This window comes from Orbicella faveolata, unplaced genomic scaffold (genome assembly GCF_042242905.1).
Source record: "Orbicella faveolata isolate gen_17 unplaced genomic scaffold, um_ofav_v1 contig_12, whole genome shotgun sequence".
In the NCBI taxonomy this organism is placed as follows: domain Eukaryota; kingdom Metazoa; phylum Cnidaria; class Anthozoa; order Scleractinia; family Merulinidae; genus Orbicella; species Orbicella faveolata.
Window position 1 is genome coordinate 18,386,388 of NW_028301539.1, and position 119,290 is coordinate 18,505,677.

Genomic DNA, 119,290 nt, shown 5'->3' on the forward strand with positions numbered 1-119,290 from the left:
CCACTACAAGATTGGCATTTAAAACTTGTGCCATTTTCTCATCCAATCGGAAGTAAAACCAAAACCAATCATGACTCACTTGCAAACATTTTCCTGTGCTTCACATCAGCTACTTGTAACTACTTTCAGTTTTGATTGATTCACAGTATTGTGTATGTCCTTTGTGATTGGGTAGAGTGGTTACATGTACTTTGGTTTTGATTTTACAACACTCCATTAAAAGCTGCTCTATTTCAAACACAAAGCTGTGATATCATTGATAATGAACCTGTGTGAGTCCTTTAGGAGTACTTGTTCTTGAGTTTTCATGTACAGCAATGTATTCAGGATCCTTAACAAGAGAAATAATATCAAATGAATATCAAATGATTGTAAAGTTTCACTAATATACAGACATTCAACAGCAGGTATAAACTAATTGAGCAGATGTACAATATTCCTTTTGAAGATCTCTCAAAAAATATTAATTAATAATTAGATGTGACACTAACACATTACATGTACATGCTAAATTTACAATATTGAAACATCATGATCAGAAAGTAATGCCACCAGACAATTTTCTTGAGCTGGAAACTAATGGTTTTCTAATGGTGCATTCCTTTGGGGTGTTCTGGATCAGGATCAGTGATCCAAGATCACTCATGAACAGGTCATGGGGCATGAAAGGAACTGACAAAACTACTCTGGTCACAGATTAATAAGTTCCTTTGATGCACCATGAATGATAATCCGAGTGATCTTAGATCACTCATCCTGATCCTGATCACCCCAAAGGAACACATGCTAAATTCTCAAGATGGGATTACAACCAAAACGTTTAGTGCTTAACTGGCTGCAACAGCTGGTTAAAACCATGTAATGTCACTTGTTTATGGACAAAATTCTTAAAACTGATTCATTAGAAACTTATCATTTTACTAGCTTCTTTACCTAAAGACAACAAAGATTGTACCTGCAGGCTCAACCTTGCTAGATCTTGTACTGATCTGTCAAAAGAATATGACTGAATTTCATCTCAGATCATAATTATTATATTACTTAGCCTCCCACATAAATGTTCTTATGGTTCATCACACAATCTTTCCATAACAAGCCAAAAGGATATCTGCATAGGAGGGTAAATATTACTAAGTCACTAAATCAGTTAGACTAACAATAATTAAATTTTATGAGACAAAATATTGTTGGCATTGACAAAGTTTAAAATCTGATTCTGAATACTCTTCCTTGATTTTGAATCTGTTCTTAAGCAAAGTAGTAAGCAAATTATATGAAAACATCTTGTACCTTGTTTGAGTCGCTGAATAAAGCATGGTCTGTCTTTCTTCGGGAAGATTTTCTAAAATGGCATTCAGTGTAGCAGCAAAACCGAGATCTAGAATTCTGTCTGCTTCATCCAAAACTAAAAGCAAAAAATGGAGATGGTCCAGTTGTGCACAACAATCTTGTAAGCCTGAACAATGGTATGATGTGTCTACAAAATCCCCCCCACTTATCTTGGCCTCTTAGGAGTTATTAAACAGACACTGTCACATATCCACACACAGAGAGATTTTTGAATGGGGACATTTGAAAAGTGGGTTGGGACAGACCCTACTTATGCAGTAATATTTAATAGTACGGTATCAGAAAATTTCCTTATTATCATATCATATTTCATCCAATCACAGGTACTACTTACTAGATCCTCTCTTGTGATTTTATCCATTAATAGGGGAATCTTTGTTAACAATATTTTCCTCATTAACATAAGCAATTCAGTTTCTGATTGAGCTACAGAAAAATAAGCTCTGACTATTGAAAGGCTAGGGCACAGCAAAATTAACTGTCCCCAGGAATCTGGAGGGTTCAAACTGAAAAACCTTCCATGGGGGTTTGGATACTTTCTGAAACAACTCAATCTAGCTAACTAACTCTGGAAAACTTCAATTCAGCTCAGAAAAGTAGAAGATGGTTACTTACCAAGAACCTGTAAAGAGTTGCAGTTGAAGTCTGGCGTCTCATCCATGTGCTGAAGCAGCCGTCCAGGGGTACAGACAACAATATTTGTTTTTCTAATTCTTTCTTGCTCATGTTTCAGGTCCTATTAAAAATAACAATGGTTGAGTCAGCAGGTAAGTGATAAGCACCTTTACAGAATGAAGGCTTATTGAAGATTGGGGGACTGAAATGAAGTAACTGTCAAGTCTGAAGCAGAGGACCTACCTTTCCACCGATTATAAGACCTGCTGAAAGGTCATGTTTGCTGCCAATTTTGCATAATACTTCAAATGTTTGATATGCCTACAAATGAAAAGAAAATACACAATCAATCAGCATGAGACACCAATGGAAATCACAGATGAGGATGCACAAAACGTTCAGGTCATTTTATAGCAAAAGGATGTGTGCCCCATAAACTCAGACATACTCTTTTTTAGTTGAAGGTCAAATAGATTTTTCTGATGTTTTAATTTCTCTCAATTTTTTTGGGTGAGGAGCAAGGAGGAATTTAATTACCTTTACTATATGACTTGCATTTTTAGCCAATATAACGCACGCTCTGATTGGCTAATACTAGGGCATTATTCTCCCGTAATGCCGGCACAGGCCGATTACGGGCCTGCAAAAGCCAAGCAAAAGGCCATATAATAAACAACTTATTAACCTTGAAAGTTCAGTCTTTACTGGAACATCTCAAACCTCGGCATTGTTGTATTGACCTCACTATCGCTCGGTCAATACGGCAAGCTCTGAGTCTGAGATTTTCCCGTAAAGACCTCACTCTCGGTTAATAAGTAATTAGTAATGCATGGCAAACCAGTGGTGGATATTATTCTATTCTTATTTACATAAGACCTGAAGGGCTGAAAAATTTTCACACCCCCACCCCTTTACCGGGAGAAGACATGGCCAACCTTTGCTTCATCTACATGCTTTTTCCAAGCAATATAGGCCATTTTCACTTGAATCTTCTTTTAAAGCAAAAATTAGATTTTAAATCCATCGATTTTGACTACATTGATGTAATAATTTACCTATACCTACTTACAAGTTCACGGGTAGGAGAGATTATCAGAGCACCTAAACCATCTACAGAAGTCCACCTCTGACTCCATAGTACTTCAATTACCTGTCAACACATTTCACATAACTGTTTTAATATTTTGTTCAGTCAAAGTGTTGGATGGGTTACACTCTTTATTACAAGTCTCATACATTCCAATGCATTTCTGCAGGAATTCATCAATGACATTTGAACCACATCGCTTAAACAAAAGATAAAACTTAGATAACATACAGGAATAAGAAATGCCAAAGTTTTTCCTGAGCCAGTCTTAGCAGCTCCTAAGACATCACAGCCTTTTAAAGATATTGGTATTCCAGCCTTCTGAATTTCAGTTGGAATTTGATACCCTGCACCATGCAAGCCTGATGAATGAAAACATTACAGCCTGTTAGAAAAAATAAAACTGTTCTAACCTAGAAATTCTGGAGGGATTTGAATGTAGGTGGAGGGGTGAGATTTGAGCCTAAAACCTTCCATGGAAGTATGGATATTTTAAGGAACATCAAATTCCCGTGAGAGATATATATGAGATTTGACCAACATATTTCTGTTCCAATCACATAGTACTACAGAGATCTCAGTTTTTACTGCAGCCCCTGACTGGTTGTCACTGGCAAACCAAAATTTTTAATCCTCTAATAACGTGACATGGATTCTTTTGTGTTCGATAATCAGTGTAAAATTAATTTGCAACAATACAAGACAATTCTCTCATAGATACGAGCTGTTTACCAGATAAACAAAGAGCAAAGAGACATGTCTGTATAACTGTAGTCTCATTAATAAAATTATACTTCGAGTAGACTGAGGTGCCAAGCACCTCCTGGAGAGGTTGACAGGATTGGCAAATGAAACAATGAGTAAATGAAATTACCCGTTCTAAAGAGGTGCGTGGCTTCTGAGTAGACTCAAGTGATGAGAAATTATAAAGAATTTAATCATCAATTAGGGATATTATTGCTTTGAAGTACACCATCAAATAAACAAGACTAAAACTAACAAAAATTCTATACAACACAGTTTATATGTAGTTTCAGCCTCTGTACCTTGAAGTGTTCTTTGTGAAAGAGGTAAATCAGAGAACTTTGATAAAGCAGCAGCACAATCAAGCTAAAAAACAACACAAATAAGGGATAAATTGCAGCTAAATCACTGGGATAAAGTCTCACAAAATAACCTAGTATGCTCTCTGTAATGGTAATTAAAAGTACAAATTTTACAATAAATATGAACAGTTACAGAGCAACTGTTATACCACATGCACATTCATTTATTGCATAAAGACAAAAATGACATTTTACTTTGAATCTACACCATCCTAAGGGGAAGGTTCCAATAATTATATGCAGTATTTTGTGAAACTTCTTTGATTTGCCATCAAGTTCACTGACTCAGGTAAAAAAAAATGTAAATCTTATTTATAGTGGTCATGCACTGTACAAGAACTAAGCTTAGCTACCTTACAGGCATGCCACTGAAACAAAGGAAACAGATATTTCAAATAACGTAACATAGTTAAAAATCCCAACCGGCAGGAGGCAGACCAGTTGGCTATTTACAAAGTGTGACCAAGGATTTGAACTTGGGAAGACCGAGAAACACATCCTGTTAGTGGCAGTGTGGAGGCCTTGAACCCAGGACCTCCGGATTACAACACCAGCGCCCTAAACCACTTGGCCATGCTGCCTCCTTGATTAGAGTATGTCCTTTATTAAAGAACATATCTCTTTGACTCTCTACCTACATGTACAAATTACCCAATAAACCAAACTCTAAAATTGTTATATTATAAATGGGGGCATGTACTAAAACCCAAAGCAACAAAACAAAACCACTGAAACAAGCGAAACTACCAAAAGGAACAGAACAACAACAACAAAAAATTAAACCACTGAAACAAGAGAAAATAAAATTACCAAAATGAGCAAAACAACCAAAACAAAACCACCCAATAATACACAGAACAAAATGACCAACATGACACCGCAGAAATGACCAAAAGTAAAATTACCGACATGAGCAAAACAACCAAAATGAAAACCACCTAACACACAACCGTAAATAAAATAAAAAAAACTAGTGAGACAATCTCAGAAAGTGCAAAGTGTATAATTTATAGCTCTGACACAGTACTCATAACATAATTCCTATATAACCACTGCCATTCACTCCTGGTTTGCAGTGACCTTGCGAGTTAGTTAGGTATTTTGATGAGACATAATCTTAGCAGCGTGTACTATGTTTCATGTGTGTATTTTCAGTCACAGTCCAAGAATAACTTACAATAACCACAAGGTTTATTTTGACTCTCTGTCCTTTTCGCTTGGGGATCTTTTTTCAAAGAAAGCCCCTGACAGATCTCTTCATGCCATTAAACAGATGACTATACCCAGGCCCAAGTCTGAAGTTGGCAGAAACACCTTATGGTATAGAGGACCTGTCATTTGGAACTTTGTCAACAAAATTGCTAAAGGTCTGGAGCTCCTTACCAGTTTTAAAACCACTATTAGAAAATTACAGGCTGATTTGGAGGCATTTTCTTTTAACAAAGAGGCTGTCGTTATTACAAAGAAACCAAAAGATTTTAGTTACTTTTTGACTGATGTACATAGCATAATATTATGACTTTAACTTAAAAAATAATACCTTAATTTAATATAATATTTGTAAATTTTTGTTATCAGTGTTTGTATTTTGTAGTTATTTGTATATAGTAGATCCACATCAGCCTATGGCTGCCTTAATTTTAACCTACTTTTCAAATAAAGTGTGTATGTACCCTTTGTTAAGACCGCTCTTGAATGTTACTATGGCATTTTATGTTAATTTTTGCTCATTTTAAGTAGTGAACAAGACAATTTTAATTTTCACTCCCACATTTTTAATTTGATACTTTTGTCTTGCTCACAAAGGTTAATGTACCATGAAGCTCGTTTTCTTGAAAACGCACATTTTTTTTTCCAGCTGAAAATAAATGGAAGAAAGTTGAATATCAGATGAAGAAATGGAGGAGGAATGATTTGTTTTATTTCACAAGCACATTTTCTTAGAATTGACAAACAAGAACTTATCTAACAATTATCAAATTGTCAGATCACGGAATAGCACATTCTGTTACCACCTTTGGCCATTACAATAAAACCACTGCAGTCTACATTTTACCCTCAGTCTGCATTTTACCCCCGTTCTGCAGTCTGCCGTCTGCATTTTACACTGACCGTTTACAAAGTCTCCACGCTTGCCCGGTGATGGCCAAATTGATAGGTGCATAAAACCTTGAATGCGAGAGAATATCTGCATTAAAATCGAGATTTTTTTCGACATTCCATCTTCCGCTTGCTTGTGGTTTTGTTTTTTGGTTGTTTCGCTCGTTTGCATGATTTCGTTTTGGTGGTTTCGCTTGTTTCGGGTTTCATTTTCGTTGTTTTGGTGTTTTCGTTCGTTTCGTTGGCTTTATTTTGGTCGTTTCGTTTTCGTTAGTTCGGTGGTACCGCACGTTTTGGTAGTTTCGTGTTGTTGTTTCGAATTTTAGCAAGCTTACAGTACATGTCATTAAAAATCTCCACTAGCACGTGGTAATGTTTTGAATCGTGCCAAAAAATTAGCTCATTTCCACACGTCGCGAAACCTATGCATAAAGAAGAATACAGACAACAACTTACATCTCTGCAACGATCCTCTAATTCTTTAATCTCTTTTTCTTCCTTTGCCCATGATTCTCGACGTCGTATTCGACGATGTTTTTCAGATTTTGTCCATCTTACTTTTGCCTCCTTACCGTCGGCCATATTTCTTAGTAACCTCCCTTCCTTGCCAACCCCAGACTCTGCCTGCGATAAGGGAGGAAAAGAAGGGAGAGCCTGGAATCGAGGCTGTAAAAGAATAAAGAGGATGGGGACGTCAGGTGGGTGTCATTCGAAGAGTCACTCATAACTGGGGATCTGGTCTCAATTTCAGCCTGTAGCTTCTAGACATTCTTCTGGATAGATCTGTTTCAAAAATGGCTTGTGGTCAACTAAGTGAAGAGAAAAAGGCTACCAAAGAAGTGCAAGATATTTGTGATGAGGTTTGTTCGCATTGCGTGACCAAAAGACAAAGATTGCAAAGTTCAGGGCGGGCAGTTTTGGAATAATTTTTTTGTTGACAAAACGTTGAACTGTTTTATTGTCTGATCTGATAACGTTAAGCTATTGATTTCAAAGTATTAGTTCGTTCGAACATCAGATGATCTGTAGAGCTCGCTCGGCATAAGCTCACATGTCAGACTTGTAGGACTGACAATTTCCAAAATTCCAGCGTAGATTTACCATATTCACTCTGCTCTTTGTACTATTTTTTCGTCATGGAGTGCATCCCTTTCAGTTTCCTTTCCTTGCTAAAAAGATTTCCCTTACAGTACGGCTGTCATGATATCATATTCGTGTACATCAACTTTGGCATTATTCACAGCAAACAAATGCACTCAATAGTTAGTTGATGATGTTTATTACTCTCATTACTTTACCGATAGAAAAATGTACTGATTTTGTAAGGAGAAATTAGATGTCGTGGGTTTCATTAAGATTCTGAGCAGAATGCAGGGCAGGACATACATAAGCAAACCACGGCAGGATAGCAACTCATAGTACAATGGTTAATTTGCTTGTCTAGGCAATGATAAACAAATCGTTCGTGTCCTCCATATTGTTTGGGAATGAACGTTTGGCGTGTGCACGGTCAATGTCACGTGATAGTGCAATTCAACCTCAAACGCGAAACAAAAGGCCGGCCCTTTGAAGTTTGCCGGGCTTCACAACCAGTCCCCTCCACTAACTATGGTCGAGGTAACTGGCCCTTACAGAAATCTGTTAACGAGCATCTTGGAAACTTTTCTTTTTCAGGTGAAGAATCGGGCAGAATATAAAGGCAAAGCCTCGTACGATCAATTTGACGCCGTTTCTTTCAAAACTCAGCTGGTTTCTGGAACCCATTATTTCATCAAGGTTAGTTTAGAGTCATGTGAAGTTATGAAATGCCCAGGCAGTGTCCTCCCCAAAAAAGAATCTCCCACTGGGTTTAGGGGAGGGGGTGTCACGTGTTACTATGGCAGAATTTTAAAATGCCCTAGTCACTAGTTAACAAAATTTTACACTTTACCCCCAGTGTCGGAAAGTGAAAGAAAATCATCAAAAGAGCGTTTGTTGCAATTTCCTTTTAATGTGCTGGAGCGCTAATTTTCTTTCCATTTGGGACACTGACTGATGTAAAACACAGGATTCTGGAGAGCTTTGATTCTTAGACTTTGACAAATAAAGTTTCAGTTATCAAGGGTAATTTATTTATAGAAAAACTTCCAATAAAAGAACCACTGCTAGTTTACAAGACATTCCAGTTAAGGTTACTGTAGACCTTCAAGGGCCTATTTTGTCCAAAATATTTTTTTCACGCCAAATTCAAGACTGCTGCTTAATTCTAAATTTTCTAAAAAAAAAATATTTTAAAAACTCAAAACTCGAACGAGTTATCCACAAAAACGCGAGTTTAAAAAACAAGTTGACGACTGCAAACTGTGATAAGCCAATCAGAATGTGTCAACCACTGAGTTGAACAGTAACAATTTTCGCGGTAATCTCATAACGGACTCGTATTTCACTTATACTGTTTATTCCTCACATCTTGCAATTTCTCGCACAGAAATCTCCGCTTTCGTTGATTGTATTCGTCTTAATTAAGCGATATACTGGGCAATTTTGTACGGTCTTCGCGTTTCCAAATTTGAAAGCAAGTGCAAGTGAAGATGGGTTTTGTTGCAGCACTATATGCTGCCCCGCTTCTGGCACACAAAGTGATTGCGGCGGGATTAGCGGCGAATTTAATCGCTGATATCCTCTGCTTCGAAGAATGTTTTTCCATATTCTTGTATCACAAACAGATTGATGAATTACTCGTTTAGTTTAATCTATTGATATCCACCGACTCGGTTCGGCTCGCTGAGAAGGCCTGATCAAAGGCTATTTCGCTATCGTTTCTCTTTTTTCTTGTTTTGCTTCTTTTCATGATGTATTTGCTGATTCGGTTTATAAGCCGATGAATTTTTCACGGCAGACTTCACTTTTCCCGTTTGTAATATTTCCTGTAAATACAAACAATGAACCTTTTCCTGGAAGACAGGGAAGCTTTCTTGTAGCGTTCTTCTGGGGAGTTCTAAGTCTCGTTTCATTGGTTCGCGGCATGGCCCCCGTTGACAACCTCTTCAGTGAGGTGCGAAAACTGAGAAATTTCTTTCGAGGTCGAAAACTGGAGGGTTTTTTTTTGCGTGAATCACCCCTATTCATATGAAGTAATAGGGTATGTAGATTTATCGAATTTTTACGAAACTTGCCCAAAATGTTCGTCGGATATAAGCGCACCAAAGTGTGTGAGCCTTTTACGAAAATCCAAATGTTTTTCTTGTGACGTCCCATCGAGTACCGGCAGTCAGAAAATTTGCTATTGTCCAACTGTTAAAGGGATTTTCTACGTAACCAACAGAAATATCGAAAAAGCCTCACACACTTTGTTGGCCTATCAACTCCTGAGTGATATAGTCCAGTCAGTTTGGATGTCCGCGTTAACACAATGGCTGGTAATTCAGTTTTATAACAAGAAAGGTCAGTTTTGCGTTTAAACGCTTGCGCGTGCCTACCAAAGCAAAAATGGCAAAACATATTGATATTTTCGGATTCAACAGTTTATAAGCTTTACAATGATATATAGTTTACCAAGGTTTTCTTTAAAGCAGCGCGCGAAGAAAGTATTTTCCGGAAGGCACCCCTGAAGGTTTACAGTAACCTTAACGAGGGTCTGGGTTTCTGTGTAAAATAACCGATAAGAAATATCCCATGTTACTTTTTACCAAATTTTATACTTTCTGCCCAAGGTCAGAAAGTGATAGAACATCATCAAAACAATGTTTGTTGCAATTTCTTTTGATGTTCTGGAGCACTAATTTTCTTTCCATTTTTGACCCTGATGTAATGTTCCATCTTTAGTGGTGCAGATCAAACAGTGGTAGAACACAGCTGCTCAAAGACTTCCTCGTTTGTTTTTGGTATATCATGACTAAGTATAGGTAATCATACGGTTTCGAGTTCAATTTGGAATTAATTTGCACGAGTGAGTTTTCCAAAAAGCTGACATTACAAGAGCCGCTTTACTTATTAATAATATAAACATGAAAAAATTCGCGTGGAGGAAGTGCTGGAAGATCTTTCTTGAAACCATTTTTTCTCATTCGAGAAAACTTTTTTAAAAGTTTCCGCACAAAATTCTCGCTATCATTTTACGTGATATCATTGGCTTAGAAATTTTCTTGTTATCTTTCAGCCAATCAAAATCCAGAATTGCGATGTGTAATTTGCACTGGTGTTACACTTGAACTGCACTGCTCCTAGCCAATCAGAATCGAGTGATTTTTTCATGTATATTATTATGAATGTATTATTATGAATGTATCTCATTTCAGGTTCATGTTGGCAATAATTCTTATGTCCACTTGCGTGTTTTTAAGTGTTTGCCACATATTGGATCACACCTTGAGCTACATGCTATGAAAACGGGATTAACAAAAGAGGACAGTTTGGAAATCTTTGGAAAGTGAAACCTCTACGCCGAACAAAGTTTAAGGCTTTTTAAATGTAACCAGAGAGGAATATTTTTTGAATAAAAGCAATGTAAACTTAAACAGGTCACAGATCACAGTAAATTAACTCTATACATCTAGGAAAAAATCTGTAATTAATAAAAGTTTGGAAATATTCATTTGCTTGGTGAGAATTCATAATATGGTTAATAAACCATGTAGCTAGTTTTCAATCCATCTTTGTGTCAACACTTCATATTACTTGGGTGGAATGCTTTACATGGCAACACACCCTTTCAGAGGGTCGTACAGGGGGGGGGGGGGGGGGCTCTCTGGCACGGTTCAAGAACGGAAAAGTAGAGGATCACAGATCACAGATATAAAAATTTCGTTTTCCCGAATCATGGAAATAAGCAAGTAAGATGCTCTTTTTAACAACCCCTTCTTACACTAGAACGAGTGTTTGAAGAAAGCAAAGTCATGATAGGCTAAGTCAAGGCTCGATATTGCTGAATCGCAAGTCACTCTCGATAGACGACTCTAACCATTCGGAGGACTCGCGTCTCAAAATCACGTAGAACAGAGTGGTGAAATCACGAATATCGGTCAATAATTCAAGTTCTTCACGGGTCATGCCAAACCTCCAGGTCACGGATCACGAAGCATGATTTCCTAAATCCACGTTTCACGGAAAATAAAATCAGCTAATCACGCATCACGAGAATACCCCTGTACGACCCTCCTTTCAGAATGTAGAGTCTCTCTTTTTGCCTTTTGAGTTGGGTTAGCCTGCATAGCTAGCGGGATTTTGTTTGGAGTGTTTTGTTTAGGCAGTGAGGTTGTGAACACAAGTGTTGCAGGCCCAAAGGAATTTTCAAAAGCCACAAAACTATTCCGAAATTTTCTCACGGCTTTGCCACATCTGTCTGAGGTCCTGCTGTTAAAACAGAGCACTAGGGTACAACATCCTGCCACCAACAAATGCCAAGAATTGGTCGCAACATTAAAGTTAAATCATCACTGATTTATCTCTTCAAATATTTTGGGTCTCTAGGCGAACTTGAAAAGGCATTTTGTAACCATATTGAATAAATTGATGTTTATAATTATTAAGAAAAGCCACAAGTGTAACTTACAGCATTCTTGCTGTACAAAATATTTATTTCCAAATTGAGTTGGTCAATTCATTCAATGTGTTACTTAACACTAGAGAGTATCAACGACACAAAAAAACACCACAATATTTAATTCTTACCAGAACACAAGCTGGCTTAATAGTGATTTTTCTTTTGGTTTCTTTACTGTCCCAGATCTTCCTGACTTATGCAAAAATAATGGTCTCAGTTTCCCTGATCATTTGGGATGGATGGTAAGGGAAAAACAAAAACAGATGGGAAATAACTTGAATGTTAAGAAAGGGTTATATGAAGTTCATTATGGTCTTGAGGGGGCTAAAATGATGTTGTTTGAGCGTGTTGCTTTCTGTGGAAAGAGCTTTTCTTTTCCTAGAATCCACAGAAAGTCCCATGAGCTGGCAACGTTCAAGAACAGCTGACGCAAGATGTTCCATTACTTTAGTTTCGAATAAACATTCAAACGTCGCATACAGGAGGCAATTAAGATCTGATTACAACATGCCTCTTTGAACAGATACAATGGCTTTAAAGTGCCTATGAAGTAAAAAAAATCCCTGTTTATTTGAAAGGGTTTTCAAAGTAAAGAAGAATGGCGTTTTCCTTTTTGGAATATCTTTTTTCGTTTTAGAGATATTCATGTTTTTGTATTATGCAAATAAGAAAAGTGATGGCGTCATAGGTGGTTCCTCTAAAACAGCACAACACTCAATCAAGAATAACTCTAGAAATATTAAGGCAGTGTTCTTCAAACTTTTCACCAGCAATGTACATCACAAAGGAAACAGAATGACACCTACTATGCTGTTGCCATGGCAACACTCTTGGGTCCAGTCTCTTTCTGTGAAAAACCAAATATCTCCATTTGCAAAGTGGGACAGAGGGTCTTGCTCGGAACACAGATAGTTCCCATATTGTCTTCACTCTCCCCATTAGATTATTGGGAGTGGATGATCCTTGTTTAAGATAAAATCTGGGAATTTTAGTCTTAATTAAAACAGAACCAGCGGCATAACTGCTGTCACGGCAATGGCACAACAGGTGCCATTATGTTCTTTTGTGATGTACATTTCTGGTTCCAAGTTTAAAGAACACTGCTTTACTATTTCTAGAGTTATTCTCAATTGAGTGTTGTGCTGTTTTAGTGGAACCACCTATGACGTCATCACTTTCCTTACAAAAACGTAAATATCTCTCAAACAAAAAAAGATATTCCAAAACCGAAAATGCCATTCTTCTTTACTTTGAAAAGCCTTTCAAATAAGCCGCAATTGTTTTTTACTTCATAGGCACTTTAAATTAGCCAACATGTATGAAACCATTTTAGCCTCCTCCAGACCATAATGAACATCACATCAAATTTTTATTGTGGCTGACGAAGTTGGGTGGAACTGAACGAAATATAACACTTTAAATAAGATTTTTAATTGTGCTCTGAGTACAGAAATTATTTTTTATATTTTAATCATGATTACAGAGCAGGAAAACAATATTTCCTATTCTAAAAAAGAAACAGGTAGTAAAGTCAACCTTTGCTAACAGGCTTCTCCTGTTGGCAGAAACCTATCATGCAAAGACACTTACCCTAGTCATAATTATTCATGGACACTTTTTCTTGTCTCAAGGCTGTCTGGTTATGACTGTGACATTTTACAACATTTTGACACAAATATCACAATGGTTTGGGATTTCTGCAACAAGTCGAGCTTGGTTCCGAATCACTGTGTTTGGTTAACGTCTTTGAACAAATTCACAAAATGGCATCTTTTCTTACTGCCATGGAGCCGCCGGTATAAAGAATTATGTGGCCCAGTTAGGAAACAATGAAACACCCTGTTCAACATCACTGACAATAACTTTGTGAGATGTGTTTGCACCAAGAACTTGCAAAATGATTACACATAATACCAAAAAGTCCCTCAAAATCCCTACGCAGCCTAACCACACGGCAAAATTTGTCACAAAGTAAGGTTAGCAAGTCACTTTTCAAATATTATTGTGAAAGATCTTAATAGTAAGTAATTTTATTGTAAACTACTTGAAGGTAAAAAGTAATGCCACCTAAATGGAGTAAGCTGGTGTTATTGTGGTGGTTTAAAGAACTTCCAGCATCGCTCATTGAAAGCCTACAAATTAAGCAAAAATATTAGGTAGTATTATAGAGATAAACATGTAAAATGTCTTAATGTTTTGAAGTAGTAATAATTATATCAGTACAGTTGACTCTCGATAACTCGAACCTTCAGAAAATCAATAAAGTTTGAATTAATTATTGGGAGCCAAGTTGTCTAGAGATGGGAACACACAATCAGAAATTAAGGAATGAATCAGTGTGCATTTCAGGTTTATTACAGGGAAAGAGTAAAAGTCCAAACAACCTTCTGTGGGAAGGGTATGGATATTTTCTGGTACAACACATTGGCTTATCTACATGCAGATGAGACAAGGAAAAGAATTTTACCTTGACAGTTCGTCGTTGTATAACCTCTTCTACACTAAGTTCTGATTGCATTAACCTAAGCTGCAATAAAATCAGAATAAGGAATTATTGATGGGAAAAAGGATAACGTGGAAGACAATACAAACACACACCACTTACAATCTCTGCCTGTTAATTCTAAATGTGCAAGGTACAATTACCCTAACTTGGATGAGGTAATATCAATCATTAATGTTTAGATTTACATGTTTTTTCTTCCGAGTAAACCTGATGGCAAAATTTCAAGCATTGACCAACATGGACATCACTTCCTATGGTTGCAAACAATTTTTCACTTGAGAAAAATTGAATAAAAAAACAACACTACTAACAGTACTCCTTGATATGCTTTCACTTGAATAGTCATATGAAAAGTTTTCACCCACAGACTTAATACCAAGTTACAATAAATATTGACACAAGGAAAAAGGTTACACATTTTTTTATAAGCAATATATTCTCAACTCAAATTCATCAAGTGAAATTAAAGAAAAGAAATATTACAACAGGTAGAAGTAAAGTGACTGTTTTTAATTACTTATTTTCTTGGAGGGATGGCAGTCTAGGGATCCAGCCTACCAATTTTCTGAGCATGCGCAGAGTATTCATTTCATATTTTCAGCCAATGAGATTTTTCAGGATTGACGGGAAGTCTAAGAATTGCAGACTTCCGGCATTGGACCTGCCCAGAAATCATGATTCTTGGTGCTGACCAAAAGGATTGCGGCCTCTGGAGAAGACAATGGTGAGAGAGGCATAGTAAGAGTGCTATGTCCTGCTCAAGAATGAAAAACAACCATCCTGGCACTTGAGCCAGAATAGTTTGGTCCAGAGTCCAACAGAAGAAGGCATTTCACTTGCAGGGTAAATAAATGTCCAATGACTGATTTTCTTGATCTGATCTAGTACACAATATACTTACCTTGGTTTGTTCTTTTCTAAGATCTTTCATAATTTGAAAATCATCTGGGTTCTTTTCATTTTTTTCACGAAGTTGTTTGGCATTTTCAGAAACTAATGTTATACACTTCTTGATTGCTTGATCTCTTGTTTTATAGCCACCCAACAACTGTTGAAACAAATAAATCAATTGACTGACAGAATTTGCTATTCATATACCACCATTTACATTCTTAGCTGTAGCAACCAAAACATTCAAACAATAAATTAAAAAAACTCTTTTTGAGCACCAAGTAGTTCACCTAATGAACTATTAAACTTAAAATGTCCAATGGAGAAGAGTTCAGTGTTTGATACCCAAAATTAGAACATATTTTTCAGCACATGTTTGTGCTTAGATGATAAATGGCAAACCCACCAGCGAGTTTGCTTTGGTCAATTTTACCATCTGATTGGTTACAGTATGCTGAACATGTCAAAAGCAAATAACACCATTCAAACATTTTTCAAACTCAGTGTGCCAATCACCCCAATGCATTCAATTGACCCACTTATTTATAGTAAAATTATCAAACAAATAGATAAATAATTCAAAAAAAATAAAAATACCAAATAAGAAACAGAGCATTTGTACCTCATTATAAAGTTCCTGACATTTTTGTTCTGCATTAATTTGTCCAACAAAGGAATCCGTTGGAATACTTTTATTTAGCTTGTAGATGATTTTGTCATCAATAAGTCTAAGCACCTTCAATGCTTCCTGCAAGACAAATTTTATTAAAGTTGCAAACATTTGAAAAAAAGATATAACTGGAGGATGATTCATTTCCCTGCACCCAGGAGTCCTTGTCATAACTTTTGAAAAGAATCCCTAAGAGGTACCTAGATCCTGTTTTGTGGGCGTGGCTTGAAATTTTTGTCACTCCTTAGAGGACCAATTCTAAAACAACACATAATCTCCTGTCATATTTTTCAGCTCAATACCCGACAAGGTACTGCTAAAGCTCCCGTGGTGGACCTTTTGAGGCAGAACATCCTAAGAGTACCAAAACCATGTTTTTAACCCCTAAAAGGTACGACAAGCACCCCCATCCTTTTAATATTTAGGAGTTCCACCCGCCCCCAACCCCTCCCCCCAGCCTGCACATGATACAAAAATTATAACTTTATACAAGTTGCAAAGCAAACCAAGTTGAAGGAAAAATCAAAAACAAAACAAATTTTCCTGAACTGAAATTGTAATGATTCAAAATTCATGGTCTGTTCAAGTGTACAAGTAAGAACCTTCGAGAAGCATCTTAAGTTAGGCTCTCATTTCAGTATAAGGTCAAACTCATTACACTGCCTGGTACACTGGTTGATAACAACGATTGACCACTTATTTGTCCCTACTCCAGGGAATTTCCAATTTTTCTAGAAAGAAATTCTTACGCCTGGAGGTTGGCCCGGGGGAGCTGAACTACTGGAACATTTAAACTTGATAGAGGTAGTAAATCAATACTAATCTATGAAAATCTATAACATTTCTCAAAACTCTAAGAAACTTCCAACGATGTCTGTTCTCAATAGAGTGACAACTGTTGATCAGTATTGATTTATATCGAGTTTTTAGACTGTAATTGAAATAAATAGTGATGGAAATTTGTTATGTTGGTCAACTGCGCGCAAGCTTATTAAATTTGGTGGCTGCACGTCCAGTGATATTTTCTACTCTACAAGTAAATTAATTAAAAAATAATTTAATTTCTGCTGCATTCTACCATAATATCACAACATTTACCTTAAATTCCCCAAAATCTTCACAAGACATTTGAGTCAGTTCATTTTCACCGGCCGTAGCCATTTTGATCTCACGTGCAAAATGGAATCTTCATTGGTCGTTAAATGATCGCTATACTGCTCTGCTGCTAGTCTGCTGACCAGAAGTGTTACGTCACAGACTCTTGATTATCAAATCACCTGTGACACCGGTGTTCTGTTCACATTCAACTTGACTTGTTGAAGTTTATAAATTATCCTTTTCAAAATTATGTCCTCGTGGATTAATAGGCAGTCAACCTGTCCTTTAGATTCGTTTTTTGACGTCAAACGGATTAAGAATGAACCTGAAACTGGCTTTTCGTGCGAGGAAGCCAATACTAATTTTTAATGGCATCTGATGGAATCCGTTGTGTTCCGGCTTTGTGAAAAATCGCCGGATATTCTGAGAGAGGTGTGTTTAGAACGCGGCTGGGAAGAGTACAACGAAGATGGGGGTGAGGCGGATGGCAACTGGAATCTATGGTGGAAAACTCAAGGTTTTACTTCAGGCGAATTCGAACATTGTCGTCCGTGGCAACGCCTGAATCACTTTCCGAAATCGACACATATCACAAAGAAAGACGGCCTAGCAAGAAATCTCAGGCGAATGAGAACATCCTATGGAGGTTCCATGTTTGAATTTTTTCCACTAACGTTCATCCTTCCTAATGAATATAAAAAGTTTGTGGCAGAGTTCTCAAAGCAAGATGGCGCCCAGCAATCAAATTACTGGATTTGCAAGCCAACTGAACAGTCCTGTGGCAGGGGGATTTTTATTTTTCAAGATCTTCACGACTTGACTTATGACTGTGCTGTCGTCGTGCAAAAGTACATCATCAAACCTTTTCTAATTTCGGGTTATAAGTTTGATTTACGCTTATATGCAATAGTCACTTCTTTCCACCCTTTCCGGCTGTATATTTACCATGAAGGTCTTGTACGGTTTAGCACTGAAAGGTTTGATTTGTCCTCACTTGACAATCGTTTTTCACATCTCACAAACACCAGCATTAACAAAACTGGACCGCAGTATTCGGCAGAAAAGGAAAGCATTGGAACTGGTTGTAAATGGACCCTAGGTAAACTGCGACATTACCTGCACAAACACGATATTGATGATCGCTTATTGTGGCACCGCATAACATCAATCATTATTATCACACTTCTTTCACAGGTCCAAGAGATACCAAGTAATAGTTCTAACTGTTTTGAACTGTTTGGGTTTGACATACTCATTGATGAAAAATTGAAGCCATGGCTGTTGGAGGTCAATTTCTCCCCAGCTCTAGGAAATGATTGCAATCAGGATGAATTGGTGAAGAAACCACTGCTGAATGACATACTCGAAGCTCTGAACTTTACCGAGGTAGACGTCAAAAGGGGAAAAAAGGAAAAGGAGAACAATGATGTTAGGAAAAAAGGTTTAAAAGGGAGAGATGAAGGGAATGGCATGGTTAAGGCTGGAAAAAGTATCTATTCCAGACCTGGTGGTAAAAAGAAATGCAAGAGCAATTTTAATATTTTTCCACCACAATCTGAATCGGAGTGTATGCAAGTTGCTGAATGTGTAAAAAATCCTGGTTTAGGTGAAAGAAAACTGGAAGATAAAAATATGTGCAAACACTGGAGAGAGAATGGTAATGCAATTGGCAGCAAGGGAAAGAAATGCATTCCAAGATGCAAAACACCAAGCTCAAAGTTCAATCTGTTGGATCAAAAGAGACTAAGTACTTCAGAAGAGTTTCTTAGAGCTACTAAGATTGACTGTGATGGCCAAGGAGAACTGAATGATAGCAAAGTACCTCTGAATTGCACCAAAGAGGATAATTTGGCTGTTAAAAACAGTCCTGATATCATCCTAGGGGCTAAGGAAAGCCAGTCATTTTTGTCGGACCAAACACAAGATGATAAAGGTGGTCAGGAGACAAATGATGAAGGAGAGGGAAAGATGTCAAGCCCCCAGAAGATATCTAGAAGTGAGTCTCAAAGTGGGTCATCAATGCATTTATTGCAACCTGAAAATGGCAACAATCATGGTAAACTACCATCTCACCTACGTTTACGCCGTTATAAATCAGAAGCATCATCTCTGAACTCACTTCAGTCAGTTCATAAATATGGCTTGCCAAATGCAAGTACAGAAACCTTGCATCACTTTCCTTCTAGGTACTCCACAAGGATCTCCACAGCAAGTACCTATAGGCAAGGTACCAAGAAGACTAAAGATACACTGAAACTTCGACCTCAAATTGGCAATTGCATTCTGGCATTTCCTTTCAATGAAGTAACACTCAAGGCCAGCCTCGGAAAGCTTGACCAGAAGGTGGCTGTTGAAGAAATAAGAAAAATTCTGAAGGCAACCAGTAGTCACATTAGGTCATCTAAATCAGATGCCAGTGATGATGGAACCAATTTACTTGATCTTTCAAAACCATTTTGGGGCTATAGGTCAAAATTAAACACATTTTACAGTTCTTTATGACTGAAATGGCAAACAACCAATGATATTTATTTAGCTATGAAATTTTAAAACATTACTTTGTTGTTCCATATTCCTAGACATATGGAGTAAAAGTTGCCAAGTCTCAGATTTTTGAATGTGTTAACTGTAACTGTTGGTTTACAAAGACATAGATTTTCATGCATGGAATAACTTTTGAATGGTTCAATTGAATTTTGCTGTTCTGTGTTGTTTTCTTTCTTTTTTTTTAAAGTACACTGTGAGTAAAGTCCCTCGCCCCACAAAATTTTTGTTGGAGAGGCAAGATGGTGGTTTTTTTCTCTACCAATGACATAATCCTTACAAATTGTTGAAAATAATTTGGAAATATCTCACTTTCCTTAGATTATTGTATATAGTAATAAAATGAGATTTGCATGACCTGAGAGAAAGTCATTTTACACAAAAATGGAAAAATAGCTGGAATGATTATAGTTAAATAGATTACTCTGGCTCCTGGGAAATATATGTAACCTAGCATGCACCATGAATGCTGCAAGGTTGGCACATTTAGTACTGACAGTGAGTGATGTTATTTGTAAAGGAAATCAGACGAACATGTGTGTATCTTGATTTATGACCACAAAAAAAAATGAATTTCCAAAAACTGCATTGTCATTTTGGCCAGTGCAATTAGGGGATTTTCAAAAGATCACAAGAGACCACAAATCATGAAATGCACAGGCAGTTCATTTGATTTTTGCTTATAATATTCACAACAAAAGTTTTGTTTGGTCTTCATGCAACTCATCACAAGAAATGCTTCTCACTGGTATCTAAAGTTAACTTTTCTCTTATTTGCCCAGTTTCCAGCTTTTTTTCCAGCACTTCTACTTCGATGGATCAATACTAGCATTTTTTTTTTATTTAATGCTACAATAGTGGCATTACATAAATGCCCAATTACCGGTATTAATGAACATGTTATGATCATTTTCTTGACATTGCAGGTTGCCATAGCAAAGATAGGACCCGTTAAAAACACCCTTAATTAGTCCAGTGACCCCATTTTTTATTAAGATTCAACTTTTCACAAACTTTAAAAAATTTTCATTAAAGATGTGTACATTATTCATTGTGGTGTAAGATAAAATAGATGAATTTTTCACTCATAGCAGCAAACCAAGGTGCTACAAACAGTGACATGCAACAATAATTGACCTCATCGCCTGATGAAGACTAGCGGTATAGCAGTCGAAACGTTGCAATCTACATCTGAAAGTTACTCCATTGTGAGAAAAAACGAGTGAAAAATTCATCTATCCTTTAAAAAATTGTACCAGGTTCAGAGCCACCTGAAATACATAGTGGCTCTAATCCCCCTGCCACATTTTTTAGAACTTGGCAAAAGGTTGTATAGTTATCATGATAATTGTAATGCGATAGCAAAAACAAACGGTCACTGAACTCGATTTTGAGTTAAACGCTTGATGCTAAAATAAGGGGTGCTTTAACTGGTAAAGCTGTTGTTATGGTAACCCTTTATTGTTGCTAAACGACCCATAATGTGTTCAACAATAATTGACCATTTGCTTGATACCAGTATTATGGCACCAACTAGAAAAGAGTGGTGGTATTGATTCGTCGCGGAAGAAATGCTGAAAAAATGTATAAACCGTGGCGAGCCACCCTGAAATATTCAATTTATTTATCACCTTGGCCCCAGGGTCTTCTCTACTATTTACTTATTTCATGACTTCCGGTAATGCGGTCAGCGGTGATCAATTTAGCACATGGGATATTTCTCATCCGGCGTTTTCCGTGTTTTCTCGAAGCGCACAACGAAAGAAGTTTCCGTCATCTTTTTGTCTTGAAATTTGAGGTATTTTTAGTTGAAATGTCTACGAATGAGTTACTCCAGTGCTATAACAAGGGCTGTGGTAAAGAATACAAGGAAGACGAAAATGGAGAAGGTAACGTTTACTGGTAGTCGTTGATAGTTACGTGAATGATTTCTCGTAGTCAGAATTTCATGCTGTCTGTCACATACAAATTTCGCTGGATGAATTCCCTAAATTTGCCACGAATCATTAACGATCACGACATTTCAATATATATACGCTTCTGTGATGTTTGTATCTTAACAAGTTTCTGTTCTCGTAGGTAAAATATGATAAGCTTATACCTTAGAAATTACAGCTGTTAGTTCAAGGTAATAAGCTTATGTTTGCATGCAGGCAGACTGCAGGGTTGTTTGTATAAAAAAAAACTCTATTTAAGCTCAAGTAAGCTTATCTTTAGTGTAACAAACGTTTTCGTGCTACCTAGAATAGAATAAGAAATTTTATATCCTTCCTTGAAAATGTGATCGAAGATTTTTTTGTAATTTTCCCGAAGGCTAATTATTTACCAGTCAACCCGAAACTTCAACATCTCTCCGGCAATCTCAGTACATTTGACAGTGGACTGAAATTTTTTTCTTATTTGGGTAGTGTGGACTGCCTCAGTTGTCTTTTGTGGATTTATTACAACTCCTTTTGTAAGAATTATTAGTTTTTGATTGAAATGTTTTTCCTAATATGATTACATGATTAGAACACAGCATGCTTGATACTTGAAGGTCTCAAGGCAAAGAAAATTTAATTGCGTATTACAAGACCATCATCTAGCCTAGTCGATCTTGTCTTATACTGAGATAATACCTTGATCTACCGGGAGATTCTCATAACCAACTTTACAAGATACCGTAAATCCTTGATATTAGCGCCCCCCCTTGAATAAGTGCCCCCTTCAAATAAGCGCCCCTCCTATCGACTAAAATTTAAAATAAATACCGGTCTTCGAATAAGCGCTCCCTCCCCTCCCCCATTTTGTGGATGAGTACTGAGACGACAAAGGATGCATAGTTCTTGTCATGTTGTGTTAGATTTGTACACTGTTTCAGTTTGTGCACACGTTAAGTACTAAAGGTGCCGCGATTTAAACTTTAGGATCAGCTTTTTATGTCGATAAACAGCTTATGTAGTTGGTTACGTGCAGATGATGTATTGAAAAAAATGATCATGTCAGGCCACCATTTGGGAAAAAATAAATAAGCGCCCTCACTCGATTAAGCGCCCCCCTTGAATAAATGTCTCCCCCCCCCTTTTCTCCTAAATTTAAAATAAGCGCCCCAGGTGCTAATTCGAGGATTTACGGTATTTATGGCAATCAGCTAGAAGAGCTTGTGTCTCCAAAATGGGTCTCATTACTTTAATTTGAAACAGCAGATTGCCTAGTCTGTAGAGGAAAAAGAAAGTATTCAATTAAAAACTATATTTACCTCATTGGTTTGCAGACAAGTGTACACATCATCCAGGTGTTCCAGTTTTTCATGATGCTTTAAAGGTGAGCTGTGAATTCATTCACTTGAGGGTACCCAAGGCTCAATAAGCTGTCTGCCTTAGCTAATTGGAGAAAGGTGAAGTCAGTGTTCTAATAGCCAAGTGGCTACTCATAGCTTGAAGGGATTGAAAGTCTTTCAGTCTACTCCCTCCTGGATGGGATGGTAGTTCATCACAGGTTTACACTAAACGTAAAATTCACCAGTAGCCATTTATACACCTGGGTGGAGAGAGGCACTGTGAGAGTAAAGTGTCTTGCCCAAGAACACAATCCAATGTCCATAGCTGGTGCTTGAATCTAGACTGCTCAGTCAGGTGTCCAGTACAACAGCCATCAGGCTTCCATGCCTTCTAATTCACTTGTAATGAATTTAATGCCCTGGGTTTGTTGATGTAATGATATTAGTGTTGAAATAAATTTCTTCTTTTGACTTTAGGGATGGTCTTGTTGCAAGAAAAGGGTCTCAGATTTTACAGAATTCCTCAACATTCGGGTAAGATGTTTCATCTGTAGCAAACAGAGGTAGCTTCAGTCTGTGTTTTAAGCCAATTTTCTGTCTAAACTTTGACTGTATTTTAAACAAAACATGTATCCATGATTGCATTCACATAAGCAGAGGTTTCATTAAGGACTGGGTACCAGGCAAATTGACCAGTTGTGAGGATGATTTTGCCCACCTGGTTTGACTGTCTGATGAAAGTTTTTCCTATAAGGAAGTTCAGTTCAAAATGTTTTGTCTCAGGTGAATCACAGTTACCCTCCTACTGAAAGCATTGATGAAACCCTTGAGAAGTTGAAGTCACCCTTGAGAGAAATATATATATTTTTTATTTTGCTAGGGGTGCACTAAATCAAGGCACAATAATGTCAAACCACCTGAACCTAAAAAACCAAGTGCAGATGAAAAACCCCTTGGTCTTGATGAAGTAAGTTTTGACAACTTTTCGATGAACTGTTTATTTAAGGAGCTACATGTATGCCACAATATTTTGATGAACAATTGAAAGTAACTTTCAATAAATATTTAATATTTTTTGCTATTTTCTTTTTAATTTAATGAGTACTCCGGCGCTTTTTCAGGTAAGAATTAATATCAAAATGGTAACTATTTTTTGCATTGATTCTAGGTTATAAAAGTTGAACAACCTGCAAGAAAACCAATTCCAACAGAACCTGTTGAAAGACCAAGGTATATTATTTGAGTTTGTACATATCTTTGTCAACATAAAGTTTGTGTGCTCTTGGATTAAAATTTGCATGCCTTGTGCTGTCTGCATGGCCTTGTGATCTATATTGAAAAGACGAGTGAATTGGTGACCTTGAATATTTCAGTCAAAACATGGTGTAATGAAAAACGCTGCTCTCAGAAGGGAGATGGTCCTAGCTTTTGTTCTAACAGGCCAGGAACAGCAAGGGTCTAATAACATGCTTTTTATATGCTGAAGAAACTGAACAAATTTGTTTTTTTTTTTACTCCATGAGGGGTTGTTTACAGGAGAATAGTATACTAAGCAATATTTACTACATGATTCACATTTTTTTTTTTTTTGCATTGTATATTCATGGATAAGTGTTTCACACTAACCCATGCAACAATATCCACTGGCACTCATGACAGGCTAATGTTAACAGGAAATAGATGCCACTGTCACTTGGATTTCATAAAAAAAAAAACAGTTATCCCCACACATTAAGAGATAGAATTCTGCTTGTAATTCTGTCTTGTCTTGTATTCTGCTCGCATATATCAGTGTTGGAAACTAAATTTTGACGGCACTTGCCATTTCTTGCAAGTGACTCTCAAAACGCACTCGCTCGGTGTAATTTTCACTCACCTGACAGAAAGATTACCGGTACTCCCTCTTCCCTCCTCCCTCTCCTTCTCTCCCTCCCAAAATCTCTGCATTGATTTACAAACCACACGTTTTCTCATAATCACAGAGGCCCAGCTTGCCATTTCGTGTTGAGCCTTCTTTTTCTGGTCTATTTAGGAGACACCTCCTAATAGGATCACGGACAGATTTTAGTGCTTTATCCTTGCTTTTATCATCAACTTTTGGCATCAACTTTTAACAGCTAAACGAACAGCTGGCACTGCCGAATTCGCGTATTTCCCTTGAATCGAGACATTGAAGTGAACGACTTGTCGGTACATGGATTTCCTTCAATGAAAAATTTTCTTAAAAGACCTTAAACCCAAAGATACAATCATGTAACTACAGCGGAGGTACTTCAATTTTCAAAACAGTTTCTATTGATGCCTGATCTTCATGAAATTCATTTCTTAGCAAGCAAATCTTCAATTCTAATTCTTATGCACTAATAATACTGCTGGCTCACCTAGAGACCAAGAACTTCACTTCATACACGTACGCATGAGTGTTATGTGAATTGTCACTGACAGTGAGGAAGCCTTACTTCATTTTGTCTATTTATGAAACACTAAGTTGTGTTTTCTTGACAACATAGTTGTTATCTCGAAAGATAAAAAAGTTAAAAAGAAGTATATGTAAGTTTTCTTTGGAGATATTCTTGCCAAAATAGGAAATAAAAAGGAGTGCTAGCAATATTCCGTACTAGCCAAACTGTCGAGTGATCAATGATTTGTACTCATCTGACACTTTTCACACTCCCATTGGTGAGTGGGCAGGTGTTCATTTCCAAAACTGGTGTATTTTACTTCATCAAGAGCAAGGGGTTTCTCACATTTTTAATTGATCAATGTTGTGTGCTTATTTTAGTGATGACCTTCCAAAGACAAAGCTTAAGATGTCAGTGGCAGATTCTTTGAAAAAGGCTCTGGTGAAACTTAAAGAACAAGGAAAAGACAAACCTGTTAAAAGTGATGGCAAGTGATCCGTTTTATTACTTAATTAAGTTGGCGAGGTGACCAATACTTCTTGCACAATGAATAATGCTCTGCACCAGCTAAAGCACCATCCAGTTGATATATGTAGGTACTTACATAGCTTATTTTGTCAGCTGTTATCCACTCGACAGGGCTTTCATTAAGAGTCAGGCACAGGCTTTCAGCCAGGATTTAAAAGGGCCTGCTCAAATGAACGATTTATAATTAAGGCAACATATGAAAATTTAAATGATTTTCTTTATAAAGTGGCCATCCACAGGAAGCCTGGATGCCCATCTGGTCAAGAGCCTGGTCAGGCATCAGGCAAATTGAGTGGCTGTTAGGATGATTTTGCCTGCTTGGTTTGACAATCTAGATGGAGGAAAATTTTTCTTATATAATCGAAGTTCAGTTTAAAATGGTTTTGCCTGCCTATGAAAACCAGTTGTCCTCCTGCTGAAAGTGTTAATAAAACCCCTGCCACTGGATAGTGTTTTACTTCAGAGTTGGTAGATAGTTATAGTGCTTTTCACAGTTGAACACATGTCCATGGGCCCTGAATGGAGGAAGGCTCTTTCAGGGAAAAGTGTCTTGCTCTGTAAGAACACAATGCAATGACACTTAACTCCAGCCCAGATCTGAGAATGTAAAATACAGTTATATAATTGTACTGGTAAACCTTTCACAATAATGTTATCCAAACACAGTAATAATAAGGCTAGAGTACAAAAAGCAAGAAGCTTCATTAGCAGTCGCCCTTTTCCAATGTTATGGTGGATCTCAAAGTAACATAGTGCAATGTTTATCTTTTATTTTGGCCATAAATTTTTTGTCTGGGAATTGTTTCTAATCAGGAAGTGAGCATGGTGGTGGAGTTAAACCTGGAACAATGTGCAAAAATAGTGGATGTAACACTGTGAGTCTAATCTTATTGTATATGTTATCAAGATTTAAGTTGTAATTATAGCAAAACCATTTAGAGTAAATACAAACCTGGGACTTTTTTTTTTCACCAGCAAACTATTTCAATCTCTTTTTTTATTTTATTTAGTCATATGTAAATGAAAGTACCAACGATGACAAGTGCTGGAATCATTATGGCGTACCAATATTTCATGAAGGGTGAGGCAATATGCTTTGGCATCTGAGAACTGTTATAGAGTTTTGCATGCTAATGTCAAGCTCTGGTTATTTAAAGGCTGGGTCAGGAGATAAGCTTGCCTTCCTTATTGAAACTAATTAATATCTCAAAATGAACTTGAAAGTTCTTTCTTCTATAAGGAGGGGTTTATGGTGATAGAGCTCAATGGTGGATAATAAAATAAAAATTATTGAGCATGAAGAAGTAAACTTGAGCTAAGGATTAATTCTAAAGGACAGAGGATTGAGAGATCCAAATAATTACTATATTTATAAATATGTATTATTGAAAACTTACAATTTAATATAAGGATTCAGAACTGAGAATTTGTTTCTTATATTGAGCACAATAATAATAATTGTAGTTTCTGATAGCTTCAGTTGAGACTAGTTTTTGTAGGATAGTAGATAAGAACCCTCAACTCAACATAACGTTGTTTGATCCTGAAAATGACATGTCGATGTGGTGTTTCAGGTATAAATTTTGGTCTTGTTGTCGGAAAAGGACAACAGACTTTGATGAATTCTTAAAACAAGACGGATGCACTTCGGGGTCTCACAGATGGGAACTAACAGAAGAGGTAAGGTAGCAATTTGTACCCCAACCTGTCATAGGGTTAGAGAGTTATATGTGACAATATTCAGGATGCATAGTACGGCCAGTGTAATTATAATATCTTGTGTGTATGCCAAATGGTGCATGCTGCCACAGCTTATCACGGTTTCTGTAGCTTGAAGCAGCTAAGAGTTTTGCTGATGTAAGTCCATTGTAGGCTAAATCGAAACATTTTCCAAGGCTTCTCCTTCAATTCATTAGTATAAATGTAAAATGTTTGATACTACGCATTTTTATCTCACATGTATATATCAGGCACAGAGAGAAATACCCAGGATTTGCACTTTCCCACTGCTACTGTCAGACATTACAAATTGTATTCAGCTGTGCAACGGGGAGAAGTTATTAGTAACGTTTGGGCTTTAAAACATGTAAAAGGAATTTGGTACTTTTTAAGTGTTTTACGTGGATTAATCCCCATATGCTTGGTTTCTTCTTATTTGCAGGAAAAAGCGAAGAAAGTCCTGTGCCGGTGAGTTTTTTTGCGAGCAGTATTTAATGTACATTCTCTTTTAACTCTGTAAGTAGCCCCCTTCCCCCTTTTCCAAGCTAAGAATTACCACCACTCTCTTGGACTACGATATTACAGTGGTCCATTTACCTTGTGTCATATTGCCAGGTTGTCATAACACCATGATGGAGAACAAAACACTGGAACCTAGTCCACCTGATTCAAAGTTCAGCATACTCTTTAATATGCCACCTGAGCGCAGCTCTCAGGGCCAAGACCTAGACCTAAACGTCATATTTTGAATACAAAATCCCTCATGGTAAGTTGTTTCTGGTTTTTCAGATACGACTGGTACAAAATGGGAAACTTTATTGTCATTTCAATATTTGCGAAGATGAGTGATCCTGAACAAACCTTTGTAGAGGCAAATAAAACAGTTGTAAGTAGACATTTTTGTACCAGATGTCCAAATAGCATCTTCTTTCTACTCAATTAAACACTTGTTATTGAATGCATGGTGTGTAGGTGGATAAAACATTGTGCTCATATGTCATAGAACACTGCCTCAGAAGCAGTATTTATGTCAAATTATGGTAGTAAAGACTTGTTCTTTGTATTTCAGTTAAGTGCTCATGTGGTGTTTGGTGGCTCAAACGTGTTTGAGCTTCAGCTCAATCTACACGGGGTGAGTGTTCCGAAATGACTACAATAAATGCTTTCCCAGACGATCGCGAGGATGATTCGTGTTTGATTTCACGCGAGTAATATTTCCACTTAACGAATAGAACTTGAGAATTCTTAGTGGTATCCTGTCCATTAGCCCGGAAGTCGATTAACCCTTGTCGGTTAGCCCACAAATAAAACTTTTCTTCTTTACCGTACGTCATCGAGGGAACGGATTGTGGAGGTTTCGCACCAACTGCGTTCTCCCCCACAACTCTCTCTCGTTTTCACGCTTAAAGGAGCCGAGTCACGGTTTGCGCATATTGAAAAGTTTAGCCTCAATTTTTGAAATTCGTCGTTTTGTAATCCGTGTTAATCTTCTCCATCCGTAGCCATCTTTGTTCCTTTATGGTTTATCATTATCTCTGGTGTTTCTCTATCTTATTAAACTGTTATTTTCAGGTTTCTTACCATTTAAAGGTAATTTTGTATGTGGCCAAAATAACTCAAAATACCGTGACTGAGCCCTTTTAAAGAATGAGAAAGAGTCATTGATCTCGACTTCTGGGTGGGGGCTAACCGGCTAGAGGCTAATCGACTTGAGGGCTAAACGACCGAATACCATGAAAATAAATATGTCATTTAACACTAGCTGTTTTCACTGTCGGAAAGGTTAAGACAGAAAATTGGTAGCAAAAAAAGATTTATATCTGGGCCTAGTTAATAGAGGGGGATGGTTATGAAACCCGACAAATTTCTTTGTTGTAGGATTTTGTTCGCTTTTTTGGCCTTGACCGTGCATAAAACACTATACTTGTTTACTCCGTACAGAGGAACTAACCGATAGAAACGTGTTGGATTCTGCACGGTCGTGGACCTTCCAACATAAATCTTGGGTTCTCTGTTTGCTCCTTTGATGTTTGCCGGACTTCATAAGCATTTCCCTCTAAAAAACTATGCTCTAGGACGTTACTAGAAGAGTCAGAAGATGAGCACTAATTGGGTGGGGGCTCTGATAGGAAGAGTACGCTTGTTAAAACGGGGGCTCTGACCAAGATATTTCTTCTTCAGACAATCCTACCAGAGAAAAGCTCCGTGTTGCTATCCCAGACCAAGGTGGAGATCAAATTGCGAAAAGAAGACATTGGAAGCTGGCCTTCCTTGGAGCTGAAAAAGCCAAAGGACTGAAGAATACCCCTCGAGAAACAAAAGACAATTTTACAGCACAAGAAGGACCAACAGAATCCGCTGACACAAGAACGCAGTAGTTGATTTTTCGACTGAGGCCTTTGACACTGCACCGCATGGTGGTAATATTTCGCAATTTTCTGCTTTTCGCGTCCAGCAAGCCACGAACTAAACTATGTGTAAAGCTATGGAACGATGAATAAAGTTTGAATGAGGCTTGTGTTACGACGCGAAATTAGTTATTTTGGTGTTTCATAATTCCAGTCAGAGTTGAACTATTGATTTGCTAAATTGTACGTTTAATTACTTCACGTTGCGCATTTAGGACAGATTTGACCATGCCGGCAGCCGCCTAGATTTTGAGACATCCTCAATTTGTCTTTACTTTGTCTTTATCAGTATTAGATTCAGCTGCGAATCACTTCTCTTTATCTGGGACTCAGTTTCGAATCACGAGTGACGCACTTGAGGAACAGGCGCGCCTCTGTCAACCACAGTTAAGGAACGTTCTCCACTCCAACGTTGCTGTAACCTTTGGGAGAACTGGCACAAAAATAATTAAACGAGTGGTAACCAAGAGCTTTTTAATTATGAATTAACACTTGCATTTCTATTGAAATTTCCCCCGCAAAGCAATCGCATCTTGGTTTCTTTATCAACTTAACCCTTTGAATACCAAACTTTAGCCAAAAAAATACCGTTTTTAACCGTTTAGTCAGGTTTTTTAGCTGCCATGACGCTAAATCAGCCTAAGTTTTGCTAAGAAAGCTTTTTTTTTACTAAAAGGAGAGATTTTTCGAGGATTAGGCACAAAATTGAGCAAAATTCCAATTCCAGGCATGCGTATAAGCCAAAATTTGGACTAAATGCTTTTCATCGTTGCGGCAAATGTTTACCTTCAATCAGTCGCAGCTCACTTTTAGTGGGTTCGCTTGTAAGACGAACGGACTCAAATTACATGTCTGCGCAAATCAGACGATTGAAAAGAAACTACGGTAACACTTTAGAGACAAAATTAAGCCTTTTGAACACATGGCGACTCGCGATATGACACTAAGAAACTCGCATATAAATTATTTACAAAGCTAGTTTTAATATACTCCTTATATGACAATAAACAATGCCTGTAGCCTTTAAAGGATGTGGCGTCAGATGAATTTCTGGCAAGGAAAAATATCATTTTGTCACAAATTTTTAGTCGCAAGAATAATCCATAAAAGTTTTACCGTTTCGAACAATGGATAAACTTGAACAAACGCCAGGACATACGACACACACAAAATTCCAACTATGTAGATTGTCACGATTCTCAGTATTTTGTTACATTTTTCTTGGCATGGGACAGCGCACTTCTCGGAATTTTGGATTCGGGTATACCGCGGGACCTTTTTTTTTGCCATTAACCGCTCTCAATTTTGTTTGTTGCCCCTTTCCTTTCTGTTTTTCTCGGGGGGATTGGGTCGAGCATGGGTAGAGTATAGACGTGTTTTTGCTAGCTCCGCTCAAAATTCGTATATGGAGGCCTCTACATGGCAGAAAAAGGAGAAAAGTTCAGACGAAAAACTCATGTAGAGAGAACTGGGCCAACTTGGAGAAGTGTATCCAACTCGTCGGAAGAAGAATCCCTTTCACCGTTGGAGAAGAAAGCCAAAGTCAAGTTGCACATGTCTGACACGGTGCAATCGAGCGAAGAAGACGAAACCGCCGCTGCCGTGGAGTTGGCTAATTCTGTAATGCCGAAGCTAGACCTTGTTCTGCAGAAGTTAGACAACATGGAAAAGAAATTGGACATCCTTGAGGGTTTTGTGAAAGTGGTCGATGGAAAGGTTAACAAGTTACAGGATAAAGCTGAGCAGTTTGAAAGCTTCAGCAGGGACGCCACAACAAAACTGAAGGTGTTAGATGAAGGAATGTCGTTCGCAAATACAGAGATAGAAAATTTAAAGAAGAAAGTAAAGCTTCTGGAACAAACTATCCAAGAAAATACAGTAAACACCGAAAACAAATTCAAGGGAAAGATCGAGGCCTTAAGAAACGAGAAGTTGTATATGGAGGTGTATCAAAGACGGGAAAACCTTCGCTTCTACGGCATTGCTGAATCTTTCCACCTCTCAGAAGAAAATGTCAAAGAGGTGTTAATTGGCTTTATACAGAAGGAACTTAACATCAGCGAGGCGGATTCTTTTGAGTATCAACGAGTGCACCGCATTGGCAAGCGCGACCCATCGCAAGAAAAACCAAGACCAATAATTGCACGTTTTTTGCGATACTCCGACAGAGAGCGAGTCATGTCAAGTGCAAGAAAGCTGAAAGGAACTGGTTTCGGAATATCGCCAGACCTTCCGAAAGAAATTGTGGACCGCAGAAAGGAATTAATGCCTAAGTTCAAAAAAGCAAAAGAAGACGGAAAATCGGCGTTCTTCAAAAGATCAGAGCCGGACAAACTTTTTATTGAGGGTATACGAATCTTCTAATTTCTTTGGAACATAAACTCTCTATCTAGGTATTCATAACATGTAAGCCTCATTCACACTTGTTCTTAAAAATGGAGCTGCATGCGTGTCATCTAGTTAGCGCAATGCGTGCAAGACCTATTCCATTAGTAGCGCAATTAACAGCTTTTATCGCTGGCTACTGTTTTACATACATGTTCAATTGTAGTTGTAGGTGTTATAAATGTTTTTCTTTTGTTTCTTTTTCCTTTTCAATATTAATTAGTTTTACCTTTTTCTTGTTCAAGAGACATGCAAATTTTTTCATTAGCTCATCTACTAAAGATTACTATCTCATTCTCTGCAACTGCTCGCCTTTTCACTTAAATATGTCCTTAAAAAGTTACAAAACTTAATTTAAATTTTGGTATCCTATCCTTAAATGTTCGGGGGATAAGATCTTTTGATAAACGAAAAGCACTTTTTCATTGGTGTATGAAGGATAAAGCTGATATAATTTTTCTACAAGAGACCTACAGCACATCCGAGGTGGAAAACACCTGGAAATCCCAGTGGAGAGGAGACTTGTTTTTTTGTCATGGTTCTGAACACAGCAGAGGTGTCTTAACACTAGTCAAAGAAGGGCTTGACTGTAAATTTGAGGTATGTAAACAAGATAATCTAGGTCGGTATATCATTCTAAAAGGTCTTGTTCAAGGTCAATCTTTTTTATTTTTGAATATCTATGCGCCAAATAAGACCAACGAACAATGCATCTTTTACGACGAAATACAGAACGAATTCGACAAATTGGAAATTGACACTGATTGCAAAATAATAATAGGTGGTGACTTTAATGTTATCCGCGACCCAGATTTGGATGGATCGGGAGGATCTCCAAAATTGAAAGAATCGTCCAAAAAGATAGAAAATCTATGTTTTTCTCTTGACCTAATAGACATCTGGAGAATCAGAAACCCAAAATTAAAACGTTTCTCCTGGAGACAGAAAACTCCAATGATTCAACGGCGGTTAGATTATTGGTTGATATCAAATAATATACAGGAAGAGGTGGAAAACTCATCCTGTTCTGTGACTTTGAAACTAGTAAACTACCGGTTCATCTTCCAATATTCTACAAAGAGTGTCTAGAGGCATTTCGTAATTTAAAGAAATCCAAGGTAGCCACCTATGAGGATGTTGTAGACCAAATTATTTGGAATAATAGGAATATTGTGATACACGGAAAATCTCTTTTTGAAAAACATTTGTTTACTAAAGGAATTGTTAAAATTGGTGACTTGTTATCCGATACGGGTAAATTTCTTGAAAGCCCTAAAGTGTTGGAAGCGAATCTATCTCCAATCCAGTACTTCAAATTAATAGGAATTGTAGATGCCATACCAAAAGAATGGAGATTAATTATCAAAGAATCACATATTCAACATCAGCAACTATATCCTCAACAGCATTTGGATACAGTGTATATTTATATCGACGAAACCAAATCGGATCTGTTAAAAGCCTCTTCAAAACTTTTGTATAAAGGATTTAAAACAAAGAAACAAACTCCTCCAACCGCCAAAAGGAAGTTGAAGGACAAATATCCAGAGGTTACAGAAGACTGGAAAAAAATTTATTCTTTACCATTCACTGTCACACTTGAAACAAAAATTAGAGAGTTCCAATATAAATTATTAAACGATATAATTTTCACAAATGAGAGGTTATTCCGTTTTAAAATGATTGAATCACCAATGTGCACCTTTTGTTTGAAAGAGGTCGAGTCCCTTGAACATTTGCTCTTTTATTGTGATACAACAAAAGACTTCTGGCGGGCTTTTTCTTCTTGGCTTTCAAACCAGAATGTATCTTTGGACACTTTGACATTTGAAAATATATTGTTTGGAGTGTTCAACAACAACGAAGACTTTATTATCCTGAATCACTTGATACTGCTAGGAAAGTTTTTTATTTATAAATGTAAATTAAATAAAATTAAACCAACATTAACAATATTTTTAGCAAAGACAAAAACCGTTTATTACATTGAAAAAAAAATAGCTACCAAAAATAACCAACTTTATAAACATTACAAAAAGTGGGAAAAACTAATGCCATCTCTTAATAATAGTTGAGCTTAATTTGTAATTTCTCCTTCTCAGCATGTCACTAACTTACTTTCTTTTTTTTTTTGTTTTTTGTTTTTTTTTGTTTCTGTATTTGGGTAGCTGCACTATTGTAAACAACGCATTGTATATTCTTTAGGTATAATTAGGCTACGATTAGTAATTATAATTTGTTGTATGTAATCTATTGTAGTTATGACGTATTGTAAGTATTGTAACTAGTGTTATGTCTTGTATTGTATTGTATGTATTATAACCCAAAATGTTGAAAAAAAATAAAAATTACAAAAAAAAAAAAAAAAAAAAAAAACCTTTTTTTTTGCCATTAACCGCTCTCAATTTTGTTTGTTGCCCCTTTCCTTTCTGTTTTTCTCGGCCCTTTTACACTGGCTACCTTTTGCGTTGTACGTTCTTTCAGTCTGGCTGCCGTGAAAAGTAGGATGTTAATTACGGGCGAAGCCTGGAAATGGACCTTGATCAATCATAGGCGTAGTGGACCATTTTACCACCGTTTTTGCACCAAAACTGATAACGTTGTTTTTCGATTTGCGACGTCGGAATGTCGTCGATATCTAAACCTGACCATTGTGCGGAAAGGCCTAGCCTAGTACTACTATCTGCTCATCAAGAATACCTGATGACATTTAAATTGATGACGTCACAAGTGGTACAAAGAGCACGACCATTAAGTGGCCGTATATAGCCACTTGGGCGTCAAAGGGTTAAAATAGAACAATCAAAGTGAATCGTTCTAAATTGCGATCATACGTTTTTTTTTTTCTTTGGCGGCCACCGAAGATAAGGAAAAGAACTCCTGATCGCAAGTTAGAACCACCCTTGTTAGTTGTTTCAACCGAGCTGACGATGCTTCTAGTGTCGGCTTTCACGATACTGAGACCTATAACGGCGTTACTGCGTTAGTCTGACAACTGTTTCCGCAACGTCTTCGATTTGTTGCGGTCGACGCTACACAGGAATGTCGTCTTCTCTTGCACTGGCTGAAAGTTCCTACATCGCGTAGCTATCACGATCATTGAGAAAGGCCTGAAGAACACTTCGGTCAGCCTGTCAATGGTAAATGGCAACACCTCAGGCTGACACCCCTAAACCCCGAGAGGCCTTTTTTGAGCTGACGGTGGTATGCGACGCAAAAAAAAGTTTCGCGTTTCGCGCCGAACTAGCCTCTAACAATGCAACAAAATAAAGGATGGACTTACAGGAGGTGGGGGGGGGGGGGGGGGGGGGCAATATTTCTGAGCAAGAATTTTTTTTCCAGGGCCTCCTCTAGTCGCTTCTTTCGCTTTGCTTTGTGCTGGAATTTTTGTTTGGTATACAATGGTCCACCGCTTAGCTTACATACCACACGATCAAGTGAAACGCAGCTTTGTATACTAAATTGCAAGTTATTTCGATCGGGACAATTACGACAATGTTATGAAACAATCGACATTTATCGTACCATGGCATTTATCCGAGTCTTGAAAAATCAATTTGGGGCAACCAATCAAATACACTATCAACCACAGTGTTTACTTCCCAGCGACACGAAGCGAAAGACAACTCGTATACGGGAAAAACACCACTGCAATTACTTTAAGTTTATTCCTCGTTTATTAACTTTGGTATAACAACCAACCAATACCTACCAATTCCTAAACAACATTTTCAAATTTAACACCAAGAAGCTACATTAACGTTAATCTATATACATCACTCCGGAAAACGGTCAATAACATATTGCTAAAAAAAGGTCTATAGTTCTTCTATAATAAATATGAATCGCGAACCATAACCACAGTACGCGAAGACTCTTCGTTTCTACTTCCTGATTTGGCTTCCGCCGGAAGACAGCTCAGAAAGCTCAACAGGGTCATACTGGGCTAGAAACTAATCTTCGCTGAATGGTCAAATGAACTTCTTGCTCGCTCAATATATTGGTCGTATATCTTCACTGAATTAACTTAAGGAATCACACCTTAGATATTAAGTTAAAGGATAAAACCCTATATCACCTGTAATTTCAGTAATTAAATATCCAATTCAAACTACTTATTAGACTCGTTTTTCAAAATAAGAGTATTCTAGTAAACACAAAAAACAAGTCCAGATTTTTTTCCTGTTTGTAACGATGGAGATATGTTCTATGTTACGACTATACTTAATAACTTTTGTACTCACGAAAATAAAAAATCACAACCTCTTTTACGAAATATAAATTACTTGGACAATAAAACTATTTTAACATCAAACATGTTGTTTAATTTAATAAATTTGGGTTGATGAATTCTTCAGTAGCAAGTTTTTAATAGTTTCCTTCTTACGTTAAATATGTCGGGAAAGCTTGCCATTTAAAAACAGAGCAAATAAATTATCAACAAAGGGTTTTATAAAATCAAATAAATACCCTTGTACCTAAGACATAATATTCTAAATTTCCTCTAAGTTAACCCGGCATAAACGTTAGTTTTTTGTACTCTGTAACCATGTTTTCGTATTTTTTTTTTTCTTTCCAATAAGATGACATAAAAATAAACACCTCTTGCGCGAAATCTACACACAGATAAATTATTAACGCCCTAAATGTCGGAATCAAATCCATGTTTTAATTTAAGGTGTCAACTAAGTATATATAACTGCAATCTATAACCGGTTCGCGGGCGCCTTTTCATGTGAGGCGCGGATTTTCAATCAAGCGGTCAACTCGATTTCTTTAGGGATAGGTTTAATGCTGTGTACTTGCCCTCCCGGCCCCGCCAGTGAGGTTTCACCCATGAGGTCGAGGTCGATTTGACGGGCCGCTTGTCTTCCTTCAGAAATAGCTGTCACTATCAGTGACTGACCGCGGTGACAATCTGCAAAAAAGACAAGTTTAGTTAGTGTATTTTGGTTTCCCACAAACCGAAAGCTGTGGTGGAAAACTAACAAGAGTGTTTCCTTTACAACTGACAATAGCGGACACAAGAAAACCAGTTTTCGTTAGTAGGTACTTTAACAGAATGTAGTAGAATGAAATGCCTGCTTGGTGCCCCAATCACCTGGCAAGCGAGTTCCTGAAGTCATAAAAGCGTGAGTCGAAAAGACAGAAGAAAAATCCCAAGACATTCTTTCTGGATTGCACGGAAAAGTTGAGAAAAAGACTGATGTAAAATCTCACCTCCTGCGGCATACACTTTAGGAACACTGGTCAGAAACTTGTTCTTTTCAGTGGAAAAATTACTTCTGGGGTCCTGCGAGAAATAATACAGAAATAACTTAAGAAAACTAAGAGAGAGCACAGCTTAAGGTAAAAACATAACGGTCTGACCTTTTTAATTCCAAACTGTTCCGCCAATGTTTTCTCAGGCCCTAAGAATCCTGCGGCTATGATCACTAGATCGGCTTTGAACACTTTTTCTGAGTTTGGGATCTCTTCCATAGTCCACCTCCCAGTGGCATCCTGCAGATTAAAATTTGTCCTGTATTAGAAATTTCAATCGCTCCTCTCGACTGTGGTATATAATGACTCAGGTAATGGTAGTAGTGCTCGCACAATTCCCTAAAATTTGTTATGAAAATACGAACGTACTGTACTTAGGGAGGAACAGACGCGTGGGAGAGGTACATGATTGACCATGATTCATTTCAGCCTTTAGAAAATGGAATAAGCACGTTGATTGGTTAAAACTCGTGTTCCTATTTAAATAGAAAACATTTTCCGTGTTTCTATCGAGTTTTAGTATAAATCTACTAGCGTTCTATCACGAATGGCGTTCTCTGATTGGCTACGTTACTCACTATCTATTCTGTGATAGATAGTGAGTAGCGTAGCAGTGTGTGCCATTGGTAACAAAATGACGGCCACTTCTTGGCGTTTTCGAAGTGTCCGTGAAGAGTATTTAGATAACGTTTTGAACGACTAATAGATTTATACTAAAACAATTAGATTATTCGCTATCGATTTCCAGGCGTAATAGTTGACTCCGGCTACGCCCTCGTCAACTATCACGCGATAGAAATCTCGAGCGAATAATCTAGTTGTTTATAGAAACACTAGTGGAAGTTTGGGAGAACAAAAAATGCTGTGGGAACACGAGCCGACAGGCGAGTGTTTCCACAGCTCTTTCGAGCTTTTCTAGTTTATTTATGATAAAATGCTAGTAGATTTATACTAAAACTCGTTAGAAACACGGAACATGTTTTCTATTTCTTAAATACCAACCGAATTGTGCCAAGGAAACAAACTTCTTACCTGAACCCATTTGATTTCTACTGTTCTTATGCCTTTAACATGACCTTTTTCGTCTCCAATGAATTCCTAAACAGAGATAAAAAATGTACATTTTTGTAAAAAGAAAGCACGACCTAAACGTGGTGTAATAAAGGTAAGGGAAACAACGAGATCTAAGCTGATAATAACCACTGGAACACATACCTTACTCATGATGCTGAAAACACGAGGGTCTGCTCCATATTTTACAGCAGCCTGTGATCACGAAAGGGAAAACAGTCAACGTAACAGAAAAGGAAAACGAAAATTTCGAGAGATGTGCACAAGTGCTCCAGCCCTTCTAGTCAATTTCTTGCTGTAAACGAAACAACAAGCAATACCATATCAAAACACGTTTGCTAACAAACGTGGTTTTTACCCCAACAAGAGTAACCCCTTTGGGCTCGTCACGCAATCTTCCTTCCCACCGAACGTCTGCTGAAACCAAGGCAGGGTTGCCACCCGTCGGAACAAAAAGAAAAAAATTACTTTTCCCTGACTTTTCACCGACTGTAAGGTAATTTTCGCTGACCGTGAAGGATGACTATTCTGGCCATGAATCAACAAAAATAAGAATGGCTCAGATAATATCTAAACCAAAATTGTCTTGTGTATACGAAAACATAAAATAAAATGATTTGCGGCAACCTCCCTGACTTTTCACTGACTTTGAACAGGTATTTAGAAATTCCCTGACCTGATACATAACTCCCTGACTTTTCCCTGACCTTGAATAAAATCTAATTTTCCCTGACTTTTCCCTGACCGTGGCAACCCTGCAAGGGCACATCCCTTTCTCTTGGGGGAGGATTGCGTGACTTGCCCAAAGAGCGTCTACGTAGGAGGGCGACTACAACAAGAGAGGATGAAGGGAAAGAGAGTTAATCCCCCATAAAGGATTTCTTCCCAATGTACTCTATCTCAAGCTATTTTGAGACATGAGTACGCAGTTCTTCCGTGGATAACGGTACTACGGGCATTGCGTTGATGTCTTCGAGGGGGGGGGGGGGGGGGGGGGGCAAAAACTGAAGATATTCGTGCCTGTACCATATCACCGAAAACCCTGGAGTAAAAAGTCAAATGGTCCACCCCTCAACAAGTCCAGCCTGACTACAGTCAATGTTCCTAGACAAAGTATGGGTAAATTGAGACCTTCGTGTGTAGTCGTATCGTTTTCTTCAGGATTAAAACAATTGTTTTCAATAAACAATCGCATACCTCTTCATGACCATATTCAACTCTGAAGACTCTTGGCCACAGAGGCCATGGGTTGGTAGAACTTCTACTCTTGGGAGGTGTTCCCAACACTTCGAAATTAGTGATGCTCTTGGCATTCTGAAGGAATAAAAAAATAGATTTATACTTGCAATTTATATCCACGGCATTGACTTTATTCCTACTAGGCTAAGTACAATGATAAAGATGTCTTCCGACGAAAAAAACTGATTGTGTGATCGTTAGTTTCCCGGGCTTGCCACTTATCCTGTATCGCACAGTCGATTTAAAACACCGAAATCTTCTGTACGTGTTTGAATCCAAGTTAATTTTGATGGTCTAGCGAACTTATCTGGGTGCCACTTTGAGTTTGGCATTAGATATTACGCTTTCAAAGGCTCAGTATCAGAGCCAACATGAGCAAACATATTAGTTTTTCAACAACTCAAAGCCCGCCCTCAGCCTGGCTACTCAAAGCCGTACGTAACTGAACTTATTGAAGGCACACTTTCCTTGTTTTCCGCGTTCAGCACTGAGCCTACTCTTTCCCGCGCTTCAGTGGCGGCGGTTATAAGTTTTCCCGCGCTTTTATAGCACCGGTTACCGGCACATTTCTACTCTGAGTTCTGATGGTATACGACTCTTGTGTGTCAGCCAAGATAGTCTATCAACTTCATGTAATAACTGTGAAATGTACCTGTCTGAGTGAAGTTCCAATACAATCCACTCCAGTGTCTCCTCCGCCAATGATGATGACATCCAGTCCAGTGGCATCAAGGGAAGGCAAGTTGTAGTTACCTAAAACAACAGAAAACAACAAGATTGAAGCCACTCTGAAGTGCTGTCACAAGATCTAGTTTCTGGTTGATTCCTCAAATCTTATTAAATGCAAGCTACGCGGGCTTAACGTACTCTCAAAAATATCCACGTTCAGTCATTATTCATATCAAAAAGCAGGGCGATTGTTTTGAGAACTAGCTTGGTTGTCAAGGATCGTTTGTGTTCTTTAGCTCGTCTCGGGTTCGTTACATTTTACACTTTTAAAGACTAGTTGCTCAATCTACCTACCCATGAGCCTTTTCTGACAGGTTTCCAAGAATTGCATGGCGAAGTATATTCCGTCCAAATCACGGCCTACAATAAAACGGAAATTCTACCACATAAGAAAACAATAACACTCATTACCAAATCAGTTATGAAACAGTGCGTCATGTTCCTTTGAGGAAGGGCTAACGCTCGGAACTTAAGCCTTAAAGGAACTCAGCCACGGTATTTCGAGTTATTTTAGGCGCGTACACAATTACCTTTCAATGAAGGAAACCTGAAAATAAAGCTTTACTAAGATACAAAAACGCCAAAGAGATAATAATAAACCATAACGGAACAAGGATGGTTAAGGATGGGGAAGATTAACACGGATTACCAGCGAAGAACTCTAAAATTTTAAGCTAAACTTTTCAAGATGCGCAAAAGCGTGACGTAGCTGCTTTAAACTGAGCATGAACGTACCTGGCAAAGGAATGTTACGCGGGCATGTTGAGCCCACGGCCAACAGGACAGCGTCGTTGTCTTGTAGTAGTTGTTGTGCTTCCACATTCTTTCCCACCTCAGCATTATTAACAAAGCTGATTCCTTCAGCCGCTAACAGGTCCACGCGACGTTGAACAATCTAAGGCAACCAAAGCGTACGAATTCCAGTGAGAGGTACACAAATAACTACCTTTCCTTACATACTTCGCCCGGCAAGCAGCATTGGCACGCTATTCATGGCGTTAAGAGCGGTTGTCACTTCAGTATCATTCGCTATGGTTTTGCATCACCGCGCTTACTGATTGGTTTAAAAAATCGCTCGCCACTTTTTCAACCAATTAGAAGCAAAACTCAAACCAATCGTGACTCACAAGCACACGTTTTCCCGCGCATCGCATCGGCTACATGGATTCTCTTCAGGTTGTGACTGGTTCAGAGGATTGTCTGTTTCTATTGTGATTGGCCAAGTGATCACTTCGGTTAAAGTGAAAACCGCTCTTCCCGTCCAGCAGGATTAGAGATACTGCTAGTCACTTTGGCTCCGGAAACTGGAATTTAGCTCCAGTAAAGACGAGCAATCTGACTACTACTCTATTAGGATTAAAATAGACTTTTGAACTACAAAACATCTTACTGACCTTCTTGCTTAGTTTCATCGGTGGCACGCCATACATCAACAGACCTCCACACCTGTCGTTTCTCTCATAAACTGTAACCCAATGACCAGCCTACAGTACAAAACGAAAACATAAAATAACCCCTTTTTCTGCCTACAAACAGCCTGCAGCCAATCATTCATCAATGATTTAGACTGGAATCAGATTAGCACTAGAAAGACGAATTATCAAACCGGAGGATAGTGTTGTCGGCTGAGGATAACACAGAGGCCTTGAGTGCGCAGTACCTTTCTTGGTATTGTTTTGTCACCCGTTCGATTCAATCTATGAGCCTGTGTGGACCATTACAAATATACCTCGTACCTTGTTGAGCTGTGCAGCAGCTGCTAATCCTGAAGGCCCACTTCCTATAATGGCGATCTTTTTTCCTGTTCGATGAGCGGGAATCTGAAAGCGGAAAAGTGCGAAATGTTCAAAAAATCTGAAACTTTTAAAATATTACAGGGAACTGCGTTTAATGCTCAGTCCACAGTGGAATTAGGGCCATCGAAAGTTTTTTATCATCTTAAGCTTGGTGAAACAAATTTGAAAAAATTCCATCCATATTGTTATGTTACAATTAAACATAACGTCACCCAACATGAAGAAAACAGACCCTGAAAGCTGGTGTACCTGTGGTGTAATCCATCCTTGTTCAAAGCCATGATCGATGATGGCACACTCAATTTTCTTGATAGTCACTGGTTCAGCATTGATTCCAAGAACACAAGCACCCTAGAAAGACGATCCAGAGGATGAATTTAAAGAAGTCAAACATCAATCATTGTAAAAGGAATGTTAGTTACCACACCATATAGTTAACTTGAAGTAATTTTCACACATTGTATTGGTCTAACAAACTGCTCAATCGGTCAATCACGGAACAAGGAAACACTCGTTTTGTAAGCTCGTGACTTCATTTCCTAGCCGAACCTAAGAGGACTTTGATTGGCCAAGAAAATGTAAGCAATACAACGTCAAGCAGAAGGCCAACCATGCGCCCTGCTTTTCATCAACAAGACAGCCCTTCAACATAGTTATTAACATTTTTATTTACAGCTCCAGATGTTTGTTTTTCACACTAACCTCACACGGGGCAGGGCAAACTCGACCAGTGAACTCTGGAAAGTTGTTGGTAAGCAAAAGTCGGTCCAGAGCCTCTTTCCATTTATCCTAAAAAAGTGGTACGGAGTTCATTAGTTATGAATTAAACTTTTCTCGCAAATTATTTCCAACTAGTTAAAGACTCCAGTAAACTTCGGACGATACAAAACTGTACTGTTAGGCCCCGTCCACACTACACCGGAGAACTTTGAAAAGGCAGCTTCATTTAACCGTCACGAAAACGGAGATTTGAAACCGGAGGAAATTTAAAAACGCCGGCTTTGCGTTTTAGTGCGGACGGAAAACATTTTGAAAACGAAGCTTTTCGAAAACGATGACGGAAGGATAATCACGTGATTTCCCTCTCCGAATGTTCCTCAAACACAAATCCAAAATGACCGGTGATTGTTCGGTTTTCAAATTAAACCGCCAAACGAATTACCTGGAACACCAAGTCATTCCACCTGGGGATGATGTTTCCTAAAGGACATCCAGTGTGTGACTGACAAAACGGCACTCCACACTCCATGCACCTGACAATACCAAAGAAAGTTAGTCTTCAAAGTAACTTAATAGAGCGTTGGAGGACCAAGTAAAGACGCGTTGCTCTGAAAACGGAAAAATCTTGATTTTTGGCTTTCAAAAAATACATACAATTGTAGGTTTGGTCTACAATTCTTTAGAGTGTCTACTAAAACTATTAGACTACTCGTCCGCGTTGCTATGAGCGACAGTCGTCCGTTCATTGAAGACGCGGGCTTGTGGTCTAATGGCAACAACGAGAGAACCTAGCAGATTCGCACAATTTCAAACTAAAGATTTCAAGTGTCTACATATTGTTTTTTGAAGGACGGCCCAGTGTATTACTAAATCACTGAGTGATACTAATATTTTGCCTAGTTATTTGGCTGGCTCGTGAAACAGTGATTGAAACTGATATAATTTCTGGGTCTATACTCACCTGGCGGCTTGAACTTTCAATTCTGTTTTTCCTTTGTTGTAATAAATCTCGTTCCAATCCTTCATTCGTTGCTTTGGGGGACGGTACTTCACCTTGCTTCTGGGGTACTTCACAAACCCTCTGTCATGAAAACAATAGAAAGATAAAGTTAAACTTTGCAACAAATATGTTTTCATCAAAAGTATTTTCTCATCTCATTTGACAGTGAAACCAAACGAAGAGTGCGCTTAAAACAAAGCGCGACTAAGAAATAGCCGCGTAAACCCTGGGGGCGAGAAGCGCCTTTCGCTCCTTTCGGGCGCTCCTCGCCCCCAGAGTTCGCACGGCCATTGTCAACTCGCACTTATTTTTTCGCGTCAAGCTCGAAGGACTGAGCGAAAGAAGAACTTGTCCCACATCAAGTCTTTCTAATAAAATCCCTGGACATGCTTACACACTAACGCACCTGGTTTTATCTAGCACTCTGTCCATAACCTTTTGATCATTTGTTGTGTCGGGGATGGCTTCCTCAATATCAGCTAAACTGGAATCTGTTCCTTTCTTGACTGGAGGTGGTGAGTCGTCCTGTTTTAACCCATTCGTCTTTTCTCCGTTTGTTTTTTCGCCATTGGTCTTCTCTCCGTTTGTTTTCTCTCCATTTATTTTTTCACCATTGGTCTCGTGGTGAGTTTCGTTCTTGAGTTTCTAAGGACGGAGAACAACCCTTCAATATATTGCATCACCAAAACGCCACCACAAAAATGACGAAATGAATACCCATGTCAAAGCAGTTGATCTTCCTGTGTTGACCTACTGCTATCTGGAGTTCAACTCCTCGACCTTGTTGTGTAAATACTTAACTGGTCAGCCTCCCACCAGTTGGGATTCTTTATAGTTTATGTTCTATTTGAAATATTTGTTTAGTTTTTTCACAGAGTCTCCAAATAGCACAACAGTGTTAAATACATCTGACACTTTAATAAAGTTATTTATCTATTTACTTATTTAACAAAAGAACAATTCTTTTGATAACCTTCAACAGTGTCATCACCTCCCACTATAACTGGACTATGAAACAAACAGACACCAAAAGGAACAATCACAAATGGGCCGCATTGTAGACTTCTAGGTCAACCAAAGAACCAACAAACCACGAGAGCAATTTGAAGACACGTGCCTCCTTTAACTTCTCCTTTCACTTGGATAACCTCTTTTTTATTGGCCAGACGATAGAAAACTGACAAAAATAGTTTACAAATTAAAAAAAAGGGTTAAAAAGGTGAGAGTCACATGTATGTGTGAAATACTGAACTTACCTCAGCTTCCTCCTCTTCTTTCAGTTGCTGCAACGCTCTTTTGTAGTCACGAGGAATCACCTATCGCCAACAAAATAAACATAACACGATCAGTGAAAAACAGCAACAGCTAAGGGCCACGCGTTTACTTTTCACACATCAAAAGTAAAGCTGGCTATCATTCCTCCAGTTCGAGTGTTGTCATATACCGGTCCAAAGGAACAAAGGTTTTATGTAAATGTAATAGTGTACAAATTTCCTCGAGTGTAAAGTGAAGGAATGATCATCAAAGAAAAAATTAATGGCATAAATTGCCACAAACTCTCCCTTGTCTAACTGTACCTTAACAAACATATTCACAGAGCTGTCCCAGTCCTCTAGAAGACGCTCGGCCACAGTCGAACCAGTCAGCTGTTGATGTTCTCGTACCAGTCCCTTAACCAGTTCCACATCTGCGCCAGTAACAGGCTCCAGGTCTACAATCTCTTGATTACACAGCGAATAGAAGCTCTTCTTCCTAAACATCAAGTAACAGTAGTGATTACTCAACAATTGGTAGATTCTGAATGATCCAATGACTACAGGTTACGTGACCAAAAACTGTGTATTGGAACTATCACCATAAACAATCTTTTTTTCGTTGACGAAAACGGAATTAGACTTGGAATTAACCGCTACAAAAGTTTGCTATTTTGACTGTTGTCATTCAGTCATCCCCAACTTACAGTGCGGCGACTTCAGCTGGGGTATCCGAGAGTTTTTAACCAATCACATCAACGAGTTTCAACAAGTTTGTTGTGATCGGACCAATCAGTTGGTAGAACGGGAATATCAGCTGTTGGAACACATTTTAATAGGCCATATCCGTCTTCTCGGTATTGGACTGGAACTAGCTTGCAACCGAGGCTAATCTGGGGAGTCTTTTCTGACGCAAATGACTTAAAATCTCTTTTTAATGATATTCCCCGGCATGAGCCTCCATTACAAGCTAGTTCCAGTCCAATACCGAGAATACGAATATGACTTATTGGCTGCAAATTAAGTTCAAATTTCGCTGACTTGAACAGCGCCCTGGTCCTATTTGATTTGTGCAATAGGTTCTCTATAGCAAATACAAGGGACAGTATTAATCACATTTCTTCACCCAGACGTTAAGAAAATGTTCTTGTATGTAAAGGATATTTAGTCACTACACCTACTGGACTAATAGAAACGACAGAAATGCTTGTGAGTCCATTACCTGTCAAGCACAAAAGCTATTCCTCCTGACATCCCAGCAGCGAAGTTTCTGCCAGTAGGACCAAGGACAACGGCCACACCTCCTGTCATGTACTCACAGCCGTGATCACCAACACCCTAACAATAAGACCAACAGATTAATCACAGAAGTAGAAGTGAGCTTCGGTTAGACAGAACTAAATGCCATTGCCACTGAGGTTGGTAAACAACAAAGCTTACTGTCATAGCAACGTGACGGACTAAACAAGGAGTCTTTTGAAAATCCTCGCTGAAATACCAAATGAGTTTTCTCACCCTACGATCAGAAAGAACACTGTCGCGTCTATTTGTTGTAGCCGAGATATAAACCCGTGTTTTCTTGTATCTTTTGCTTTTGAGGAACAAAAAGTTTAATTCAAAATTAAGTTTCTTGACAACTGCCTTGGTTTGGTTTAAGGTCCTACAACAGTCAATCGGGCGTAATAATTTCTTCAGCCTCGTTCCCAGGGTCCTCTCCTTTCCTTCCTCGAGAGAGGACCCTGGAAACTAGATTGTAGTTTCTTAGGACAACGAAAAGACAAGCTAACTTGCAGACTACAAACAAAAAAACAAAACTTGGGAAGAAAAGGAAAATTGACAGGATATACTGAGCAAAGTAACCTTATCGCAAAAAAGTGAAAACCGAACTAACCTCGACAACTGCTGTGACTCCGGAATTCCTCACACAAAACCGTTCAGCAGCAATGCCTCTCACAAAGGCCTAAAAATATTTAAACAGAGAGAGCTAATTTTTCTTCCAGACTCAGATCCTTCAATAGCCAAAACAAAAATATTCGCTCCCTGGAAATGCAGCCATTTTGACTAAATGCAACCTTTACCTTGCCTGCAGTTGAGCCGTAGAAACAAACATTTCCCACAATTATGTTTTCTTCCGCTTTGTAGTTTTCGGGATGCTTGCTGCTTGGATAAACGATAATTTTGCCTCCAGCTAAACCCTGAAGATTAAATAATTGGGGTCGTGTTTCATGAAATGCGTATGCAACAACTCGACATACCTCGTACCCTTTCAAAAGCAATAACGAATTTATCCAAAAGCGAATTCAGCTTGGTTTAAACTATGGTTACCTTGCCAACGTAATCATTTGAGTCACCCTCCAGCTCCAAAGTTATACCAGGAGAAAGGAAAGCGCCGAAACTCTGACCTAACGAGAATCAAAAAGACGCAACTGAGTACATGGCAACTTGTGAACCGCACGCACATGCACCTTACAAAAGAAAAGAGATAATGATCGACAGAAATTCATCGCGGTTTTTTTTTCCACAATTTAACGATTTTATGTTTCAAAGGTACTGTACTGACCTGCAGACCCTGTTGCTTTGATGTGAATGGTGCCATCTGGAAGACCTTTCTCGCCAAATTTCCTGACAAAAACACATTCACTTCAATATCTGGTGTGACGGTGAGGTATAAAGGTATAGATTAACAGGTCAGGCTTCAAGCTTGATCAACCTCCAAATTTTAAGCTCTTTGGGGTCAAACTTTCTTCTTATTGCCTCTCACTACTCGAAAGTCCCACAACCTATAAAAAACTTATAAGGATACACCAATTCGGCAGCATGGTATACATTTTTGTGCTGGGATCTTTAAAAGTCTCCATTTTTGCTCTTCCCCACCAAAAACGATATAGTTGCGTTTTCCGTATTTTCACCGCGTTTTCTTCGGCGAACACAATAAATGCTTTCCATTGTGTTAGCATGAATGATAATGAAAACGCATCACCGAAGAAGCATAACAGTAATCCTTGATTGATGCCGTGGATCATCGAAAGCTTGAAACGTCCACTTTATTATATACAGTAGATTAAAAGCCTCATGCCTCATGACAGTGCTTTCAAATAAAAACCCACAGCAGCATTAGCATTATATTCATTCACCTTGCAATGTGATAGCTGAGAGTGGTGCCAAATGCTCGGTCCACGTTCACCACTGGTATCTCCAGATACAGGTGCTTTGAAGCTCCGTTCAGAATGTCTTTAGCAGCTTCAATGAGCTGGTTGTCCTGCAAACATTTAAAAAACAACTCTCGATTTTGCTCTGTTAATAAAAACTTAAAAACGCCAAGTGTCCGTACTCACATGGGACATAATTCATGCTAAAAGATAGAAGCTTCACGGGATGATAAATTTTATAATATAACCAACAATGAAAAAAATATCGGCCATTTCTCGAAGATTTCCAAAACTTTTATTCTAACAGTCATTTGAAAAGTCCCGCAAACGATGTTAATCATTTTCCCAAAATTCCCAACTGAAGATTACCAAAGACTTCCGAGAGAGATCTGAAGATGTGATCGTTGCAGCAGCGGCAGTTTGTCATGACCCACCTTTCGTAGCTCCAGTTTGTGATTTTGCGGCTCACTTCCTCCCAAGTGATCACCAGGGTTCAATTCATTACCAGTCATTAGCAGAGGACTGAAGTCCAACAGCTGTAAACACCAAACAACAAGGTTAGGAAACAAAGAAATAAGTCTCTATATCCTGCATATTCCTCAACAAAAGATTGGTTAGAAAAAATCCAGAGTGAAAAGAATAAAGTGCAAAGAGACAAGAAGTTTAGTGGATCTACCTTGGTATACAAAATTAAACGTACCTTAACTTTGGCATTGAGGGGTTCTGCTGGCTCCAGGAGGTCACAACGTCCAATCATATCATTCAATTTGCGGAAACCCATTTTAGCCATGTACTCACGAACCTAACAATAGAAAAACATTATTTTCTTTCACAACCTTAAAGGTTCCATCTAATCTGATTCTCGGGATCTTTGAATAAAGTAGAACATAATACAATAATGACTTGGTAATTATTTACGAGACTGGAGTTATGTCAATAAGACTTCTGTTTTATGTTAACGTCAATCAACTCGACATTATTTGTGTTCTCTTACCTCCTCAGCTAACATGAAAAAGAAGTTGATGACATGCTCTGGTTTGCCTGCAAACTTCTTCCTTAATACAGGGTCCTGCAATGCATTCAAGTAGTTCAACAATGAATATAGCTAACAGCAATATTATTCTTGACAGAGGATAATGTATTAGCAGGGAGCTCGTGAGAATATTAGTTATTATAATCCATCAAATATTTTTGCTCGCTCACGATTGCTCAAAATGCGTCACATGACTGAATATGCCCCAGCTTAAACTGGGGAATATCCGACTGATATTCCCCAAAATGTGTTGACAAAAATTTTTGAAGGATAATAAACACTGCGGCCGTATGCCCCACAGGAGGCTATGAGGAAGCATGATGATGATAATAAACACAATAGCCTCCATTTGGCCCAAAAATATGCTCGGATATTTGTCCCTGGGCACTGTCTGTTCCTCAAAAAGCTCACAATTTTCCTTGAGCTACGATCTGGGATCACTGTTCGCTTCTCGGAACAGATGATGAATGGGGACAAATATCTGAGCATATTTTCGCGCCAAAAGGAGGCTATTTCTTCTATAATTAAAGAGGGTTCTCTACACACGTACAAAGACATTTTCTCGTTTTTGTCACGGTAATCTTTGTTTTTATGTAAGGAGGGGGGGGGGGCATCCCTTAAAACCAAAAAGTTGAAAATTGACCAAAACACCAATTTGTATGTTAAACGGGTCAACGCTGATTAGTAATGTGTTAGTTATGTGGAGATAACAAAAAAAAAATACTGGGTTTTGAGTATAAAAGAAAGTCGCTCAGTGACCTGTGTGGCGATTCCAACAGGACATGTATTCAAATGACATTTCCTCATCATGGTACATCCTAAGGCAATGAGAGGAGCAGTAGAGAATCCAAACTCATCAGCACCCAGCAGCGCACCAATCACCACATCACGACCAGTCCTGATCTGTCCATCAACCTGAAGCACCACTCTCCTGCGCAGGTTGTTCAGTATAAGAGTTTGATGGGTCTCGGCTATGCCCAGTTCCCATGGCAACCCAGCATGTTTGATGCCTGACCACGTGCTCGCTCCTGTTCCACCATCATGACCAGAAATTACGATGTGTTCAGAGTGACCCTGGTGAGTACCAATTGCGACATTAATGCAACATTAAAACGAATTTGCAAGGTACATACAAAGAGAGGTTAGTTGGCTGTCATATTTCTGCACATTTTGTTACTTTCTGGAAATTTTGTACAGACTAAAATGTTAAGCACATGCTCTTCCACGCACTTCAGCGTTTCTGGAGATAAGGAAGCATTTCATTTCCAAACATTTCCTAATAAGTGTAGACAATTAAAATGATACGAAAGTGAAGGATGAATTGAAAATATTTTATCTATTTTTGTCCTCGGCGAAGATGCTGTCTTGAAATTTATCTGGGTTATAAGCATCGATGGGGATGGGGCCTTGGCTCTGTGTGATAAAAATGGATTTAACAAGATCTGCAACACAGAAAGAAGTAACAAACCTTGGCAACTCCTGCAGCAATTACACCCACTCCCACTTCAGACACCAGCTTCACACTGACTCGAGCTTGAGGATTGGAACACTTCAAATTGTAAATGAGCTGAAACAAAGCAAATACAAACGGTGACACAGTTGATCTTGTTATAAGATTACAGTTCATATATCAACACCCAAGTAAATCTGAAGCTGACTCACCTCAGCCAAATCTTCAATGGAGTAAATATCATGATGAGGTGGAGGGCTGATAAGGCCAACACCAGGCACAGACTTACGAGTCTTTGCAATTTCTTTAGAGACCTATCAAGATATATTCAAAACAATAACCGGAGTAGCGATATCACTCTCATGATTATTATCACAATACTTTTCTAAGGGTTGCAAGCTTTGTAATAGGTAGTCTTAATGCTGGATCACGAATTCCCAGGAAAAAACTGTAGTGTTGTGAAGCCACTGAGGCACGCCTCAAAGGTTAAAACACATCCTTTAATCCGAGCATACTAAGTACACGTCCACTCCCGGTCGCTGTTCCCGCTCACACATACTCACACAATTCACACTGGCACATGTACTTGTCGGTACAAACTTTGTCCTAAGATACACTACAAGAACCATTGAATAAGCAAAATGGTTTTGCTAAGTAGAAGCATAACATTATAAAAACTGACTTCCACGTACCTTATATCCAGGTAACTCTCCTCCTTCACCAGGCTTGGCTCCCTAAAATGAGACAAGCTTTCATTACACTGTTTCATTACATTGTAGAGGTGAGGTCTGATATGAAACTGCTATTGCTCACACTTACAACTCTCATAGCTATACATTGCTTAGTCCAATTGCTGTTATGGACCACATCAACATCTACCCACATCAGTTTTGTCACCCCTTGTTTTAAAATCTTGTCCTTTGCTAGCAAACCACTAAGGCCATAAATTTCACCTTTCGCCAATTTTTCTTTCTCTAGCCTCTAGCAAGAGACAAACATTGTTTTCTGACTTGTTTTGCTTCATCTTCCAATTTGAATATTACTTCTGAAGATTAGTTTGTATTACTCACGATAATACTGAGTGTGTACCTGTGCCATTTTAATCTGCAAATCTTCAGCCATTGCAAGATACCAAGCATTTACTCCAAATCTTCCAGAAGCCACTTGTCTGATGGCAGACCTGGTGTTGTTGTCACTTCCTCTCAAGGGATCCTCACCACCTTCACCTGTGTTACTCTTACCTCCAATCCTGGATATGAATAACAATGTAAGTCAGAACAAGTTCACAATTTATCTAACTACGCTCCGTCCAGGGCTTTCATCAACGTTTGCAACAGCAGGGAAACTGGTTTTCACAGCTGGGCAAAACTTTTTCAACTAAACTTCTTTAAAAGAAAAACTTTCCTCTAGATGGTCAAACCAGGCAGGCAAAATCATCCTCTCAGTCAGTCAATATTTGCCAGGTGCTTGGGCCTTAATGAAACCTGTCTCGCATTAAACAGTGTACTGCTCTGTGACTGTTGCAGAAATACATGGAAAGGCAGTTAATTTGTTTCAGATGAAAAATTCCTCAGTTGTTTAGTCAAAAACCTGGTAAGATCAGCAACCTGACCCAACAGATTAAAGGAAAACTAATTAAACGAATCTTACTCAGCAATGCTGGCTAATGGTGCAAATCAAGTGATAAATTAACTACAGTAATAAATGATAAATAATAATAAGTGATAAATTATATATCTTGTTTGACAGCAAATGGAAAGCCAAGGGCAAACCTACTCACTTGTTCATGGCCATAGCAAGGGTTGAGTGAGTCTCATACGAAATGGAACCAAAACTCATGGCACCTGCAAAAAAAAAATCAACAACTTATCACCATGACAAACTACTTTAATTTGCAACATGTTCTAACTTTATACATTCACTTCATAGAAGGCATCCAAGTCTCACGCCTCAAGTCTCAGCTAGGGTTGTGTTAGACTCCTATGCAGATGCTCTTTGGTGAGGAAGATTGGGTGACAAGCCCAAAGAGTGGAGGGTGCTAGGGTCGTGTAAGTAAGTTTCAACTGCAGAAAATATTGTATATTGTAAGTTAACCACAATGAAGGTAACCCTCTAGTTTTAAATGGTCTTTAAAACCAGATATTTGAAACTAAATTGCACCTTTTGGGCATGCTTCGGCCACATATCAGGCAAGTCATGCCCTACTTCACATTTTGGCAAGACGCATTTAGGACAAAATACTCAAGGTGAGACCAAACGAGCCTGATACAATGTATGCCATGGAAGCATAAGACAATGATTAAGTTAAGTATTAACCGTGCCCAAATGAAGCCAATAATCTGGCCAAACAGGAAGTGACTCGATAACATGGGATATCAGGACAGTAGATAAACCTTCTGATTGGCTAATTACGAATATGGGTACTTAAGGTAAATGAGCACACAGGTGTATGCTATACAAATGTTTTTAGTTATATCCTACCTGTCACAAATCTCTTGACAATTTCTGAAGCTGGTTCCACTTCAGATATGTCCAAGGGTTTCTTGGCAAATTTGATCTGCAACTGTCCACGCAGTGTGCAGGAACGAACCTACAACAGAATGTTATTAAGAAATGAGCAAAATGTTTATGAACTTACAGGTATTTGAAATAGCGGGCAAGATTAATTGAAAGTAAATATTTGCTCACCACTTCGATGGAGGTCTCACTATACTTCTGGTAGGAAGGTTGATTCTTCATCCTTACTGCATCCTGATAGAACAATTATACAACAGCATTGAAAACAAAGAAGACTTGAAATGTGCCTTCTGGTGCTTCAAGATAAAATGAGATGACTGAAAACAAACAAGCCAGTAGCAACAAAGCAGTTCAAGCCCCTTCTTGCCCCAACAGTGAACTGATGATCTATAAGAAAGAAATTCCAAGCGATACTGCTTCTTTTTTCCCAATTTTTGTTTTCATTTGTACAAGGAAAGTGTCAATGCTTGACCAGAAACACCTTTCCTTTATCATTTACTGAAACTAACCTGCAAGTTTGCAATGCATCTTGGATCATTAATGTGCTTTTCTCCACCTTCACGCCAGTGATATTCACCCTAAAGGAAATGCAATCACGATGATTAATCATCTTAGTCAATGTACTTAATTACAAACTGTATCTCTTGAATTTCAAGGTTTTAAAAGCTGTGTTATCACTAGTCTCACAATTTCGAGCAATCAAATTATCCACTGTACCTTATTGTTTACCAAGACATTGTCACAGTCACGATCAGAAAATGCAACACTGTGTTTGCTCAGAGCCTGTAACAGATGTACAAACAGTTTTAAACCACTGATGGAACTTACAATATTACTTTGTAGGGGTTTTATTCAGGGCCCAGCAAAGAGTAGGCAAACTGACTGGCTTTGAGGATGATTTTGCCCACCTGGTTAGACCACCTAGAGGAAAGTTTTACTTCTAAAGGAAGTTTGGTTCAAAAAGCTTGGCCCACAAGTTGCAAGGCATGGTCCTAACCATGAAATCCTGGCTGCTCAGCACTTAAGCTTATAAGAAAAAAGTATGTTTTTGTAGTTGCACAAAGTCAAAAGTTAGTCCCCTGGGCACCCGGGCACTCCTAGAGCACAGCCTTGTCTGCTTGTGAAAACCAGTTGCCTTACTGCTGAAAACATCAATGAAACCCCTAACGCTGTAAGTAGATGTAACATTCCTGGACTTCATTATATTTTACTTAGTTACTGAACAGCATTGTCCTTTATTACGGTTGTCAAAAGTAGCCGGCAGCCGGTGAAAATCACCATCAACTTTGTGATATCAGGCAGCTATTCTACTGGGTCATTCATCAGACTCTTTGAAAAGATAGCAAAATCAACCACCAACTCCAAAAATAAAGCTAACTACTTCAAAACGACAACACTGCTTAACAAATTATCACTAAGAGTACTGGAAGTACATACCTCTTGAGCTAAGACTGTAAATGTTGCTCCACTCAGTCGTGACGCTGTTCCCACAAAGCACTTGTCTATCACCTTAAGAGAGAATTACATCGGATTACAGGTGATAAACCAAACCATTTTTGAAATGCAAAACTCCTTCAACTACTAAGGCCATCCATAACAGAACAATCCCCTCCCACCGCCCCCCCTCCCTGCCAAAAGTAATAATAATAATAAAGGCTGTTTAAAAGTCAGGGTTTATTATAGGAAATTTAGGGTATTTACACAGTTGGAAAAGTCCTCTAACATGCAACATCCAATGAGGAAAATTCAAACAACTTTATTTCCTTGAATGATCTTAATCTATTGATACAGTTAATTTACACGTTGATCTGAAGGATAAACAAGTCATCTGTTACCTCCTCTGCAAGTCCAACAGCTTCAAATATTTGAGCACCCTGTAAAATAATAAACAATACTCATGATACTGAAAACAAGGCATCACAAACAAGGTGTTCATGAATCAAGACTGCATTAGAATTTGAAGCACTGTTTTTGTAGAGGAAAACCAGAGAACCCGGAGAGGAACCCTTTGAAGAAGGATGAGAACCAAAAACAGCAACTCAACCAACCTATGATGGCAGGTGCACAATTCAACCCGGGCCATTTGGGTGGAACGCGAAAGCTCTCAACAGTACACCACCCTAGCTCCCCAAAAAAGAATGATACTATTTTCACCAGCCCATGAATCAAGCTAGGGTCAATTGCATCATTATTTTGTAAGGTACCTCATCACTACACCAGAAAGGTGCTAGCTAAAACTAGTCACAATAACTGGAAAGGAAACAATCACTGCTTCCTTGGGTAACTTCTTATGGAAGCCTCGACAGTTGTGACTGCCGTAACTATTTTATGCCACATCTACAAGTACTTGCCTTGTAACTGTGTAGAGTAGAAATTCCCATTTTCGCCATGACCTTAGCAATACCCTTCCGTACAGCAGCAGTATAGCCTTCAACGATATCTTTGTCTGAGAGAGGAGGGTCCAGCAGTCCTAAGAGAATTTTCAACATAGCTTCATTTTTAACCTGACAATTTTGAGGATGAAAATCAATGACAAATTGAATTATTGAACTTGAACAACAGATTTTTTTAAGGTAGTAAAACTCAGCTAATAAATTAGTAATGTACCTTGATCACGCTGATTTGCAACAGTCTCAAAAACCAAGTATGGGCAAACGGCATCTGCTCCGTAACCCAACAGAACACAAAAATGATGGATTTCTCTGTAACAAACAATGTAAACAAATACAGTGTATTTCTGCACGTCAAAAATAAAGCTGTGGTTTGGTAATTAAACAAAATGCTAGCACACTTTTCATTTCAGCCCACCCCTGGGGCAATTACAGACAACAACAGAATCCATAGAAAAAAGCCTGGAATAGACAAAAACGTTCTCTAACAAGTTTAATTAATCCTCTAAGAGAAACTAATATACTTGACTAACTGAAATAGTGATTTTAAAGAACAGTGGACTTCAGTAACTCCTACCTCACTTCAGCTGATTCAACAACTAGTCCAACTTGTGACCTTTGCTTCATTCTGATCAGGTGATGATGGACAGCCCCTAATGACAGCAGTGAGCTAAAACAACAAAATAACAACAATCAGGAAGAATGTCCATTCCTGACAAAAAACCATCTCATATTTATGTCTTCCACTACAACAAAATTAACAGTTCCACTTCACAAGCATAGCCATTGTGCTAGTCAAAGTCTGTTTGTCTATAGAAGATGCACCATGCACATTTCAGATGACTTGACAGAATCTACTGTACTAAGAAACCAGTAACCTGGCCCTGAAAACAATAGTGTGTTATACTGGGAGTGAGTGAAACTGGAAGCTCTGAACTGGTGCATGGCTTCTGAGCTTTAATCAACGATCACTACACAAAACAACTTTGTACCTCTACTAAGCCAAGTCTACCTTAAATATAGGGGACTAAAAGAGCTAAATGGCTGAGTCATCAGAGGCAACAAAGGAGCATTGTCCATTACAGGTTATACCAAAGGTTATCTCAATCAATAACTCCTATCTCATGCTCCACCCTGCAGACACTTGGAGGGAAAGTGCCATTTTGCTTAAACACACAATACTTGTATGCATTTCAGCTAACCTGGCTTGAGACCAGATCTTCTGATCTGAAGCCAAACACAATTAATGCTAAGGTACTACGCTACTACCTCATAGGAACATGTTTTCTTCCAGCAGCTCGGTCAGTTAACACAATAAATGCACATCCATTCTCTACAGCTTCAGAGGCCTAAACCACAGAGAAGAAAGCATCAGTCATGATGAAGATAACAAATCTCTTCAATTACATGCAACCCCAAAGCAAGCCATTCTTTACATTTATTGCTGTACAATGGCAATCCAGAAAATGTCAAGCTGTTCCCTCTTAATTTCAACAAAATTTCTGTACCACTGTGTTACATGTATATGTTATGGGTGTCCATGTTTAACAAGAAGCTACCAGAACTAGCCTGTGTAAATCGTCCAGAAATCAAATTCTTATTAACTATTAATCACTTAGTACATATATCAATCCAGTTGTTTCAAAGTTAAAATACTACTTTGTCTCAAAATCTTAACTAAGACTTGATTTGGTCTAATCAGATTTAACTCACCTCTTTACAAATTCTATCAATTGCAGGAACAAGACCATTGACTCCCTCATCCACAGGGTAAACCATGTCAATAGTCTGAGACTGAAACAACAAGATGTGACGTTACAACACGTCCTTGTTCTTTAAGTTAAGGATAAATCAATACACTTAAGATTCATCGCTTGATATATACTTTACACCAAGCCAAACAGCTTCCTTTGATGGCCTCTACATCTGCGCAAGACAGGATAGGATGATCCAAATACACTCGGCGACACTCTGCCACATTAGGCTCAAGAAGGTTAGGCTCTGGACCAACAGGGCATGCCTAAAAGAATGAAACAACATCATTACATTAATCATTGCTAGTTCACATGAAATTGTTCAGGCATTACAGTTTTAATATTGGACAGGGACTTAATTGCCATTCTCGCTAATTACTTTTGACAGGATTTTTTTTTCTATCATTAACAACTACATCACTAAATTGAGGTTGGGTGCCTGAAACAGCCAGGAGCTTCCACTATTGGCAGCCAGCCCCTGGATGGAGACCCCTCCCATGGCAGGCAAATCCTGGAAACCGAGCCATGAGCCCCCATGCAGAAGGGGGAGACAGGCACCTGTGACACTGACTAATGGTGGAAAGAGGAAGGGAAGGGAGGGAGAACACTTGAAGATGTGCTCCCATGCAAAACAACGCTCACTGCAAATGCTATCGCTGAGAAGGCTGCCAAAACGTCTCAGCCCAAGAGTACAAGGAATCCAGGTGCATGCACATATCAAAAACACTGCTGACTACCTCGGGAATGCAAGTGCTCTTTGTCGTTAACTCTGATAAACTGTATTCAACTGCATATAATAGAACTGGAAAAAAGTGTATAACATGCATTGAAGTTTGAGTGACAAGGTAACACTGCCTTACCAGTGACATGACAATTTTCTCCCGGATTGGATCAATGGGAGGATTTGTCACCTGACAGAAGAAAAAAAAGGCAACATTAAACACATTTGTGTACACAAAACACAGTGCAGCTGTGCACATTACCTCTCACTACACTTCATTCCATTGTTTGTGATGTACTATATGTAGTTGTAAACACTAGAACAACAGAACAATGCTAAACACACAAGTTGTAACAATTTCCAGAGAACATTAAGTTAGAACAATAAGAACATCTTTGTGATTAATACTTTCATTAATGATCGATGGCATCATACCTGTGCAAAAAGTTGCTTGAAGTAGTCAAACACTGACTGTGGGTACATCGTCAGACAGGACAGAGGTGCATCGTTACCCATGGAACCAAGAGCCTCTTTCCTAAGGAAAACAAAATAGTTATTTTAATGTAACTTGAGCATGAAACAACTCTAGAGCTGTTGTCAGGTACTAATTCCTTGGACAGCATTTGGTCACGTTACCAAAACATTTTATTGCAGTATCTAGTCATTCGCAAACATAACTTATCATGAACTTTTTTAAAGAGTGGAAGGACAGCATTGGCTCAAGGTCAGGATGTACTACTGACCAAGCACAGGTGAAATGCCTGAACTGTGCACACTAACTTGACTGTTGGCACGTTTAAGGCTGGCTGGCTTTTTCCAGACCAGCTCAAAGAAACATCTTCAGTCCTACATACATCAATTCTCATTATGTTTTCCTGTAGGAAATTCGTGAGCCGGGCCATACAGTGGCATAACAGAACTAGCTATCATTTCTTATGTATTTCAGGACAAGCTACTGCAAAAGTTTTGTTTTAATTGAAACTAACTTGTTTTTGACCATTGGCAATATCAGTAAGTTCAGATCCTCCAGAGAATAGCCAAACATGGGCAACCTCCTGTCTCTGTGAATCAACTCCTTTTCGGAGGGGTGCTGAATCAATTGCACTTCACCAGCAGAAAGGCTCTTAGAGGTCTGGTATGCTTGGTGGATATCCTCCAGTGTCCTGACACTTTTCTTGAGCAGTTCACTACAAGGTCGCAAACTGGCCATCTCATGTTTTAGTTCATGATCCTCAACCACAGAGCCCATTGCTGTGTCCACAAGAAGCATTCTTCCTGGTCGTAAACGACCCTAAGTTGAAGAGAGAAAGCATTATTAATAATAGTTACACTCAGGACTAGTTTGCATGAGATACTCTCTTCCTGGGGAGAGGGACAGGAGAAATACATGTAAGAGGTAATGCTAAATTATTTGAATTCTATTTTTAGATGGTGATCTGAAAAAAAAAAAAAAAAAAAAGACTGCATTGCAGTGGCTCATCAGAGATGTTGTGACCTTCAACAATCCCTCCATGGCCATGTTAGTGTCATTTTTCCAGAATTGTAGGGACAATACTGGTGCCGTCAAACTAACAGGGTTGAAAACTCGTGAGATGCATTCAGCCTTATAAACAGGTTCATTTGTTAAATTCTTACCTACCTTTTGTACAATTTCTTGATCAGGGAAAGTGCTGACTCCTACTTCACTTGCCATTACCATGAAACCCTGTTTCGTCACATAGTATCGTGACGGACGCAGACCATTCCTGTCTAGAATGGCTCCAATATACCGCCCATCAGAGAACGTGAATAAGGCTGTGGATGAGGAATGGAATACTAAATTAACTATCATGCAACTGATAAACTTGGCTACTTTGCTGAGAGCAAATCAATCTCAATGATAAGTAACAGCATGCAAAAATGTAAACATAACTATTTTATCATATAGCTCCAGATAAAAGAAGCGGGTTGTTTACTGTGCTTTCAGAAGGGCACTAGATATTTTAGGAGAAGGGTAGTTTCAAAGCCAAAGAGGCTAAACTGGAATTTCCAGAAAGCTAAGAAGGCTTTTCTGGAAGGGTTTATGGATATTAATTTCAACAGAACAACAACAGTTGTATTTCAGCATTATACTTACCAGGACCATCCCACGCCTCCATTGTACAGGAGATCCAGCGATAAAAATCTTGTTTTTCCATACTCATCAGACTGTTCCCTTGCCAGGCTTCTGGCACCATTGTCATTATGGCCTGGAGAAGAACATCATTTGATTACTTGCAGCATAGAGAAGACTGGCATAAATTACAACACCTTTTTACAACCAGCACTATTTTTGTATTTACTGCACTTTTGAAAATCATGTGAACTCTTAAGTTCAAAACCTAACCAACAATGGCATAATTTTATTGCTGCCCTCAATCATAATTAATTATAACCATGGTAAACAAATGCTAAAATAAAAGAGATGAAGAAAATGGTTTGGAATCCACCAGTTACAACCCAGAGATGCGATTTAGAACACTGTGAAGTATGCATCTGGTCCATAAGGGGTTTACTAAGATGACTGATAGCAAAGGAAAACAAAGCTGTTGGTTGAGATTTAAATTTCCAAGTTTACAGAGTTTTGAAAAGTGTAGGTAAGAATAAGAGTTATTATAAATGATTTCAATTTTAAACTTTTCATGAACGTATTGTTATATTGTCGGAAGGTAGCTCTGGGAAGTGGTGATGGTGAATAGTCAAACCATACCTCTGGAAGTGAGCGGCCTCCTGCCATGACAAGAAGTTCAAGCACATTATCAACGCAACCAGAGTCTGACAGGTCTGCTTCTATAACTGGAAACAGGCTGGTGGAATCAAAAAAAAGAGAAAGAAACATATTTCAGCTTCAAACTTTTGCACACTTGTGGGTTTTTTTTTTCTGACAAGAAGTTCGAGCACATTATCAACGTAACCAGAGTCTGACAGGTCTGCTTCTATAACTGGAAACAGGCTAGTGGAATCAAAAAAGAGAGAAAGAAACACATTTCAGCGGCAAACTTGTGGTTTTTTTTTTCTTTTTAGCAATTAGAGTATAGTACTTACTTTTGTGTGTTGCTGCCATAGTACTTGCTGAACATGGTTCCCTCTCTTGTGTTCATGTTGTTAATGTTCCCTCTTATCGTGTTGATCTCTCCATTGTGGGCTAGATATCTGAAACAGCAAACAGGGAACTATTGTCAAGGCTATAGTGCAACAGCATTCTAAAATGAAGGACATACTAATACAAAATTTGGCTAGGAAAGCACATTCCAAGTATGTAAATCCCTGTAACTCAACATGTCTTATTGCTGCACATTGAAATAGTATTGCATCTTGCTCCCAGCTGAGCTGCTTAGTTCATTACAGTGTATGTTTATTCTCATCACCTGTCCTCTTGAAAATATATTGCAATCGTAAGGAAAAGTTAGATTTCAATCAGACTCGAGTCAGATTAAAGGGTTACTTAGAAACATATAACAATCAAATGTTCCAGGAAGCATAATTTATTCAAAATGGCTTCACTGTAACATTACATGTTCTTAAAACAAAACTTATTATATTTTTAAACAATTACTGCTTGAAGAAATTAAATGTTACTATGCTGTACTATGTACTACAATGAACTTCAAATTACAAACTTAGCAGAACAAACCTGTTTGGATGAGCTCTCTCCCAACTTGGAAATGTGTTTGTTGAAAATCTACCATGAACCAAGGCAAAGTGGGTCCTGCACCAAAATATTTACCAACATGTGTCATTATGGAAAATAGCTATTATCAGAAATCAAATAATGTAAATTTTCCTTTTGCTTTTCCCCAAAAAGAACAACCAACAATTGTACAAAGTGGAAGGCAATGCCCATTTCTGGGAAGTTTCCATACCAAACATTAATTTGCACAAAAAAAGTATAGCTATAAAACATGTTTTATAATGTGAGTTCACTGACCTACATGTAGTGTAAATGGATCTCAATATCATACAAAACAATTTTCTCACCAGTAATCCTCAGAGTGTAGATCAGGAAAAAAACCTTTAAGCTGTGTTGGTTTCAACATTCCCTGAAGAAAAGATAGAAAAAAAAAACAGATCAAGCAACTATTATCAGCTGACTTAGTTGACTTTAAAGGATGACTAACATAACAATCCTATCTGTTTAAGAATTATACCTTATAGACAATTGTGTCACAGGATAAGCTGCAGATGTAAAATCGTCGATTTTTTGTGCCAATCCTATTTGATGCCATTTTTCTCAAGAGATAAACCTAGAGAAGAAAAAATGTAATTAAAAATACAAGAGTGAGATTGGGAGAGCCACATGACCAAAACTTTGCAAAGCACTATATTATTACAATCTTCCACAAATAATGAATTAATTTTAAATAATCAATTGGAAATCTTTTTCATAAGCAAATGTTACAGAACCCATACATTGCCCTAACCTGGGTACCTAAGGGAAAGAGGAGTAGAGGCTGACCAAAGAAGACATGGAGGAGAACTGCAGAGGGAGAGGGGCAGAAGATAGGTTTTGCCACTTGGAATGAAGCTGTCACCGTTGCAAGAGACAGTGCAGATTGGGGAAGACAAGTCAAAGGCTCTATTCAGGACCCCAGTGGCTAAGGGAAGGAAAACCCCGACAGAAAAACCCTAGCCCTCCAGGTTGGGGGTTGAGCAGTAGGCTAACCTCCTACTCTCATAAAACTCTCACATTACAGCCAAACCCACAACGCGGGCACTGCAGGGCCAAACTGATTACTCATACCCAGGACTACCACCAAGCTTGGGACATGGAAAGTTACAACCATGTTTGAGGCTGGGAGAGCTCACCAGATTGCAAACGAAATGAGCAGATACAAAATCAATCTACTTGGTATCAGCGAAACAAGATGGACCAAGTCTGGAAGGTGTCGGTTAGCATCTGGCCAAACTATCCTCTATTCAGGACACAAAGACAATCATGCGAGGCACACACATGGAGTATCTTTAACACAAATGTAAAATCAGTCTTGATGTACTGAGCTGAAACTTGAAGAGTAACGAAGAAAATCTCAGATAAAATCCACGCCTTCCCAAATTGCTGCCTACACAACATCCTTGGAGTAAGATTGCTGAACACCATCAGCAACAAAGACCTACTTGCAAAACCCAGGAAGAGAAGATGAAGACCCAAATCGGAAGGAAGAAGCGATATTGGATTGGCCACACATTAAGAAAACCACACAACGAAATAACTAAACAGGCACTTTTCTGGAACCCTCAAGGCAAACAAAACCATGGTAGGCCGAAGAACAGTTGGAGAAGATCAGCTGAACAAGAACTGCAGCAAGTAGGCCTGCGATAGGACAAAATTGAACTGCAAGCTCAGGACAGAGAGCAGTGGAAGAAACCTGTGGATGACATATGCTCCACTAATTGGAGCCAAGGGACTATATATACCTGCTTCTTGAAAGTTTCCTGGTCCAGTGAGCTTGTCACAAACACCTGCAAGTGAATATTTAAATTCATAACGTATATCAATATTCCATTTATTAAAAAAAGGAACACAGAATTTTAGCTGATACAGTTTACTGCTCTCGTTACATTCTACTTTGATAACACTGTGTTATATATTAAGCAAACATACTCCGACCCTGAAAGGCAAAACTCACAGTAATGCTCAAGCCTTCATAATGTAACATAGATGACAAATTACACTATTTACATTACCTGTCTCATTAGTGGCTGACTTTCCACAGCAGTTTTTCCAATCATGCTGTTATCAAATGGTACATCCCTCCAACCTAGAACCTAAAAATAAACAAGATTAAAATTAATAGTTAGCTTTTAGAAGGAAAATGTACTTATTTTTGTAATCAAAAAAGACATGAAATGATCAAGAACTCCTTCCATACCTCAATTTGGCATTCTTTTGCAAGTCCTGCAAACATGTCTTCACATACTTTGGCCTGCAGAGTTAAAACAAACAAGAGAAATATATGATCACTGAAGATATATTGTTTGCATGTCCTGGCATTTATTCCCCCTTATTCACTCTACCTCTTGGCTGTTCATCTTTACTTGGGTGTTACTAATTGAATTCCTAAAACATGGATTTTTTTAATTTTTCAGTGCATGCAGTTACACTAATTACAATGCAACAGTTACTTACAATACAATATGGACATTACTCACAAGCTGCAGATACATACATTCATAATACAACATCAACACTACTTACAATACTACATCTACTACTAACAAATACTAACATAACATAGAAAAAAAAAACACATGGAAGACATGATAATTTGGCAGAACTAAAAACTCAAAACAGCTATTAAAATTCTCATTCTCCCAAACAACCACACATGCGACTCTCATCTTACTAAAACCGCAGAAAAAGGTTTCTATTTTGCAAATGTTACAAAAGCAACAATTAACACCTTTAGCGAAATTACAGCAATGGTAAAAACGTAGTGGTTGAAACATGATGCCCCTGGGTGCTAGGCTCCTTTTGTTTTGTCACACAATCCACCAGACCTTGCCCACACAGTAACAATAAAATACTAGGACCTGTTCATATGTAATGCTCTCTTATTCATGCCGCATGCACAAGAATGTTTCAGGATATAATTTTCTTGCTTATATACTGCTATGTAGTTGAGAAAGATATCTTATTAGCACCACCCCTTTAATCGGTCAAGATTAACTGCTAATAGATCTAGTTAGTTTATAGTACAGCTTTACCTAGCCTTATGTGCCTACTGACACAATCAGAAGAGATGATGACTGCTTTTCCTATTGGTTGAACTTTGAGACACTGCACTTGCAATTTAAGTCTGTAGAACACTTTCCCAGGGCATTGTCCTGGCCACCATCACACAAAAGAGTAGTCTGTAACAATTATAAATTTAGTTTTGCCCACTTTCCCTTCTAGGGGAGAGGCGCAGAAGTCTGCATATGAGCCTAGAGGCTCATCAGGTCGGTGCTTATCTCCGGTTTCGGTAGCATGAAGCGACTAGAAGTATTTCTACTCCCCCCTGGATGGGATGCTAAGTCCACTGCACGGTTACCCCCAGCATTAAATTAGCTGGTACCCATTTATACACCTGGGTAGAGAGAAGCACTGCAAGAATTAAGTTTCTTGCCCAAGAACACAACACAATGTCCCCAGCCAGGGCTCAAACCTGGACCGCTCGATCCGAAGTCCAGTGTAACAATGAGGGCACTGGGCCTCCCACTGGGAGAGAGGAAGAGAGACCTGTTATTACTCACGCTTCCGTAGGAAACAAGCCTGAATCTAAAAATGAAAGCTGTTTTTCTTGGGCCACAAATGGGGGGTCATGGTTCCCGGTGGCAGTGCATGAGGAAACTGGGGATGAGAATTGCTTCAGCTTAGTGATCGTATGCTTGCTCTTTTTGAACAACATAATTTACATAATACTGTGTTTTGCGAAGAAAGCATTGGAAAGAATCATGCCTTATACACTCATCTCACAGGGATGTGGAGCATTTTCAGAACATTTCGGTCCATGAATTTTTTAGCTTAAAGCTAGCAAAAGTTCGTGCTAGTTCTCACAAAATATAAAATGAACCATAAATACTATAAACTAAATTGAGAAACTATGATGCTGAGACAACACTTCAGATGTGGAAAAAATTCAAGAATCTTCGGGAACAGAACTTCGAAGGTGGAAGCAAACAACATGTGATGGGATAAAGAGGATAATCAACAAGGCAACTTAAATAGTAAATATCAGAGCTTAACTGTTAAATATCCTGGTTCTTTTCTTTGTTTTATTGTGTTCAATACCTGTAACTTTAGCAAAATTTGATATTGCGATATGAAGCCCAAGTGAACAATTTTGGAGCATCTAGTTTTGCCAAAAAAAAAATTGGGGTCACTCTTTGTTGTTTGGTTAAGTTTCATCAAGCTTTTAGCATTGCTTGTGTCTTGTCATCTCCTATCTTTGCCTTAAGCTTGACCAATCCAGCCCCTCAGTGCTGGGAGGGGAGATAACAAAGGCTCTGCCAATACTCTTGTTCCATCCCCACACTAATGTGGAATAAGTGAGGCTTTTATTTTGTGTGCATAACCTGAAGGTATGTACAACTTGCCACAGGGCTGTTTCCCCGACTACTACTACAGCACGTTGTCTGTGTCTTTTGTTATTGTGATCTGATTGCATTACTTTCTAAGCTTACTGTTACCATGTAGAATTGTAACTTTAATCAATATTTATACATACTTGTGCCTTTTTGGTATGCTTCAGGAGCATGTCAGGTGAGTTAAGTCGAGCCGTGGTTCGTATTTTCAAGAGACGTAGCTGAGCCAAAATATCCATGGCAACAAAATAACGAGCCTGATATGCTGCCGAGGCATACCCAAAAGGTATGACTAGGTATTTACCATACCCAAATTAAGCACAATATCATAGCCATATCAGGTAAGTGACCTGATATTGCAGGATATCAGGAAAGTAGATATGGCTTCTGATTGCAAATTTGGGTATGGTAACTGTTATAATTTAATGCAGCATTATAGGTAAACAAGCAAAAAGGATTAAAATTCAAAACCAAAATATATGCACTACCGGTAATTTAATATACTGTCTGTGAAATTTACTACATTAAAATGCATGTTTACCTTGTTTGCGTCAGTGTCAATAAAGAATATTCCAGTTGCATAATCACCAGCTGATGGCAAAGTGAATCCCAGTTTACCTTCCCTAAGAAAGAAACAGAATTAGGCCCCGTCCAGACTATGCCAGAGAAATTTGAAAACTCAGCCTTATTACTAACTAAAGTTAGCCCTCCCATCCACACTAGTAACATCACAAAAACAGACCTCTTTGAAAATGCTCCTCAAACTGGCAGAATTTGAAAATAACAACCTTATGTTTCAATGTGGAGAGAAAACAATTTGAAAATGGAGCTTTTTTGAAAACAATGAAGTCATGATTATCATGTGATTTTCCTAATGCATTTCCCTCAAACACAAATCAAAAACGACTGCCAATTGTTGCATTTTCAAATTTCTCCAGCGTAGTGTGGACAGAAAACATTTCACGCATTTCCAGGATGAAAATGCCACTTTTTCTCTGGTGTAGTGTGAATTGGACAGGGTCTCAGAATGGATATCCATTAAATACTTCCACATCAAACATGGTTTGTAGTCTTAAGTATTGTATCTCGTTTTCCATGATTGTACATGTAAATAATAGTGTTGTATGTAGGATTATATCTAATTAACTGTCTGATCCCAACATGAGATTGCCAGTCTCTGTGATTAGCTGGAATGCTTCATTCGTTTCGAAGAACTTGGACTAACTGTACGTAGCCACACTCTACATGCACAAGTCCCAATCCCTGTATATTTTGTCCTGCATAGAGTGTGTCTGCACAGTTGTGAGGTTATTTGTGACCTGTTGAGATCAGCTACATGCAAATTGGTTTACTCACAACTACATCCAAGTTATTTTCTTAAGTTCTTTTGTAACAATGTGCAATAAAAGAAAACTCCACTGTAACTAAGATCTCAGCATGTATTATCAGCCTCAGCCTCTCCCTTCAGCTGAAAACTTCAACATATTCCCCTTGATTATTCTGTCAAAAAAGCTCATCCAATAACAAGTTTGTTTCTCATCTGTCTTGATTGAATTGACTGCCATTCCATGTGTGATAGTCAATTCCAGCATGAACACTGTTTGCATTATTGTAAATATAATTCTTACTCTATAACTCGTTCATAGAAGGCATGTGGAATTCCCGTCATAACTCCAGCACCATCTCCACAGTTCTCCTCGCATCCAACAGCTCCTCTGTGTTTCATTCTCTCCAACACTGTAAGTGCTTCGGACAAAACCTAAAAGAGAACCAGTCATCAATTTGTTTGTAGATGTAATAGGAATACATGCTTCCCAATTTGGAAATAATTAAACATGTAGATGACAAATTCTGAGGGCTGCCAGAATAGGACGAGACAACAGACAGAGTCCACTTTGGCAATAAGAGGAATTTTATAATTCCAATATTTATTTCCAATTAAACTAGGATGTAGTCATTATTACCTGTTGGCAAACATATAATAAATTAGAAACATATAATAAATTATAAAATGCAGAGTGCATGTGCTAAAGGCCAAACATCTGTTACTCAATAGAAACACACAACTAGCACATCAAGCTCTTAACGAAATGAACGCTTGAGCAAAAATAATGTACATTTGATAGTCACGTTAGACGTCTTAGAGTGATTTTCCATTCTTTATCTTGTGGCATTATCTCATACTTGCTGGGGAGAACATGAAAAAGCCTTGATCAGGCCTTCAGGTTGGATTTGCACTATGCAGTAGACCCAGAGGACATAGGATTGTTAGTAGCATTACATCACAAATTCAAAATTCACAAAGCCATATTATTACATTTATATCCAAAAAAAAAAAAAACATTTAAGTTATATATATGGTTAGTCAGGAGCATCACTCCCAGAGGAGTCAACTATTAATAATTCAATAACATTTGTCTAGATTTTGGCCACATAACATTATGCAGAGGACTTTTTGTTTGCAAAATATTAGACTTTGAACCTTCAAAAATAGACGACCTTGTAATGCCATAAATATTAAGTAACAGTTGTTTTTCTTCAATTTTAATGCTTCAAAAGATTACAAGGAAACTTGTGAAACTGTTTACTCTTACGGTTCTGAAAAACAAATTAATTTGCAAATAACTAAAATCTGATTGGTTGGTTAACTTTCTCCCTTTCAGAAATAAGACAACCCCAATACCATTTATCAGTGTCATATTTTTTTTAGCAATTTGAGCCTACAACATGAAACAACCACTGAGCATCTTTTAACCAGTTGTCAGCTCATGTCATGACATGTTTATAATAGGATTTGCCAACACTGGATACCAACCAGATTACAATGTATAGGTCAAGAATAACAATAAATTAATAACCAAACCAGGCCATGCCATGATTAAATAAGGAAACAGAAAAATTTTTTTAAAAATGCTCTAAGGTTGGGTGATGGGTAAAGACTTCTTATTTTCTTTAATTTCTTGAAAAATAGTTCAACCTAGTTTTAAATTCTTTGCAAAGAGCTAACTATATTTAATTTTTTTTTTTTTTTTACCTTACTGACATAAACAAGGCAAAATTTGGTTCAAATGATATAAATTGTACTCATTAAGCTGGGAGAAAACATGCTACAAAAGAATTCTAACAGGTGTAGCTATATTTTTCACTGGATGTGTATCCTTGTCAAATGTGTTTTCTGCCAAGAGTTCAGACAACTGTTTTAATTAATCTTTCATGGCATCGCAGAAGTACACAAGGCAAAGTTTGGTCTAAAACCAGTCTCTTGAACGGAGCTTAAATTAGGAAACAGGCTGTACAGGCTGATGGTTTTTGTTGTTTATCAAAATAATTTCTAATATTTTGTGACCACACTGAAGTAAACAAGGCAAAATTTGGTTGCAATGAATGAAAAACTCACTGAGCAGCAAGAAAACACACTACTACAAAAGAATTCCAAAATGTGTGGCTATATTTTGTTTTCTGCAAAGAGTTCAACTATGTTTTAATTAATTTTTCATGCCATCACGGAATTAAACAAGGCAAAATTTGGCCCATATAACATATTCTTTGAAAGGAAAGAAAACTGGATGCACAGGCTGAGGTGTTTTGTTGTATAAAATTTTAATTTTTTATGACCACACCGAAGTAAACAAGACAAAATTTGGTCCAAAAAAGTAGTCTTTGAGCACAAAGAAAACATGATGCACATGATTAAAATTTTAATTTTTTATTACCACACTGAGGTACACAAGACAAAATTTAGTATAAAAAACATACTCACTGAGCAGAGGGAAAACAGGCTGCCAAAAAAATACGATCAGGCGTGGTTATATTTTTCACAGGATGTTCACTACCAAAAACAGCTCCAACAGGTGAATGATAGTGTGCGACAAAAATACACTTCCACAAGACAGGCCTCGCAATTTATTGGTGTCTGACACTATGCTTGTTATGATAAGACAGGCATAAGTCTTTACCCAAAACAAGGCCACTAAAAGGAATGCAATCAACTGAGTTGCAAACAATTTAAAAGTGCTCAGCTTTAAAACAAAAAAATAGGAATATGGTAAAATTAAATTATTTCTATAAGAAAAATTAAGACAATACCACAGAAATAAATGTGATCAGGCAATTGTGAGATAGTTTTGTATCTCGATAACAAAAACAAAGCATGTTCTACTACTGACAACAGGTTCACCGAGGTGATATTACCAGCGAGAATCACCATGGAACGTGCAAGTGTTAGATTATTTGAGTACAAACAAAGAACTGCTATCACAACAATACACGAACAGAAAATGGGTCCAAAATTATCACGTTAAATGAAATTAACCAAGGCTATTGTTAGACATAACCCTTACACCGCATTCCCAGACGGTGGTCAGGTTAATTTCATATTAAGAAAACGAAAACAAAGACTGACTTTTCAGAATAACAACTACCGACCTCAGTAATATTTAATGACTGGACGAGGAGAAAATTCACTGCACAAATAAAAGGAAACGACTAAATTCAATAAAGTAACATATTTGTGAAAAAAATTCTCCAAGAACTAAAGTAGAAAATTTGGGGAAAACATAGGTGGTCTTGTTACTGTACAAATAAGTATGTACGTAAAACTGCTGAACAGTTACCACACAGATCGATTGATTTGGGCAGACTACTTCTAAATCAGTTGTCTCCCTGAATGGAAACGGGCGTTTGAAATATCGGCAGATTTTATACTGAACCACTGCTTTGGTTTGTAATATTGTACAAAGCCTTGTCATACTAACTTTGCAAAGTAAATAACTTAACTAAAGCTTAGCTTGCTGAGGCTAATGTTTACACTCCAAATACGGTTCACTTGAAAATACGAAACGTCGCATTTTCGAACGATTGTAAGCTCTTCAGATTCCAGCACCAGGGAGATAGAAGACTTCTCATGAGTCAGCTCAAAAATAGTAGAAGTTTTCCTACCTGAAAGCTCTTCTCTCCATTGATTTTCGCCACAAATCCAACTCCACATGCTTCTTTCTCAAAATCCGGCGAATAAAGCCCTTGTTTCGGCGGATAGCCGTGTTTCGGCCGCACCATATTTCTTTCTTAGAGTTATTCCTTTTGGTGCTATAACAACTTATAATTCGACGAAAAACAAAGAATTAACTGTACACACTTGTACACGCTCTGCCTGCGATCTAGCCCAGACGAAGAAGTCGCGTGTACGGTTGTTGTTGGTTTAGGAGGCAGTGATCGGACTTTGGCGCTACACGTGAGTTGCACGCATGTGTTCTTTCACGAAGAGCAAGCCAATCAAATTAACTTCCGGTGATTTGTAAACACTAAAAAAACTAAACTGAAAAGTAAGAATAAATGTTTAATTTACCCAACTAAGCTTGTTTTAATTACCTGTATTTCTCAGTACGGGCGGTGTAATGCAAACTACACTGTTTACTCATAAACCATTTATGTATAAACCATTTACGTGCAGTGAAGGAAGACTGTTTGCACGCGATTATACTAGCCAAGTAATTTTCCGGTTCGCACCCCCTAGCATGCACAACGAATCATGTCGAGCGATTATAAAGACGTACACGAACTTGAAAAAGAAGCGTCCAAGGAAAGATTTTCATTCTTATAATTCACAATTGGCGGCCTTCCTTTGCAAGTTAGCCAATATATTAACAAAGTATTCTCAATTTCATTTTCATGTTGATATTGGTCTTGGTCATGCAAGACCTCGCAACTATTAGGCGTTTGCGTAACGACCATTTTCCTCAAAAGAGTCAGAGAGGTCACTTATCAAGGTTTCGTCAAGCAGGCATGCAGGAGAAAAATGCGAGGTTATTTATGGCTGGTCCTACAGTAAATTTCCATGATCAACACGGTTTTCTTTAATAAGGCGGTGTCTTTACATTTCTTTCCGCAGAGAGGTCCAAGAGCTGGGACAGTGAGGAAAGACAAATTTCAACTAAAAGCAACCAGATAGATATATACAATTCCAAAAATCTTCTGTATGAACATCCACAGTATGTTGTGCAATGCTTAAGTCAGTAAATTTCCATGTCATGCCCTCACGCGCGGTGAATTTCCACTGTCGCGTTATTTTACGCGGGTTTATTATCGGGTCGGGAATATAAAGCACGGGTATCCTAAGCTTCTCCGGTTGCGTAACATCGTAAATATAAGAGTTTTGCAGGAAAGTAACCAGAGTAACGCGGATCATTTATAAAAGTTCGAAATATGGAAAAGAATTTCAGTAAGCTTCTCTTCTGTGTTTCTAGTCAGTGTAGTCTGTTTACATAACATATCGCGAGGAAAACAGCTGGTGAAACTAAACTGACTCCCTGGAACTGTTTTGAAACAACCCCAAAACGCTACCGAAACACAAGTAGCATACAGAATGGTCGAAGCAAGTCATTCTTATTGAATTTCTTTTCCATATTTCGAACTGTGTGTGTCATATATCAGATCGTTACATTCCTATACAAACTTTAAATTATTTACGTTCTGTTTCCGCGCAACTGAATGACATTTAGGGCAGCCAAGGTGTTTGGGCCACCTGTGAATAAAGTACAGAGCAAATGTCACAGTGGAGGGCTTGTGTCCGCAGAAAAAAATTCAAAGTGGTTCAGTTTTTTCTTCAGTTCAGACGCAAGCACTCCGTGCTGATTTGCTGTATTTGATATTACGCGCGACCGACGCCATTCAGGTAATTCAGGTAGGACAGAACGTCCTTGTGCCGGCATTTCGCAAATTGCGACATGTACGCAAATAACCAGTACGTTCAAAGTCCATCTGCTCTTTCAAACAAAAGATGCTTACATCTTACAAAGGGTCATTTACTTTTTCGTCTCCGTTCCAACCATATTTTGTTTTACTGGGTATAACTCAACAAAGCTTTTTTCAGTTCAGGTACCTAAGCTTGCTATACACCCAGGTGAGCTGTACACTGCGAATTCAAGTACTTGTCATTGCTTCCGGTCGCGTTATTCACGGGCTTCGTTTCTTTTCTTTTTTCCCGTACAACACAATAAAATCCAATATAATAAAGGTTTATTCAGGATAAATGAATAGATGTGACGAGTTATGATAGAGTAAGACAAAAAAACAAAAAAACAAAGCAACGACGAATACGTCAGCGAGACAGCGACAACAAAAGTATAATAAATAGGCAACCTTAATTAAGGACTTTCGGGCCCAAAATGTTCCCACGTTCAGAATTTTTTCAAAAATTGCAGGTAAAGATCAACTTATGCCAAAAAGCAAAAAGAAATGGGGGGTCGCTAAGTCTATTAGGCAACGTTTTGCAGCTGACATGGCTGATGTCGTTCCTTGAGGCATAAAAAAGTAGTCTTACCCATTCACATCCCAGAAAAACTTCGATCGCACGAGAGCAGAAAAGGCGAAATATTTGTAACTTCTCACCTACTGAATTTTTTTTTTTTTTACTTTTTGTTAAAATGGGGAAGACAGTAAAGGATTTGATCTATGAAAGGAAGGAAGACTAGGAAGACCATTTAAGAGAGTAAACTGCAGGTGATGTTGACGCAACCGGTGGGAAGAAATCTAAACAAGTATAAGCCTTGGTACTAGTTGAAAACGCCCTGATTTCACTTACAATTGCAAACGCAGCTAAACAGTTTCTTTGGAAACTGAAAACTTCGCTTAACTTCGTCTGCAGAGCCTTCATTCCTACTGGCCAAGGATTCTAACCAAGCTTAAACAGGTTCCTGGAGCAATGCAAGAAGATAGATGCATTATCAGTTTTTTTTGGCGGGGGGGGAGGGGGGGAAGGTACTAATGCGCATGCGTATTTAAAAGGTCAGGCACAATTGGTCCCACAGGTCTTGTCGCACCGCGTTCAACATACCCTTGATCTATCCATTTCCGGTAACTCTGGTTTTCCTTCAATACGCACAAATCTTTCGCCTTTTACTAAAGATTTCCGTGCAGGAGAACAACTGAATGAGTCTATAGACTAATTTTTCGTAGCCCTGCCTTTTGGCGGGGCCTCAAATAACCAAGAGAGCACAGAATACAGTTTACGAGTTTCAGTACCTTGCGCACCTCAAAATCTATTCGTCTTCCTGCGCCGGGTTAGTTGAACGTTTCTATTCAACGGAAATATGATTAGAGGTTTATATGAAATAATTCATATATGAACTGCGGTTGTAGATGAAAGTGAAGAATGATCATCGTAGTTACTTTTCCAATTTAAGCAATTGGAAGGAAGAAGCCTGAAAAAAAAAATCAGGGCTTCAACGGGATTCGAAGCCGTGACCTCCGCGAATACCGGTGCGATGCTCTACCAACTGAGCTATGAAGCCACACATTGGGAGCGAGGTCAATTAATTGAGTTCCTTCCAATTGCTTAAATTGGAAAAGTAACTGCGATGATCATTCTTCACTTTCATCTACAACCGCAGTTCATATATGAATTATTTCATATAAACCTCACATCATTTCACTCCTCACGGGAAGATATGAACTCAATTAATTGACCTCGCTCCCAATGTGTGGCTTCATAGCTCAGTTGGTAGAGCATCGCACCGGTATTCGCGGAGGTCACGGGTTCGAATCCCGTTGAAGCCCTGATTTTTTTCAGGCTTCTTCCTTCCAATTGCTTAAATTGGAAAAGTAACTGCAATGATCATTCTTCACTTTCATCTACAACCGCAGTTCATATATGAATTATTTCATATAAACCTCACATCATTTCACTCCTCACGGGAAGATATGAACTCAATTAATTGACCTCGCTCCCAATGTGTGGCTTCATAGCTCAGTTGGTAGAGCATCGCACCGGTATTCGCGGAGGTCACGGGTTCGATCGAATCCCGTTGAAGCCCTGATTTTTTTCAGGCTTCTTCCTTCCAATTGCTTAAATTGGAAAAGTAACTGCGATGATCATTCTTCACTTTCGGAAATATGATTGCCTGAAAAAGCATTTATCAGCCACAAACGTATCATTTGTTCCTGTAAAGAGAAATTCAACGCTAGTCAGGTGTTTGTCACGGTCCGGCTGGCCCAAGGTAGCCTTTTGGCACGTCATCAAGCATATTCTCTTGGGTGTAGCTCTTACACATAACTGTCCAAAGCACTTAACGGCGATACAATCCATTATTTTTATGGCTAGCTCCATGAGCGGACAAGATGAACCAAATCCTACGCTGTGATTGGCTACCCAAGCGGACAAGATGGCGCTATCTTGCCCGCTCGGGACCACCCGCTGTAACCCGCAAGAAACATTTTCCCGAAAGCCATATAATAAATCCTTTATTGACAAGTTTGTTTGGTCAAAATGGCTGGATATTGGCTTGGAAAAGCACTTGGCCAATACCCAACCATCAAGACCTCACCCTTGGTCAATAACCCACATATATTCTAATGATAACAATGAAGCGAGGCTGATTACTACGTAGCCGCGAGCAGGCTCACCTTCGAGTCACGCGCGCGAGCGGCGAAGAGCAAAGCGATCAGGCGGGAAGGAGTCTAGTGAAGAGGCGAAAAAAAGTGAAAGTGAACTTTCTCGTCTCGCGGCTTCGCTGCTCGATTTCGCGCCCGCAGCCACGCCGCGCGCGCTTGTATTCCAACGTGACCCTGCTTGCAGGCCAATTACTACGTAGAAAGTTTAACGGGACAACGACATGATAGAGTCCAAACTGAAAGCCAAGAATTGCAACCGTGGACGGTTTCGACCTAGTTGGGTCTCGTCAGCACGGTGTAGCTGCAGCAAGAAGTAAAGCAACCAGCTGGTTGACCGATCGTCTATTGAATGCACATGGTAATGACCTCAGATGAAACTCAAATCCCGTGATATGTTTGCGGATTGGCCAATATCACATGATGCATCTTACGCAAAAGTTGAAACTAACTGAAATTAAAACAGAATTACTAATTAGAAAGGTTAATGAAACTTAATATATATATACAGATAAAAAATTACTGGCGTTACGAGTATGAAAGGTTAACGCTCAAAACGTCAGCTTCATAACCTTGCTGTGGCGTTTAAATTACTTTTATCAGCTTCAAATTAATAAACAGGACAAAAAGCTAAAGGCTGGTTCCATATGATCGCGATCGCTGAAAAAAATGTTCAGCAATCGTGACGATGATATGGAAACCGGTAGTCGTAACGATCGCTCACCTTTTTCTGAAGCGATCGCAGGGATCAGCCAGTAACCACGACTTTATTTGTTACGTTCAGTGATGCACGTGCACGTAAAAAAGTCGCTAGACTTCATCTCCAGAGCATTCATTTCTATTGGTCAAGGATTCCAAACAAGGCTCTGGAGCAATGTATGTGTTATCATTCTCTTGCATGCTAATGCGCATGCGTATTTAAATAACGATTAAGACAGTCAAGTTATATTTGTCCCACAGGTCTTGCCGCACCACGTTCAAAATACCACCGAACGACTGTATTAGTTGATAGCTTTGGTTTTCCTTCAGCACGCACAAATCTTTCGCCTTTTACTAAAGATTTCCGTGGAGGAGAACAACCAAATGAGTCTATAGACTAATTTTTCGTCGCCCTGCCTCATGGCGGGGCTCCCAATAATTACGCGTAAAGAGTATTCAAACATTAGCTAGTACCTCGTTTTAAGTGCCGCATTATCTGCATCGCCAGGTCGGTTGATGAACATTTCAAATTCGACTGAATTAAGATTGACTGATCGAAATATTTTGTCTTCTCAGCCACACATTTAGTTAGCGTTATTTGTTCCTGTATAGGGAAACATTCATTTTTGCTTAGGTGTTTTGCTATCGCAGGTCACGGTCCGGTTGGCCCCGACCTTTTGGCACGTCATTATATTCTCCTGGGTGGGGAGAGACACCGTGGAAGACTGAACCAAATGTTTTTACCAGGAATACCGTGTGACTCCTGAAAAGTGACTCCCGACCTTCTTCCTTCGTGGTGTCGTTTTATCTTCGTCAGTGTTCTGTATAACAAAAAAACCACGGTAAAACTATTTTATTTTATTTTTTTCATTAGTTTTTCTTTTTTTTTTTTTGGATAACCTTGTTCGTTTTCGAACTTTCAGACAGTAGTAAAACTACAAAGGTAATTCTTTGAAACTAATCTTTTCACATTTACAAAGTTTGACAACGGGGTTCCGCTAACTATATCACTATGCTGATCGTGTATCTTTTATTCCGCTCCCAGTACAAAATTTCACCCACGGACAGACACAAGGATGACATCAATGCTACGACAATAGAATGCATGTAATCAGGAAGCGGTCAATGTTTTCTCTTGCATTTATTAGGAGCCCCGCCGAAAGGCAGGGCGACGAAAAATTAGTCTATAGACTCATTCAGTTGTTCTCCTCCACGGAAATCTTTAGTAAAAGGCGAAAGATTTGTGCGTATTGAAGGAAAACCAGAGTTACCTAGCGCTATGAAGATCGGATCCATGTCTAACGTGATGCCGCAAGACATGTGGGACGCTTACGAGTCCTTTCCTGAGCATGCGCAGACAACTGATTTCCGTCCCCAGACCCATTAGTTTTTTTGTTACGTTGTCGGTGAGGCCGAGAGAAAATGAGTTCGAAAAGTAACGACACTGAAACCGTTGTTATGGAAACCGATTGGCTACTAAAAATCCGCTACTCAAGGAGATATATTGATTTATTACGATTATGGGAGCGAAATAAGAAATGTTGTTATCCAACCATACTCCAATCGAATCAGAAAATGATACGGCGCACATTAATTAATTCATGCGAGCGTTTCCGACAGAGAATATCAAGACATGATACCAGAGTCTCTTTTCGAGGTGCTTCGTCTAGTCGACGTAAAGACACTTTCCACAATTGCTACTAGTCTCGCAATCTGATTGGCTAATTTGCCGTTGTCGATAAGAGTCCAGACAACGCTGCTCGCGTCAATGTGTCGCCCAATGCCTTTTTTAGCTCGCGCTCTGAAAAAATACCATTTTCTTGGACGTTGATATTGTGGTAAAAAAAAAAAATCAAATGTGGTTTGACGTGGTCTGATCTCTTATCGACGACGACATGCGTCATTACAGTGGTCAAAATTTGTTGTGGACTCACTCGGCTGCGCCTTGTGAGTCCACAATCTTTTGACTGGATAACGAGTGCGAGTTTGAGCAGGAGTACGATTTTCGAATTCTAGACCAGCAACATTTGCAGAGTCTCCGCTCTTCGTGTTGATTTTAGGTTGTGATGGTCGCTCATGGGATGAGATGGGCATGTCACGTGATAATGTGAAGCCTCCAAAAGTCGTACTCGTACTCAAACCTAACTGAGGCGAAGTCAAGCAACTATTTTTTCTTTCTCATTTTATTGTTATTTTTGTCATGCGTTTTATATACACGAGCCTCTGGCTCGGATACCGAAGGCAACCTCCTCCCACGCATGACATTAATAAATTGAAAAAAAAAGCAACATAATAACAGGAGACCGGTAAGACAAATGACCTCTGAGGGAACCATTTTTTCCCGGCGTAGTGCGGATCGAAATCTACCAATCGCAGAAGAATATCGTTCTGCATATAGTGACTCGTAACCAGTCCACCTTCTCGCCCGATGAAGACTAGAGATACACCTGTCGTCGCCTACCGACGTTCAACAAAACTCAAAAAAGCACAAGAACCCAGCAACTATTCCACTCAACCAGGAGCCCATTTCACTGACTCAACCAACTTCCCAGCACTTTCCAGTGCAACTCCAGACACAGTTTTCTAACACGCTCCCATATAAGCGTGACGCTTATTAGAAAAGGAATGCGTATTGAGACGAGGGAGCTAAATCAATGCCACATATGACACCGACCCGGTGTAATATGTAGGTTTGGTTTGTTGTTGGTTCTTGCCTTACTCCGAGGGTTTTTCTCCGGGTACTCCTGTTTTCCTCCCTCCTAAAAAACCAACATTGCCAAATTTCAATCCGATCAGGATAGACGACCCGCATGAAAAGCAGCTAGGCTTGATGTGGCTTCCCCTCCTCTCTAAATATTATAATTTTAAATCGAATCATTACGGTATACAAATGACCGGAGAACTCCTCCCCAGGGTTCAGAAAAAACACGCCGGTTAATGGCGGTTATGTAACAGGAGCCCATTTCACTGACTCAACCAACTTCCCAGCACTTTCCAGTGCAACTCCAGACACAGTTTTCTAACACGCTCCCATATAAGCGTGACGCTTATTAGAAAAGGAATGCGTATTGAGACGAGGGAGCTAAATCAATGCCACATATGACACCGACCCGGTGTAATATGTAGGTTTGGTTTGTTGTTGGTTCTTGCCTTACTCCGAGGGTTTTTCTCCGGGTACTCCTGTTTTCCTCCCTCCTAAAAAACCAACATTGCCAAATTTCAATCCGATCAGGATAGACGACCCGCATGAAAAGCAGCTAGGCTTGATGTGGCTTCCCCTCCTCTCTAAATATTATAATTTTAAATCGAATCATTACGGTATACAAATGACCGGAGAACTCCTCCCCAGGGTTCAGAAAAAACACGCCGGTTAATGGCGGTTATGTAACAGTGAATCCATTGTCAGTACCGTAGAGCCTCCAAATATGGCTCTAGGTGACCGAATCAATTATTATGAGTCTCACGAGCGTTGTACTTCAGGAAAAACATTCATAATCTGAAGGAAATATTTCCTAGACGCTTAGAATAGCAAACCAACTGAGGCTCCATTGACCATTTGCATCAATATGTCTTGCCAGGAGACAATAAATATCGTTTCTTGGTCTTGCATGATGTCTTGTGTATATAACGGCTTTAATAGCCCCAAGCTAACGCACATGAAGCAGCTGGTTCACGCAAGTTCAGCAACCTTCATTAAAGAACATTTATATAGACATTGGAAAGAAATGGAGAAAATTGTATTTCAAATACAACGAAAACACCTTTAAAAATCATCTGTTTTTGTGTTGTTTTTTTTTTTCGATAAACAAATTGTCCACTTATAACTCACTAATCACGGTGCGCATAATAAAAATCTCGACCGAGAGATGGGAATTAACATAACTATAATGATCTAAAAGATGGCCTTTTGTATGTTAACAACAGCGACCAACTGCAGTTTTTTATCGAAGAGATGGGCCTTTACACATGTTATAATCTTATTGTTGTTATCGCTATTTTTTATGCGTCTTGCTGTGACTTGCAGCACGAAGGAGCGAGTTGGGGTTGATCAGAAAGTCACTTATGAATAGATTGCAAATGCAAATTTTAATAATCCAACAACAGATCTGTCGGAAGAATGTCTTTTTGGTTAATGATATTCCGGCGTGATTATCAGTCAATGAAAATAAGATCACGCTTGGTCAATTTTTATTTTTATTTTTTTTGGTCAACAACACATCACTGCACTGAGTTCGATATGACTTTATGCAGGTGATCTAGTAATACATAAAGTTTAATTTTTTTTCTTTTTGTCACTTTCAATAAAACATTCGTTAAAAAAAAACACTTCCAAATGATGCATAAAGATCAGATAAAATCTGGACGGAAATTAAAGAAGTTGTCATAATCGAACCAATTTGAACAAAGTAAAGCTATTTCTGTCGCTGACAAGCTACCATCAACAAACCACTAGCCATAACTAGCGGGGGTTTTGACAACGAAATTGCGCGTACATTATTAACATGACAAATGCTCCGCAGAAGTAGTTTTCGTTTATTGCGTTTTTAAAAGGCTGTAAAGTGGCAAAAAACGTTAAGATCAACAAACATACCAGGTGGAGAAAAAAGTTATAAAAAGGTTTTAGTAAATATTGTCACGTAAAACAAAAGGGATAAGTGTAGAGTTTCCATTCAAATGAAGATGCATTTTAATGACATCTTGAAGAAAAACAGGTGATTACATTGAGAAAGGGAGAAAATCACGTTTAGAGTTACAGCAAAGTGTATTTCGAGAGGTTCTTCAGTTAAAAGTGCTTAAGTCCTCCATTTGGAAGACAGTTTCAGAACACGCCTAAAAAATCTTTCTAAACCGCTGTGTTCCTGAGAAACACCGTCGCTAACGCGATTTTCAATTTAAAAGACTCAGACTAGAAATGGGTTCTCTTTTAAACAGCACAGACATCGAGTTCGGAGAGAGCAGCAGTTCAACCTCCGCCTCTACTCTGTGGATTGACAGTGAAAACGCTGTGGAAAAAAGAGCCAAAATTGTAGCCTATTTCATCGTTTTCATAGTATGTTTGCTCAGCAACTGTTTGCTGATCGCAGTGGTGCATAAGAACTCCAACCAACGAATGCGAACACCGAGCAATTACTTCATCGTCAACATGGCTTTTGCTGATCTGATCCTAGTTGTGTACTCGGTTCCCGCGAACATCGCCATGACAGCCCTAAACTACAGATGGTTGATCGGTGGCGTTGCAGGCGAAGTGTTTTGCCGCCTTCATTTTTTTACTGGTGAAATGTCAGTGTTGGTTGTCACTGGGTGTTTGTTTTCCATTGCTTTGGATCGTTTTCTTCTGGTGTTTTTTCCATTAAAGAAAATTATTACTCTTCGGATTGCCCGTCGGATAATCGCAGTGGTATGGATCTTTTCGATAGTCTTCACCTCGCCTTTATTTTTCATGGGCAGTTTAATTGAAATTCGCAGCGGATATGTTGTTTGTTCTTTCGATTTTTCCATCTTACGTCTAGTCATCATTTATTTCTTGTTTTGTTTCATCCCCATAATATTGATCCCCCTCGTTATCATTATCATTTTGTACATAGCCATTGGAGTGAAAATCAAACGAACCATTCCTCCTGGAAATCAGCTACCATCAAATCAGGAGCAAAGAGAGAGAATGACGCACAAAGTGCTGGCAATGCTTGCAGTTGTTGTCGCTGTGGTGATTGTGTTTCGTTTTCCACTGCTCATCGGACTAATAGCCTGTTTTAGCGGTTTAACAGATCTTTGCCAAGGACCAAACTATTTGTTCGTCTCATTTTTCTTGACTTTCACCAACAGCGCGATCAATCCTCTGATTTATTTCATCTTCAACAATCAATTTCGCCATGGAGCGAGGTTGGTCTTGGAAAAAGTCATCCCGCGTTGTTTTAAAACTGCAAATGAAGTACATGCAATACAATCTAGTGCTCAACAAATGCCCCGCTCTCGAGAGCAACAACTCGACGAAACTGCTCACTCCCATAAACCGGTCGGACAGGCAATACTGACTGAGATATAAAACTGTAAAGAAAAACAACAACAAAACAACTTCTGAGCTGGGAAGTCCCCAGAAGTATGGGTAGAACTGACTAGGCGACTTATACCCCATTCACATTAAATAAACTAGTTTAACTACATCTGGTTTAGACTTTTTCAATTTGTCGATGATTACGCTTTACAGTAATTTTGAGAAGACAAATTACAAACCGCCTTGCTACCATATTTTAATCAAACAGGTTTTTACCTGATTAAGTTGTTGGGTGTGCACGAAATGAGCAACTAATTTTTAACCTTGTTTAGTTAAACCACTTTTAAAAGTGTTAAATATGTTGGCGTGAACGAGCTATTAGTAGGAGTAGCACCCTATTCTAGGCCATTTTCTTATCAGTTTTTAGTTTTATCTGATATACACTTTCGTAGCCGAGAAGCAAACTTCTACATCAGCTAGCGGATAGTCCTGTTTGTGTAAATTCTCTGCGGCTAGTCAGTCCAACTATTACTTCAAAATGGTCAAGGCGGTTGTTGGCAGCCAACTGACAAAACATTTTTCGAGAACGGTTTTTTTAGCTTTAAATCACGATTCAACTCTCTAGGAGTAAAGAAGAGGGATAGACAGCGAGATATTATACCCCCTGTTAAATTCCATTTGAAATAAGAGCTTTTAACTCTTGATGAAAATAGAAATTATAACAGAGTGCGGTTTATATTGGGATAAGTAAGGTCTAAAAAAATAATCCCAAAATATGCTTTCAAAACTTCTTTGGTGGATTATCTTCACAAGTAGTAATAGCAGGGTTAGTAGTAGCAGCAGCAGTATAGTAATAGCAGCAGCAGGAGCAGTAGTAGTAGTAGTGGTAGTAGTAGTAGCAGCAGCAGCAGCAGCAGCAGCAGCAGCAGCAGCAGTAGTAGTAGTAGTAGTAGTAGTAGTAGTAGTAGTAGTAGCAGCAGCAACAGCGGAGCAGCAGTAGCTAGCAGTAGCACTGGCAGTTGTGGTGGCAGTAGCAATCAGTGGCAGTGGCAGTACTGAGCAGCAGCAGCAGCAGTAGTAGCAGTGGCATTGGCAGTGGCAGTAACAGTGGCAGTGACAGTGGCAATAGCTGTAGCCGTAGTAGCAGTAGCTGTTCATTTTCGGTTATCTCCACTGAATATCCAAGATTAAAACTCAGTATCAAAATATAATAGTCTACTGATAATAAAGCATTGTGGTTTGGCTGACGTTGTAGTTATTTTTGGTCTAAACAGGGAGTTTAGAAAGCCACAACGGTAATGACAACAGAAACGTTGCTAAACAAAAGGTTTGATGAGCAAAACAATGGTTGTGCACGGGCGTTATAATTCTTGGTACATTTCTTTGCCGTCCTTTGCAAAACAACAGGGAGCTTAAGCAAACCACGACGACGACGACAACGAGAACGTCACCAAACAAAAGGTTTAATTAGTAGAGCAATAGCAGTGCACGTGCGTTATAAATCTTTGTACATTTCCTCACCGTCCTCCGCAAAACAAGAACGTGAAATGACCAAGTTCCCGCGCAGTCTGAAAAACGTGAACGATGTCGTATTCACATTTGGTATTGAATGCTTTCATTGAATATTTAGCCTGAGCACGTTCTTAGAGCCATTGGCGTACTGAACAGATCTAGATAATTGCGAATTTCGCTAGTAAAATATAAATTCATTTTGGCTAGGCGTCGTTGTCGTCGCCGTCCTTGCTTATTTAAGCTCCCTAACAACGTGAAATGACCAAATTCTGCGTTGTCTGGAGAACGTGAACCACGACAGCTAATGCTTTAAATGTCTTTTCCGAATTTAACGTTATGTTCCATATTTAGTATCCAGATAGTTTTGACAAATAGAAAGCAAGTAAATGACTTCAGAGTATCGCGAGATTCGTAGGTAGAATATAAATTCGTTTTTCAATTGACGTTGTCCTCGGCGTCGTCGTCGTGGTTTCTCATAAAGGACCTTACGCAAGACACGACGGCAACGGCAATCGCAATGTCGCAAAACAAAAGGCTTGATGGGCAGCACAACTGAACTGAACGTAAGTAAGAATGTTAAGCTTTTAACCAAAGTTATGTAGGATTCATACATACTACGGCTCGACCATTTCTCTATTTCTTAAGTCAACTTTACCTAGTATTTAGTCATTAGTCATTTTATTTACTAGATTTTATGTATAGTGTAATGAGGGCCACTAGTTTGTCAGTGCTAGATGTAAAGTGCTTTTACCCTCGTTAAATAAAGTTCTTCTTCTTCTTCTTCTTCTTCTTCTTCTTCTTCTTCCTCTATTCACAGTATATTGAGCAGGGGCAAGTTTTTATACCTACAGATTCACTCAATCGATCTAGATAACTGCGAAACATTTTCAAGTAAAATTAGACCCAAGTGAAAACGAAATTCGACGCAAACACAAGCAAAAGCAATCCGCCATTCTGGAAAACTGTTTAGGCGTGACCTAATCTGGATCCAGTGTTTTCATTGGCCAAACATAACCACTTGTGGTAAATATCCCTGTGCTTGTGTTACGCCTGAGCGGTATTTCGTTTTCAACGTGTTGCAGCCCAAACGCAAGCATAAGCGCAAGCGCAAGTAAAAGGAAAAATTTTAATCCTTGTGCTTGTGCTTATGCCTGTGTCAAGGTAGCCTGCAGAACAGGTGGAATTTTTTTGCGTATTTTAGGCGAACAGAGGCGAAAGCGAGGCGAACGCAAAGCGCGAGTCGCGCGCGAGGGAAGAGCGCGAAAAAAAATAACGCGTTGTTTTTTTCGCGCTCTTCCCTCGCGCTCGGCTCGCTTTCACCTCTGTTCGCCTAAAATACGCAAAAAGATTCCGCCTGTTCTGCAGGTTAGCGTCAAGGCCGTTTTCACGGTGAAATATTGTGTTTGCGCTTGTGCTTGCGTCGCTAGTTAATGGGCGTCGCCGGCTGTAACTCCTCTGAGTCGTTCCCAGTCTTTTCTCTGTTTTACGTCTGGAATGAATGACGTCATGAATACAAACTTTCAACATGGCGATGGCGGAAGAAGCCAGTTCCGGGTTGCAGTTATCCTCAGAAGCCCCATGGCAGAGGGTGAAACATCCCACAGGAAGGCTTTCAGCACTTTGCCTTTTCAGAATCAAGAGGTATGAGATGCTTTTTGTTTCACGATAAACCACCAGAAGTCTTTACTCCGTTGATCTTTCGAGTTCGAAGATTGTGGTACTGATGCGATGATCGGAAATCATACTCGGCCAGTTATTTGCATCTCATTGAATGAAAAAAGTGTTTATTGTGTCATGTCCCGTTCTTGAAAGCGTTCCGATACGTGTGGGTGAATTGGCCCGGTATTGTGAAGTCGGAAATTCTCTTTTTGACCCTTTTGGGTGCTTGTCAGTAATTATTTACTTTAGGGCTTGGCATTTCCTCTTGTCGTTTTGCAAGCAATGAGCTTTTACAACGGGGACAGCTGTAATGTTTGTACTATTTTTCCAGAGAGGCTTGACAGTGTTGAAAAGTTTCCCACACATGAGCTGTCAGCAGGGACCAGTTATTGTTTATTGACAAGGGGAATGAGAGGGTCAGAAGATAGACTGCGAGCAGTCTCCCTTTTGCTCGAAAATCCATGGGGAAGGATTCAAAACAAGTGAATGTGCAAGTGTGACTGCGAGTGTGACATATGAGCCATGAGTAGTGCGGGCATTGGAAGACAAGCGAAAAGAGAGACTGCAATGGTCTTGCACAACGTTTCTGATGCTCTTTGACAGGTTGTGTCAATAACACCTCCGCCCATTTTCGAATATGACATTCCAGTGTCTAAGTTTTTCTGCGAATCAATCTTGGCTATATCTGATAAGATTTGTTGTATAATAATGTTCAACGCCAAAAAAGCTTGTTTTGCTCAGGGCAAAAAACTGAAATTCCGATCGGTGTCAGTGTCTGAGTTTTGTCGTTGTGCAAGTATTTGCATAAGATTTACCATCAAAAAGCACCATTAAGGAACCTAGCAAGGTCTCGCACTAAGCAAGACAAAGATAAACATGGTGTCCAAGATAAGAAGCGACATCACTTGCAACAGTTTTCATCGAACCTGATGTCAACGAAATGCTAGTAATTGGAATCTATTAATTTAGTAATTACGGAATCTATTGTTACAGGGCGAATGGAGAGCTTGAAACATACGCTGTAATATCTAGAAATGATAGAGGTGTCATACTCAAAAAACCATGACAGATTACAGCTGAAACCAAACCATGACCTCTAAAAAAATTTCCTAATGCTTGGTCAATTGGCTCAACTCCACTCTAGGGTCCTCCTACCACAGTCCTTTGAAAGCAAGTGTAAGGTATAGAACTAATAAAAAGGTTGAGAGATCAAAATTCAAAATAGAGCAGCAAATGTACAAATTTCACGAACCGCAGCAGTTGAACAGTAGGAGACAAACTAAGTTACAACAGAGTTTGGCATATGCTCCATGTCACTTATAAAGGTCACTGACGGATGCGCGTCATGACTTTGGAGACCAACCAACAGAATTACCCTGTCACCAGCTTGTCAGGCTTCAGAAATGCTGTACGAAACCATTGTAGTCTCTCTTTTCGCTTGTCTTCCGAGACCCGATTTACCTGCAGCTTCACAGCTCCGCATTTCAAGCTCGCAAGCTCATGACTGCTCACTTGTGTTGCGTTCTTCCTTGTGTTCTTCCCCACAGATTTTTGAGCAAAAGAGAGACTGCTTGCAGTCTAGTCAGAAGTTTCTTCAGGGTACACTACTATTTCAGACCAAAATCTGTGATTTTTCATCCCTATTTCAGACTTCTAAAATTAGTACACTTTTCTAATATATGACTGCAGCTAACCAGAAATGACTATCATTTTCTAGACGTTTAAGTAGGGATGTAAATTTGCCAATGTTGATGTGGAAAAAAGTTCCTTGAAAACAAAATACCCAATGCCAAGCCAGAGTGAAAAACATACCCTACTGTTGACCAAAATGGTCAAAAACAACCGGTATACCCTTTTTCAGACCAAAATCACTTAAAAACTATACTTAACCTTTTGGGGCCACACATACTCAGTCTATAGCCCATATAAGCAGGTACCCCCTTGGATGCTTGCGAGAATAGCCTATTTTGAAATACAGTTCTATGAATACATTGGCCATCTTTAAACCTTCTTTTAGATACCATAAATTATAGCTTGTCTTGTCTGACTATAGGGACATAACCAGCATGTATAAAGAACCACCACCAGGGTTGCACATAGCAGCAGATGAAAATGACATCACAAAGGTTTGTGCCAGTCCTGAATATTTATGACTACATATAGGGATTGCTGTCAGTCAAACCTCCACTGATGGCCATTGCTCTATTTAAACATAGGCACGCAAGGCGTGCAAGAGTTTTTTTTTTTTTTTGTGAAGTCTCGGAGATAGGAGCATTCATGGAGCTGTTTACAGTAATGATTTGGTTAATTCGACAAGTTATTTTGGTTGCGGTGTACAGCAAGAAAGAAACTGGGAATTTATGATGTACATACGATGTTACATCAGTAATGGTAAGATATCTAAATAGTAAGCCACAAGATGTTTGACTGAACAAACTACAGTAATCTGACACGTCTCTAGATTAATGTAGATACCATCTTATTTTTTTTCTTTGATTCGTTCTTTGATAAAACCCACAGAGTGATTGGTGTGACACGTGCGTATGCATAACTCCCTCACTCACCCATCACATAGCCCTTCCAACCCCCAAGAGGAATTTTTGCTCAAAAATACTCAAGTTAAGAGACCTTTTCGCATTTTATACGAGTCGTAAGTTTACCCTTTTTACACAACACAACACAACAACACTACTTCACCAAAAATTTAAAGAAAGAGAAAAAAACCTCTCTGACACATTGAAAGTCTGATTTAATTAAATTGCACTATAACTTGGTGCCATGCAGTCTTCAAAGAACATTTGAGCAGTTTTCATACTTTTTACCTTTAAAAATATCGGACTGAAAAGAATGTCATAAAATGCCCATCTAATAAAAATAAACTGCTACTGCAGAGACGTAAAAACCGTCCAGAAATGAAAGCTTTTTTTTTTGTTTAATATCCTGGGAACAATAGTTGATAACTTGTCAGCTCTAATTGAATTTACTCCCATATAAAAAACAAAAGTGTTAAGTTACCTTTTGTAACTAAAGATAGCAAACATCTCGTGGGAACAGGTGGTGATGATTCATCAGCTCTAATTGAATTTACTCCCTTGTGAAAAACAAGAGTGTCAAATTACCCTTTGCAACTAAAAAATAAAAATATCTTGTTATATTTGCATGCAACAAGAACAAAACAATCATCACCTGCACTTACTATTGTAAACGTAGAACTGTTTCAAATCTAAATAGTCTTGTCTCCTCTAAAACATGTCCTAAGAACCAGAAGCGATGATTCGTGACCTCTAATTGAATTTACTCCTGGTGAAAACAAAAGTATCAAGTTACCTTTGTAGCTAAAAATAAAAATTTCTCGTTGCATTTTCATACTACGAACTCACGAACTGTTTCAAACCTCAAGGCTCATTTCGTTCGTAACTAAAATCCTCAGCCTAACCCACAGAAAATGTCGAAGTAAGCCCAACATATGAATACTTCCTCCTCTTTTATAGAAGAATAAATATGACCATTCTAAATTGTGTCAGGATCAAATCTTCTCACATACCATTTACCTTTGCAACAAGAAATTTGATTGGCTGTTTATAGTAAATCCAATCTGATTGGTGTGACATACATACATCTCTCACTCACTCACTCATCCATTGACCCATCCATAACAAAATTACCCAATGCGCCGACTAAGAGGTATTTTTTTGTACCAAAAAATAACTCAAAAACAAGTGTTAAGTTACCATTTGTAACTAAAAATAGCAATATCTTGTTTTGTTTGTTCAAACATTTCATGGGAACAAGTGGTGACGATTCGTCAGCTCTAATTGAATTTACTCCCTTGTGAAAAACAAAAGTGTCAAGTTACCATTTGTAACTAAAAATAGCAAACATCTTGTGGGAACAAGTGGTGACGATTTGTCAGCTCTAATTGAATTTACTCCTTGTGAAAAACAAAAGTATCAAGTTACCCTTTGTAACTGAAAATAAAAATATCTTGTGCCATTTACAGACTACTAACTCATGAACTGCTTCAAAACTCAAGACTCATCTCGTTCATAACTAGTCACCATACACTGAACATTATGCACTCTAAAACAACCCAATGTATGTATCTAACTGTCACACTCCACTCCAAACCGGAATAAAAATCACAAACAGGCAACATACACGTCAGTCTTTATTTTTCAATTACCAAAGGCCTTGTGTTCAATACAATAAAACGCCCAAGACTTCGTATACCTCACTAAAGTTCTCATGAACAAAAACAATTTCCTTTTTCTCCTACTGCAATTCTTGCTGGCTATTAATGTGAAAAAGCGAAAACCCTGATAACGTTGAAGAGAAAAGATTTAGTTTCATTTCAATCGTATCTTCTCATTCCAGTGGTAAACAAGAACCATGATTATAATTGTAAAATCGTCACAGAATAATATCTTTTTGTTCTGTTGACCAAATTAATTGTAGTCTCTTCGCTTTTCAAAGTGAAACTTGTCAATGGATGCTGACATTGACTACACACCTGGAACTCTTACTACAAACTCTGCAGCAATATTTAGGTTTCAATACAACATGCAAACGATTTCAACCTGGTCGCAACCTCATCAAATTCCCAGTAGTGCATTCCACTCCCCTAAAATACAATTGTTCTTATCATTCAAATCTTAAACCTAGTAGCAGAGCGGCTAAGACTCATTTAATTGAGAACTTTATCTAATGGGAAAAGCTCACCCTTCATTGAATGCTCGTAGTTATATGCCAAACACTATGTTTCTTTCACTGATTACCCAATTGCAAATGTTTATCAAACCCGCCCACAAAATCCTCGCCTCAGAAGATTTCGAAATAAGCCCAATACATGAATAATTCCTCCTCTTTTATACAAGAATAAATATGGCTGTTCTGAACTGTATCAGGATCAAATCTCCTCACATACTATTTACCTTCACAACAAGAAATTTGATTGGCTGTTTATAGTAGGTCCAATCTGATTGGTGTGACATACATACATCTCTCACTCACCCATTGACCCGTAACATACCCCACGTGCCGACTAAGAGGTATTTTTTTTACAAAAAAATAACTCAACAAATTGATGTCAGTTTTTCATGCATCTGTCCTGTTATTGTTCATGAATTTTGTCATAACATTGTCAAAGTAGCTGTGGATCCACAGACTACTTTGACTACGTTATGGCAAAATTCATTGTCAATAACAAGACAGACGCATGAAAAACTGACACCAATTTGTTTTTTATGATGACAAATTGTCATATTGTCTGTTCTAGCTTGTTGATGTATCACATTAATTATAAATTCATGTGTCTGTCCGCTTATTGACAATGAAAATTAGTCAATGAGCATGCAAGAATTTCTGAAGTTATCGTAAAAAGATCATTTTTAAATGATGTCACTAAGTTCTAAAAACCAAACCTAAAGAGCCAACAATTGAAAGGTTTTATCCTGATCAGGCATAAGGGGGGCTAAATTTATCTGTTTACAAATATACAGCTCAATAGCGTGCTTCCCAAGTACATAATAACTCAATGATGTACATTTAAGAGCACAAATCAAATTTATTTTATTGTTATACAACGTTGCCAGTGGAAATAAATTTCTCTTACATTTAGCGAAGTGCTCATGCCACGAGTGTGCATTGCATATCGGCTTCACTCTCACTTTTCTTAAAACAAATGTGGAGTTTCAGATAGTGCAGCTTTGCCGGGTATGTTATAAAATTCGATTTGTGTACTGTTTTAGGTTCATGCGCTGGTCATAGGTCCACGTGGCACACCATACGCTGGTGGATTTTTTTATTTTTTGATCAGTTTTACCCCTGAGTATCCAATCAAGCCTCCACATGTTGTTCTGATGACAACAGGAAATGGAAGAGTCAGGTTCAACCCCAATCTGTATGGAAACGGCAAAGTTTGCCTCAGTATTCTAGGGTAAGCAGTGTGGACATTTTATTATTCCCAATGACCGATGATATATCAGGTAAATGCACAATCTGATTGGCTACCCACAGGCCTGTCTAGAAATGATTTATGGGTGGTAGTGGGAACTGGTCTTTCCTTGACAATGGGTTCAACTTCACATTTGAAGAAGTTTTTGAATTATTATAAAAGGTATTTTTTTTTGTTTGGGAGAATGGTTAGTGGCTTTTGGCTTTGGCTGAACCTTTCACCTTGCCAGCTAACGCTTAAAAATCTAAACAAATAGCTATTTCTAAATACTTTCCACTTCCCCAATTATTTCCACTAATAGTAGCATAATACAAACTGTAACTTCCTCTGGAAATCAATGTAATTTTACTATGTTAAGTTTGAATAGTTCAAGATGCAGGTTGGTTATGAAGGTATTTGACATAACTTTGCTTTGTGTATAATCTTTATTTTGTTGACAGAACATGGCCTGGCCCAGCATGGAGTCCTGCTCAGACTCTTTCAAGTCTGCTTATCTCAATCCAGTCTCTCCTGAATGAAAAACCATATCACAATGAACCAGGATTTGAACGGAAGGTTAGTTAAAATCTCCTCTAGAATTACAGATGCAGATGCTGAAATAGTCCACTCAGACTTCAGTTTAACTCAAAATTACTTTCCTTAGTTGATACGTAACTTTTATTACATAGCTAGCAGGGCTACACTATCGAAATCAGTATAATTATGTAAGTGTGCATTATGATTAAATGATTTATGTTTATGATGTTAGCAAGATTAACTTTGCTGCACTATTTCCATGTCATTCTACTTCCTTGATAAAACAATTTATTCAGGTTTTATAATGCACCATCAAATGTTGATGTACTTGGGAAGTTTAGGATCACTTAAGGAGCTATTTAGAGTTACCCTTCAGGTTGCCTCTAGCAACCCTTACACTTTTTTCATGCTCTTGAAACTTCCTGCTTGCTTCACAACTCAATATGATGCATGCCAAAGCATGAATGAATTGTTAATAAATTATTCATTTATAGGAAGTCCACAAAGGTGACTGCAAAAGATATAATGAATGTATCCAACATGAAAACCTCAGAGTAGCTGTCTGCGACATGTTAGAGGGAAAACAAAGGTGTCATCCAGCTCTCATGTATGTACCCTAGCTGATTAATTACTAACTTCTCGTCATATTGTCTTCACGATAGTTCAGTTCGGTTCATAATAATGATGATGATGATGACGATGACGATGATGATAATGATAATAATGATAATAATAACAACTGTTTATTCACAAATCCATAGTAAAGTGAAAAGGAGATAAAGGGGTTATCATTTTCTAGTTTATATACATACATACATACATACATACATACATACATACATACATACATACATACATACATACATACATACATACATACATACATACATACATACATACATACATACATACATACATACATACATACATACATACATACATACATACATACATACATACATACATACATACATACATACATACATACATACATACATACATACATACATACATACATACATACATACATACATACATACATACATACATACATACATACATACATACATACATACATACATACATACATACATACATACATACATACATACATACATACATACATACATACATACATACATACATACATACATACATACATACATACATACATACATACATACATACATACATACATACATACATACATACATACATACATACATACATACATACATACATACATACATACATACATACATACATACATACATACATACATACATACATACATACATACATACATACATACATACATACATACATACATACATACATACATACATACATACATACATACATACATACATACATACATACATACATACATACATACATACATACATACATACATACATACATACATACATACATACATACATTTTATTTGTTCTCAAATTAAAATTACAATTGTAACATGCCCGCGGATAGCTGAGCTAATCTAGGCAGGTCATGTTAGGACGAGTTATTAATATACAACTAGGTACTACTAAATACAACTGAGGGTAACAAGAGTTTATCTCCTGATAATAAAATAAATTAAGACATAAATTATTTATAACTGTTTAAAATACTAACTATATATATATGATACATCACACAATAAATGAACTTAGTGTTCATTAGAAAGATTTGCAAGATGTCTCAGTCTTTTCTTAAAAGTATTCAACTTTTCTGCCTCAGCAATTTCCCTTGGCAGATTATTCCACTTATCAGTTATGCGTATAAAAAAGAATATTTAAAAGTATTTAAAGTTGCTGATGCAAACTTAAGTTTAAAATAGTGATTAGCTCTTAAGGGCCGAAAATCATGTGCAAATGTGAAAAATGCTCAGGGATCAAGTCCATTAAGTCTATTTATTGTCTTATAACACTCGATAAGCAACGAAATTAATCTTCTTTGTTCAAGTGTTGGCCATTTAAGGAGCTTTAGGCGTTCCTTGCAGGGCATGTCTTGCCCAATATTTCCATGGGCACATTTGGATGCGGTGTGGTGGCCTCATGGTTAGTGGGCTCGTCTCTGGATCGAGCGGTCCGGGTTCGAGCCCTGGCCGGGGGACATTGTGTTGTGTTCTTGGGCAAGACACTTTACTCTCACAGTGCTTCTCTCCACCCGGGTGTGTAAATGGGTACCAGCGAACTTAATGCTGAGGGTAACCCTGCAATGGACTAGCATCCCTTCCAGGGGGGAGTAGAAATACTCCTAGTCGCTTCATGCTACAGAAACCAGGATAAGCTCCAGCCTGATTGGCCACTTGGCTCGTATGCAGACTTTTTTATTTGGATGCTCTACGTTGTACTTTCTCCAAGGTGTTTGAGTCTTTTTTAAGGTGCGGACACCAAACTGGAGAGCAGTACTCGAGTGTCGGACATACTAGGCTCTTATAAAGTTAAGCAATGAATCATTTCAGAAAGAGATCTTGATGCTGGTGGTAGGGTGTATTCATTTCCAACCTTGTTTCCAGGGTCTCTCGTCTTCCCTCCCTCCAGGAGTGAGAGAGGGTGGGAAGATAAGAGATGCTGGGAATGAGGTTGATTCACTTCAAGCTTATTTTGGTGGGGAGGGGGAGGGGAGGGGGACTTGTTTGAGAAGATGGCTTAATATTTAATTTGGCAGCAGGTTATCAGTTTACGGATCATTTGCTTGTGTGCCAGGCTTTCATATCATGACATGCTATTGTAATAACAAATATTAATTAAATTATTTGTGATCAATCAGTTAGTACCTACAATATTTTCCCAAAAGCTCTCAACTACAGTACTGTGAATTTGTGCCAGAATTGGTACAGTAAAAACACACCATTGTGTCATGTATGCTTTGGTTGTGATGGAAAAGGAGTAGAAAAAGGAGATTGGAAGTAGACAATGATTGCTTAGTCTGTTGACTGTGAGTGTAATTAAACCATGAGGAGAAAATGGCCATGCAATTACTCTGGGGGTGAGAGAGGTAGGGTGGAAGAGGTGGTGAAGATATTTCTCTCTCCAAAATTGTGTGCGCACTAGTTCTTAACTGGAGTCCTTTTAACTGATGTTTATTTAATTCAATCACAATTTCAGAACAAAAATGGAGAAATTGTTCCTTGGGTTTTATGACAGCTACTGGTCAGTTATCAATGAGAATATGAAGTCAACTGGAAAGTCCATGATGGTAACAATTAATTATGTTCATTTGCATAATGCTGCTAACTTTTTGTTTAATGCTATCAACCAGTAATGCACCAGCTGGGATATCCTGTTCAGCAAAGTCCAAGATGTATAATTCCTTGCCTGACATGTTGGTGTTCAGAGCACCAGTTTTATTTTGTTGTGTCAATTTTTTTCTTGGTAGGATCCTTATGGAGAAAATGTAGGAATATTTGATTATGTCTCTCTTAAACAAAGACTAGAAGCCATCAAGAAAAGACTTGATGCTAAAAAAGCATTGGGAAATGAACTGGAAGACTCATCAAGTGAAGAGGAAGAAGAAGAAGTAAAAGCAAGAGAAAGTCCCCCAGAAATAGATGATTGGGAAGCATTTTTGTATGGTGACGACTGACTTAAATTTGTATCTTATTTGCTTCTTGGTTCTCTGTTTCACATTTTAAGATGCTTAGTTTATAATGCAAATAAGAAAAATAAGTAGACTATTAAACAGAACAGGACACAATTTGATGAGGTATTTATTTACTGTTTTGCAATATTTCAAAAATAAATGCAAGTAGTAGAGCCATGTTGGACAGTCAAATAAGTAATTGTACAATAGTCACACTTGATGTTTGAGTTTCAAAAGTATAATTTGTACACAACGTTTTAAGATAACTCATAAGGATTAAGTATCAGTTTCTTTTACATATTACACTGGTTTAGGTTTAGGTTCTTTTCTCTGGAAGTAATCCAATGTTGGAGGTCTGCAAGACAGTTTTGTCCAGGCTTTTAATAAGATGAAATTTTCAGAGAATTTCACACAAATAATTCAGACTTGTCTGAGAAAGGCCATGAAGGTATAAAGGAGTATTAAAACATAATTTGAGGGCATACTTCATCTTCAAAAAGAATAAAAAGCTCCATTTCAAATGATCAAAATTAATAGTAAATATACACCCATCGTCATCACCTACAAGAAAATTGAATATGGTCTCACAAGCAGTTCTCTATTGTAAAGTTGTATCTCAAAAGTTTGTCATATCAAAGGTAAATAAAAACTCATGAAGTCTGATTAAGTGTATATAATAACCCTAAGAGAACTTTATGTGGGTAAGTTTATTAGTTCAATAACTCTTTTATTATATGGCCATGTCTCACAAGGACTGGGAGCTATCGAATTCACAAATACCAGCTTATCGGCTGAAATAGATTTTGACTGCAGTCTAGATTTTCCCATCTAGACCAGGATATACACCAGTTACATTTTGAGATGAAAAAGTTGCCAACTGAAGTACAAAAATGTTGACCAATTTCTTCAATTTTCTCAATAATTTATAGAGGTACCAAAAAGCCCGAAGAAGGAAAAAAAGGAAAGAGGACAAGTAAACTTTGGTAGATTTAAGTTCAACTCATCGCCATATGCAAACAAAGTGTCAGCTAGTACAAACCAGTTACGTTAAATGAGTTAAATTTTCTTGTTTGCCACATAATAAACATCTTATTAACCGAGCTTAATCGGTCTGTATGGGAGCATCTTGACCTCAGTCGTGAGTACAGACCTTGCTGCATTTTGTCTGTACTCACAACCTCCTGCTTGTTTAATAAGAGCTAAATAATAAATAAAAATTGTATACAAAGCTAGCTCGAGTCAAACAACCATGTAAATGCCCTGATTTTGCAGTGGTAGTTTAGTTGCTAGAGGTTATGCCATGTGTTAACTTTGATGCTGTTACTTAATCCGATAATTTACAAGCAAATCTTGGTTTATTTGTTCTCTAAAAGTGTACTTTTTGGCTATGCGAGAGTAGAAATGAAAGATTTTTCATAGCCTACAGTTGTAACGAAGTGCTCTGGGTACTAGAGGACCTTTGAAGCCTATGAGTGTTTTGTGAGTGACCTCCAAGCCCAGGCTTCATGTCTTTATAAAGCAGGATGACCAGAAATGTCTTTCTCGTTCCTTGGAACCAGAGCAGGAAAAAAATTCTTAAATCCAGTTGCCTAGTGGGCCGGTACATTTCAGTTTTCAGTAGCCCCCACTAATGGAGACAACTGTATAAAAGCAGCATACTGATAGCCCCCCCCCCCCCATCTACAGCTTACTGACCCCCCACACCCGTCTAATCCCTGCACAGGCACTATGACCAAAATACACTTAGATTTAACTTGGCCTATCACAATCTGGAAAATGGTGATGAAATAAGTTATGACATATGACTGAACAAATGCAAAACCTTACACCACCACCAAATCTAGCATGGATTTCATTTTCATTTTCAAAACAATAAAGTTATAACACAAGCTTTTACAGACACTGAATGTCAAACACTCCACCTGCTTAAACAAAAATGTACATTACTGAAGACTGGTAACATTCAATCTACTGATTCAAGATAACACTAAGCATCACCAAAGTTACTAAATGACTTCTTAAAATGGCAATGCCTTTCTTGCGAACTATTGATCGTTTACACAACTTATAAATACCAAGATAGGGAACAAAACCCACGCCATTCTCAAATTACTACTGCAATTGAATTGCAAATTTCCATTTGTCCTTACAGTAGATAATTGTGTGGCCACTGGACCAATTCATAGTCTGTTGTCTTCACCTTGCTTGATTTTGTCCGTTTTACTTTGGTCAGTGTCAGGTTAATGCATCGGATGGATCATGTGATAGGCACACCTGCCTCTGCAGTGCCATTCACCACAATGCCTTCCTCATTCTTTAGGTGTGGCAGTTCTTGTGCAAGTTGTTGCACCACACTCTCAAGATATTCTGGAAGTGTTTTAAAAGGATTACTGCTTGGCTGGAAAAAGTGATGGCTTCTCCGAGCAAGAAGACGTAGTGCTCGCCAACCAAAGTTACCATTTTTGATGACTTTGTATTCATCCTCTACCATGGCATCAGGGTCAGCTTGTTCTATGGCCTCAGAGAAATATTCTTCAAGAGTTGGGAGGAAAACTCTGTTGTCAGCTTTGCAAGCTTCCAAGTTGTCAGGATACAGATTCCACAAACGTGTCAACTCACTGCTTCCCAGGAGTACTTTTTTGGACTTCCACCCGGAGGCCACCTCATCTCCAATGCTGACCTTACGCTTCCTTGAAGGTTGTGGCTTTGACTCCTCTTCACTCCTTTCTTTGATGAAACTTGGACAGCCTTCATTCTTCCATGATATCCAATTCTCCTCTCTTTCCAAGATATGTTCCACAGCATTTGCAAATTTGTCTCCATCTGGTGGTGTTTCTCTCAGCAATTCATACACTTGAGTAGTTGTATCTTTCACCCAGTTGCTTTGAGACTCATTCAGGACTTGGTTTGTGCTTTTAAATTTGACATTACCAACAAGGTACTGGCATATTATCAACATCTGCACAAGAATCGTTCTCCTAAAATTACTGTCACTTAGTTGCAGATCAAGGAGTTTCTCATTGGTCAGAAACTTGGCAAAGTAACGGGCCACGTCTTTGCTATCACTTCCTTGTAGATCCTTCAACTCCTTTGCTTTCTTTTTCCACGTCACATGCTCCAACTTGAGACTTCTAAACACATTCAAAACTTCCTTTGTATTTGCTGCAAATGTTTTCCACGCCACAGTGTTGTTATAACACTGGGTTGGATTTCGAAAATAATCTTGAAGAGCCCAAAATTTCCTGTAAAGATTGAAGTCGACCAGAACAGTACTTGATGCCAATTCTCCAGCTTCTCGATCATCAACTTCCATTTCACTTCCAGTGATTTTTTCCTTTTGGTCTGCTGTCGTAAAAGTGGTGATGTTTTCATAATTAAACTGACTCATCAAGTTAAGTCCTGACTTTTCAGAGAGAGGAAAGAGCCTTGCCAGAAATAACTGAATCCTTCCACAAAATACAGTGTTCTGCGATGTTGATAAACGACGCAGCAAATCATTGGACATCCTAAGGAGAAGATTCTTGCCAGCAGAAAAAAATAAAGGCATCGTCCAAGTGGAAACCTTTTCTTCTACAAATGAGAACAGAGGATCACACTGCTCCAAAGTGATACAATCAAACACATCGCTTAGCAAAATGAAAACCAGATTGGGAGAACAGTGTCCTTGAATAGCTGCCTTAATAACCAAACTAATCAAGAGTTTATATCTTTCCAAACTGCCTCCTTTGACAACAGCCTCTTTGACGAGATCTCGGAAAACTTGATCGACCACCAGTTTTTTCTCTTGCTCGCTTCCTGGTGCTCTTTGGAAAACATCAGCTAATTCGATCTCGTCATTTTCATCCTTGGCTTTGCTCACACACGACTTGAATTCTTCCCTGGCCGTTTCAAAATTTAACCTCTCCTCTACCGCCATTTTGCCCGCGTGCAAACGAACCTCTCTGCGCATCGACCTTACGCATCATGAATGGTGCTGACCAAAAGGATTGTGGGACATCCTAGTTTCCGGTCCCCGATGAGTCAACAGCCATCTTGAATCGATCTGCAGGAAGTTAACGAAAACAAAATGCCGAAATGTTTACGTCTTGTTGTTGTCGGGGGAAGTTGTGTTGGGAAAACGGCAGTAATTGAGCAAGCAGTGTTTGGAAATCACTCTCCAGGTCAGGTAGGCTGACACCTTGAATATCCTTGTAGCTAGCTGATTGCCAATATTTTATTTCTTGGGAGACCCATGGTTGGCGCTGTATTGATAAGCTTAGAAATAATTAAGCTTATAAGCTTAAAACTTATTTATATGTAAGCTGATCGTATCTATAACAAGTTATCGATTGCGGTTGGCTCTCTGCGGACCTATTTGTGACCTACTTGCATACAAACAAGTGGGTGCCAAGTAACCATTGGACATTTTCTCCCCAGGGTCGACTCCCATCTAAAAAGGACGGGGCGCTCATTTCATTACCGAGCTTAAAATTCACCATCTTTATTAACTTATCACTACTCACGATGACTTCGGTAGCGTTGATCCTAGCAGTATGCAGGACACCTGTCATATATGAACTCAGTTAAATGACCTTGCTCTCCATGGGTTCTCGTAGCTCAGTGGATAGAGCGCCTGCCCGGTGTTTGGGAGACCATGGGTTTGATTCCTGTTGGGGACTCAGAATTTTTCTTTGTCCCACGCTCGTGTCATGTTGATTAATTCACCGTCACATCTCATTACTGAGCTTAAAATTCACCATCTTTATTCACTTATCACTACTCATGATGACTTCGATGGCGTTGATCCTAGCAGTATGCAGGACACCTGTCATATATGAACTCAGTTAAATGACCTCGCTCTCCATGAGTTCTCGTAGCTCAGTGGATAGAGCGCCCGCCCGGTGTTTGGGAGGTCATGGGTTCGATTCCTGTCGGGGACTCAGAATTTTTCTTTGTCCCATGCTTGTGTAATGTTGATTAGTTCACCTTCACATTTCATTACTGAACTTAAATTCACTATCTTTATTAACCTATCACTAACCCCTCATTATTGCTCCAGTGATTTGGTTAAATGTCGGTTCTCAAACTGCTGTTTATTAAAATTCTTTAAAAACTCTATAAACACTGTGAGAACTAAAATAAACGATACAAATAAACTACACATTAGCTTGCGAAAATAACAGGATATAAATACATTTCACATGCTTCGAAAGTTACAAAAGTGAAAGTAGAAAACTTAAAATCGCTTTATAGTAATGGTAATATATGGTCATATACAACTTGACTTTATCTAAAACCTTAAGACTTAAATTTACAATTTACAAGCGATGAAACTGGACTTAAACAACTAAACATACAAACCGCTTACATAAACTAACTAAAATAGCGTAAAAAATAATTACCTTGGTGCTGCCTTGATCACCAGAACAATGATAAACTTGGAGAAACTTGTTAACTTGCGGTGAATTAACAGATCTTGCGTCAACTGATCTTGCTAACAAAAAGACTACTCTTTTATAACGCTAGTTGGGTGTCGCGGCGCTACGCATGTGCTTTCGCGACACCACAGAACTTGCTAGAAAGACCTAGAAACAAGGGTAGCGTAGACGTGAAACAAATATGCATGAAAAGCCTGAAATAACTGAATACACATTCAAATAAACTTCCAATGACTTAAAAATAGTACTCTCGAGGCTACAAAGTATAGTAATTGAGCGTAAAACAGCTTAAATTAGAAACCCGTTGAAAACTTGCGCAATGTTGCGCGTGCAAATTTGTTGCAGAAGCACGTGCCACTTCAAGTGTCGTACATCGCATGCGCACAACTTAACTGCTGTAGCTACACTAAGAGGTACCAGATTTCCTGTTTTGTGAGCATGGCTTGAAATTTTTTTCTCCCCCAAGAGGTACCAATTCTAACATAACAGAGTGGGCACGATCCATTCAACCAATCATTGCAGCTTTTATGGATTGTTAACAGCGGATCTATCGGTGTTAATGGCATATCCATGTCCAGTTACAACAGATTTGTGGCTGCTTCACAAGTCAAGCGTATGTCTTGGCTGTTTACAGCTCTTAAGGACGATTTATTTCCCGAGATATTTCGTCATTCGAAAGATGTGTTTGAACTCATATGGTAAATATCTGGGAACGGTCTGCTCAAAATAACCTGTTATACGGGTTAAATTACTACGCATGAGACAGCTCACACAATACCATTGATATCAACGTCAAAATCTTCATCTAGCTCTAATACGAGCAACAGTGATCCAACATCCTGCATTGTAAAATGAGCGCGTAACTCGTTTTGTGAGTGGAATGGAAGAAGACCGTTTGGACCTATCATGATCCATTTGACACCAAGAAATTTTGGAACCTCAACCCAGAAATTTTGGTCGAATGGATCGCACCCTTTATCTCCTGTCATATTTTTTCTGCTCAATACCCTAAAAGGTAGTACAAAAGCTACAGCTGTGGACCTTTAAGGCTTAACACTCCAAGAGGTACCAAAACCATTCCTTTAACCTGTACGAGCATCCCTGCCCTTTTTATATGGGTGTCGCTCCATTATCCTTGTGTCTAATTTGGATACCAGCAGTACAATATAGGATCAACACCCTCTGTCAATCCTTCTTCCAAGGCCCTGCAGAAATCTGCAAGGTATTAAGTGATACCAACAGAGTAAGTGCCTCAGAAATGACTTTTGCAGAGCTGCCAACCTAAAAAAAATTAAAATCTGGGAGATCACCAATTTAACCTTCTCGACCCCTTCCCCCCCCCCCCCCCAAAAAAAAAAAAAAGAAAAAAAAATTGTGATTACACAATTTTTGGGGGGAGGGGGGGAAGTTGAGAAGCTCTCCTTTAAAAGTAGAGCTCCACTGATTCAACCAGAAAACTAAGTCAAATGCAAAGACTTTTCCTAAAAAATGCCAAGTCAGCCAGAATATGTGTGAAAAATGTAGGCTTCCCTTCATATCCAGGAAATTTGGTGATCCTTACAGAAGATTTGGTCTCTATCCATGATAATACAGGAGAGTTGACATCGTTACTTTTGTAGCCCCCTTTAGAAAATCTTGTCAACTGGATGGAGTAGGTTGGTATAAAATGGGCATGTAATTGGAGTGTCATTAATTGTTTTCAATCAACCCTCAGCCAACATTTCATACAATTGAGGATATTTATGAAGTTCAGCTGGACACTGATAGAGGAGTAAAGGAGAAAATTAGAATTTTTGATACTGCTGGTGTGGTGAGTTATCTTACATGTTCTTAATTGATTACTAATCACTTACATGATGATCAAAATGGCCAACACATTCACTAATGATGCTACATTTTGTGTGGTTAGACTGAAGATGCTTTTCACTTGTCATTTGTACCAAGGAAGTGTTTGATCACTGTGCTTTTTCTTTGATTCACTGACAGGAATCAAGTACTGGAGAGCTTTCTAAACACTATCTTAATCTGGCAGATGTATGTATTGCATATTTCGTGATAAATTATGTATGAAATTATGATAGATTTCTGTGATTAAATTATAGGGATTAATAATTTCAAAAGCAACTCCTAACTGAAAAATTTTGTTGAGTGTACTGCATACTTTTTGATATTGTTAGAAAAATGATTTTCTCCAAATAATTATTTAGCATGAAATGGACTTGTTATTGAAGGAACTGTCAGACTGTGATAATTTCTCCAGGGTGGGGTGCACATTTTAAAATTATACAGTCGAACCCCTATTAAGCGGCCACCTATTAAACAGCCACCCCTATTAGGCAGCCATTAATCAAAGCCCCGTCGAAGGCTTTTCTATTTTTCCTACCTCTGTTAAATGGCCAGTCCCCTTTATAATATTTAGAGTGGAATATTTAGAGTGGAAGCCACATTTAATAGGGGTGGCCATTTAATAGGGGTTGAACTGTCCCCTGACCCACCTGATATAATCTGTATAAAATCTCAAGTCAGACCACACCGTAGTATGTGCATGTAGCAAGCTCAGGTACTATAGCATGATGCATGTACCCTTGAAAGAAATAGAGAAGTCTGATGAATCATAATGTGGGAATGAAATCATTTTGTAAAGATAGTTACTTTGTGTACCTGTGATACACAGAGGCTCAAAATCTGGGTGTGCTTCTCCAAATACATGAGCTAGATAATTTGAGTTTTCCCTGCAGAGTGTTGTTTAAACAGCTTTCTTTTCTTTTTCGCAGGGATTTCTTCTTGTCTTTAGTGTGACTTCAAAGAAATCCTTTCAGCAGATTCAAGCCATCAAGAAAGAAATAGACAGAAACAGGGGAAAAGATGTAGGTTTACAGCCATAAGAACACATATTAATAGATGTAGATTACATATTAAAGGAATCCATTGGCAAATCTAAAACACACGTCACTCAGAGAGTGTGTCATAACAGACAGTAATGCATTTCAATTCTTTTTATCATCCTGCTGAGCATTTTTATTCATCATCTAAAAATGACTGTCAGACTAGATATTCAAATTGTTTAACAATGTATTTTCATCTGGTCAAATGCTTGTTTATAGTTCCCAATTGTTGTTGTGGCAACTAAAGCTGATATAAAGAATGAAAGAGAGTGTGAATCCTCCGTCATCAAAAAGTGGGCTGAGGCAGAGAAAGGTATTGTGAGTTACAACTTTTGATTCGCTATTATGTGTAACTGGTAGGGTAAACTCTGTATACCAGCTGAGTGGCCCATCAAGCCAGAGCTTACCATATTCCAGTTTCTGTAGCATAAAGTGACTAGGAGTATTTCTACTCCCATCTGGATGGGATGCTAGTCCATCACAGGGTTACCCCCCCCCCCCCTAACGTTAAGTATGGCGTACCCATTTATACTCCTGGGTGGAGTGGAGAGAGGCACTGTGAATTAGTAAGGTGTCTTGCTTTAGAACACAATACAATGTCCCTGGCCAGGGCTTGAACTCAGACCACTCATTCCAGAGATTCCAGGGAGGGAACCGCACCTCCCACATGTCACTGGAAACTTCGTAATTCACCACTTGAGCCAAATCAATAGCATCTTATCTGCTTACAAGTAACTGATACCAGTTGACTGTATCCGTTATATTTTTAGTGTTTAACTCTACTTCAATCAACACTTCCAGTAATGTCAAGTAAATGATGGATAATTATTTTAGTTCGCCTGGCAGAACTTAATGTTGGAGACAGGAAAGCCCTCCAGGATCCCTTTGTGCAGATAACTACAAGGATGGTGTCATGTGCTGGTAGGTATATTGAATCTTACAAAACTGAAAGACTGAGGGCAAGTGTGTCTCATGTTTAGATTTAGGTTTATGTTTTCTTGAGTTTTCCTTTTGCTCAGATTTTCCCTCTTTTTTGTTGGTTGGTATTTTTGTAATATTGCAACAATGACTTGAGTGTTTCTTTCTTTTCCTATTTTTGGCCTTTGTTTTGTTCTTGAAAACTATTGAATATTTTTAAAAAGTCTTAGCAGAACAATGGTTAAATGTTAATAAATGACATCACTGATCAGAGGTGATGTAACTGGTTAGCATGGAGCTTTACATGTATGCTTTCGGTTCGACCTTGTTGAGCTGCGTCGTTGCTGTACTTTGCAATGGCGATTAGCCGCGACAATTATTATTTACCAAAGGGTGGAGAACTGTGGTGCAGCTGGTGCACAGTACGGGTGCACTACATGTAGTTCTTTTCCTGTAGAGTCACAGGCACTTGAAGTTGCCTTGTTCTGGATGGTGGTCATGAAAAGTCAGGATTACAGATTCCCAGAGCCTTGTGGCATTGTTACAATGAAGGAGAGTTAAGCACACTTGGGTTGCCACTCTTGAGACAATTCAAACTACTCTTAACATCATGTGCCTGGTCATGCAGTGTAATCTATAATGAGATAGCAAAGCTAGCTGCTGAGCCCCTGGGGGAGTAAAATTCAAACAGACTGAACGAGAAAAGTTGTTAGGAAATTCATCTGTAAAGGGACTTGTTCTCAATTGGTCTCTGCAAAGACTTCAGGGTGATGGCTTCAAATTTCGCACTGGTGCTTCACAGTCAATTTGGAGTTAGACTGCAAAACAGTCGTATTTTTTGCAAACGCGAGCGACGGCCACTATTCGAACAAAAGGTCTGGAGCGAGTGTAAAAGTGGCGATGTAGAATGGGGAGAGACATGCCTGGTGGGTGAGGCTCATGTACTTCACACACGAGGATCGTGCTTACGGTGCTTTGCGCCTTTCGAAAACGTCCAAAAATGACTGTTTTGCAGTCTAATCTGGAGCATGGTTACCATACATGTACTAGCAACCCAAGGGTTGATTGGGGTGGTCACCTGTGACACACCCCTTGAAATCCTTGGCAGGAGATGGCTGGCGGACTAGATGCTGATCCCACGATTCCACAACAACATAATGATATTATTGAATTGATAGCAATAAATTATTTCTGATAAACAACAGAATGTTGCTGAATTCTGTCATTGTTAGGTAAGGGTTATCTCCAGTCAAGCCACTCAGAAGTGAAGCGATTTCTGTCCATGCGTAAAACCAACAAAACAATGTCTGCTTCCAAGGACTCTGGTCTTGATGTCACCAAGGAATAGCTTTTCATCTCAAATTGAAATTATAAGGTAGGCGAAAACATTAGACATTTCATAAAAAAGGTGGAGATACACATTAATCCAAAGCAGTTTTGATTCGTTTGCATACCATAGGCACATTATGTATTCAAAAGGCAGAATTACATAGGTCTATGCATGCGCAGCTTGTTTTTGTCATTTTTCTATACAGTTGAGCCTCCACTAACAGCCACCCCTCTACAACGTTCACCTCTCCACAACAGTAACAGCCACTAAACTCATCCCAACTGCCATAGTAACCTCTTGATAATGACCAGTTAATCAGTGACAGATGAACGGTGCACATAAAACCCCACTTTTTTATTCTAAAATGTCGCCAAACTTGGACCATACCACGTGCCATTGATCTCTTTTCCTGTTAAGTTTCAGTTTTATTGATACATTTTGACTTATATATGCTAAAATAAGCATTTTTTGAAGAAAAAAATGTTGTACTCCCCAAAAATGGGTGTCGCATTACACCCCTACCTCCTCATAACGGCCACCTCTCTACAACGGCCACTTTCCTCTGTCCCCAAGGAGGCTGTTGTGGAGAGGTTCCACTGTAGTATTGAACAGGGTCATAACCACGTAATGATTCTTTGGCATTTGCAAGTAATGTGTTCAACAGGCAAAGTTACATAGCTGCTTTGCAAACATTACATGCCTATGTGGCTGTTCTGTAGTATTCACTTTTGAATAGCGTCATAGGCTTACCAGGCATGCAATTTGCATAGAGGGTATAAAAACATAGCCCTTAGCATGCATTAATTACCTATACAGCTATTCTATTACATTTTTAGGTAACCTTAAGTGGCATATCAGGTGAGTTTGAGACGCAGTCGAGCCAAATTATGGGTCATGTGGCAGCTCTCGCAAGGTGTCACATGAATGGCTTGATACCGTTTGACAGAACAATAGAAAAAACAACAGAAACAATGCTACTAGCCTTAAAACAATAACAGCTGCTACACCACGTTACAAATAAAATTACAAGCTTATAAGAGCGGCTACATTACCCACAAAATACCCATGGCAAGACCAAACGAGGCATGATATCCTAACAACATCAGGCCAGTGACTTGATATCGCAGGATATTAGGACACTATACATGTACGTGGTTTCTGATTGGCTAATTGCAAATTTGGATACAGTAATGAATAGTATCATTGTTATGCATTGTTGGAAACTAAACTTTGACAGCACTCGCAACTTGGGTGCATGACTCTCAAAATCCATTCGCCCGGTGCAGTTTTCACTTGCCCAACAGGGTGCAAATTTCCCAAAAATAAAAATCGTACTCGTCAAACGGGTGAGTGATAGATGATTTGTACTTGCCCAATGCTATTCACACTTGCATGGGCGAGCGAGTGAGCGCTAATTTCCAACACCGGTATGTAATGAGTCTGTAATGTGTGCAGAACAGCTACAACTCAGTCTTTAGCAAGCAACACATGCCCATGAAGCTATTTATTGTATTTTCTAGGGTTCTCCAAGCAGGAAGTCTCTTTACGAATATGGTATCAGAAAATAGACAGGCCATGGTGACTTGCTCCTCTGTGAAACAGATTGTCTTAGCAGACCACTACACGATGTTTTCACTGTCTGCTCAGGACACATGCTTCAACAGTCAGAGAAATGAATTGAGTTGAGTCCAGTTGAATTGTCGCTGGAAACCTGTTTTGAAGAAAGGGCAGAAGCTGAGGTTGCTTAGCCACGTGGGGTATTCTGTTGATGATATCCATGGTGATGTGCCAAATTTTGGTACTGGTTCCTGCAGGAGCTTTAAATTTCCCAGATGCCTGGGGGAGGTACTCCCTTATATGGGCTATAGGTATTTGCGGCCCCAAAGGGTATGGGTTTTCAGCCGTTTTGGTCATAAATAGGGTATCGATTTTGGTCATTTTGGTCTTAAATAGGGTATGGTTTTTGTACTCTGGTCTTGAATTGGGTATGTTGTTTAGAAGAAGCTACCTTTTCATCATTATCAATAAGACCATAAACAAAACCCCTTCAAAAATTATGTTTAGGGCAACTGTGTCAGCTGCAACGATCATAAATATGGTATCGAATTTTTGTTCAGATAACAAATAGGGTAGGGGGAAAAATCGCCGATTGTGGTCATAGAGAGGGTAAGGGTTTTGGGAATCGGGCCGCACACCCCCACCAAATTTTTCTGGGAGTACCCCCCCCCCCCCCGACCCAGATGTTTTCTTAAATTTATGTTTGATACTTCAGTTTCACTGTAGATACTTTATGAACATTGTATAAAGATCTCTAAAGAAAGAACGTTGTTATGTATGTAAACAACATTTTGAGATTTTTTGGACTAGTATTTCTGTCCACTGGCAGGATTTATAATACAGCAGTTTCGAGCAGACGTTGTACAAAATACGGCATTTTCAAATAGAATTCCAATGTAACGTAGCCTGCAGAACAAGCGGATTAGCGGACTAGAGCGATTCACGGGCGTGGGCAGGCTAATTTAATGAGGGAGAAAGTTATGGAATTAAAATGGTAAAATTGCAATCTAAAGTTATGAATACAGATGCAAAAGACAATTCAATTTGAAGTGTATCCAATATAACAGTTTTAACAGGGTAACTCTTGAACAAGAGCATCATTGAGATATTACCGATTGTAAGCTACTCCTGCTGAAATTAAAACTCAGTCTGAAATTTAATTTCTTGTTACTTTCTCAACGTTCATGTATACCGATAACAGTAAAAAAAAACAATTGCTATCAGTGTAATTCGGGTCATAGGAGCTGATGAAGTTAATTTATTACTATAGCAAAATGGGTTACAACTTAAATTTATTGAAAACAAGTCAATAAATATTTTAATGAAGGTAACTAACGATAATTAACTACACGAATTGAAAGTTTGGCAAATTCCAAACATCACTATCTGTTACTGTTCCCGTTTTGTATATTCGCCACTCTTGAAATCTTGGGGAGACCTGAGTACTGACGTTTTTAAATTTTCGAAAATTTAAGGTGGCTCTGAACCGTCTCATCATGCTTATCAAAAGTTGATAATACAAAAAATTTCACCGTGCCGTTTTTGAATTAAAAGACCTGAAGCCCCTAAAGCTGTAATTAAGGGTGTTTTAAGAGGTTACACTGTTGCTATGGTAACGTATTGCGTCACGAAAATAACGTGTTCACCAATGATTGGGCAGTTTTTTGACACCATGATTGTAGCATCAAGTGATAAAGAGTGGTTATAACGACCCATCAAAATCTAAGAGTTGGAAACTGTTTTGAGCCATCTTAAGCGTGCGTGCGCTACGATTGGTAGATGGTTGTCATTGGAAACACAGCTGACGCCTGAAACAAGTGCTTAGTCTTCCCGCGCCCAATGCTCTATACTTAAAAAAGTGTGTTGATTGAGTAATGCATAAAAAAAGCAGGGAATAATTTCCCTTCCAAAACTTTTTACTGTACCTCGTCCAACACTTCTTTCGATCGGTTATGCTTAGCTTATATTGTTGTTGCAATGATGCAATCATTTTATGATTAGCTCAGTGGACGCTGGTCAGTGACACAACAAGTCGTGGTGACTTGGCCGTTGCTTTATTTAATTCAATTAATGTACATTTAATCTAAGGTAATCACTTTTTTTTCCAGCTATATCAACCACCTCAAACGTCGAGCCACTTTCTCTCAATTTTATTGCAAATCGCGGTTCTTCTGTTTCTGTGAGGCTGTACACGAATAGTTTCTTCACTTGTCAGTTCCTCATGTGTACTTCTTAGGCCCCGACCCCACGATACGTTCTTTAAAGTATCCGTTTTCGTCTCAACCAAAACGAAGCAAAATCTTTTCGTCCACACCAGCGTCAAGGTTTTCGGTTTTTTTTTCGTTTGTCCACTAATTCGTTTTTGCAGGAAAACGCGTACTTTTAAATACGTTTTCACTCATCGTCCACACGAAACCGACCGAAAACACTGACGAAAACGACAGTATATGACGCTTTTTTCGGGACCGTTTTCGAAAGCCTCCGTTTTCACTTGCCCACGCTAGAAACAGATCGTTTTCAAAACGATGCGTTTTCGAAAGCCTCCACTTTTGCAGTTTTGCTTTACTTCTTGCTGCAGCTACACCGTGCTGACGAGACCCAACCAGGTCGAAACAGCTGTCCGCGGTTGCAATTCTTGGCTTCCATTTTTGACTCTTTCATGTCGTTGTCCCGTTAAGCTTTCTGTGTAGTAATCAACCTTACTTCATTGTTATGTTTCTATTTTTAGCTGATCAGATCTTTTACAGATCCTACGTACACCGGCAGCATTTTCGTTTGTAGTCTAGATCTCTTGCATCAATGTATTTACCACTTTTGAAACCGTTTTCGAAAGCGTCCGTTTTCATCAGCGTTTTCGATAGTTTTAGAGTGGACGACAGGCGAAAACGCATCAAAAAGTGTCCTTTTTCAAATGAAAACGCATAAGTGCGGTCGGGGCCTTATACAGTACTATACATCGTTCCTATTTTTGACTGTAAGAGATTGACACTTCGTCATCGGAGAAGTGCGAGCGACAAGTTATCGACAATCAAACCAGAGAGTCTGTATTTTGTATTTGTTGATAATACGATGTTCGTGTGGATTGTTTCGTTTGTAAGTGCGTTGAGACGGGTGTAGAAGTCGTTGAGAGAGACTAAGAAGACAGTAAGCTTTGATCCCGGTGGGGGGGGACAGGGACCGCGTAGGGGGAGGGGCTGGTAGGGCTACAGCCCTACCACTTTTATTGCTGGGATTTATTTTCTAGGGCGCCAGCTGACATGGATAAAATATGGATTTCACTACTTGAAAGTAACCTTAACGTTTGTTTGTATTGGCTAGATTTTTTTTGCCCTACCACTTTAAAATGGTCTCCGTGGTTCCTGTGGGGGGCGGGGATACTTCTCTATCCCGCGGCACATACCTATATAGTCCATATAAGGGAGTATCTTCCCCCCCCCAGGGGGCTTTGAATTGAGGCCAAAGTGGTGACAAAAAACACGATGTTCGTGTAAATGTTTTTCGATAGTAATCGCGTTGAGATGGGTATAGAAGCCATTGAGAAGGACTAAGAAGACGGTTAGCAAGTTGATACCAAGTTGGTGTCAATTGAAAAGTCACGTGACGTGTTAATCAATTCCGGAAAGACTAATATAAATGAGTATGATGTTCGTGTGACTCTTCGATAGTAGTGGCTTGCGATGGGTTGAGATGGACTAAAGATGGCTAGCTCTAAAATGAGACCAAGGTAGTTATAACTAAAAAGTCACGTTACGAGTTATTCACTAACCGAAAAACCAACATAAGTGAGTATTTTAGTAGAAGCACAATCTGAGCACGATGTTCGAGTGAATCTTTTTGATAGTAATTGCGTTATTGCGCCTTTCAGTAACATGCGGACTCTAAAATTCAAAGCTCAACCGACAAATGCGTTTTTCGCTATCGTCAATCAAATGTTCGGCAGCTCCTCCCAGCTTCCGACCACTGCTGAGCGCGCGGTGATCAAATCGCTGAGCACAGTTCAGACAACGAAACAGTGCTCGACAGTAGTCGGAGCCGCCGAACATTTGATTGGCGGTAGCGAAAAACGCATTTGTCGTTGACATCTTTCCTCTTTCCAATCGCGCCAGTGGATGTAATATGATACTACCTTGACGTCATTCAGTTTACTTTGGGTGCTTTCCATCATGCCAAAGATTCCGGAAATTCAAATGGAAAGGCCCGTTTCGGTTTCTTCCGAACGGAATATTCGGGATCACCTCTGAACAGGAGTACCCAACGACACTTTAACTGGAAATTTAAGATGTGACTTCCCAAGCACTGATTCTGTGCTCCCACGTCAATTACCATTAATAATTAACTTTCCTGGGAAAAAAATATCCGCTCTTCACTGCTAGCAAGATCGACTTTATTTCATAAAACTACCCGCCAGACATAATGAAAATTTTGAATACCGAGCTAGAAAAATGGCAATATGCCAAGTAGCCAGCCAGCAGTAATGAGTAACATTTGAAATGCCAGCAAGGCAATTATAGGCGAAAAAAATGTTCTGGCCAGCGTTTTGACCTAGATTAAAAACAAACGCATTGTTTAGGACCTTTATTCAACAGCCTATTGTCGGCTGTTGACTATTATTAGAGATAAATTAGCAATATGTGGTTATTTTGCCGCTATGAGCAAAATCTACACTTTGATTATCTTATCCCTTAAAAACAATACAATTTACCATTTATGTCTTAAGCGGATCGGACAAGGTGTCTCCCAGCACGTTGTTTTCCGATGCTTCAGATGCCTTCCAGGTTCAGCATACGTGTGACAGTTTGGCACTTTACGTTCTGATATCTAAAATGATTCACGCTAATGTTTAAAATAAGACCCCTCTAATCCTTCTAGACATTCAAATCAAACTTGCTTTCACCAAAGAAATGTTTGTTGCAAAATTACTTTTATATAATGCTGTAAGGGAAATGAACAAAAAAATAATATTGAAGTCCTTTACTACTAAATATCGGCCTTACTTCCACATTGCTAGCCCAATAATGATTGTAATTTCAACAACAGCAGCACACTTTATATGTTTACCCCAATTTAGTAGTTTACAATTATTTCTAATGATTTTTTTGAAAAATAAAGGGTTATGCCAGCTCCCTAAAACAACTAAAGGGAGCTGGTTTAGTATTGATTAGTAACACCATGTTTACCTCAAAAGTATTGAAAAACGTCTTTTTCTTTTTCTTTGGACAACTGTCTTCTCTGAGCTTCCCACTCTGGAATTGCGAGATAAAAGTGTATAAACCACATTAGAATCTTTATCATAAAATGAATTTAAAAAAGTCTTGATAATACATACCTTGAATGTTGGTGATCCTTCTCAGTCCATGTCACTGATCCATGCCTTGCCCAAGACTGCAAAGCACTGTCAAAACAACTTTCACAAATTTAATTTAACTAGAAAGCTAAACAACCAAAGACACTCATATTCCTAGAGGTAGTTTACCGTAAAAATTTCATAAATACCCATTGAGGGGACTTTAAAGGCCGTTCACCGTAAAAGTTTCACACAGTTAAGTGCAAAGTTTCGCAGCAAAGACCCCGGTTTGGTTGGGATGTTACAGGCCGTTCACCGTAAAAGTTTCACACAGTAGAGTGCAAAGTTTCGCAGCAAAGACCCCGGCATTAATGGGATGTTACAGGCCGTCATGTGTTCACCGTAAAAGTTTCACACAGTTAAGTGCAAAGTTTCGCAGCAAAGACCCCGGCATGGTTGGGATGTTACAGGCCGTTCACCGTAAAAGTTTCACACAGTTAAGTGCAAAGTTTCGCAGCAAAGACCCCGGCATTGTTGGGATGTTATAGGCCGTTCACCGTAAAAGTATTGCTATTAACAGCATGATTACGTCTAGAGACTCGTTAACAAAATGTATCAATCAGATCAATGTATTAAATGTCATAAATATACACTGGCCGATCAGCATAAAAGATTCACAAACTTAATCTCGTGGTTTCATCAACAAATTTGCTCATCTTCTCTTGGGTACCAGTCCATGACATCGGGTAACGTTTGCAGCATCTTTAGCTGTGCTTCTTTTAGTTCACGCAATTAATTTTACACCTGAAAAATGATATGTTTTAAAAAATGTAACATACTGCACAATCCCTATTATACCGGCGTCTTCCCGCGTCCACACATGCACACATGCATCCAAATACGCATACAGCCACGGACACATAATAATATACAAAACTGGTGATACTATCGGGCCCCTCAATGTAAGATCTAGATCAAGAACTATGTTCACAAAAATAGCTCATTCATTAGAGTATTCAATGAAATGTCTTAGATTTTAACTGATGTTACATTGCTGAAAATTACATTCCCTGGGGCAAGTCAAAGAAGCAAGAATTTAACTGTTTAAGAAAGCAATAATTGTGGAATAATTTTTTACCGCTCATTTCGTCATCAAACTATAACTCAGAAGCGTGAATTCAGTGAATGGTGTGAACTGGTGCCACGCCCCTCCCCTATTTTTTCGTGTGCCATGTTTCGCGCTTTGCCATTAAACTACATGAACTGAACCGCGCGATAATTGTTCCACCACAAAATCACTGTCTGTGCCATCATAAAAAGAGGGACAATAAGGCGAAATGTCTCCATTTCCGGGAGCAACGCAGGCATGCAAAATAACTTGTTCTCTGACAGAAACTGAATGTGCGAAAAACACGCGCGTTAGCAAATGGGAACGCATAAGAAATTAAATTACACATTATTGTCCTGGTGCTATTTGCACCGAAAGAACGAAATCTGGAATGATATGATTGCCTACTTTTAAATGTCAAAGTACAGAACAATTAACATGGAACTAGATCAATCGGGTGTGTTGGTCAACAGCTCTTTCAGGGCAAATTTTCGGCGATACCAAAAGGCAGCAATAGGTAATCAGCCTTCAGTTATATAAAGAACATGATCGGACTTCAGAAAAGAAAGCGATTGAAACAATACTTTCTTACACCGGGAAAAATGATCATTTCAATATCTCGTCAGTTTGTCCAAGACGCGGCAAATATGTTTCAATAGCTCATGTTTTAACGCTCGACGCGTTAAAAGCGGTCATCATCGACTGCAGCACCGGGATCGGATTTTACTGGTCGTTAAAATTACAGAATTGAAATTACACTCGGAAGTAGGATCACTGTGGATGAATGGACTGACAATTTCGAAAACCCTTCCAAGTTCTGAGACATATTAGGCCTTTTCTTGCTTTCACTGTCTTCACTGAAGCTGAAGCACTTTCCGTTGGGTTTGAAATACAATACAGTGGCGAATACAGTTTGAAAAACTGCGCCGGCTTTTCCAGCACACATTGCTTAATATTATCAGTATTAAATACATAGACTGATTCAGCTAGTTCAACTCCAAAGTAGTTCTTACCTGAACCTTTGAATTTATCAGTGGAGTCCTCAGAGTTCTCTGGCAGCCAAACCCTCAAACAACTGGTCGCAAAATCTTACCGCGCTTGAAACCGACCGTTGGACACAAAATTATACGGGAACAATGTTTTAATTCCAAAATATAGCGAGGTTACCGGAGTCTCACCGGGCCCCAGGCAAAAATGTGAAAAGACTGCACGAACGAAGAAACGTCATTACCAGATAACCAGTTGTATCACGGTAGAACATGAAAGCAGAACAGACGATGATTTTCCGCGACCGGATCAACGGTGGTTAAGCATACAACTGAATGTGGGAAAAAGGAGCGTCAACGGAAAAGAAACCGATCTAATTTCACGCTATAAATGACAGCAGAACAGACTTCTATCGTTTGCTGGTAAATAAAACTTAAATAAACAACTAACATTATATTGTAAGCATGTTTTCAAACAAAAGGTCAAGCAGTCAGAGAGTGTCAAGTGACACACTTCAGTCAGCGATCGCATCCGGAATGTAATTTCCAGCCAGAACTGATTTGTAAAACCACAATGTAAGCTATTTGAACGCCAAAACAAATTTTCCAGCTAGCTAGCTCTCGATAAGCTAAATTCTCAGCAATATTCTGTTTATTGCTAAGATTCCCAGCCAGCTCAACTTTAGTCTGCAGAGCGGATATTTTGCGGAGCGGATCCGACGGGTACTCCTGTAAAGGTAGAGACCTAGCAAGCGCCTCTTCCAACGAGGGTTTCGAATTGAACGAGCAGGTTAAATCCATGGACCGCGACGTTACTGAACAACAAACAAGCCAGGAGAGCGAAAAGGACGGGGATGGAAAGGTGGAAGACACAGATAACCAAGGCGACCTGTTTGCGGCTCACAGCAGTGAAAATACCAACGAGAAGCAGGGATCGAGTGTTGAGGAAGATCAGAATACGGAAAGTAGAAAGGAAGATCTCTCTTCAGAGTTAAACGAGTTAGAGAAAGAAGAGCCCCAGACATCAGCGAGTAAAGATCTTGTTTTAAGTGAAGATAACTTTTCTGCTGCTTCGACAAAGCTGTAGACGTGAGTTGTGTGCTCTTAGTAGTATATAAAGATAATATGCCGGAAGCACTTAAGAGCGAATGTCTAAACAATCGAACAAAATTAAATTTCTTCGGTAAGGCTAGAGAACTCAAATTCGCTCGTCTTTTGCATATAGCTAGCCCTAAAAAGAATGCAAATAGGCAGTGGCTTTTTCCTTGAAATAGTTTTGTCTTTCCGAGAAAACGACATTTTCGATTTAACCTTCAGACAAAAAAGCACTGTTTGCAAGTACAGAAAATGTAGTTGACAAGTCTAATTACCTCATTGACTGATTTGTTACAGGCTAATCAACAAGGGCGGATAGGCACATCAAAAACAAAGTCTACGGGCTCCCCCACCCCGCCCCGCCCCGATCCATTCGCTCTCCAGTCTCTCTCGAAATTCTTCAGTTTTGCGCTCGTTGGCTCGCTTCGCTTGTCGAAATTTTTTTTTCCGTTGTTCGCACGCTAGATCAGTTGTCAAGAATTATGAGTTGTGGGGGTACAAAGTCAAAACTTTAGCTGTATAGCTCTATAAATTTGATAGAAAACGATTTTAGCTTATAGTAAGGTAACTAAAGCCAGGTCGGAATTCTTAAATAATATTTCTAGTATGGTATAATATAGTGAAGCCTTGGAGCCGTCTGGCTCATAGCTGCCGGAGCTTATCCCGGTTTCTGTAGCATGAAGCGACTAGGAGTATTTCAACTCCCCCTGGGATGCTAGTCAATCGCAGGTCACTCCCCCGCAATTTGTTAGGTTTCCCCTAGAATTGTCTTGCCCAAGAACAAAACACGGTGTCCCCGGCCAGGGCTCGAACCCCGACCGCTCGATCCAGGGACGAGCGCCTGCACTGACCATGAAGCCACCGCGCCTCCACATTGGTACATGGTATAATATACCTCCTTTATTTTATTGTATATTTGTATAAAAAGGAAAACCGAATTGAGAAAAGTTTAAATACGAGTAGTTGAGGGAATTAGAAAAGAAAACTCGTTCTGGAAACTCATTGTTATCTGCAGATTTTTATGACTTCAGATAATGCCCAACTGAAATTGTATTTGTAGACGTTTAGTTTTATATAGCGTTCACCAGGTGTTAATATGTACAAATGAAGCACATCAACGCCCTGCCCGGGGCGTTTTCCTTGAAATTTCGAAGTTCTGGTAAACTGAGAGGTTGGAAAACGCAATTTTCATCCGGGAGGTTGTCTTTCCGCAAAGGTTCCACTCCCCTGCTCCTCTGATGTTAACACCGACTGAACAACTGTTATGAACAATTATAACCCAGGACCTATCATCGAAATGTCATGGTAATTAAGAGAATGTACAGTAACCATATTACTAACAACAGTAGTGTGAGGCAGAATTTACATCCATGATCGTTTTTCGGGCATAAACGCGGTGTCATAAAATTTAACCTATGATTTCCGTTATTTCTAGTGGGAATGCGCTGTTTATTTAGTGAATAAAACTAAAAGAAAGACTTAAACGGAACTTTTTTTGCCGCCTTATTACTTATCCACTTGAAGAAAACACACGCCATCTTTGGAGGCTATCCTCTGTCTCGATTTAAGCTTCGATTCCGGGAATTCGCAATGGTTATTTGTTCAGTTCACATTTCAATTTGATGCCAACTTACAGGCCAAAGCAGTTTTAAAAATATACCCTGTCAGACTAAACGATTCGACAACCACGCCCCATCCTGTGGTGAAATCACTGAAGTAGAACAACATGCGGTCGAAAATCTGTGATAAGGACACTGAAGGAAGAGATCGAAGTGTCTACAGTTAAACAGTTGTAAGCTTTCTGTATTGTTTAGAAGCTAAATGTATTTACTATGTTTAACTGTTTATTTTGGCTTGCCATGTGTTTAGCTGTCCAACAGTTAAGTCAGCCTACCATTTTTTTTTTACCTCTACTTAGTTTTGTTTGTTTTGTTTAGGTTCTTTAGCTTTTTAACATTGTTATCACGGTAGCCGTGTTGGGGCAGTCTTACCGACCCACGTTGAAACCTCCACATAAGTTGAATTTATGGCTAGGTTTTATATTTCCCATCGTTTTCAGTGGCTCACTGTCATTTATTTTTCTTCGTCCTGTTGGTGTGTCCGGCTTTTGTCAAAGTTAAGCCAGGGATACCCTCGTTAGTTCCCGCGGTCAGTAAACCCAAACATGTCCACAATTTAGATATTTAAATGGAATCCTCCGCGCTTTTATTAATCAGTAGAATTGAGCAGTAACGTCGGTAGCATCAGCACAGTCAGTAGGATCGGTAGAAGTAGCAGTAGCAGCAGTCGCAGTGGAAGTTGTTGCAAACCGTGAACGGCAGTGCTTCAAAGGATTAATATGAAGCCACTGGAGCCCTCAACGCATAAGACTCCCGGTACCTCTTCGCAAAAGCAAGTTTGCCGTATCAGTATGTTTCATCGCACAATGGAATCTCGATAAAACGAACCCCTTTAGAAGGAAGTCACCAATGTCACGAATTACAAACCGTATTACAAACCAAAGTTACAAACCATAAAATGCATGGATGGAACAGAACCAGGTTAGCAGTCAAGGACGGCGGGCGCCTGGGGGGCCTGAGTCCTCTTAGTTGTGGTAAATAATTATTATGTTTTCAAAGAGAAGCCAGCGAAATACCCTGTGTCTTCCCTGGGTCACGCTGGGTACCACAGGAATTTTTTTCCCAAGGTCCGCGAGAGCGCCGCGCTGGCGAGCGAAGCGACAGCGCCAAGGCATTCTCTCTGAGGCATGAGACTGTGACCTTAGGGAAAAAATCCTCTAGCACCCAGAGTAACAACGATATTCCCCAAGCGAAATCCCCGAATTCTCAGGGAATTCTAAATAGTAGGTTCAAAACTGCAGTTGGCCTCATTTTCTGCTCATAGCAGAAAAATCCGCCCAGGCCCGGGGACGGACCTTTTCTTTCTCTAGTCAAGGCGGAGCATGTGATTCGCTGGAATATTCCGGCGGGAAAAAAGGCGCTAGAAAAGGCGGGAAAACCGGTCAGCTTTCGCAGCAAGGAAAGAGGTGCATCACAGTTTTCGCTGTTCT

The 119,290-nt window shown here is 38.8% G+C and overlaps 11 protein-coding genes, 1 long non-coding RNA gene and 3 other non-coding genes across 16 annotated transcripts in view; 9 read left to right on the forward strand and 6 right to left on the reverse strand.

Annotated features, from left to right (window-relative positions):
- LOC110059618 (putative ATP-dependent RNA helicase DDX10) overlaps positions 1–6,905 on the reverse strand; it is a 17,501-nt gene extending 10,596 nt beyond the window's left edge. Inside the window, exons 1-9 of the mRNA XM_089282658.1 lie at positions 6,715–6,905; positions 4,099–4,162; positions 3,284–3,414; positions 3,035–3,115; positions 2,209–2,286; positions 1,966–2,086; positions 1,291–1,405; positions 956–989; positions 269–331 (exon numbers count right to left, since the gene is read on the reverse strand). Of these exons, the coding sequence (XP_089138784.1) occupies positions 269–331; positions 956–989; positions 1,291–1,405; positions 1,966–2,086; positions 2,209–2,286; positions 3,035–3,115; positions 3,284–3,414; positions 4,099–4,162; positions 6,715–6,840 (813 nt within the window). The 5' untranslated portion in view covers positions 6,841–6,905. The remainder of the gene's footprint in view (positions 1–268; positions 332–955; positions 990–1,290; positions 1,406–1,965; positions 2,087–2,208; positions 2,287–3,034; positions 3,116–3,283; positions 3,415–4,098; positions 4,163–6,714) is intronic.
- A 45-nt stretch (positions 6,906–6,950) lies between these two features.
- On the forward strand, positions 6,951–10,831 carry LOC110059655 (cystatin-B-like). Its single transcript, XM_020766383.2, has 3 exons — positions 6,951–7,118; positions 7,933–8,034; positions 10,536–10,831. Exons 1-3 carry the CDS (start codon positions 7,053–7,055, stop codon positions 10,668–10,670), a joined length of 303 nt encoding a protein of 100 aa, XP_020622042.1. The 5' UTR covers positions 6,951–7,052; the 3' UTR covers positions 10,671–10,831.
- Positions 10,832–11,778: 947 nt separating this feature from the next.
- LOC110059667 (protein MIX23-like) lies at positions 11,779–17,056 on the reverse strand. Its single transcript, XM_020766394.2, has 5 exons — positions 16,945–17,056; positions 15,799–15,924; positions 15,187–15,333; positions 14,247–14,306; positions 11,779–13,911 (listed from the first exon to the last, which is right to left on the reverse strand). Exons 1-5 carry the CDS (start codon positions 17,005–17,007, stop codon positions 13,867–13,869), a joined length of 441 nt encoding a protein of 146 aa, XP_020622053.2. The 5' UTR covers positions 17,008–17,056; the 3' UTR covers positions 11,779–13,866.
- A 68-nt stretch (positions 17,057–17,124) lies between these two features.
- Positions 17,125–19,982, forward strand: LOC110059617 (uncharacterized). The gene has a single exon (XM_020766340.2). It carries the CDS (start codon positions 17,323–17,325, stop codon positions 19,444–19,446), a length of 2,124 nt encoding a protein of 707 aa, XP_020621999.2. The 5' UTR covers positions 17,125–17,322; the 3' UTR covers positions 19,447–19,982.
- Positions 19,983–21,154: 1,172 nt separating this feature from the next.
- On the forward strand, positions 21,155–29,929 carry LOC110059681 (cysteine and histidine-rich domain-containing protein 1-like). Its single transcript, XM_089282660.1, has 13 exons — positions 21,155–21,377; positions 22,742–22,791; positions 23,225–23,281; positions 23,628–23,714; positions 23,916–23,977; positions 25,530–25,640; positions 26,495–26,552; positions 26,688–26,758; positions 27,252–27,357; positions 27,839–27,864; positions 28,186–28,282; positions 28,466–28,528; positions 29,578–29,929. The coding sequence occupies exons 1-13, from the start codon at positions 21,170–21,172 to the stop codon at positions 29,692–29,694; spliced, it is 1,113 nt and encodes a 370-aa protein (XP_089138786.1). The 5' UTR covers positions 21,155–21,169; the 3' UTR covers positions 29,695–29,929.
- A 1,209-nt stretch (positions 29,930–31,138) lies between these two features.
- On the forward strand, positions 31,139–33,038 carry LOC149116950 (uncharacterized). The gene has a single exon (XM_089282659.1). The coding sequence runs from the start codon at positions 31,224–31,226 to the stop codon at positions 32,166–32,168; it is 945 nt and encodes a 314-aa protein (XP_089138785.1). The 5' UTR covers positions 31,139–31,223; the 3' UTR covers positions 32,169–33,038.
- A 2,809-nt stretch (positions 33,039–35,847) lies between these two features.
- Positions 35,848–71,586, reverse strand: LOC110059592 (uncharacterized). The gene is made up of 61 exons (XM_020766318.2): positions 71,294–71,586; positions 67,984–68,114; positions 66,897–66,978; positions 64,162–64,215; positions 63,977–64,057; positions 63,707–63,751; positions 62,440–62,535; positions 62,270–62,331; positions 61,926–62,000; positions 61,337–61,444; positions 61,002–61,098; positions 60,390–60,501; positions 59,913–60,067; positions 59,260–59,564; positions 58,709–58,808; positions 58,413–58,463; positions 57,684–57,818; positions 57,512–57,592; positions 57,068–57,147; positions 56,376–56,468; positions 56,016–56,110; positions 55,760–55,878; positions 55,244–55,282; positions 54,846–54,917; positions 54,126–54,191; positions 53,918–53,986; positions 53,580–53,642; positions 53,373–53,481; positions 52,672–52,735; positions 51,981–52,140; positions 51,584–51,625; positions 51,104–51,205; positions 50,910–51,008; positions 50,201–50,515; positions 49,403–49,477; positions 49,109–49,210; positions 48,843–48,944; positions 48,394–48,518; positions 47,820–47,881; positions 47,585–47,661; positions 47,338–47,454; positions 47,151–47,219; positions 46,482–46,597; positions 45,584–45,758; positions 45,263–45,322; positions 44,413–44,651; positions 43,968–44,087; positions 43,449–43,539; positions 42,989–43,075; positions 42,536–42,637; positions 42,227–42,310; positions 41,885–41,974; positions 41,226–41,385; positions 40,785–40,850; positions 40,414–40,514; positions 39,720–39,836; positions 38,667–38,717; positions 38,484–38,549; positions 37,560–37,691; positions 37,410–37,482; positions 35,848–37,107 (listed from the first exon to the last, which is right to left on the reverse strand). Exons 1-61 carry the CDS (start codon positions 71,408–71,410, stop codon positions 36,944–36,946), a joined length of 6,297 nt encoding a protein of 2,098 aa, XP_020621977.2. The 5' UTR covers positions 71,411–71,586; the 3' UTR covers positions 35,848–36,943.
- Positions 71,587–74,207: 2,621 nt separating this feature from the next.
- On the forward strand, positions 74,208–74,328 carry LOC149116951 (U5 spliceosomal RNA). Its single transcript, XR_016205795.1, has one exon. It is a non-coding gene; the product is annotated as a U5 spliceosomal RNA (small nuclear RNA).
- Positions 74,329–76,748: 2,420 nt separating this feature from the next.
- On the forward strand, positions 76,749–76,869 carry LOC149116952 (U5 spliceosomal RNA). Its single transcript, XR_016205796.1, has one exon. It is a non-coding gene; the product is annotated as a U5 spliceosomal RNA (small nuclear RNA).
- A 718-nt stretch (positions 76,870–77,587) lies between these two features.
- On the reverse strand, positions 77,588–77,708 carry LOC149116953 (U5 spliceosomal RNA). The gene has a single exon (XR_016205789.1). It is a non-coding gene; the product is annotated as a U5 spliceosomal RNA (small nuclear RNA).
- Positions 77,709–80,221: 2,513 nt separating this feature from the next.
- Positions 80,222–83,677, forward strand: LOC110059680 (neuropeptide FF receptor 2-like). Its single transcript, XM_089282661.1, has one exon. It carries the CDS (start codon positions 81,351–81,353, stop codon positions 82,479–82,481), a length of 1,131 nt encoding a protein of 376 aa, XP_089138787.1. The 5' UTR covers positions 80,222–81,350; the 3' UTR covers positions 82,482–83,677.
- Positions 83,678–85,443: 1,766 nt separating this feature from the next.
- LOC110059635 (ubiquitin-conjugating enzyme E2 Z-like) lies at positions 85,444–96,324 on the forward strand. Its single transcript, XM_020766358.2, has 7 exons — positions 85,444–85,583; positions 87,655–87,727; positions 91,349–91,536; positions 91,995–92,109; positions 92,565–92,677; positions 95,187–95,277; positions 95,458–96,324. The coding sequence occupies exons 1-7, from the start codon at positions 85,468–85,470 to the stop codon at positions 95,662–95,664; spliced, it is 903 nt and encodes a 300-aa protein (XP_020622017.2). The 5' UTR covers positions 85,444–85,467; the 3' UTR covers positions 95,665–96,324.
- LOC110059615 (THO complex subunit 1-like) lies at positions 95,768–99,615 on the reverse strand. Its single transcript, XM_020766337.2, has one exon. The coding sequence runs from the start codon at positions 99,608–99,610 to the stop codon at positions 97,919–97,921; it is 1,692 nt and encodes a 563-aa protein (XP_020621996.2). The 5' UTR covers positions 99,611–99,615; the 3' UTR covers positions 95,768–97,918.
- Positions 99,616–99,633: 18 nt separating this feature from the next.
- LOC110059614 (NF-kappa-B inhibitor-interacting Ras-like protein 2) lies at positions 99,634–109,099 on the forward strand. Of its 2 annotated transcripts, XM_089282663.1 has the most exons (9): positions 99,634–99,826; positions 102,793–102,888; positions 103,065–103,112; positions 103,853–103,945; positions 104,183–104,276; positions 104,798–104,884; positions 106,114–106,256; positions 107,048–107,069; positions 107,732–109,099. In XM_089282663.1, the coding sequence occupies exons 1-7, from the start codon at positions 99,728–99,730 to the stop codon at positions 106,227–106,229; spliced, it is 633 nt and encodes a 210-aa protein (XP_089138789.1). In that variant the 5' UTR covers positions 99,634–99,727; the 3' UTR covers positions 106,230–106,256; positions 107,048–107,069; positions 107,732–109,099. The 2 variants fall into 2 exon arrangements, with proteins under 2 accessions (XP_089138789.1, XP_089138788.1); XM_089282662.1 differs by lacking the exon at positions 107,048–107,069.
- Positions 109,100–112,967: 3,868 nt separating this feature from the next.
- LOC149116954 (uncharacterized) lies at positions 112,968–113,703 on the reverse strand. The gene is made up of 2 exons (XR_016205519.1): positions 113,095–113,703; positions 112,968–113,011 (listed from the first exon to the last, which is right to left on the reverse strand). It is a non-coding gene; the product is annotated as an uncharacterized LOC149116954 (long non-coding RNA).
- Between the last annotated feature and the right edge of the window lie 5,587 nt (positions 113,704–119,290).

Bases quoted from the DNA above. Each gene is read 5' to 3' on its own strand.
- LOC110059655 (XM_020766383.2), top strand. From the start codon at position 7,053: ATGGCTTGTGGTCAACTAAGTGAAGAGAAAAAGGCTACCAAAGAAGTG. The intron at 7,119-7,932 runs GTTTGTTCGCAT...TTTCTTTTTCAG, and splicing joins TGCAAGATATTTGTGATGAG to GTGAAGAATCGGGCAGAATA. The intron at 8,035-10,535 runs GTTAGTTTAGAG...ATCTCATTTCAG, and splicing joins GAACCCATTATTTCATCAAG to GTTCATGTTGGCAATAATTC.
- LOC110059667 (XM_020766394.2), bottom strand. From the start codon at position 17,007: ATGGCTACGGCCGGTGAAAATGAACTGACTCAAATGTCTTGTGAAGAT. The intron at 15,925-16,944 runs GTAAATGTTGTG...TTTGTCTTGCAG, and splicing joins AAGATTTTGGGGAATTTAAG to GAAGCATTGAAGGTGCTTAG. The intron at 13,912-14,246 runs GTAAAATTCTTT...CTTAATTTGTAG, and splicing joins TACAACGACGAACTGTCAAG to GCTTTCAATGAGCGATGCTG.
- LOC110059617 (XM_020766340.2), top strand. From the start codon at position 17,323: ATGGAATCCGTTGTGTTCCGGCTTTGTGAAAAATCGCCGGATATTCTG.
- LOC110059681 (XM_089282660.1), top strand. From the start codon at position 21,170: ATGCGGTCAGCGGTGATCAATTTAGCACATGGGATATTTCTCATCCGG. The intron at 28,283-28,465 runs GTAAGTAGACAT...TTTGTATTTCAG, and splicing joins TAGAGGCAAATAAAACAGTT to TTAAGTGCTCATGTGGTGTT. The intron at 28,529-29,577 runs GTGAGTGTTCCG...TTTCTTCTTCAG, and splicing joins TTCAGCTCAATCTACACGGG to ACAATCCTACCAGAGAAAAG.
- LOC149116950 (XM_089282659.1), top strand. From the start codon at position 31,224: ATGGCAGAAAAAGGAGAAAAGTTCAGACGAAAAACTCATGTAGAGAGA.
- LOC110059592 (XM_020766318.2), bottom strand. From the start codon at position 71,410: ATGGTGCGGCCGAAACACGGCTATCCGCCGAAACAAGGGCTTTATTCG. The intron at 61,099-61,336 runs GTAAGTACTATA...TGATTCCACCAG, and splicing joins TATGGCAGCAACACACAAAA to CCTGTTTCCAGTTATAGAAG. The intron at 47,662-47,819 runs GTCAGTACAGTA...GATTCTCGTTAG, and splicing joins CAAAGCAACAGGGTCTGCAG to GTCAGAGTTTCGGCGCTTTC.
- LOC110059680 (XM_089282661.1), top strand. From the start codon at position 81,351: ATGGGTTCTCTTTTAAACAGCACAGACATCGAGTTCGGAGAGAGCAGC.
- LOC110059635 (XM_020766358.2), top strand. From the start codon at position 85,468: ATGGCGATGGCGGAAGAAGCCAGTTCCGGGTTGCAGTTATCCTCAGAA. The intron at 92,110-92,564 runs GTTAGTTAAAAT...ATTCATTTATAG, and splicing joins AACCAGGATTTGAACGGAAG to GAAGTCCACAAAGGTGACTG. The intron at 92,678-95,186 runs GTATGTACCCTA...TCACAATTTCAG, and splicing joins AGGTGTCATCCAGCTCTCAT to AACAAAAATGGAGAAATTGT.
- LOC110059615 (XM_020766337.2), bottom strand. From the start codon at position 99,610: ATGCGCAGAGAGGTTCGTTTGCACGCGGGCAAAATGGCGGTAGAGGAG.
- LOC110059614 (XM_089282663.1), top strand. From the start codon at position 99,728: ATGCCGAAATGTTTACGTCTTGTTGTTGTCGGGGGAAGTTGTGTTGGG. The intron at 99,827-102,792 runs GTAGGCTGACAC...ATCAACCCTCAG, and splicing joins GAAATCACTCTCCAGGTCAG to CCAACATTTCATACAATTGA. The intron at 102,889-103,064 runs GTGAGTTATCTT...ATTCACTGACAG, and splicing joins TTTTTGATACTGCTGGTGTG to GAATCAAGTACTGGAGAGCT.